The sequence below is a fragment of the Silurus aristotelis genome, assembly GCF_946808225.1.
Source record: "Silurus aristotelis genome assembly, chromosome: 5".
NCBI lineage: Eukaryota > Metazoa > Chordata > Actinopteri > Siluriformes > Siluridae > Silurus > Silurus aristotelis.
This window is the reverse complement of record NC_139578.1, coordinates 24,841,068-24,973,562: the sequence shown is the minus strand read 5'-3', so window position 1 is coordinate 24,973,562 and position 132,495 is coordinate 24,841,068. Positions and strand designations below refer to the sequence as shown.

At 38.9% G+C, this 132,495-nt stretch overlaps 5 protein-coding genes and 2 long non-coding RNA genes across 8 annotated transcripts; 1 reads left to right on the top strand and 6 right to left on the bottom strand.

Annotated features, from left to right (window-relative positions):
• Window positions 1–7,511: 7,511 nt before the first annotated feature.
• ankrd53 (ankyrin repeat domain 53) lies at window positions 7,512–13,972 on the top strand. The gene is made up of 6 exons (XM_083542967.1): window positions 7,512–7,529; window positions 7,665–7,788; window positions 8,703–8,902; window positions 10,846–11,010; window positions 11,398–11,518; window positions 11,718–13,972. The coding sequence occupies exons 1-6, from the start codon at window positions 7,516–7,518 to the stop codon at window positions 12,273–12,275; spliced, it is 1,182 nt and encodes a 393-aa protein (XP_083399093.1). The 5' UTR covers window positions 7,512–7,515; the 3' UTR covers window positions 12,276–13,972.
• Window positions 13,455–18,542, bottom strand: tex261 (testis expressed 261). The gene is made up of 6 exons (XM_083542968.1): window positions 18,303–18,542; window positions 17,033–17,112; window positions 16,697–16,850; window positions 15,878–15,945; window positions 15,683–15,785; window positions 13,455–14,508 (listed from the first exon to the last, which is right to left on the bottom strand). Exons 1-6 carry the CDS (start codon window positions 18,370–18,372, stop codon window positions 14,393–14,395), a joined length of 591 nt encoding a protein of 196 aa, XP_083399094.1. The 5' UTR covers window positions 18,373–18,542; the 3' UTR covers window positions 13,455–14,392.
• Window positions 18,543–21,390: 2,848 nt separating this feature from the next.
• shtn2 (shootin 2) lies at window positions 21,391–28,627 on the bottom strand. The gene is made up of 17 exons (XM_083541309.1): window positions 28,525–28,627; window positions 27,956–28,005; window positions 27,807–27,867; window positions 27,502–27,596; window positions 26,858–27,032; window positions 26,527–26,624; window positions 26,357–26,438; window positions 26,109–26,203; window positions 24,452–24,598; window positions 23,702–23,855; window positions 23,389–23,581; window positions 23,215–23,273; window positions 23,022–23,122; window positions 22,890–22,916; window positions 22,545–22,598; window positions 22,027–22,183; window positions 21,391–21,650 (listed from the first exon to the last, which is right to left on the bottom strand). Exons 1-17 carry the CDS (start codon window positions 28,556–28,558, stop codon window positions 21,502–21,504), a joined length of 1,731 nt encoding a protein of 576 aa, XP_083397435.1. The 5' UTR covers window positions 28,559–28,627; the 3' UTR covers window positions 21,391–21,501.
• Window positions 28,628–36,212: 7,585 nt separating this feature from the next.
• On the bottom strand, window positions 36,213–59,073 carry vax2 (ventral anterior homeobox 2). Of its 2 annotated transcripts, XR_014533848.1 has the most exons (5): window positions 58,196–59,073; window positions 56,005–56,192; window positions 46,810–47,046; window positions 42,286–42,389; window positions 36,213–36,322 (listed from the first exon to the last, which is right to left on the bottom strand). XR_014533848.1 is itself a non-coding variant. In XM_083542921.1 (3 exons), the coding sequence occupies exons 1-3, from the start codon at window positions 58,434–58,436 to the stop codon at window positions 46,552–46,554; spliced, it is 924 nt and encodes a 307-aa protein (XP_083399047.1). In that variant the 5' UTR covers window positions 58,437–59,073; the 3' UTR covers window positions 43,959–46,551. The 2 variants fall into 2 exon arrangements, 1 of the variants encoding a protein (XP_083399047.1); XM_083542921.1 differs by lacking the exons at window positions 36,213–36,322; window positions 42,286–42,389 and having other exon boundaries at window positions 43,959–47,046.
• Window positions 59,074–65,415: 6,342 nt separating this feature from the next.
• LOC310726090 lies at window positions 65,416–65,793 on the bottom strand. The gene is made up of 2 exons (XR_014533638.1): window positions 65,671–65,793; window positions 65,416–65,628 (listed from the first exon to the last, which is right to left on the bottom strand). It is a non-coding gene; the product is annotated as an uncharacterized lncRNA (long non-coding RNA).
• Window positions 65,794–66,825: 1,032 nt separating this feature from the next.
• Window positions 66,826–81,349, bottom strand: adisspb (adipose secreted signaling protein b). Its single transcript, XM_083541300.1, has 6 exons — window positions 81,186–81,349; window positions 77,683–77,761; window positions 74,936–75,069; window positions 71,902–72,040; window positions 68,628–68,753; window positions 66,826–67,044 (listed from the first exon to the last, which is right to left on the bottom strand). The coding sequence occupies exons 2-6, from the start codon at window positions 77,699–77,701 to the stop codon at window positions 66,944–66,946; spliced, it is 519 nt and encodes a 172-aa protein (XP_083397426.1). The 5' UTR covers window positions 77,702–77,761; window positions 81,186–81,349; the 3' UTR covers window positions 66,826–66,943.
• Window positions 81,350–122,729: 41,380 nt separating this feature from the next.
• LOC310726953 lies at window positions 122,730–126,437 on the bottom strand. Its single transcript, XR_014533897.1, has 4 exons — window positions 126,041–126,437; window positions 125,533–125,611; window positions 125,222–125,437; window positions 122,730–123,443 (listed from the first exon to the last, which is right to left on the bottom strand). It is a non-coding gene; the product is annotated as an uncharacterized lncRNA (long non-coding RNA).
• Between the last annotated feature and the right edge of the window lie 6,058 nt (window positions 126,438–132,495).

The window sequence follows — 132,495 nt, the reverse complement described above, 5'->3', positions numbered from 1 at the left end:
GAGGAGGAACACGGGGTAACTCTGTAGGAGAATGCCGAGCATTCTGGAGCCACCAGAAAGGAAAAGAGAAAGGCCAAGGAGGAGGTTTATGGATGTGGTGAGGGAGGACATGCAGGTAGTTGGTTTAAAAGAGGCAGATGTAGAGGACAGGGGGTATGTAGACGGATGATCCGCTGTGGCAACCCATAATGGGAGAAGCCAAAAGAAGGAGTGTAAATGTGAGGTATTCTTATCTCCCAAATCCGAGTATTATTGTTAAAATAATTAAAAGGACGGGTTTGTCCATTCTTTTTGCTCTTCACGCATTGCACATCTCTAGGTATAAAACTGCTTGCCTCAGACATGCATAAACATCAACATGTGACAACAGTGTGTACACAGGGCTCATGGATGTATCTAAAGAAGCAAAGCTCTGCACTCTGTAAGATGCATCTGCAAAAACTAGAGTATGAATGGAAGGGGAGTTGCCCCCAATTTTGTTGCCATTACCTGTATAATTTACTTAGAATAACACAAATGTAGAACATAATATTTACAACTGTGTTTCTGGGGTTTGCTTTTGATTTCAGAGGGTGAATGACGATTATTGAATGGGGGAAGTTAATTCAATAACTAAAAACCATTTGAGTTGCTGTAAGTAAATACATAAAGCATGTCTGACTCTCGGTGTAATTCTTTATATTACACTTTAACATAAACTAGACTGTAAAAAGAAGAACCATTATTATTCTTCTTCACTTTACTATTTCATTCATCCAACTCTCCTTCAATCCCTCTATCCCTCATCTCACTTGTACAGTGTGGTGTGTGTGAGAGAGGTCGTGGTGCGGTCAGTGCACACACCCAGCTCACACTGTGACTTGGAGCTGCAGAATGTGCCATGGTGCATTAGTGTAGGGTTGAGGGGAGAAAAGAGATAACCAAAGGAAATACTGATGTGTACGAAAAAAGAAAAAACAGTAGGAGAAAAAAAAGAGTAATCTTTTTTATTTTATTTTTTGTATTTATCGGGTAAAAAATAAAAAAGAGAGAAAATAACGATGGGAAAAACTGGTCTAAGGAGCTAAGCAGAGAAAGTGAGGACATCAGCGCACTTACACCAACAGCTCAGAAGTCTCCTGGGCACGAGGTCTTCACAAGGTGGCTCGTTAAATATGAATGTGATGTGAGAATTGTATCTCTTTCCCTGGTCTGCCTTCTTCATGCTCTCTCTTACGCCATACTTTAGAGTTCACGGAACAGTCATCCTTCAGCTCAGCTTTAACTCTTTATCATACATATTCCTTCCTTCCATTCCTCCACTTCCTTAACCCTAAATTGATTGAGAAAGTGTTAATTAACCATATGGATCATGTAATTAATATTTGGCTGTATGACCTGCATATTAGTAAGAAATGAAACATGAAGGATGTGTTGCTATTGAAATCAACAACGTTTTTCTGTTATTACACTTAGTCAATTATTTTTTCTCAAATTAAAAAAAAAGATAAAGAAGGATTTGATTGTTTTCAATCACAGCAGTGGCCAATAAGTAATTTTTTTAATTTTTTTTTATACATGATACATCATCCTTTTAACAGTTTAGTTATTAGTAAAATTGTTGGCACATCTACAAGACAATTAAGTTGCTGTTATTACTTGCATTATCCCTTGAAGTGAAGGGGATAAAGCATTAATACTGCAGACTCTTAAATGCAACACATCACTGATTAATTCGTTAAATAACAATGATTAAAATCTGTTATAATTTGGTTAGAGTTAAACAAATCCCTGTGAATTAGTCATAATAGAGAATAATAAAATATTAGAACAAGTGCATAATTATATAATCGTATATATATATATATATATATATATATATATATATATATATATATATAGAGAGAGAGAGAGAGAGAGAGAGAGAGAGTGAGAGAGTGAGAGAGAGAGAGAGAGAGAGAGAGCGAGATCATAAATTAATTTAGAAATAGAAAACCACAATAAAATTTAGTATTTCAGAGTTTTTGGAGACTTGGGAATTACTATTTACTGCTCCAAATTCTAAAACGTTCTCTTTTGTACTACGTTACGGATAAAGAAACATGTCCAGCATTTGTTCTGCTTGGTTTGTGGCTAGTGTATAGTAAATTAACAGCTGCCATACAAACTCCACCCACTCTACTTCTGTTAGTCCACTGCTCAGCCAAGCCAAAAAAGCGCACTACAGCTGCATCATGACAACCCATGAGCTCTTTTTCATTCTGCCTCAAGCAGAATTCACAAATATCAACTCCAGCATCAGCTCATAAGCACACTTTCAACGTCTCTGGCCTATGTTAATCCCCAGGTTTTTTTTAACTGAAGTAAGAATAATAAAATTTTTTTACCAGATTAGATATGAGCAGCCAGGGGCGCCGTTGGGGGGGGTGCAGAGTATGCCAGGCATATGGGCCCAAGAGAACGCTAGGGGGCCCCCCAATCATCAATTAAAACTTTTCCAATTAGTTTTTTTTTTTATCGTACATACACACATTTTAAATAATAACACTGTGGTGAAATAAAAGAAATTCCCTGTAAATAAAATTAAACTATATTAACTTTATTATTAATAATATAACATTGTGTATATATGTATATATATATATATATATATATATATATATATATATATATATATATATATATATATATATATATATATATATATATATATATATATATATGGGGGCCCAAAATTCTGTCTTGCATACCCCCCTTAAAACTGTTAATTGCATCCCTGTGAGCAGCAGTAAGGTTTTGACTGCAAGCTGGATTTCTTGGCACTTACACAACTTACACTACTTTTTGGTATTAGTGGCCTGCAGTCTATCCAGTTAAACATTCAAAATGTCTATTTTAAGTCTGATCAAAATTCAAATAGGGACAGGACAAGATAAACCTCATGTTCATAATTAAAAGAAAACATTCTGATTCTGAACAACTGCTGTTTGAGTACACAAAGATCAGTCTCAGTTCAAGAAAAGTTCACATAGTCAATATCCATCATCTGATAGTTTCTGAGGATTTAAAGTATCGACATTTTATGCTTGACAGAGACATGGAGAAAATAATCATTACCCATATCATGATCAATCACGTGTCACTCCTGATGGGAGGCTTGTTCAATAATTATTGATCAAAATACAGCACAATTAAAAACTGTCGGACTGATGATTTACTTCACAGTAGTTTTAATCAGAGGCACTAACTATACTGCATCTAGCATGGCTTTGTAGGATCTGTCCACAGTCCAGACCTTTCACCAAGTGAAAACATCTGGTGCATAACGAAATAAAAACTACAACAAAGAAGACCCAGTATTGTTGAGCAAATAGAATCCTGTATCAGATAACATCCCTCTCTCAAAACTCCAGCAACTGGTTACTTCAGTTCCCAGATGCAAACAGCCTGTTGTTAAAAGAAGAGGGGATGCTACACAGTGATGAACAGGGCCCTGTCCCAACTTTTTTGAGATGTGTTGCTGCCATTACATTCAGAATTATTTTATAATATCCTTTAAATTGTGCAGTTTAACCATTTGATTTTTCTATGTTCCATTATAAATAAAATATGGAAACCACCCCAAGTGTAAGAATGGAACTGCATTTGTGTGTGTTTGTACTGTATATATAGATATATAGTCCCTCAGGAAGTTTTATTTAGTTGTGTGATAGATAATAGATAGATACAGTGAGGAAAATAAGTATTTGAACACCCTGCTATTTTGCAAGTTCTCCCACTTAGAAATCATGGAGGGGTCTGAAATTGTCATCGTAGGTGCATGTCCACTGTGAGAGACATAATCTAAAAAAAAAAATCCAGAAATCACAATGTATGATTTTTAAACTATTTATTTGTATGATACAGTTGCAATTACAGAGGTCAAACGTTTTCTGTATTTTTTTACCAGGTTTGCACACACTGCAGGAGGGATTTTGGCCCACTCCTCCACACAGATCTTCTCTAGATCAGTCAGGTTTCTGGCCTGTCGCTGAGAAACACAGAGTTTGAGCTCCCTCCAAAGATTCTCTATTGGGTTTAGGTCTGGAGACTGGCTAGGCCATGCCAGAACCTTGATATGCTTCTTACAGAGCCACTCCTTGGTTATCCTGGCTGTGTGCTTCGGGTCATTGTCATGTTGGAAGACCCAGCCTCGACCCATCTTCAATGCTCTAACTGAGGGAAGGAGGTTGTTCCCCAAAATCTCGCAATACATGGCCCCGGTCATCCTCTCCTTAATACAGTGCATTCACCCTGTCCCATGTGCAGAAAAACACCCCAAAGCATGATGCTACCACCCCCATGCTTCACAGTAGGGATGGTGTTCTTGGGATGGTACTCATCATTTTTCTTCCTACAAACACGTTTAGTGGAATTATGACCCAAAAGTTCTATTTTGGTCTCATCTGACCACATGACTTTCTCCCATGACTCCTCTGGATCATCCAAATTGTCATTGGCAAACTTAAGACGTGCCTGGACATGTGCTGGTTTAAGCAGGGGAACCTTCCGTGCCATGCATGATTTCAAACCATGACGTCTTAGTGTATTACCAACAGTAACCTTGGACACGGTGGTCCCAGCTCTTTTCAGGTCATTGACCAGCTCCTCCCGTGTAGTTCTGGGCTAATTTCTCATCTTCCTTAGGATCATTGAGACCCCATGAGGTGAGATCTTGCATGGAGCCCCAGTCCGAGGGAGATTGACAGTCATGTTTAGCTTCTTCTATTTTCTAATGATTGCTCCAACAGTGGACCTTTTTTCACCAAGCTGCTTGGCAATTTCCCCGTAGCCCTTTCCAGCCTTGTGGAGGTGTACAATTTTGTCTCTAGTGTCTTTGGACAGCTCTTTGGTCTTGGCCATGTTAGTAGTTGGATTCTTACTGATTGTATGGGGTGGACAGGTGTCTTTATGCAGCTAACAACCTCAAACAGGTGCATCTAATTTAGGATAATAAATGTAGTGGAGGTGGACATTTTAAAGGCAGACTAACAGGTCTTTGAGGGTCAGAATTCTAGCTGATAGACAGGTGTTCAAATACTTATTTGAGCTGTATCATACAAATAAATAGTTTAAAAATCATATATTGTGATTTCTGGATTTTTTTTTTTTTTCGATTATGTCTCTCACAGTGGACATGCACCTACGATGACAATTTCAGGCACCTCCATGATTTCTAAGTGGGAGAACTTGCAAAATAGCAGGGTGTTAAAATACTTATTTTCCTCACTGTGTATATACAGTGGGTACGGAAAGTATTCAGACCCCCTTAAATTTTTCACTTTTTGTTATATTACAGCCATTTGCTAAAATCATTTAAGTTCATTTATTTTCCTAATGAATGTACACACAGCTCCCCATACTGACAGAAAAACACAGAATTGTTGACCTTTTTGCAGATTTATTAAAAAAGAAAAACTGAAATATCACATGGTCCTAAGTATTCAGACCCTTTGCTGTGACACTCATATATTTAACTCAGGTGTTCTCCATTTCGTCTGATCATCCTTGAGATGGTTCTACACCTTCATTTGAGTCCAGAAATTTTTGATTATACTGATTGGACTTGATTAGGAAAGCCACACACCTGTTTATATAAGACCTTACAGATCACAATGCATGTCAGAGCAAATGAGAATCATTAAGGTCAAAGGAACTGCCTGAAGAGCTCAGAGACAGAATTGTGGCAAGGCACAGATCTGGCCAAGGTTCCAAAAAATTTTTTGCTGCACTTAAGGTTCCTAAGAGCACATTGGCCTCCATAATCCTCAAATGGAAGACGTTTGGGACGACCAGAACCATTCCTAGAGCTGGCCGACCGGTCAAACTGAGCTAACGGGGGAGAAGAGCCTTGGTGAGAGAGGTAAAGAAGAACCCAAAGATCACTGTGGCTGAGCTCCAGAGATGCAGTCGGGAGATGGGAGAAAGTTGTAGAAAGTCAACCATCACTGCAGCCTTTCACCAGTGGGGCTTTATAGCAGAGTGGCCCGACGGAAGCCTCTCCTCAGTGCAGGACACATGAAAACCCGCATGGAGTTCTCCAAGATGGTAAGAAATAAGATTCTCTGGTCTGATGAGACCAAAATAGAACTTTTTGGCCTTAATTCTAAGCGGTATGTGTGGAGAAAACCAGGCACTGCTCATCACCTGTCCAGTACAGTCTCAACAATGAAGCATGGTGGTGGCAGCATCATGCTGTGGGGGTGTTTTTCAGCTGCAGGGACAGGACGACTGGTTGCAATCAAGGGAAAGATGAATGCGGCCAAGCACAGGGATATCCTGGACGAAAACCTTCTCCAGAGTGCTTTGGACCTCAGACTGGGCTGAAGGTTTACCTTCCAACAAGACAATGACCCTAAGCACACAGCTAAAATAACGATGGAGTGGCTTCACAACAACTCTGTGACTGTTCTTGAATGGCCCAGCCAGAGCAATGACTGAAACCCAATTGAGCATCTCTGGAGAGACCTAAAAATGGCTGTCCACCAACGTTTACCATCCAACCTGACAGAACTGGAGAGGATCTGCAAGGAGGAATGGCAGAGGATCCCTGAATCCAGGTGTGAAAAACTTGTTGCATCTTTCCCAAAAAGACTCCTGGCTGTATTAGATCAAAAGGGGGCTTCTACTAAATACTGAGCAAAGGGTCTGAATACTTAGGACCATGTGATATTTCAGTTTTTCTTCTTTAATAAATCTGCAACAGTGTCAACAATTCTGTGTTTTTCTGTCAATATAGCGTGCTATGTGTACATTAATGAGGAAAAGAAATGAACTTAAATGATTTTAGCAAATGGCTGCAAAATAAAAAAGAGTGAAAAATTTAAGGGGGTCTGAATACTTTCCGTACCCACTGTATATATATATATAGGTGTGTGATAGATAGATAGATAGATAGATAGATAGATAGATAGATAGATAGATAGATAGATAGATAGATAGATAGATAGATAGATAGATAGATAGAAAGAAAGAAAGAAAGAAAGAAAGAAAGAAAGAAAGAAAGAAAGAAAGAAATATAAATAACTGCATGGGGGACTTGCTAGCATCATCTACAGGCTGAACAAATTGTAGATTTTATTGTTTCCTCTGAAAGATGTTGAATAAAGCTAATCCACATTTCAGACATTTCAATGCCTAATAAATGAGACCCAGACGTGACAAATAAAAAACATTTTTTTTCTGATTTATTTTCAGCCACTTCACAGAATATTGAAGTTCGCTCAAACCTAATTATTTCTATTTGTATGCCTCCACGATATATTAATGTCTGATTTATTCATTCGGCAGACGCTTTTATCCGAAGTGTGGAATAATAAAGTAAATCTAGCGTTTTCTTTCCTTTATTTTTTTTTTTTTTTACACTTTTGGAGCTTTTTATTGTATAACCTAATATTTGTAATGCAACATAAACACCACATCACTTACCCTGATTCTGCACGTTACCACTGCGCGTGTGTAACCATGGTAACGGCAGAGCGCGTCAACAAACCTGTCATGGCGGACGCACGGTAAGTTATTTCAGGTGTCTTTCTTACTTCTTACTTTAATTACTAGTTTTTCATTTTACGTTTTTAAAAATAAAAATAAAACGTAAAATGAGTTTTGTTTCTGTTGTAAAGGTAAAAGTTTGTTCTGATTTATAGGCCTGCGGTTGCGCGCGAGCTCCCAACCGGGGACTTGTTCCATGCCGCAGTGTGTGGAGATCCCAAATGGCTGTGTTTGAGTCTGGAGAGGGTCCAGTCACCATCTCAACAGCACAATAAACAGGTGCCAAATTAACTATCACACAAAAAGACTGCTCACAGATTCCAATAAACAATGGTCTTCTGGGTATTTAAGAGCAGTATGGTTGTTCATCTAAAGTATACTGTGGTTGTGCTTTAGTTATCACAGGGTTGCCAGATCTGTATCACAAATCATTCATCAAGCTACCCCAACCAAAATTCTTAATTTATACATCATACCCACTATAATCCTAACTATACCCAAAACATCTATTTAAACATCATACAATTATTTCATTCACTCAGAACATGCAGGTTTTCTCACACACACACGTTCCTAAAACATGGCCATAAATAGAAAGATTGTTTTGACACATAATTTCTACAATACAGCTTGTTAACTGTACATAATGTGGTTTATTGTAGTTTCAGCTTATTTATAAGGACGTCTACATCTTTTTTTTTTGTTATGATTATTACTGCAGCCTATATGCGGGTATAACACTGTAGTCTATGTATACATGTGTGTGTGTGTGTGTGTGTGTGTGTGTGTGTGTGTGTGTGTGTGTGTGTGTGTGTGTGTGTGTGTGTGTGTGTAATTCCTGGACAAAGAATCAACTCTTAGTGGTTGAAATTCCACAGATTTGGCAACATTGTCTTACCTGTGAAAGTATACATGCTCACTGCATAACTACCTAAATTGTTAGTAAATATTGCTTTATATATAATTTGACACAAGCAAAACACATTTCGTTAATATGAAATTAAATATTAGTAGCTCTATAATATTTACCCTGTTTAGTACTTGTGACATCCTAGCAACAAGGGTAAATCATTTCAGCAGATGTATTTATTCACAGTAGGTGTTACTTAAGTAGGTGTCTGGTGGAAAAGCTTTTAGTGTTTAGTGTTTATGTGCAATTTGTGTAAAACCATGCCTCTTTGTGTGTGTGTCAGGGTCTTACAGTGCTCCACGTGGCTGCTCAGCATGGCCAGCTAAATTGCTTGAAGCTGCTGCTAGAATCTTCCACAGTGGATGTGAATGCAAGATGTCCCCATGGCCGGACACCGTTGCACATGACGTTAAGCCCAGAGAGCAAGCCAAACTCTTTCTGCTGTCTCACATATCTACTGGAACATGGAGCAGAGCCCAATGTGTACTAAAATGAATTTTATTCAAAAACAGGGAACAACTATAGCCACAGCATTTAAATTAGAGATGCCAAAGTTGACCCATGGTGACTTTGATTTGGTCCACCACAGCAATATATATATATATATATATATATATATATATATATATATATATATATATATATATATATATATATATATATATATATATATATATACTTTCTCACAAAAGTGAGTACGTCCCTCACATTTCAGCAACCATTTTGTGGATTTTTTCAAAAGATAATACTATAGAAATAACACTTGGATATATTTCAGAGTCGCCAATGTGCAGCTTGTAAAGCAGTACAGAATTACTGTCCTCTGAAAATAATACAGCCATTATTGTCAAAGTAGTTGCCAACAAAATTGAGTAGACCCTAAGTGATAACAGCTGTATGTCATTTAACCATGCAAAGCTACATGTCCTATTCATCATGTTCATGTTTTTGTCTGCTTGACAGGACAATACAAATTTGTGTATCTTGTATTAGAGCAGTTAAAATTTGGTGCTTTGAGTACAATTCTCTAATACTGACCACTGGATATTTCAACATGGCACCTAATGGCAAAGACTCTCTGATGATTTAAGAATTAGAATTGTTGCTCTCCAAAAAAATGGCCTGGGCTATAAGAAGATCGTTAACACCCTTTAACTTAATTTCAGGTTCAGTGCCGTGGTCAGGGTCATACAGAGGTTTTCCAAGATGGGTTTAACTCAGAACAAACTTCACAAAGTGTTGATCAAAGAAGTCGAGTCCTCGTTTTGTGTGTCAGGTCCAGAAGCTGACACACAAAACACCTTCAACATGACAACTACCTTGCCGAGGAAGCTGAAGGTGAATGTGATGAAGTGGCCAAGTATGTTTCCAGACCTGCACTTGTGGAAGCGGAAGTTGGAGAAGCGCTATGTGTCTAACTTCCAGCAGCTCCGTGATGTCATTAGGGAGGAGTAGAAGAGGATCCCAGCAACAGCCTGGTGAATTCCATGCCCAGGAGGTATAAGGCAGTGGTAGATAACAATGGTGCTCACACAAAATATTGACAATTTGCACATGTTCACCTAGGGACTACTAATTTGTGTTGCCAGCTATTTTGACAATTATGGCTGTATGTTGAGTTATTTTTAGAGGACAGTAAATCTGTACTGCTATACAAGCTGCACATTGACACCTCAAAAATATATCCGTTATATACTCACCTCTATAGTATTGTCCCTTGAGAACATACACTAAAATTATTGCTGAAATGTGAGGGATGTACTCATTGTTGTAAGATACTGTGTGTGTGTGTGTGTGTGTGTGTGTGTGTGTGTGTGTGTGTGTGTGTAAATATATAAGGGGGAAAAAAGCCTCTGATACAGATCTTCGTTCAATTTAATATTTTGTTATTGAATATTAAATTACATTGAAATGATAAGTAGTCAAAATAAGATTTTAGCCCAATTTGGAAAAGCTTTTAAAAATAATAACCAGTTAAATGTCTCTCATTGGAGGTCAATGGTTTTAAATTATAATAGCTGTATTCCTTATAGTCTGAATAGCTGTATTAAGCATTGAATCTATTGTACTATAAATGGGATTGATTCTCGGTTTATACTGTGCTATTTATAAATTTCATTTAACTAGTAAACTGTGTATAGCAGATTACAGATTAAGGTTTTCTATTTTTTTTTTTTTTTCAAAATAATCAATATAAATATATTATAATATATAAATTATGAAACCCTCAATGAGGGGAACTATGGAAACCTTTATATTAATATAATATAATTTTATACAATGCAAATTTAACTTTGACCCGTGGCCCTTCATAGGAAGTTTTGAGACCTCTACTTTAAGTCATTGTTAATTGCAATGCCTAGGAGATGATGTATGCTGAATGCTTATTAAAATCTGATTAATATGTAAACCTGATGTGCTGTCAGTTCCACAGATAATGGCCTGACCCCACTGCACATGGCTGCAGCTGAAGGACTGAAAGAATGTGTTGAAATGCTGGTTAGTGTTGGAGCAGACACTCATACACTTGATTGGCGAGGACACACACCCTTTGAACTTGCATGCCTGTGGGGTCACAGGGCTGTTGCCAGGTAAACACCAAAGAAATAAAACTGTCAATAGATGTTTCAAAATCGGTAAAATTAAAAATAGGGTAAAATAACTTTGCTATATCAATTGCCAATATATATATATATATATATATATATATATATATATATATATATATATATATATATATATTAGCTTTAATTATACTTATATAATACTTATATATATATATATATATATATAAGTATTATATAAGTATAATTAAAGCTAATATATATATATATATAAATACAGTACTGTACAGAAAAAAAATCACAGAATGCTATTAATAATCAGCCTTAAAATTAACTGTTTCTATAAAATTTGATTAGATATATAAATCTTAAATCCTTTAAATATTAAGATTCCAGTAACTGTGTGTGTGGCAGGTTTCTTAAAAATGCAATGTGGCACAGAGATAAGGAGATAGAAATGGAGAAACGGCAAGAACTGCAGACTCTCAAACAGAATATGATGAGATTGCACAGGAAAGCAGAGGAAATGCAGGAGGTTATTTTATTATTTGCTTATGTTTGTTTGCCTTAAAAACTGTTTATTATTAATTAACTGTTAATAATTAACCATCAAAATCTACAACTGTAATAGCAAAGTTGTTGTTCTTTAGACGGTTCACTTTATAGAGGTATGTGTGTAAACTATAGGACAAAGAAAAACACACTCATGGCCTTTAAATACTTTATGATTTCAGTTAGCTAGAGTTGCCATAAGAGAACAGAATTTCTTAGAGTGGGCTGAGAGGAAGGGTCTTCGCTATACCAAATCTCCTACACCAGGCTCGTGGGCATTAAGCCATCACTGCTGCCATTCTGATGAGCCCATCAAGAAACACCATGCAACTCAATCAAAATCAAGAGACATGTGGAACATCTCATCTAATCCATCAAGACCTCCTCCAGCAAACATCAGCAGATCTAAAACAGTGAGAATAAGTGTCCATCCAGAGGAAGCAGCAGACGAGCCCAATCTGCGTCAGAGTGTGACACTGCATCATATTGGAAATAATCACATTCTTTGCACTGCATCATGGGATGGTGTTCAACAGCCGGTACCTGACCTGCCACTTGATGTCATTCAGAAAGGCCTGTTTCCATCTGAATTTCCTTCCCGAATATCTGGTTCACTTCAGCTCCAATGCTCCAATGTGCTTGATGTGCCTCATCGACGAGGTGCTCATAGAACTGATGCATCCCCCTGGACTGAAGTGGTAATGCATCTGGCTGAGGAGCTCCAACCTGGCCATTACTGAACACTTCATTCACTGGACTGACAGGGCTGGGCTGGGCTTAGGGTGGGCTGGGCAATCCAGATATAGTGTACTTTTAGATATCTATAGATAGATATACTATACACTCCTTTTAAAATATTCTATGTAGACACATTATATGGGCAAAAAAATAAAAGTTTATCAAGTAAAAAATTTTATAGATTTTTTTTATAAATGAATGTATTGCCCTAGTATATTACATTACATCTTGTTAATGAAGTAGAATACCATTTTCTATGATGACGAAAAGCACATACTTTAAACTGGATTTTTTTTTCTTGTGCCTATTCGACAGTAAAAATATTACAAATATGGCCCAGGGAAATTGAAATGCATGCATATATTTTACCTTTTACTACAACCGCATGAAGGTCCTGATGTATGATGCAAATCAAAGAGCTTGCAAATTGTGTAAAAAATCTGTGTAACAATCATTTGCACAAGTGTCAGCAGTGAAGCATAATACAATAAAAACTTTTCCATGCCACCCTCTGAAAATGCATGTCACGGCTCATTTAAGACACTGACAGGTCCACATATAAACAACTCAAAAAGAAATCTGACTTTTAGCTTTTTTTTTTTTTTTTAAACAGATCTTGAAATAATATAAATAACAGAAAATGAGTTCATTTGAACAAAATTTGTCATTTCTGATTAAGTTCATGAACAGGTATGTCAAAAGGCAGCAAATTTCAGGAAAAAAGGATTTATAAAAATGAATTCTCTTATATGGCGGTTTTACCTGCAAGTAGAATAGGGTCAAAGTTCTGATGGTAATAAAGTTGCTGTTTACATGTCCTGGTCTGCACATACCATACATAGCTCTGAACCAGAGCATCCCACAACTCAAAGAAAGGTTATGCTGACCTAGGAACACCTGCTCTCACCTTTCATATGAATCTTAGCCCAAACCGATTTCAGCTCTCTGTGCATTTCCAGCATCTCCTCTCTTACTCCTGTAAGTGGTGAAATCCCCAGGTGCAAGCATTTTGAAGTGAGCAAGTGTAATAGTGTGAGGCAGATTAACATGACCTCTCATCGACCTCACACTCTCAACAGTAGCCGCTTCAATGTAAAGGGCAATGGTTCATAGACAAGTGACAGGGTTTCACAACTTGAAGTGGAAAAAAAAGAATTGGAACTGTAGATAGTCTATGGAAATCTAATTTAACTGTAAATTTATTAAATGCATGTGTGGAAAGACATTTGAGGAAAGACCACTGTGGTCTAATTCATATGGATTTAAAAAAAAAAAAAAAAAAAAAAAAACAACGACAAGCACTGTTACTGCTTTTCAACATTATAAAGAATGTAATGACTAACAAACTCCACTTATTTGTAATAAGCATTTTCTGCCTTCTCTATAATAAATGTAAGAATCTGTTGATGCGCTTATATCAAGATCTTTTATATGCCATTGTTACTTCAGAAATGTTTAGGCAAACTATTTTGTTCTCAACAGCTTACAATGAATAAAATCACGACCAAATGCCTAGATGACTGTGAAACAACAATTATATAAAGATCTTTTTCCATCATCAACTACTGATCGTATTGCTGCCATCAAATTAAGCAAAAAAAAAAAAAAAAAAAAAAGCCCATACCAACCAGCTAGAGACACGGCATCACATGTCTATGATTCAAGCCTTTAAAAATGAAAGACTTTTAGAACAAAATTTCAGACACAAAAGGTTTACACCAAAATTGACAATTGTCACTCCTGGTCATTTCAGTCCCAAATCAGCCTTAATAATGTCTGTAGGGGAAGCCAGAGCCTGAAGACATTCCATGGCTGAGGGTCACACGGAGCATTAATAGGCTGTGCTCACTTCATTTAAAACAGATGGACAGACAGAGAAACATACACGTTAGTTCAGTTGAAGAGCTTGTATGTCCGTGGCAGGTTGTGTGCATCCGTTTCGATGTGATACTCCACAGATTCTCTCTTTAGTTCTTTTATCTTTCGGCCCCATAAAAATCCCCCTCTCTTCTCATCCCATGAATCCGGTTCACTAGGACACCTGGCAACCCTGCCCTTAACCCCTCACTCACCCCTTCCCAAGCCCTCCGTCTGTCCTCTAACCCTTAACTTTAGTGCTTCAGTACATTTTCTGTCTGCTTGGCAAAACAGCCTCTTTCAGGAAGGAAAATATCAGAAGGATCCCGGAGCGTTTGCCCCTCTTCCCTTTGGTAAAGTAGTTTGACACCACATCATCTGGAGAAAAGAGCAAACGGAGAAGAGTTTTAAGTTTATTTGTGATGTGACGATTACATACATGCAGACCGTGCAACAGAAAGTTAGGCTAAAGTAAAAATATCTAATGCAATTAGGTAATCATTTTAGATAGAATATTCTAGCAAAACTGGTTATATAACAATGTTATCCAGAGACCTTCAATGAAATGCAGGTGAAAGCTGAGCATCACATATGCTTAATACAAATCCACGAATATAATTCCTCCCTATTTTTTTTTATACAGACCTTCACTCAGTTTGAAAATGTACCATTTCTGACATTTGGTCAGAAACATACCAGCTATAACCTCTTAAGCCTGTTCATATGAATGTGAGAAATTTACATAAAAATACCTTTACATTTAAAAGCCTTTAAAACGAATATACCGTAATTTCCGGTATTACTGCGTGTGTGTGAGACTGAGGAATATGTCCTTATTATTTTCTGATGCTCATTTCTAAGTTTCTTTGACTAAACCGTAACGCTGTTGCCAAGAAAAATAAAAAAGCACGAGTTTTGGAACTGTAATTAATTTATATATATATATATATATATATATATATATATATATATATATATATATATATATATATATATATATATATATATATACACATACATATACATATACACACACACACTCACTGACTGAACAGATAAAGGTTTGTGTGCTCATAAAATATACAACTAAAGGTAGTCCCTGAGTTACGATGACCCCATTGCAACTTAAAAATATCGTAATTATGTATCAGTACATAATTTAGCACTAATGTATAAACATTAGAGACAAGAGCTAAAATTGTGTTGAAACTCCAAAAAAATATGCTCTCTAACACCGAGACAACTGAACTCTGCTGACCACTGGTGAGAGTAAGGCATCTCACAAGGCTGAAGAAGGACACATCCTGGCAGTGTCCAAATGCCATTGAAAAATTTCAATATTTTAATATTTGTATCAAACCATTATAACTCAGGAACTACGTCCTATATACTATATACTATATACTATATACTAGATAGATAGATAGATAGATAGATAGATAGATAGATAGATAGATAGATAGATAGATAGATAGATAGATAGATAGATAGATAGATACAGACAGACAGACAGACAGACAGACAGACAGACAGACAGACAGACAGCACTAACCGCCTTGCTGCATTGTAGATGGAAGAATGTTCTCTCCAGCAGACAGGGATACAAAGAAGGAAAAAGGTATCACCCACAGGCAAATTGTGAAGTATGCCAGAACCTAGGAAAAATAGTCAGTAACACAGTGCTTTATATCTAATGTGAGCGCAAAAAACACTTGTCGTTTATTAACCAATAAAGATTTTCACTCACCTCTGAAAACCCATAATACTCCTCTGCAAAGTACTGGAAGGCCATATAGTGATTAATCACCACCAGGACTGAGAAATACAAATACAATCCAAACAATTGGATCATTAAAAATTAATATTTAATTACAATCTCCATACAACCTTTTACACTCAATAAATAAAATACTATGTGCTGGTATAAGCAAATAATCAGCAATGTGGTCTTGTTATTTAACTAAATATGAAGCGGAGTTACATAAACAAACTCCAAATCGAAGACGTAGTGTTTTATTTCACTTTCACCACCACTATGTGCCAGCATTTAAGATTTTCTATTACATTTATTAAAGAATGTTAATATTTATGATACAGAAGCTACAGTCTTCAATCTTAAATTTAATTTAAAGAACAAATTAATACATTAATAATAATAATAATAATAATAATAATAATAATAATTTAAAAAAAAAGCGTTTCATGTTACTGAGAAGCCAGAAATCAAAACCACTCTGTCACAAAGTTTCACCCATTGTGGAAAACAAATATTGCAAATAAATATTAAATTAACATCTCCTTACAGAAAGCTTAACAATATCAAAAGTCTGTGATTCCTTTTGGTAAATAAGAGCATTTAATGTATTAAGTCCTTTTCGTTTAGACTAAGTGAAGTTATACAAATACATGACTGAAGCACAGTTACTGAAATATTGATCAACTTTAAATCAAGAATATGGTCTGATTGCATACACGTCTATAAACTAGAATGAAAAACAAAGATAAGATCTTAAAAAAAATAAATAAATAAATAATACAAGATAACGTTTGTTTTGTCTCCACTTACTACATGACAGGATGAAGTTTGGTGAGCTGAGCATAATGTAAGGGAATGTTTGCAGCAGGCCAAAGTACACCAGGTTAGTGAAGAGGCCAACTCCAATCATGAGCATGGGAAAGCCCTCAAACAAGTACAGTCCTGTCAGTACAGCTGTGGAGATCTGAGAATGAAAAAACAAGGCAAATAACCACAATGAGCCTCACTAGAAATGGCTTGACTGATCTATAAATCTAAAAATAAACTCATGATCATTGTACCAGTATAAAGCATGTGAAATGTTTTATTCAGACTAAAAAGCTGTAGCATTTTATATTAATATCTATACGTCTAGTTTTCACTCACCATTATCATGTATTTTATTATTCGACTGGTGGCAACTGTGTACTCCTCTATCAACTCTGCCAGGTAGTACAGACCTGCAGCTGCTCAGGAAAAGCAAACTCGGTCAGAACTTCATCACACATTCATCAAGACTTGACCCAGAATTAATTTGGGGGACGCTTCACCATCACACCTATATGCGCTTTTCAACCATTACATTCCAAATATAGTCCCCTTTTACTTACTGTTAACTTCCACTCTTCTGGGAAGGCTTTCTACAAGATTTCGGAGTATGACTTCTTGTGCTCATTCAGCCACAGCTCATTACAGCAGTCATGTAGAGAGCGGCCCTTGCACACTGTTGCTATTTTAAATGATCACAAAGGTGTTAAGACAAACAAATCATGTCTTCACTGAGTTCGGAAGTGGTGAAGATGCTGGACTTCTGCTCGGAAAGTCATGAGTTCAAATCCCAGCACTGAGATAACACAATGAGATATCCGTACGTCGCTCTGGAAAAGGGCGTGTGCCAAAAATGCCATAAATGTTCGTTCAGGTGGAAAGCACATATGGTATAATGGTCTAGCGTCCACAAATTTTTTGGCCATCTTGCGTGTTTGGCAAAGGCCCACATTCTTGTAATTTTTCAGCAGTACTTCAGAGATACAGTATTAGATCACTATATGATCATTATCTCATTGTTGCCAAAGGGTGGAGCTCGAGCAGGAAAACTAAATGTTCGTGTAGGACAAGTGTGAGGCAAAGATTTGAGTGACAGATCTGCCAACGTGGACAGAGCAGCTCACGACCTCTGCAGGTTCTGAACACTTTCAACCTCAGCGCACCTCGAAGATCTATCACCATTAAACTACATCCTGTCAATTGTTTTAAGATTTCATTCGAATGAAAAAGTACACCAGGGTATGGGTGGAACAGTCAAGTACATCAGTAAATACAGCAAGTATATGTATGATATAAAATAATATAACAAGCGATCTCTCTGCAAGAATTAAGTCAACTGAATAAATCTGTCCAGAAAGCGTTAGGACGGATACACATCTCCTAGTAACAGCTAATAACGTGTCAGAATGAACTAAAAACCCAGAGTACGATTACAGTAAACATCATTATAATGGGGACTCTACAGGTTCTGTGCATGACATCCTGACATATTTAAGATCATTGTCTTACAGGATGCCGATTTATATTTAGGAATATTTAACAGCAAAAAAGCTGCTGAGTTCACAGGAGAGCTAGCAGCTAGCAGGCTGCAACCCAAAAATTAACTTACCAATAGCGAGGGTGACAAAGGATACCTGTATTAACAAGGACACCCAGCTAAGCAAATAAATAAACCACATCTTGTTTTTGTTTTTTTAAATAAACACAATTTATATAAAAAAAAAATAGACAAATAAACAAAACAGCGCGACTTGGCAAAATGCTAAAATAAAACCGAAGCGGGCAAAGTTCAGCCAGCGTTTCCTCAGAGTGCTTCGTCACAGGTGAGGAAGAAGACGCGACGGTGCCGTGTAGGAACCACAGCACCACCTCCGGCTGGAGTTGAAATTACACCGCATAGCTAATACTAATACAGTACTATAAACTGGGAATACTGGAAAACTCAGTAAACTAGTTTAAGAAATTACAGCCTGCCTCAACCCAAAGACACTCCAAGATATATGTCAGTTTATGTTGTCTGGTGTAGCACCTCTGTTGTTTTGTTTCACTGTGTACTGCACTGTATATGGTTAAAATCACAATAAAAGCCTACTTAAATTGATTTCACTTGAAATATCATAGAAGTAATAATGCCATCTGTGTAGAAATTCATGTGAATAATCTTCAATCAATCTTAATATGGATTAAGCATAATATTAAGACCTTAAGACCTGAGCTATCCCCTTAGTGGTTAAGGTGCTGGGTTACTGATCAGAAGGTTTCAAGCCCCAGTATTGCCAAGCTACCAATCTTGGGCCCTTCAGCAAGGTCCTTAACTCTCAGTACTCAGATGCTTCTTAAGTCAAATTGTTTAAAGGCTGGACTACCGCAACCATCTCCTGGCAGGTTGCCTCTGAGTGCAATTTGATTCTGCAACTGATGCAGGTGCATCACTTTTTTTAACCATCATAAATTCTCCAACAACAACCAAATATATATATTTCATCCACTGGCTTCCATTAGCCGTCCACATTAGATTTAAAAAGTCAAGTCAAGTCAAGTCAAGTTTATTTGTATAGCGCGTTTCAAAACAGATATTGTCTCAAAGCAGCTTTACACAAATCAACAGTCAAGGTGAATGATGTGCATTTATCCCTGATAAGCAAGCCATGGCGACTGTGGCAAGGAAAAACTCCCTTAGATGTTATGAGAAAGAAACCTTGAGAGGAACCAGACTCAAAAGGGGAACCCATCCTTATTTGGGTGACATCAAGAGTTTGATCATAAATCTTTCAACAATACAGAACACTGGAGAGTGACAACTAACATGAGCACTGGAGTATAAGATTATAAGTAATGTTCTTTCTACAGTCTTTGGTATAAAAGTAGGAGCTACTGAGCTCAACATTTGTGATCATCACAGAGAAAAACCCTACAAAGCCCAAAAAAAAGCCCAAAAAAAAACCAAAAAGAAAAACGTTGAGCACCCACTTACCTCAAAGAACTTAATACACGCTGCACCACACACACACACACACACACACACACACACACACACACACACACACACACACACAGAGAGATTGTCCATCATTGGTTGATTGGTCCTACCACCTCAAAGGGTACAAGGAAGTCATGTATCAAGGCTCTTCTCTGTTATGGCACACAGGTGGTAGAATAAACTTCATATGTCAGTAGAAGTCATAAGCAAAGTATAAAGGCCAGATGTATATAAATTAGTACCTAAAAAAAAAATCATAAAAACAACTTTTGTATGTATTTTCAGACAGGTGGCAATCTTGTGACCTAATAAATCGGTAACCAGTAAGAAAGCTGGCTTTATACATTTATTTGAATTAAAACTACACTGTATTACCGCTTATTGTTAAGGATTGAATCTCGTGTTTCTCCATCTATTTAAATTTTATATAATAAAATATGAATATAATATTATATTATCCTCACTGTACTTAGTCACACTGTTCACTTTAGCTAGCTAACACTGAAATAGATGTTTAATTTTTACATGCTAACTATACCGTGACATAGCCTATCAACTTTAGTCGTTTTTTTACATACAGTACAAGGTTACATGAAAATAATAAATTGTAATAGTTTGAATAAATTTATATATAAATTTGTAAAAAAAAATTTATACTTTAGATTTACTGTAACATGTAATTGCTAACCATCTCACCAACCTCCACACAGTGCCTCCATGAAGCTTTTTTGGAACCTCAGGGCTCCAGCATTTGTTCATTTATTCATAGCTTGTGCCTGAACCTTAAAACCTTGAACCTTGCTATGACAGTCCGACATGCATGCATATTCCCACTTAGGAGCAATATGACATTGCCATTCCACCTGCTGGCATGTTTTTATTCACTGAGCTAAAACCCACACAGACATAAACATGCACAAAAATTCAATACAGACTGTAGCTGTGAGGCGGCAACATCTCCCTCCACTACTTACTGTGCCACCCTCATCTAAATCACACATTCATAACCACACCTTAGATACTCCCTCTACATACACACAAACACAGAAATCAGACACCTTACAGTTCCCAGTGAGAGATATAAATTCTTTATAATGTTTGCTATATAAAGGTCTCTCTCAAAGGGGTGAAAAGAACTTGTATTGAATAAATTGAGTTTAAAAGCAGAAAGCTAAGAGCTACTACAGTGCAAATAATTCCTTTCCACTTAAATGCTTTTAGCAAAGAATAGCAGTGTGATGTGTGGAGAGAAAAAAGCACCTTTCCCATCTTCTTGATGGCCGAATGAACTCGACTAGACGCTTTTAAAAACGCGCACACAGAGAATACAGAGAGACGAAAAAAGTGTAATGACACCTCGCAGAATCACTGATTTCTTTTAAAAGCACACAAATATAGCATGTAAAAATAAATAACAAAAACAAAAATAACAAACTATTTCTAAATATTCTGGAAAAGAAGAATGTTTTATATCATTATTCTAAAGGGGCCTTTGAACGTTTCTAATACATTAATAAAACTGATACAAACAATTGTAAATACCTACAAATGTAAACTAAATAGTTTCTTTAAATTTTATAAAATGGTAATTCGTGACTGTGCTGACAACTATGAAATCTTCTTTCAAATAATGAATATGAATAATGAAAAATAATCATACAATTATTTTCAGTGTGTCATTCATTGAAGTCTTAAAAGAAAAATAATCTTAAGGATATCCCATGAAACTTGATTTTAATTTTCTGTTAACTTCATTTCGGGTTCCAAATTTCATGTAACCAGTGTATTATAATCAATATGGTGGCAAGAGATAAAACTGCCTTTATTTTCACTTCTCTTCCCAAATGACACATTCTGATGCTCTGATGCGTGAGTTTCTCTTTTCCTGGTTCTGCTTCACCCTTCGCAGTACAGGAGTATTCCCACTCTCTGATAGCCAGTTTGCTGAGACTTTGTCTGTGGATGCAGGAGCTGGATCTGCAATATTGGATAGACATCAGGTATGGGAACTATGAGCACTAAAAACTAAAACAGTAGTTCATGCCAGGCCTAATTACAATTAATTAAAGTCACTGTGTTTATATGAGTAATGTAATGGAAGAACCTGACTTCAAAATGTGACAATGTTTTTTAACATATGTACAGTTTCCATCCTGAATTATTCAGATTAATACAATGTCTTATATCTCTTCTATAACATATTAGATTTGTACTGCTTGTACTGTGAGCTATACCTATCAATGTGAAACAGAGCAAGTAAACTACATCTGTGACTATGGATTACTAAATAAATAAAAGCTTGGTATTTGCTTTATTTTGGCCTTAGCAGTTACCCTAAATGAAAGATTTTTACCCTGAGGTTTTGTTGCTGCAGTAGGTGGGGTGCCTTTTTCATCCCCAATTGCCCGTCTTCTTCGCTGCAAGACCATCTGAAGCTCCGCGTCCCCTACATTACGATTAATCTTCTTCCTTGACAGAATTCTGATGGGTGCTGGTTTTTTTATGGTGTCCTAATTGAAAAAACAGGTCAATAGCTTCTTCTGATTATTCTTATTAACAAGGTGTTGTGAGTTAAAGAATTTTCTCTCACAGGATGTTTTTGTTTTTCACACCATTCTGCATAAACTCTAAAGACTATTTTGTGTGAAAACCCAGGAGATCGTGTTTCCATAACCATGTCATGCTTAAATCACAAAGCTCACATTCTCAACTTGATTTGAACAATTACTGAAGCTATGGAGTTATATCTCTATAAAGTTTATACAGCCAAAAAAAGGTGTACTATTAAATCAGTTTATATCACAGTCACAGGTGCGACCGGTGGGTTAATGAGAAATGAAACGGCAAATGGTTAAATGGATGGCTATTTACCAGTATTCCCTGCAACTCAAGGACAGCAGACTTCCTCTTCTCACTTCGTTGATCCTATGACAATAAACAGATCTTATTATCCTGCAGCAGTCTATTGGACTTTATTTTCAGTAGTTGCAAGGATTTATAACGGCAGTCACTTTGTCAATTTAAAAGCTGGGTATTTTGTAGTATGGTACAAACACTATGTTAAGCGAAAAATTACACAGAAAGAATGCAGTTTCTGTTCCCTTCTTTGACTTTATCAAACATCTTATTTGCAGATTGCAGTTTAAAGATTTACCAGTAATATGTATACATACACTGTGTATTACATGTAAAAGTGATAATTCACTGAAGACTTGCCTTCCATGGGTCTTCATCCAAGTTAGTCTGTAAAGTAAAAAAAAAATCATAAAATTAATTATCTTCATCTGTAATTTTCCCTCATTTAGCTCTGTGGATAAAAAAAAAAAAAAAAAAAAAAACCCTATTAACCTGTGGGGGTTTCTGGGTGGGCTTTAGTACAATCCCCTGCTTAATTCTTGTCATCATTTCATCCACTGCTCTGGCTTTCATATCAATAGACTGTGGTGGCTCTGTAATAACAAAACAGCAGGTCAACAGTTAGGCAAATTCGTCCCTGCAAAAGTAAGGGTTGTGTATAATGGTGAACACATATTGCTCTTACTCTTAGGGTCAGTGGCATTGTTTCCAACCTTCTTTCTGTTCCTCAAAGCATCCAGTGGGCTAAAGGGAAACATCAGTATATTTATTATACTGTCTTAGGTCTTTTTACCGTATTATGTTCTCATGTATACTGTACATGTCATTATAATGGAGCTAATTATCATTTTTATCTTACTCAACAGGACTTGTGGAGAGCACAGGAGGAGGTGGTGGTGGTGGAGGTGGAGGAGGAGGTGGAGGCGGAGGAGGTGGAGGAGGAAGAGTTGAAGAGGAAAGTGGAGCTGCCATGACCTTCTTTTCATTTGATAGGCCGGATTCTTTGCAAGGATTCTCTTTAGCCATTTTCAGCAGATCCTGAAGCTGCTTAACTGAGTACATATTATTCAATTATATGCAGTTTTGCGTGTCATGTAAGATTAAACCATTCTTCTCACATGAAAATGTCTGATCTAATTACACCAATGATAACACAGCACAGCTGGACTCACCTTCCTCCTGTAGTTCTGTCACTGTGTTTTGTGAGTCCCTCAACTGATTCTCTATCTTTATCTTCTCTTTCAAGTTGGTCTCTAGCTGAGCTCTGATCATCTGCAGCTCGGTAAGAGCATTAAACTCCTCCATCACTGCCTGAGACTGGCTCCTCTGCAACAGAGAAGCACAATCCAGGAGGACAGTTAGGATTAAGATATTCGTTTATCATTTCTGATTATCATTTCTGCTTTTAAATACCCACATTGCCTCTGTGATCCTCCACACAAGCAAACATACTCTCAGACACGTGCATGCATTGCAGTCAGTGATGTTACTATACTTGTAAGTACATGCCCATGCACTTTCTTATGATTATTATGTGCTAATTTGTACTATCACCTGACTCTGATATTTTGATTTACTTTTCTACTTTAACTTTAATAAAACATTTTAATGCCGTAACTAACTGTATCAAATTTCATTGTTTTATAAACATGATTAGAGATCCACTAAAAGCACAAACTTTCGAGTGCAATTTTGTCTACACACTTTCCTTAGTGCCATATATCTATATAAGCATAAATATTTAAATATATATGTAAGGTAAACATGTATAGACTCTAGTGTAGACTAGTGTAATTGGCCATTAAAGCATGACTAAACATTTACCAGAGTATTTTTTACAAAAGTACTTGCACTGTTACTTGAGTAATGAATTTGGTACATCCATCACTCTCTCACGGACATACACAAACGCTCACACACACCTGGTGTTGATGATGCAGTCGAATCTCCTCCAGTGCTTTGCTAAGTTGAGCCACCTGCTCAAGGGCTTGCTTAAGCTGTGCATCAACCTCTTCATTTTGTACCAGGGCCAAGCTCTGCCTTTGGCTTTCTTTCTGCTTCACCAGCACCTATACTCATCCATTCCCAATGAAACATCTCGTTAGCTTTTTAAATACCAAATAAATTGACTCATTACCATATATGTATGTTCTGATTAGTATATACTATATGAGTTGTATTTCAAAGGATGAAGTTGAAACGATTGGTTTTCAATAGATATTATTTTTAGCAAATGTTAACCCACCCCCCAATGTAGTGTTCAAACTTTTTATTGTTTTATTGATTGTGTGAATAAGACCAGTAATTACTTAGTTAATTTAAACAAAGACGGTTAATTAAAAAAAAAGAAAAGGACCATTGAATCATCCCAGACTCCACCTTCAAAAATCACATCCTTCACTGATTCATACAGAAGAAAAAAAGAAGGAACCTGACTGAAAGACCCTGGAAGTGAATCTGTTTTGGTTTCCGATCATAACTTTCACTTCCCGCATTTATTAAGTGCTCTTAGTTCACAACATAGCCACTGTTTCAGATATCAACCGGTGACTCTCACACCAACTGCATTGCAGTTAAACTAGAAAAAGCCTGTTTTTTGACAAGTGAATAGTTGCAGCTCTTTGTATGAAGACAAGCCTGCATTTACTTTCATTTTGGGTTAGGCCTTCATTAGACTCTTTGTAACAGAAATCCAAATAAGGAAATGAATGTGTTTTGAAAACATGGTAAAACACATAAATGGACAGGACTAGCAATAAAGAGCCTCATTCAAGCTGTTTAGTGTGTGGTGGGCCATTGAGAGTGAGACTGAGTGGGGTGTAAACAGTAGGGGTCCCTTTCACAGGTGAAATTCCCCCCTGCAAAGCCCTCATTATGCCATCTGCAAATAGTGAACAATACGGACAAAGGCAACAATGATGGTGGCGAATATAAAGTGTCAGCGAAGGACAGGGGGCTAAAAAGCTTCAGTTTACAAACTGCCATCTTGATGGGTACTAATTATTTCAGAGGGGTGTGTTGGGGTGAATGCGAGGAAGCGTCCTGTGCTGAGATGCTCACTTAGAGAGAATAAATGCCAGAACAGCTGGCATTAATAAAAACAAGGTGCAGTCTCTGTGTGTGTGTGTGTGTGTGTGTGTGTGTGTGTGTGTGTGTGTGTGTGTGTGTGTGTGTGTGTGTGTGTGTGTGTGTGTGTGTGTGTCCCATTATCCTTATATACACAAAACAAAAGGGTTGTTGTTAAAATAGTGGGAAATAGACAAGTTGCCTGTTGTCTACTCATACTTAACTGAATCACAGACAATATACTCTCTGTTCCTTATAAACATTTATTCACCAGATGTACTAATTATAGGTCTGACCCTTTCCCCCTGACCACCCAATGTGTTTATCCTATAATAGAATAATTAGAGGCAAGTGTAAATACATTTGTATGTCTAAAAAATTGCCTAAATCCTCCAAATATGGTTCATATTATGTATTATTCTACATTCACATTAAGGAAAATCATTTTGAAGGAGCAAGAACAAACCAGAGCTCCAGATATACTTGACTTTGGCAAAACAGAAATGCTACTACCTGATGTGCAAACTGTTCAGCATGATGCCTGAGTCCCTGCTCTATTTCCAGCTTCTGTGACATCTCTGCAAACTCTTCTGTAACAAGCTGGGACACTACGCTCAGCATTCACACATTAGTACACACAGAAAGAGAGAAGGAAGAAGAATTACATACAAACAAAATAACTGATGAATCAAATAATACATTTGATTAAACAAATCATTCAATCAATCAATCAATCAGCTCAAATTAAGATATTCATTCACCTCTTTTTATTTTGTTTACTGTTCGACTCTGTTTAGATAATTTTCTCAAAATAGCCTCTTTTTCCTGGACCTCCATCGCAAGCTGTTCAGAGTGATGGAAAAATCAATATGATAAGGTGTCATAACACATTACAAAAACCACACGCATTCTATATGAGCATTTTCTTTACCTGTTCTTTCACTTCATCCCTTTCCTTTTTCAAAACGTCTACCTGCTCACACAGCTGCATTTTCTCTCCCAAGAGCTGATCAACAGAGGACTGAAGCTCTGACAACACAGTGGGTTCTACTATGAATTTTAATCCCTTAACATATCACATTTCTTGCACATTTTAATATTTTGACAAACACACAGGCAGTAATTTGTAATCGGTTTTCTTTTTTTTTTTTTATGTGAGTGACACTTTACATTTTGCATTTTATTTGTCCTTCATAGTTTTTTTAATACACAACAGTGTGTGTAACAGTTCTGAAGCATATAAGGATAAAGGAGAACTGTACCTCTGATCTGAGCCTGACTTTTAAAAAGCGGCTCTTCTGCTAATTCAATTAAAGCATCAGAAGCAGATTCATCTTCTACATCCAAGTTTAGAGCAACCAGGTTTTCAGGTAGTTCTGGGATCAGTGGCAGGAGAGCCTGACTTTTTCTCTTTAAAACCTTGTTCTCTTTCGTCACCTGTGATTTCAAAGGTCACGTGTTGTGAACAAAGTATAGTACTGCAGTAATACTACACACTTTGAAAACATTAAATAATTTTATAGATACATTTGACAATGCTGTGTGTATTTTAGATTCTGCTTCAGTGTTTTACTTATTGGGTGCAGCAAAAGTGGAAATTAGTCTGTTAATGTTTTCCTCTATTTTTTTTTCATTTTTTTCACTTCTCAGGTCAGTCAATAAATTAATTAATGCCCATTAAATATTTATATTCTTTCACTATTTGTTTACCATTGTGGAGCCATTTATTTCATTGAACTATTTCACTGCACATGAAACTGAAGCACACCCTAGATGGAACACCACATGGCACCATGAACACACATTCTCACACCCATATGTATACTTTAAGACAATTTAATTTATGTTTTCATGTTGCTCAGGATAAAATGCCCTTTCGGTAAACTGGACAGATTGGTTGAGTTACCTTTAAGGCAAAGGCCTCAGCATTCTCTCTACACGAGCGTTCAATCTGAAACTGAATCTCCAACATGTTTATCTCCTTTAGCAGCTGAGTGGATGCTAAAGGTAAATCAAACAAAAAGAACAACTAGCTAGTAACTAGAATTTAAAATGTTCAAAAAAAGATAGTATAATTTAATTTAAAATGTAAATAATAGCTTCTGTGCATACTTGATTCATAAACAAAGTGTATCAGTTTTAGGCTGGTCACGATATAACACTATTTTACTGGCATACAGAAAGAATACTTGTGCCAAATAATGAGTTTACCTTCCTCCATTTGAGATAGTTTCTGATTGGCTTCATCGCATTGCTTCTCCAATATTTCACACTGCAGACGTTATTAATAATAGGGTAAATATGACAAAACAGCAATATAATTAATAATGCAGGAATATAGCGATATTTTAGCAAGGCACCTGGATGTCTTGTTCCTCCTCTGAAGATCCGGCACTCTCATCCTCAGAGTCTTGGTTGTATTAAAATAAATGATTAAAGATTACAAAACTTGTAAAAGTATAGTGAGTTTGATTAAATATAGATCCTTTCAGTCATTGATATTATGTGCACATTTATCTTCATGGTATTAGACATGCTAACACAATTATTCTAATGCTAAATTTCAACAATTACTTAAATAGTTGAACTAGTCAAATAGTAAATAGATTTCAAAAACAATATTTGAGTCATAGGGTTGTTGAACTCTGCCTCACTAGTAGGACAAATAAATGAGAAACAGATTATACAAAATTAAAAAACGTGAAAAAGTAAATAAAAGTGTACACATGTAGGTGATTTTGAGAAATGTGTGTACATTTTTTTGAAAAAAGCCAAGTACTCAACTCCACTTAGGTACTTTTGAACATCTACTGATACTAGCAAAGTCTAATATCAACTGAATGACAAATCTACAGTTACAGTAACATACACTCTCACAGTAGTTGCTTTAAACTTACATTTACAGTGTAATTTTAATATAAGATCTTACCTAAATGTTTTAAATCTGTTTCTGACTTCCACATCCTTGCAGAACTCCCGGACAGCTATGAGAACTGATAATGATTTCTGAGCACTGAACAGGAATTAGTGACTTACAGAGAAAGTTCTAAGAGAAAAGAAGAATTGAAACTCTATTTCTCATTTTAAGTGGAGTTTCAACAGAGTATTTCTACTTTTGAAGAAGTGTTCATAGTGAATAGCTTTATTACAGATCTCTGACAGGGTTTTAAAACCATCTCAGTTCTACTCTGTTTGTTCAGTTTTTATAAACCAAGAATATTTAGAAATATTTTCCATATATATATATAATTTATTTTTCTTTTTTTAAGGATAAGTAATAGATCAGAGCTACTTAATGGATTGATATGGCTTTTTCACACAATAGTGGAGATTGTTTTCCTTATGTGTTGTGGTTGGTGTCACAGTATTTAATTCTGCACAGTTTTGAATGTATATAATGCTCGTTGTTTGGGAATGGCATTCAGTTCGAAACTTATTCAAAACTGGCTAAATCACAGCCATATTGTTCAAAGATTTGTAATAAAGCTAACTTAGATCTATTCACTATGAACACTTCTTTAAAAGTAGAAATACTCTGTTGAAACTCCACCTAAAATGAGACTCAAATCATAAACATTAATTGATCATGGGTTATTAAGGAGAAATTCCAGCTACCATTATTGTGTTGCATCCTTAAGCCCATCCTGTAGCCCATAGACTGGCCTCATGATGGCACCATGACTCTGCCAAAAACAACCTGTTGCTTCTACACATTACCTGAGACTACACATTTACACATGGTTTGCTTTAGTATGTTTGCAGTGGACATTCCTTGTGTTCAGTCCCCTGTGGCTATGCCTTGTAGTAAAACAGTTACTTTAAACATGATAATTATTTGCCATTTAAATTAAAATATTTACTGGGCCAATAAGAATTTTTTTATTGCCTATGTATAATGAAAAATACATTATTTAAACTAACACAAAGAGACACAGATAGTTAACACAGATAACCCAGACTGGCTGAGGACAAAGTGGTACAGGAAACAGAAAATGTCAAAGTATTTAGAAACTCTGTGGAAGAGTGTTTACTATCAGCAATTTTCCCTGATAATTCCACAGAGCTTAAAAACGTATGCCCCAGTTCTGCATAGTTGTTTGAAAGCTAAAGATTCTTCGCTGATGTCTACTCACTGTGTCCCCATACACCTGGCCATTGAGGATATTATCCCCAATCAATCTGGGACAACCTTGTGCCCTCCTTAAAATCCCCTCTCCCTCACACTCACACTCTCTGTTGGGATCCGGAAGACCTGCATTACTTCTGACATGCAGAAACACTGATTCTGTAAGGGTTGTGACCCCACACAGCAGGTCTTGGCAGGGTTTTAGTCCAACGCAATCACACATCTGCGTGCCTCAGTCCTATGCTACCCACTGTGTTCTCTGCTCGCTCTGTTCTGCATTCAGCACCACCCCCCTCTTCCCCCAAACAACCTTCACCCCACCCCATCCCCCATTCCCACCTGGCCTTACCAAGCCAGTAACCAGCTTCAAGTGCTGCTTCAGATGTACAGAACAAAATCAGTGCTAATTGGAATACTGCAGGCTTGAGAGATGACCAACAAACTGTACTGTTGGTGCATGCCTTTTTCAAATTGTGGTTTTCTTTGTGGTTTATTCTTAAACATTGTTTTTTTCCTACATTTTGCAATATGTGAGTGTGTGTGTGTGTGTGTGTGTGTGTGTGTGTGTGTGTGTGTGTGTGTGTGTGTGTGTGTGTGTGTGTGTGTGTGTGTCTATGCCTACAATGCTAATCTAATGCATTTAAAAGGAAAGAGAGTTGTCTCTTTTTAATATTTGTGAGTTATTTAATGACTCCCCCAGTGACGTGTGTTTAAATATCAAATACAAATCTGAAATGATTTAGTGCACCTCCTGACACAATAAAATCAAAGTGTTTATTCCTTACTTTTAATATATAAACAGAACACAGAACTAAACACAACTCTAGCACACACACACACACACACACACACACACACACACACACACACACACACACACACACACACACACTCACACTCTCTCTCTCTCTCTCTCTCTCTCTCTCTCTCTCTCTCACTCTCTCTCTCTCTCTCTCTCTCTCCCCCTCTGTCTCATTCCTTTCTGTTTCCACTCCAGCCACCTGCATTCTCGCAGATGTTGCCAAGTATGGATCATGTGATGTGTGTCCCACTGTCTAGTAATCAGGGTGCATTGTGAAATGACCTGTATGTGGTATATTTGGAGGGATGTCCTTAGGGAGTTCCCATAGTGGTGTTCTGCTAATACAACTAAAATCACGAATCAATTTACCTAGTTTGCAAACAATAATAACCCATGACTGTATGGATCATAATCTACAATAAAAATAAACTGTTGTCTTATCTGTAATAAAGTAGTTAAAAGAATGGATCACTATTGCAAGTCAGTATTTTACTCTTACATTTTTACCAAAACTTCTCTACCTCTTTCCTATACTTATAAGTAGTGTTGCCCCTCCTCAAGGCTGTCACTGCCAGCCAGGCTGTTGCCTTGCTATTGTCCTTTAAACAAAAGGAGCTGCTGCCCTCTCACGGGCTATGTTACAGTCTGTCACATGAGGCAGACACTCTGGATCAGCCACTCTTTATCTTCTTTGGTACATCAGATTACTTCCAATGCCTCAGTCTGCTTGGCACATCCAATTCAATTAGACTCTATTAGTCCTGCTCCCATCCTACTGCTCTCTCCACGCCTCTTTCTGTTTCCCAATCCATCGCCTTCTTTTGTCTTCCCCCTTTAACCACCCATTGACTTTACCCATACTTCTCCTCCACTCATCCACTAGGTCACTCTATCAGGCAGGACGGTGGTGCGCATCACTGCTCCCTGGCAAAGATCTGATCCTCATTGTGTGTTGTCCACTCCCTCTCTTCCAATACTACGCTTATTCTCTTTGCAAATGAGAGGCTTTGACAAGTGATCAGAGAAAGAAGGGATGAAAACAGGCTAGAGGGAGGGAAAAAAGGTAGGGCTGGGCTAAAGGATTGTATCTTGTTGCATTCCCATGGAGCAATAAGTTAATGATGTCTCTTTCATAGTGCTGGTATTTTATGTGATAAAAAAATTACAAGTGCTGGTGAGCAGCAACAAAAGAATCAACGAATCTAGACTGACGCAGATTTTTCATTGTTTCTATTACACTATAAAATATATTTTTATTATTTTACAGTCAACATTTCTGCAAATATCTACTAAGTAAGTTTACAAAATAAACTGGGAAAGATGTCAAGGCTATTGAAAATGTCTAAACGTGATTAAACAAAAAAACTGTGGATTTACTTTGTATTCCAGATCTAGAACAACAATATTGTTGTTAGCATTTAGTAATATTTGATTTTCTTTTTCTCATTGCTTTTCCCTCTTGACTAACAATTATCTCACATCCTTCATTAATAAAGGTCACTCACATGCCTGTCTTGCCCACTTGGCCTAATCTGGCCTGACAGCTTCCTACCATAATTGGTACTAACACCCAGATGGACGGGGCACTAATTTACTGTTCCTAATAAAGAGAGGTGGCTGAGAGGCGGTAGAACAGGGGGAGGCTTTATTTGTTGGTTATAGATACAGAAGCAGTAAACACCCCAGGCCTTCAGGCCTGACAGTTTGAATTGGCTTTTGTTCACACATTTGTTCAATAGAGTGTCCTTCCCCTCTCTCCCATTCTGGGCCTTTACCATACCACATGATTTAATATGTCTTTCTCTTTTACACCACAGTCTCCCTTCCCTTGCTCTTTTCTCTTTCATTCAATTTTTCTACAGATATAAATGTTTCACCTGAATGTTCACACTTATATAATATATCTATCTTTAAACCTGTCTGAAATCTGCACATTTATGTGTGTCTGAGTATACGTATTAGTGTGTATTAACAGGAGGCTGGGAGCTTGACCTTATTTTTAATAATAAGGCTAAAGGTTATGACCCGAGCACTAAATGAAGGAGAAAAAGAAGATCTAAATTTGTGGTGCTTTGTCATTATTCTTGTCTATTCAATATTCATAAGTTAAATGTTTTTTGATCTATCCCAATGTATACAAGGACTCATGGTATGAGAACAAATCTGTGAATATTTATTTCCAATTGTTTTTCCCATACGTAAAAAAATACATATACACACACATACACTATATTGCCAAAAGTATTGGGTCACCTGGTCATAAGTATGGTATGTGATTTTTGAGCATTGCATTCAACATTTATTCCCAATTTGCTCTTATATTTCCTCCACTCTTCACACAGCTGTTCCACTAGATTTTGGAGTGTGCTTATGGATATTTGTGATCATCAGCAACAAGAGTATTAAGAAAGGCAGGTACTGGTGTAGGTAAGGAGGCCTGGGGTGCAGTCAGCATTCCAATTCGTCCCAAAGGTGTTCAGTAGGGATGAGATCAAAACTCTATAGCAGGCAACTTAAGATCGTCCAACAGGTTTGTGTTTATTTCATTCATTCATTCATTCATAGATCATACACATTGCTTTTTGCAGTAAAACAATATCACAAGAGGGATGCAGGGGGGGGAAGCATTCAATAAATTTAAATGATACAAGTAAAATTTCACTTTGTCTTGTATTATTTAATTAAAGATATTGTATGACTAGGAACAGATTATTATAATCAGATCTAAGTTTTTCCTTAGTAAAAAATCACATTATTTACCTCCATCTGGTAGTGTGATATAAAGTATCTGAATGGGAAATACTGAGTGACAACCTCTGTGCATGTGTGCATGTCCTTGAACATTCAATCTTTCTCTGACTATAAACACTGTTATATTTTACTGTCTGTGCACATACACACAAACCAACATTGGGTACAAGACACAAAGTTATCATGACCATGAGCTAGACCAGACCACAGAATACCATGCAGGGTACAAAACTCAAAATTATATTTCAATGTCTATAAGTCACAAATCCAGGAGATTTTCACAGTATTTCTTACTAGCAAGGAAGAATTAAAGGGAGCTTTGAAGTCCACAGGGACATGGAGGCTAATTGATTCTGAACAGAGATGAGGAGAAACAAAACATATTCACAGTTACTGTGTGGGAGTGCTGGTACATGGCAAAAAAAGCTAAAGGCATAAAGACCAGGTTGTCCTTGGGTGGGGGAATGAAATTGGAAGTGAAAATTGGGGTCAATAGGTCTAGCAGCGAGGAGGTGGCTTTAGTCGGGAAATATGCAAGTTTCTTTCTTTCTTTCTTTTTTAGAGAATGTCTAGCTACACACCTCATTCAATTCTCACATCAGAGTTACACTTAAAAGGAAGAGGCCATCGACACATCATGCTGTCTTAGCTGACATTTTCTGTTTATATTTTATTTAGTTTTAAAGACTGAATGTGCATTCATTATAATGGTGCACAGGGGCCATGACTGAAAAATGAAAAGTTAATTTAAGATATTAACTGTAAGACATATATGAAGACCACAATGAAAGACGAGGTAATGAAACAAATTTGTATCTTGCAGTCCTTGGTTTGACTGTTTTATGTTGACAAAATTAACAAGGGGGAAAACCATAGACCTATTGATAGACTCTGCCAAGGACTTGTATTGATGAAAACATAAAATGAGCATTTTGACCTTCATATTTAATTTAAATAGTAAAGGCAATAATAAAAAAGACATCAAAACATTAATAACTGTCCCACAAAAGACTTAAGAAAATGTTCATGCTCTTTGCATATCAGCTGTCTATTTATTATTTTGCTGTTATTGCACAGATTCCTCTTAAAGTCTCTTAAGACATTGTCAGACATGAAATTTATCCTTATTACTTGTGACATTTAATCAAATGACATTTGCCTGTTTATTCAGACAGTGTTTAGTATGAAACGTCTTCCAAAAGGCTGTTGTAGTAAATTTAATATTTTGCAGTGGCCATTATAGTTCCAAAACATGGCTGAAAACTGTAGATAACAATAGCAAGAGCATCACCAAATTAAAGGTAAGTACTTACTAAAGTAATTTTGCCAAATATAACCAAAAGTATAATATTTCCAAATGCCATTATGCCATTAAATTAAAACAGTGTAATAACAAGTTATATACTTCATTCATTCATTTTCTCCCGCTTATCCGTAATTCGGGTCGCGGGGGCAGCAGTCTAAGCAGCCCCCCGCCTTCGACTGCTGCCCAATCCTCACAGCACTGTCCCTTACGGTCCCTCCTGCAGGTGGTGAGCCCACGGGAAGAGTTATATACTTTTTACAAAAAAAAAAAAAAGGTCATCTTTATCACCAATGTTGCAGCAGCAGGATAGAACTGATCTTTAAATTGTATATATATATATATATATATATATATATATATATATATATATATATATATATATATATATATATATATATATATGTATATATATATATATATATATATATATATATATATATATATATATATATGTATATATAAATATATATATATATATATAATTTAAAGATAAGTTCTATCATGCTGCTGCTTATAAGTGTAAGTATTTGAGTACCCTGCTATTTTGCAAGTTCTCCCACTTAGAAATCATGGGGGGGTCTGAAATTGTCGTCGTAGGTGCATGTCCACTGTGTTTTTAATCAAAAAAAAAAAAAAATCCAGAAATCACAATATATGATTTTATAACTATTTATTTGTATGATACAGCTGCAAATAAGTATTTGAACACATGAGAAAGTCAATGTTAATATTTGGTACAGTAGCCTTTGTTTGCAATTACAGAGGTCAAACGTTTCCTGTAGTTTTTCACCAGGTTTGCACACACTGCAGGAGGGATTTTGGCCCACTCCTCCACACAGATCTTCTCTAGATCAGTCAGTTTTCTGGCCTGTCGCTGAGAAACACAGAGTTTGAGCTCCCTCCAAAGATTCTCTATTGGGTTTAGGTCTGGAGACTGGCTAGGCCATGCCAGAACCTTGATATGCTTCTTACAGAGCCACTCCTTGGTTATACAAACTTGGGGTCCAGCAAATGTTCTTTAAAATAACAGCTTAATACTTGGAGCTAAAAGGAACTAGCTATTATAGCTATTTATGCTAAATATTTATATTGCACAATGTTTCTAAATTCTTAAATTAAAAATGAAGCTTTTATTTGAAGTGGTTCCTGACTGCATTAAAGCTGTTGTTTCATGAAAATAATGGCTTTGGGGAGAATAAATGCTTGGAAATGTAGTGTTGCTGAGCTATTGTAATCCTTTATTGAGAATTTATTTAAAGTGCTCTCAGGTTTGATTTTGAAGAGAATTTTAATTAACATGTCATTGCACCAAAAAAAAAAAAAAAAAAAAAAAAAAAACAGCACTGAGCAGAGCCAAAGATTGTTAACTAGAACTAGATGGTGAACAGATCCATATAGATATTAAAATACACAAATCATATTATAAATTACAAGGAGAACATTAAAATATGAGCAAGCCGGTGATGACTGTGGCAAGAGGGAACCCCATCCTCATCTGGGTTGCACCGAATGTCCATTTATTACAGAAAAAACAATGTTGCAGGGTACAGTTATGGTTATCAAAGCAAATTGTAGTCCTGAGTCAGTGTAGCAGACTTTATATTAACTACAGTCTAAATCCATCCTCAAAGCTCCCGTTCTTACTCCGGAATTTCATGGAACCACCGAAGGCGTTGATGAGAAACCATCCCCAGCTGCACAGAGTGGCCTCCATTAGAAAAGAACACTATCCAGAGGCAGGCCTGGACAAAGTGGAAAGATCCGAGGAGGGAAGAGGGGCAGGAACAGTGGTCACTGGAACCCCAGGAACATGTTTAACTCGACCGAAAGAGAGAAAGAGAGAGAGAGAGAGAGAGAGAGAGAGAGAGAGAGAGAGAGAGAGAGAGAGAGAGAGAGAGAGAGAGAGAGAGAGAGAAGAGGGGTGACAGGAAGAGAGTGATATGGATTATTATGTGCCCTTATTGTTTTTTGAAAGTTGAGGACACTGTGCAGTTGGGGACTCAGGCAAGACTCGCTATGGCAGCATAACTAAAAGTGAGAACCAGAAGGTAACACAAACATTAGGGATCTCTGGTATGAGTGAACATGTGAGAGTGAGGGGATGACAACATAAAAATATCCCAGTTCATTGAACACTCTATATCCATGATTCCTCCAGATCTGCTCTTTTATCTAAGAAAAATCTACTGATAAAAGACTTGACTAACACTGAGCGTCCAATCAGCGTCTGGTTCCCAAACACTGATTGGAAGGCTGTTCCATCACTGTGGGGCTTTATAAGAGAAAGATCTGCCCCTTGCTGTAGTCTTCAATATTTGAGGTACCAACAAATAGTCTGCACCTTTTGATTTAAATAGCCGTGGAAGATCATACTGGTACAGAAGTTCACTTAGATACTGCCGCGTGAAACCGTTAAGTGCTATATTTGTCAGTAGTAGTATTTTATAATCAATGCAGGATTTAATTGGGAGCCAGTGTAGACTGATCAAAACAGGGGAGATGTGGTCATATTTTCTAGATCTAGTGAGGACTCTTGCTGCTGCATTCTGAACTAACTGGAGCTTATTTATGCACTTACTCGCACACCCAGACAGTAAAGCATTATAGTAGTCTTATCTAGATGTAACAAAATCATGAACTAGTTTTTCTGCATCCTGTAACCACATCATATTTAACATTTTAGCAATATTTCAATGGTGAAAGAAAGCAATCCTGGTGATATTATTCACATGCGCCTCAAAGAAAAGATTAGGGTCAATAATCACACTTTTTTTGACTGCTGTACACATTCAGATAGAAACACCATCCAGAGAGGCTACGTAATGGGAAAGTTTACTTCTAGCTGCATGTGGTCCTAGTAATCTAATCTGCCCAGGGGCTTCAAAATCAGTACTGCTGGCCTTTTCACCCTAGTCTCTGTTAGAAATAAATCTGTGTCTTTACCCAAACAAATTTTAAATTCGCCCCACAGGGCCAGCTAGCTGACCCAGGATAGCGTCAGCATTTTTCCATCCTCTGATTGGTTGGTCAGAGGGAAACTGTTACAGCCAAGTTAGACTAGCAAAACACATCTGTAGCGCTCTGCACACATAAGTACATCTGAGTTAGATATTTAAAAATTAATTTTCAAGAAAAGCTAGACGTCGTGAGGGGAGGTCGGCCAACCCTGAAGTTAGTTAGCTTGTCTCAGCCCAGGAAAGGGTTTATTCATCACTTCCAGACCAGTGAATACGAGCGTATTTTTATGTTTTTATCATAATATTAGACAAATATTGATTCTGAACTGCTCCCGATGATGTATGTGGCACATTTGCAGTTGTAGTGTTGAGATTTGCGGTTGTCTTAACTGGGTTTCTTGCTTTAGTAAAATGGTATTCACCCTCCATATGTGAAATGCCTCTCTCTTTCTGTACAAAACACTGATGCACTGAAACACTGAAGGAAAACACTGGTGCTTGCCTACAAGGCCAAAAATGCGCACGCATCATCTTACCTCAGAGAACTCATCACACCTTGCACTGCACCACACTGTCTGTGATCCATCTACATCTGCTAAATGGCGGAAATATAAAATGTAAATGTAAAGCCACGTGTTTTTATATTGCGTATTTGTAATGTATTGATGGTTTCTATAATTGTGATGTGATAGTGGTGGTATTAAGAGGTGGATTAAGTCGGGTAAATCCTCACTGAAGGCCCAGGTACAAAATGCACAGCCTGCCACTGATTTTATATATATATATATATATATATATATATATATATATATATATATATATATATATATATATATATATATATATACATACACACACACCATAATTTCCGGACTATTAAGCGCACCCAAATATAGGACGCACCCACTGAATTTGACAAAGATTTTTATTTTGAACATAAATAAGTCGCACCTGTCTATAAGTCTACATTAAAACTAATTAACTTTGAACAGGCTTTAACAAAAGACAGTGTCTGTTACACGGCTTGTATCTAAACAGTAGCCTACCAAGAAAGTCATTGTTCACTGTCTTCCTCCTTCCTTTCACAACAATTTCTCTCGGGAGTTTATCTTTTGGCATCGTCATGCGTTTAAAAATCACCATCGGTGAAGCTTTCTCCCGATGCCGTGCAGCTCAGAACACAGGTGAAGTGTGTTTTCATGCGCGGTTGTTTTCAGCGTGAATGATTCGCCATTTCTGTAGACACTCCGACTGAGCGGCAGGTCAAAAGTCATAGGGACATCATCTATATTTATGATGTGGTGCGTCCCGATTCAGTGGGAGCGCGATTTAATATAAAGAATTTCATTGGTTCACCTGAACCGGTTCGGCAATTTCATTGGTGTAATGTTATGGGGCTCAGTTTTTTGGCTTAAAGTTTGTGAAACCGAGAAAAACCCAGGACAAATCCATAAATTCACCGCTTCATTGTTTAAGCCGCGGGGTTCAAAATGTGGGGAAAAAAGTAGCGGCAGGTCAAACTTCATAGGAACATCATATATATATATATATTGTTTAAAAAATGTCATCTTTTCAAACATTGATGATTACAAATGTTAATACTACTCAACTACAGTGAGGAAAATAAGTATTTGAACACCCTGCTATTTTGCAAGTTCTTCCACTTAGAAATCATGGAGGGGTCTGAAATTGTCATCGTAGGTGCATGTCCACTGTGAGAGACATAATCTAAAAAAAAAAATCCAGAAATCACAATGTATGATTTTTTAACTATTTATTTGTATGATACAGCTGCAAATAAGTATTTGAACACCTGTCTATCAGCTAGAATTCTGACCCTTAAAGACCTGTTAGTCTGCCTTTAAAATGTCCACCTCCACTACATTTATTATCCTAAATTAGATGCACCTGTTTGAGGTCGTTAGCTGCATAAAGACACCTGTCCACCCCATACAATCAGTAAGAATCCAACTACTAACATGGCCAAGACCAAAGAGCTGTCCAAAGACACTAGAGACAAAATTGTACACCTCCACAAGGCTGGAAAGGGCTACGGGGAAATTGCCAAGCAGCTTGGTGAAAAAAGGTCCACTGTTGGAGCAATCATTAGAAAATGGAAGAAGCTAAACATGACTGTCAATCTCCCTCGGACTGGGGCTCCATGCAAGATCTCACCTCGTGGGGTCTTAATGATCCTAAGGAAGGTGAGAAATCAGCCCAGAACTACACGGGAGGAGCTGGTCAATGACCTGAAAAGAGCTGGGACCACCGTTTCCAAGGTTACTGTTGGTAATACACTAAGACGTCATGGTTTGAAATCATGCATGGCACGGAAGGTTCCCCTGCTTAAACCAGCACATGTCCAGGCACGTCTTAAGTTTGCAAATGACCATTTGGATGATCCAGAGGAGTCATGGGAGAAAGTCATGTGGTCAGATGAGACCAAAAAATAACTTTTGGGTCATAATTCCACTAAACGTGTTTGGAGGAAGAAGAATGATGAGTACCATCCCAAGAACACTATCCATACTGTGAAGCATGGGGGTGGTAGCATCATGCTTTGGGGGTGTTTTTCTGCACATGGGACAGGGTGAATGCACTGTATTAAGGAGAGGATGACCGGGGCCATGTATTGCGAGATTTTGGGGAACAACCTCCTTCCCTCAGTTAGAGCATTGAAGATGGGTCGAGGCTGGGTCTTCCAACATGACAATGACCCGAAGCACACAGCCAGGATAACCAAGGAGTGGCTCTGTAAGAAGCATATCAAGGTTCTGGTGTGGCCTAGCCAGTCTCCAGACCTAAACCCAATAGAGAATCTTTGGAGGGAGCTCAAACTCTGTGTTTCTCAGCGACAGGCCAGAAACCTGACTGATCTAGAGAAGATCTGTGTGGAGGAGTGGGCCAAAATCCCTCCTGCAGTGTGTGCAAACCTGGTGAAAAACTACAGGAAACGTTTGACCTCTGTAATTGCAAACAAAGGCTACTGTACCAAATATTAACATTGACTTTCTCACGTGTTCAAATACTTATTTGCAGCTGTATCATACAAATAAATAGTTTAAAAATCATATATTGTGATTTCGGGATTTATTTTTTTAGATTATGTCTCTCACAGTGGACATGCACCTACGATGACAATTTCAGACCCCTCCATGATTTCTAAGTGGGAGAACTTGCAAAATAGCAGAGTGTTCAAATACTTATTTTCCTCACTGTACATTAATATCAAAAAATCTTTTGGGAATTTTCCCCCTAACTGTATCGAAACTGAACTGAAGCATGACTTAAAAACCAAGGTACATACTAAATCATGAATTTTCTGTACTGTTGCACCTCTGATGTATACAAACTTTTTATCATTTTAATTTAGAATTTTTTCTTTATTCTAGTATAGAACTGTTTTTTCTGATTTTAACGCTACAAAAATATGAAAACAAGGGAAATACACTTCTTAGCTTTGTCTGTGCCTTTTCCTTTGAAGTAACAAAGCATGTTTTTGTCACATCATTCCTCATTCCTCTGTACAAACATAGTGAAAGGGTACTGAATGGTAAACCAATAAAAGAGAGAGTGGAGGGCCTTGTAATGCTCTGTAAAGACACTTTCTACTGTGTTACATGTGCTTTGCCATAGAACTAAAAAACTATGCTGTTAAACAATTATCTGCATTAATTCAAATCTTTATACTAGTTATTACTTTTTATTGATATATTTTATTACATTTGAAATACCAAATTTTTTAATTAGTTAATTGCTATGACAAAATTGAGATGTAAGTGATACTTTTCTACTAACTCTCCTTTTCTTGCGCGTCTTTCCTTCTTTTGTAGGTATTTCAAGAGGCCTCATTACTTCTCTCCCTAGGAATGTCGAATTGTTCCTTAATAGCCAAGTCAGCAGATTGTGTGAATCATGTCAAAACAAGCAGGCTTAATCGCGCCCTGGCTGAGAAAAGTGGACCATGCTAGGAAGCCGATCAACCCTAGGGGTCAGCCTTCAATTAGTCCCCAAGGGGGCCAAATTTGAACTCAGCCCTCCTCTGGCTCATGTACCTCTCAGACTTCCCCCTTGTCCTTTCTGTCTCTTTTGCACTAATCCTGTTGGCCTCACAGCTGATCCAATTCCTCTCCCTATTCTGGCTGCCCCAGTGCATGATCTATGGCCCAATGCACCTCACAGTGGGTCACATGATTCATGCAGGTGTGGAGGGGACCCCCGGCCCCATCACCCCCCCAATTACTGACCCTAATTAGTGAAGAGGCCTCCTGCAGGGTCACTGAACAGAGACTGGGGAGAGCGGACGGATGAAGAAAAGAGAAAGAGGAAAAAAGAAAGGGAGGGAAGCGGTACAGTGATGCGTGGTAAAAGCAGTGGAAGCCAGAACCAGACCTAACAGAACAGGCTTAACACTGATTACTTTAACCCAAACAAGCAAAAAGAGAAAATGGGGGATAAAAAAGCTTCTACCTCTCAAATTTTTATGGAATTTCTCCATTATATATATAGTCTAATTTTTCCCTTGCCTTAAGTATGAATGTTTACTAAATCTGTTTATTTACATTAAATAATTATACTATAACACGTATACAAAAACCTATACATTTTTGTTCAGTAATTCATTTCAGATTGACATATGCTTGTTGAAGAATCCCAGCATTTTGTCTTGTAATTTCTTAAGTTTATCTTGTATAACGTAACGTGTACAACATTACACAGAGCATGTATTAAATAAAGGTATTACCCACCTTTATTTGTGGCACAGCTGTCGGGTCCTGCACCCCTATCTTCAGCTGCTCCACACAAATCACCAGGCCACCCATTTAGTGCTTACTCTCCCCAGCCATCCACTCTGTTGAAGAAAAGATGCCAATCATTTTAATTGGCACCCTGGAGTTGATTGTCTCAGCAAGCTTCAGAAAGAGAGTGCAGCTCCAAGAGGAAGGAGGGCACCAAGCCATGTGGTTAAACATATTGTTGGCATTTAGGCCTGCACTTTTTTGAATAACCCAGTCGCCCTCAGTAAACATAAAAGAATTGTATGTTTTCAGAAAATGGCTATGTATACTATCTACAGGCAAGGCCATGTTACATTATTCATTCGCTTCAATACACTTATTCCATAAACTTTTCTCTATTGCTGCTATTGAGTCTCATTTTCCTTGGAACTCATTTTTTTTTTTTTTTTTATTGTACTGTTATTGTTATATGTTTCTTTTCATGAGACAACTTCTTATTCTTAATGTTATATAATTTACTATTTCTTTCACACCTGACAGATCGTGTAAAAAGAGTTTGTCAGTGTTAGAATTTGTAATAAATTGTGATTTTAGGGTTTCTGGGTTAAACATAATTGTATGCTTTACTTATTCAACACACACACACACACACACACACACACACACACACACACACCCCTTATCAAAAACTAATTTTATTGCTGACTACAAGGAAGAAAATAGATTTGGTATTTATTTTCTTAAAAATACCAAATATTCATTAATAGTGAATAATTCTATAGAGGACTGGAGATTGATCATGAACATATGGGAATACATGATAAGTGCTGGTGTTCACTGTTAAATTCTGTGCTAGTCAGAAATTATGAATTAAAATTATTTTGCTGGAGAATCACTCTGAAACCACTCTCCCTTTCAGCAAAACCTTAAACCGCTCGGCTGTGTTCCTGAGCTGTACAATTACTCAGTTGTAAGACATTTTTGGTTAAAATCATTCACTTGAATACAATATTTAAAAATATATATATAAATAACTGATGTATGATGAACTTCTGTATGTTAAATGTAAAGAAGTATTAAAAAAAAAAACGTAGTCAGAAAATAATTACATAGACATATATTTATATTCATATGAATAAAAATACATATTATACAATATTTTGGCTTTTATAGCCCGAGCATCAAAATTGCTCTTTCACCAAACACACAAAAACCCTTACTTCTTTTAAATAAGTGCAAACTGTTAATGTGACAAACAATTTTAAAGCATTTTATAATGGGCTTTTTTCCCCCCATATTTTTTTTTTTTACTGTAAGATGACACAATACCAACATGAAAATACTGTGCAAAGACTCATATGGTATATTTACATATGGTTTATGTTAACAGTTTTTCAAATTTGTTTGAAAAAATGTTGGTCACTTATGATTTAACATGATTTTATTTACTGTCAAGAAATGGTTTATGGCTTTTATGAGACCAAAAATACTTATTCACACAATCTCCTATCTCAAACATAAAACCAGAAAGAGTTTACATTACAATCAAAAGAGTGTGGAAAGTTATTTTTTATATTATATTTATATATATATATATATATATATATATATATATATATATATATATATATATATATATATATATATATATATATATATATAGACCTCTCTTGTACCCCATTACTTTGTTCTTCCACCATACCAAAGATTTCACAGTGTATTATTTTTTTTAAAGATATATTAAAAGGAATTAGTAGATGGTTACATTGTATAGGTTTAGGTGAGGAATTTAGCACTTTGCCACTAGTGTCACTAGTTTTAAGCACATAATGCTCCTCTCTCTTCCACATACACTTACTCACAACAAACACATGACAATACAAACAGCGAAAACTGATTAATATACAATTACTATTCTGCTTAAAATGCAATACGTCGTGGTATTTAAGTTTCAAATTGACAATCCTTTGCTTGGTAAAAAAAGATCTAATTCAGTAAGACAATTTTGGTCAATATAATCTCGAAACCTCAAAGAGAGTTGCAAGCCAAGAAAAAAAAGAGCAGTACAAATTTGCATTGTTTGTGGAGGCATAAAAAATGAACACAGGATTTAATACAGTTTATGTAAAACCAAAGAAAAAGGGAAAACTGCTAAAGAAAATCTCAAAACTTGGAAACTGCATTAATCATCAAACATAAGATTCAGTAAATTATTAATACTGATTAATGAAAACACTGACCCACAATTGTATTAACTAATACTGTGCATATATGAGATTACAATTTCAAAAGGGCAGTAGCCTCAATAGATTTACCTCATTTACCAGAGTAATAGGGTTTTAAACAAAGGCTCCTGTCTTAGTACCCTAAACAAGTTATAACATTCTAAAGGGAAGTCCAGTAAAGAGAAAAGGTCAACAAACACTGAGTCAGTGTTTAAATTAAAAGGAACAATAAAGAAATAGTCTACTGTGGCCATGACAGTTTCTATAGCTCATCGTTGCAATAGTATGACCATGAGCTTTTTGAAATAGAACAGAAAAACATTGATTTCTGCCAGCTGTATACCGTTGAAGCCTGCAGCCCAATGAGGCATTGAATGTTCCTGACACTCAAAGATTTCTGATTTCCTAATCTCAGCAAAAGCTCTGGCTTACCAGCCACACAAAATAGGGGAACATGCGACACCTTATACCAAAAGTATTCGGATACTACTTCATTTTAGCCTTGAGTGCACCGAAAAATGTTAAGAGGTAAACATATATGAAAATAAAGTGCTTAGAATTCTCAGAAATGAATGAGTCGCTGCCTAAGGCCTTAAAACTTCGAAAAAATATATGGAACTATTGGCAAATAGTTTGATGACTCTTCCTGAGGTTCATTCCACTGTTTTATCAGTCACTATGACAATCAGAGTCGTGATGAAATTTCCAGGTTTAAAAAACAATCAAAACGGTGTGTAAACATCTAAAAAAAAAAAAAAAAAATTTTAAAAACAGTTCCAAATTACATTGGAGTTACTGCAAAACAAACACCAGGGCTCTCTTTTACTTCCACTAATTTAAGAAAACTGAAGATGACATCCCAAAAAAGATAATTAACAGACAGCTAACAGTTACAATTTTATCCACCAAATTGTACTAACAATGAAGCTAAACAATGCTACTCCATGTGTTTTCTTAAAAAACAGTTATTGTTTAAGGCCATGTGCATACTCAAATAAAATTATTTATATCCTATGCATGTCCAATTAATAAATTATCACTGCACATTATACAATAATGAACAACAAAGACATGTAACTTGCAGTCTGATTTACAATCAGAAGTCCTAAGTAGCCCCATGGAGTTGCCCACAACATGTTGCTAATGAGAAGTATGGGAAATAACACTGATGAGACAGTTGTCCTTGCAGTATATAAGATTCCTCACAATCATTTGTGTTCATCTGCTTCCCCATGCTGTTAACAAACATACAGAACTTGACATCTAATTTAAAACTTTCCAATTATATTTAATAAAATATTGTATGCTTGAGTGACACACTTTGTTTAAATATATAAAATGGGGAAAATAATAATTTATATTAGAAACCAAAACACTTTGGCATAATTAGTGTGTATGTTTTTTCTTACAAACCCATGCTTACATGCACATTTTAAAGTAAAACATACATTGATGATACTTGAACTTACCCCTAATTACAATACCAATTAAGAGCAGCATAAAGAGTACAAGAAGGTCTAAATATAGTGATATGATCATTCATTTTGTCTTTTTTTTTAACAACCATTTGGATACAATATCTGTTATAAAGCAGTATTTGCCTTTTGCAATTATTACATTATCCAAGTTTAATTTTTTCCATTACAAAGACTAAGCCCGAGGTTGTAATTCACACACACATACAAAGAGACAGAGAGAGAGAGAGAGAGAGAGAGAGAGAGAGAGAGAGAGAGAGAGAGAGAGAGAGAGAGAGAGAGAGAACACCAAGCATCTGTAAACAAGACACCACTTATACACAGAGGTGGTAAGTTCAATTTAGCAGATTTTTACTTTTTTTTATTTCCTTAGTGTGGCAAATAAGGATCAGCCCAGCTTGGCAATTTAAGACTGAAAAAAATAAAATAAATGGAGGTGAAAGTTCACCATATTTTGCAAATAAACTCCTTCCTCTATAGCCTTCACCGTAGCTAAAAAAAAAAAAAAAAGACAGCAGATTGCACCCTTTGGTAATTGTGGGGCATTTCAGTGGTCCAGAAAGTGATTAAATTATTTAGGAAACAGTCTTCTTCGAACTTAAGTCCCCATCTTTCCTCTCTGTCCTTGTATAGGGCTCAAAAGCTGATGATCCACACCCATAGCTAGACGTGAGTTCGTGATGAGCACCACTCATCAGTGGCATAGTGAAAAGGGATGGGGGTGCTACTCCAAGCCTCGGTGAGGGTGGTGTAGCACCAAGAGAGGACAAAGATAGGCCAAACGCACCACCACCACTAGCCATAATTGCTGGAGAAGCGACTGTGCTGCTTACCCCAGGAGAGGATGAGGATACCGATGGGTTTCCCAGGAGTGAGCCATTGGCAGCATGCGGTGGTGCCAGCAGTGAGTTGGGAGGAGGTGCAGGCACTGATAGCAAGCGTCCCTGTTCAAGCAGACGCAGGATGTTACATGTGGCCAGTGACTCAGAGGTGGACGAAGCGCGCTTGTCTGAGTCCTTGGTCTGATCCTTCTTCTGCTTGGTACGACGGTTCTGGAACCAGACTTTCACCTGGGGAATACATAAATAGCGATTGAACTCAAATTAATAATGGAGGAAATATAAATGGTAGAATTCCTGAATACAACCCTAGTCTTTTATGGTCACCCTGCATAAAATATGTGTTTACAGCATTATTCACAACAGTTCCACACTAATTTTAAATCTGAAATACAGATTCCTTAGAATTTATTACACTTAATTCCTTACACAAAATGAACTGAGCCTCATTTGGCCAAAGGGTACTCCCAGTGACAATTTGTATGTGTTTGAATGGCACGTACAAGACAGGAACTTCAGCAGAATGGCTAAAATACTTCTTTATATTACTATATACTACTTATTTTGTATCACCCTATTGAATCAGACTTAAAGTAAATTTAGAAGAGGAGGAGCCAGGGCAGTTATTATATGTTGAATTTGCTATCAATAGTACTATATATTCTGGAGAAATAAAAAATAAGAATTGTGAATCAAGCAATGTTAAACAACTCTAATCTATAGAGCCAAGAAGTGCAGATTTCACCAGTTAAAAAAAAATGCCTCAAAACACAATTAATATGGGATATAAGTAAGTATGTCTCTTAAAGGAAACACACACACACACACACACACACACACACACACACACACACACACACACACACACACACACACACACACATATATGATTAGATATTTAACATTTTTAGAAAAGCCTGCATTTACAATGAAGAGTCCAGTAAGTTCAGTAAACCCCTTTGTGCAGAATAAGAAGCACGGTGGGGATCCACAGAAAAACAAGTAGGCAGGAGAAGTGAGATCATGGCCTCAGCTTGGCCATTAGTGCCTAGATAATGAGATTGCTAGAGATCTCACAAGCATGCTGCTGCCACAGTCTGAATCTTAACACAAACATGTTTATATTCAATATTTTGCTTAGAATCTTAAGATGAGGTCTGTAAAACTAACCACAGACTCTTTACTCAGTTTTGTTACATACTATGTCCATGACAAATTAAAAACAAGTATTAGTCCTGCTCAATAACTCTGTCTGGAAACTCCCTCTGCTTAGCAGTCATCTCTAGAAGACTTTGAATTGGGTGAAACTTAGCCCGCATTTGATATCATGGAGCCACACATAAGAGAAAGCATCAGGAAAATGGTGATAGAGAGAGCAAATCTCTTTCTTCGTACATCTACACTATTGGAATGAAATCCTTTTTAATGAGATCCAGGGTTCAGTGCTGGGGCAGAGATTACAAACGTGAGATCTGCATGACCTGGATTTCCTCTATCACCAGAAATACTCTATTATGTGTATTTCAATCTCCTGAAGTGTGACTAGCTACAAACTACACAATGCTGCAGTTCAAGAAACACAACTGCAGCTCAGATTTTAAACATAGGAACTGTATTAAAAGATGCATAAAAAAAGAATACATACTAAAACCTAAACAGTAAATACTATAATAAAGTAAAACTAAATTCAAACTTTTAGAGCATAAAACACATATATATAGAACATATATGTGATTCAAAATTAAGCACAGAATGTACAGATATGGACAATCGATCTTTTACAATGAAGAATGAAAAGCCACACATTCAGCTGACTGTTCTGTGACCCTGTATAGAGTCCCCTTAACACCTTATTGTGGTGTGAAACAAGATGACACATTTTGGTTTTATGATGACTGCTGACAGCACCCATGTACACATTTTATCACCAATATTATAATACGTTATAAGAGGTCCCCTGGTGGTCTAGTGGTTAAGATGCAGCGCTGCGACCCGGGTTCGATTCCCGGTCAGGGAACCATCCCCAGCCACTCTCAGTGCCGGTCCCAAGCCCGGATAAATTGGGGAGGGTTGCGTTAGGAAGGGCATCCAGCGTAAAACATGTGCCAAATCAAACGTGCGGAGGATCCGCTGTGGCGACCCCTAACGGGAGAAGCCGAAAAGAAAGTTTTTATTATAATACGTTATAAGAATTATCTGACCAGCGACAGTGAATCCACCATTCAGGATTTTTTCTAAATTTTGCTCTAAAGGAAGAACAATATCCTATTCCTAATATTCCAACTGTTTCACCTGTCTGAATGATGATTGTCACTTTAAAATGCTCAGAGAAGAACATAATTCAACACTAATTGGTGTGATTTCATGAAGTGCCTGATTTTAAAATCCTCTCCCCTTTTCACACTTACACATAAGATATTCATACATTTCTATATTAATCGTGTGTCAGGGAAATTATCCAAGTATCAGAGACTTGCCTAAGGCTGTGCATCCTTACCACATGTTCTTTCTCCTGCCCTGCTCAACTTCTCAACCTGATCATACTCTGATCCTTAGCCCCAGTCCCTGGTATTACTGAGAGGCATGTTCAAGCAGGTTCAGCCAAGGGTCAACCCTGTCTTAATGAAGGGTTGGTAGATATGGCTGGATAAGCTGCCTAAATGCACAAACACTTGAACTATTATTAGGGCCGTGCCCCCACACTTATTGATATGGCTTGACTATTCAGCCCTGTGGACTGAGGTGTTGATGTTTAGATAAAAATATTAGGATTACTGTGAATACTGTGATTTATAAGATGTTTTTTATGTAAGACATGAATATGTTTCGGACATGCTACGTGAGCTACAGCTACAACTACACTGTGCTTTGATAATACAATCTGGCATCAAATAATAAAGCTGATATTGTACAATTAAAAGAAACATGAGAGATCATTTCATTGAAAGGTATTATATAGGTAGGTTATATGAAGGTATATATAGATGCAAATCTAATTCAAATTCTTAATCTAAAATTAGCGTTCAGTTCAGCTTTTCTGTTTTGAACTGAATATCAATTTCTAAACATACACCTTTTTTATTTATCTAAAATGAATATTTACAACTTCACACTACACATTAGACATAACAGTCACTAAATCACAACTGCCAAATGTGGTTATGGTGCACCCTTAAAGCAGGTGAAGATTAAAGTCTTTGTAGACTGCCAATCCAGGGATTTTATTTCAAAGAACTCCTGTTGTCACCATAGATCGTTTTCTGTTGAGCTGCCACCAGTCTATAAAATTGGGCCAAGCCAAATTAACAACATAGTGATCTGCAGACAATACTAAGACAGTATAATACACAAGTTTATAAAGTACAAAGAGAGGTCAGTGAGCTGATCCTGTTTTGCCTGATCGGCGTCTATCCTGTAAAACACATTCTGGGACATTCCGCTGGTGAATGTATCTTTTGGATTAGCAGGTTTCTGTTCTGCCTGATCCAATCAGGTAATGGAATTACACCCTGCCTAGAGAGTGACACGACAGGCCTGTACACATGTACTGTGCGAGCACTTTTACTCTGATCCAAAACACGTTTCTTGAACGTGTGCAAAAGACTGGGCCAAATACAAACACCATGCATTCAAGACACTTAAATCTTTAATTAAATAAAGCTCACAAATTTGTGATTAGCAATTAAATAGAACAATACATTTAAGAAAATAACAATATAAAATGGAAACAACTTGATGAATATCTGGTGCTTATGGGTATGAATAATCAACCACACAGTAGGGATGTAACAAATATGAATACATAACTCATAATGAACACTGTCTTTTTAAAATAACTGCAAACACAGATACATAAAAGGAACACAAAAGGGGCACACTTCTTTATTTTATTTGTGTGTGTGTGTGTGTGTGTGTGTGTGTGTGTGTGTGTGTGTGTGTGTGTGTGTGTGTGTGTGTGTGTGTGTGTGTGTGTGTGTGTGTGTGTGTGTGTGTGTGTGTGTGTGTGTGTGTGTGTCCAAATGGTTCATCCCAGGATTGGGATCCATATATGGGTGAAAGGTATGTAGCTTTATATGGGTGGTTTGGAGAAGGATGATCTGCTGTGGCGACCCCTAACAGGAGCAGCCAAAAGAAGTCCTTAATAATTAAAATTTACATTTTATTGTTTGTATATTTTATAACAATTAAAAAGGTGTTTGTTATCCAAACATTTGCTTTAAGAATCAGACAACTGTCCGGCATCACCCTCTAAGCCAATGTGGTTTATCCTTGTATCTTACTAAGCTTTATCAACTCATCTATAGCTCTTTCTTCACTTCTGAATTACTTTGAATTCTAACTACATTGCACACTATCATCTTTCTATTTTGTTTTATTTTTGTGTCTAAATTACTAGCTGGGCTCTCTGTTTCTTTCCAGACATTACAGCTATATTAGATACTGTCTGGAGTAAATACAGTGAACAATAGCACACAGCACCGCCATTCATTCACTCACCAGTTAATTGACGTGTGTGGCAAGAGTCTGAGACATGACAAAACGTAACATTTGCTTCTGTACATGCAGCATACCACAACCTGATAACTTTTTATAATATTCACAATTATGATTTTATGCCAGCAAAATGCTCTCTTTAGCATCATAAACACGTGTTTCTTTTAATTGATTGCCCATCTCTATACGCAGCCCGTAGTTATCTTTAACCTTAAGAACAACCAGGAACTGCAGAAGACATTCCGTATAAAAATCACACAACCATGTAGCAATAAACTGTTGAGTGATTCTTTTGAAAAGCATTGCAGTATAATACAAACAAGTTATGCGCTGTGCATTTGCCTTGAGCATTTTATTCTAAAGCCATCAGCAGTTTAAAGTTTAAACCTAGTTTCTGTGTAGTATTTTTATGTAAAGATGTTATGTAAAGCAGCAAATATAAGATTTATCCTGCATCTACATTTCAGGGCAGTTAATTTTATGAAATTGATTAATAGACATGCAAAAGACTAGTGTCAGCCAGTGCAGCTGGACATAAATACAAAGCAAAGGCCAAGATTTCTTAAATGATCCAAAATAACGGTTTAAGATTTATGCACATGATATTTTTAAAATATTGTCAAATGTCAAGCATCGGTATACAGCATAATGTCAGGAAGTAGCAGCTAAAGGCAAATTATATAATAATAAAAAAAAAAGATTGATTATCATCTAAATATTTCAGTAGAGCTGGTCAAAGGTTTTGCAGAACCAAATCTGTGTGGAAGGTGGCTTCCTATTGCCTGTTTCTATTTTCTTATTAATTAAACTAATTTAATCCATCCAACAACATTGGATGGACTTTTTTTTTTTATGTGCGATATAACTATATAATAAGTGCAGCCCAATTAGTATCAGCATAAAAAAAGCTAAATAAAATTTCTCCAGCATAAAAAGAACTTCCTATAATTTAATAACACCTACACTACTATAATACTATAATAAATGTGCATGTGAAAGGCAGCACGGCCCATTGCTAAATATGATAAAAAAAATGTATATGATTAAAATGATTTATGCGCAATGTCCTTTGTATCAATATATCCCAAATAGAGCACTGCTGCATGTTGTTCCACTGGAGCGGGGAGCCACCTGCTGGGGGTGGCAACCCAGGCGCATACCCAGGTTCTAGAGCAGTAACACAGGGTATGTTTGTTTAAGACATATATGTCTGCTGTACAAAAACCTGCTTGGGTGGATGAATGGATTCAACAAATAGAGTTCTTATTTTATCTTGATCAGTACAAACTTAGAAATACCTTACACGGATTCAGGTTAAATATTTGCTTTTTGACGTCAAAAGGATATGCAATTAAACAAACAACCTAGCTAAATTGCCGCTTTTTTTCCCGATGCAATATGATACTGATGTCTAATAACAAAATTATGTTGCTGAACATAAAATTACCAATTTACTGTGGTACCCTAATATGAGATTTATATTTAATATGTTTTTTCTTTCTTGAGTTTTATAAAATTGTATCAATGTCAAACTCATTGCGCAATTTTAAAATTTGGACAACTGAATAGACGTTTAAAAAAATATGTTGCAATAAGCCTCTATTCATAAAATTTGATAATCGGTGGGCAATAACAGGGCAAAGCCTAGAAAACGCTCATAGACACCTGTTAAATATCGTAGAAAGTCGCGATAAAGTTTTGTTTGGTCTATCGCTAGAGTATAGGGGAAAGGAAAATACATTAGTAATGGATTAACTGGTGTGGCAAGTGAAGTATTTGCTTAAGATCTTAAATCAAACAAACGAAACTTTTCGTTTCGAGTCGAAGAATGAAAATGTGACACATCCAAATCCCGTTTTTTTTAAGAAATAAAGATGATTGCTGCAGAGAAAGTTCATTCCACGCAATTATTACGTTTTTTTTAATATTTATATTAATTGTATTGGGTCATATATATAAACCATTCTAAACAAAAAAGTGTAAACACTAGGCAACTGATATTTTACTATGCTTGGAAGAGTGCTATAAATAGTATACATAAAAAATGAAGGAAAAAAAAAACGTACACAGGGTTTTTAAGCAAAGCTGAACATCTAGATAATAAAACGCAAAAATTTAACCGATGTCAAACGTTCTTCAGGATTTGTTTAAATGAAAGTAAAAATGTGACTTTTTCGAATATATTTAGTGGAAATGGTTTGCACTGATGATTAAAAATAGAGTTACGAACATTTTACCAAATTATTATTAGTTTTATGATTTTTATTATTACATTGCCTTATGTGGAGATATTTTTCTTAAATGGTTTCTTAATTCTATTATTCTCTTTTAGAAGACAACATTTTTCTTTATTTTGGGTCATTTGTTTTTGTGTGTTTTTTTTGTAGGTTGCTTTGCTTGTTTTTGTAACTTGATTGTTTTATTTGAATACAATGTATTGTCCACTAAAAAATAGTTTAAGTTGTTTTCAAGTATTTAATTTAACAAAACATTAATTTTACGTGTTTTGTAAATATTAACACTAGTTAGACTATTTCATAAACGTATTAAGTGATCATCAATGGTAATATTGGCATTATCAAAAGATTTTTATACATACGTACACATTAATCCTATTTTTATAATACAAACCATTTGATACGTTAAACTTAACTATAAACTTATTCATTTTATGTACGTTTTTATTCAAATGACGTCATTTTGAATTAAAGGTTACATGTTATTCATTTTAATATCACGTCACATAAAAGCTGTTTGAGTAAGCGATACGTTTTCTTTTTAATCAGCAACGTTTCAGCACCTAGGACAGCGGCACTCGCAATTAACGCACGAAACGGTAACGAACAAATATGGCACTTAAAGTGTAATTCATTTATAAAACTATGTATTAAGAGGTTTGACATAAATTGCCCTTTTTCAGCCTTAATAAACTTGGTTAATTTGTTTGTTTGACGTCAGTCTTTAACAGCGCCACCAGGTGGTGCTTATTTGTGCAAAAGTAAAAAAGTAAAAAAACCTAATACTACGTTTATCACAATCGATTCTTCTAAGCGTCTCTGACATAACACATAAAATGTTCTGTCCGTCATTTACACCAATCATTCTCCTAATATTAGTCCGTCTCGATTTTAATACGTTATTTAGGACGTTGTTTTGAAGTTACTTTCAATTAGTCTGTGTAGGCGGAGTTAAATAACAGCAGTTTTGTTGTTTGTTGTAAACACTTATTTGTTGTTATAAAACCCAGTGTCATAGTTCCTATTTGTATTTAATAGCTCTACATATTCCACTTTACATCTCAAAGCTGTATAGAAATGTAAAAAAAAAAGAGAGGTTTGACCTAATGGAGTAGGGGCGTGAACTGCGCCCGTTTAACAGACGGCGCTTTGCGTGCGTGCGTGCGTGTGTGTGCGTGTGTGTCTTTTGTTGATACAATGCTAATTGTCCCGTCTGCAAATTACAAGTATTGAGTATTGTGAAATGCCAATACCACTCAATGCCGCATTTCCGAGCACTTTTTTACATCAAGCAACTCGTTCATTCTTTCACTTTTCGTCTTGCACGTATAGCTAAGTAGAAAATTGTACGTAGCTAAATTTTGAAAAATCTATAAACAGTAAAATACTATTTTCAATCTAACATTTTTACACGTATAGTGTCTGCTTCTTTAATGCATAGAATATAACAGTATCTTAGGCTGTGTCTTTAAATATTAGATGTTTTATTACACTTTTTAGAGTGTTTAGTTTTATTCAACTTTTACATTATATTATATATTCCATGTTATCTACTATATATTAAGTTCGTTCATGCACGTGTTTCTGTTTAATGAGTTCAGCATATTAAACATATCAAAACATATTGTACTTAAAAACCTCTGGCCTTAATTTAATATCTAAATATCAAAGAATAAATTTTCCTGTGTATAATGCGACTTAATTTATTCATCAATTCAAAATCAGTGGGCATATCGAAACTAGAGCTAATACTAAATAAATAGGTTGCAATTTACTTCACCAGATTCATGCAAGGGAACATTCAACGGGGAAATGTGACTTCTCCTATTCCAATTTCACTGGGTAAGAAAAAAAATCATAAATGGTCTCTTTAGAAATGTAGACAAAAAGCATTTGCCAGTTGCATCAATATAACATATGATACATAAGCGCGCAAGGTATAATAGGTACAAATTACAGCAAGCAAACAAACAAATAAATAAACAAACAAAAAGTTACCACAGGGGCGAATTGAATTGGGTGCAACCTCATTAGTCATTAAGGCTGCATTATGTTTTTTTTGTTTTGTTTTTTGTCTGTGGTCTTTTTCATGCAAAAGACATTTTAATTCACTGTTTAAATACTACTAATGCTGCTGTTGCTACAATTTCTTCTTCTTCTTCTTCTTCTTCTAATTATTATTATTATTATTATTATTATTATTATTATTATTATTATTATTATTATTAGAAAAAAATAAAAATAGTGAACAAAAACAACAACAAACACAAAGCCGGAAACGCAGTTCTATAGTGTTTTCAAATAATTCCTTTATATCCGTTAATTTCATTTCATATAATTTTATAAACAAACAACAGACTAATGACGTTTGATTTTTGTAGTTAATATAGCCTGTTTAGATTTATTAAAAAAAAAAAAAAAGAAAAAAAAAAAGAAGTCCGCTTTGTTTCTGTCCTACCTGAGTTTCGGAGAGGTTCAGCTGGCGGGCGAGGTCTGTTCGCTCGCGCCCCACCACATACTGACAGCGCTGGAACTCCAGCTCAAGACGGTAGAGCTGCTCGGCGGTGAAAGAGGTGCGCGTGCGCTTCGGCCGGTCCAAGTCTAAACCCTTCGGCAAAACAATCTCACGAATAGTGCCTTTAGCATCTACGGAGTCAAAACACATTTACAGAAAATAGGTAATGTGTATGCTTTGTTTTTCTGAATAGCCCCAATATTATTATTATTTTTTATATATGTCCAGAGAGGAAAATAGAGGAACTGCAAAAGTTAAACCACCTCGGATAATAATAATAATAATAATAATAATAATAATAATAATATAATAAATATAATAATATAATAAATATAATAATAATATTATTATTATTACGTGTACACGCATCTCAAAATCACATCTTAAATATAAAAAAAAAAAAAAAACATAAAGGCTTCTTATAAAGCTTATACTTTCGTGTTTTGTTGTTCTTCTTCTTTTGTTGTATATGTCTTCAGCTTTTTATTTCGCGGTGCCCATCAACTTCAGAACACAATAATAATAATAATAATAATAATAATAATAATAATAATAATAATAATAATAATAATATCACCTAAACTGTCAATATAGTATTTATCACATATTACACTATACAGTTTTATATTTAAATCATATAAGATTTTAAACAAAATGCAAAATGTAAACATATGCAAACATGTATATTTACATAAATACACAATGCCCCCAAAAAATATTAATAATAAACCAAAACCAATAACCTAAAGGAAACGGCATTGTGATGCTTGCGGGCGGAAAACCCCACATCTTTTAACTGTTTCCCTGGTAACCACAACTAAATAAGCATTGATACTTATTTTCAGATCAAAGCAACTTCCATCGTCTGGTGACACGTTCCGCATTGAGAGAATATTTTATTTGGGCATTTCAGACACCTAAAATTTTTATCCTTGCATTAACAGTGGACCTGCTGACCTTTATGTGACCCTGGCTCTCACGCGCTCGATCAGCAGCTTTAGAGAGAGTGAGTGAGTGAGTGAGAGACAGAGAGAGAGAGAGAGAGAGAGAGAGAGAGAGAGAGAGAGAGAGAGAGAGAGAGAGAGAAATTGGGAAATGCGGCCATAAAGTTTCATATTTTATAAGGCATTAGACCCAAAAGCTTCTACTTTCCACAGCATTAAGTATAAATTAGCGACCACCCAATCCAGTCGTTCGATCTCTGCTGACATTATCGCCATTTAGCCCATCATATATAATATTACAAATAACAAAAATAATAATAAAAACTATCTGGCTTAAATACCAGTATAAAATCTTTGTATCAAAACTTTTCATTTAATCAGTCAGTCATCATTCAGTCAGTATTGTATATTCTGAGATTTATAATGGGATGACAAAACAGTTATAACCAAATAAGGTGGAAAACGCAATCCAACGTTTTAGGATTAGCATTTCGCATAGAAAAATCACCTTTTTAAAAAAAAAATTTAACATTTGAAATAAAACGTATTTCTAAAAATAAAATTAATATAACTGATTGTTCCTGGTAATAAAAGGCTATGATACGGTGAATAAAAAAATGCTATTATACTCCAATATTGAAGAAAAAAGAAAAAAATTATAATTATTATAAAAATAAAAGAAAAAACAGTGTTGTGCGGGATGCCTTTTTAATCAGATATTTATGTCAAATGTAGGGAACCATATCATAATATAAATAATAAAATAATATGAATAGGGCACGGTTTGTTATGTTCATGTCCTAAAATCGTTTCTTTTTAAAAAGTGAAATGAAAAAATATACAAAATATATATAATAGATGCAGTTTTAGCAAGTACACGGCTCAATATCGTTTTATACCACAATATTTCATTATATTCGCATTTTTTATTTTGCAATAGTCTTGTGCCCTCAGAAAGCAGGCTAGTTAACAAACAATCAGCCTGCTAATACTGTACTGCTGAAAATTGTGTTAGCAAAATAAACACCGTGATAAAGATTTTTATCACACCGTGATAAAGTATTATCAGTGGCATTGCAATATTTCTAGATTAGGCGATTCCTCCAACTAGTCACCATACGGTCGAATGATCATTATTTTGATGTTTAATTTTCACTGGTTGCTGCAGTGTCAGTAACACAGACCCTCACCTCGTACTAAAATCCTGCGGCAGTAGTCAGGGTCCACTCCTAAGAGTTTGTCGTGTCCGTCCTCGCTGGAGGAGCTTGGCGTGGACGCAGATGTTCCAGCATGAGCGTCGCCGGAACTGCGGCTTCCTACTTCCGCCAGAGTTTTAGTGTCTCCACCGCGCTCGCGGCGCAGCGAATTGGGTCCACAGTGGTTTCGGTCCTCGGCGACTCCATCGCCCATACTCTTGGCTTGGTCAAACATGTATCAGAGATGCAATAGATCTTTCTAGAATACAGTTAATTTAGCGTGAACCAAGTAATCTCGACTTTCACTCTCCTGCACTACTTGGTTTAAAATGGGGGAAAACCGTCCCCGATACACATCCAATCAGATTCCACTCACAGGAAGACTTGACCTACCGGATCCGTTCGGCATGTTCAGCGTAGGCCAGCCTTCGTGCACTTAAATGTGGATAAGGAGTGAGGGTAGGAAGGAGGAAGTCTTAAGAAAACACTAATAGACCTTCAGCTCTAGGGCAGCATTCAGCCCTTTAAAAAGTGCATAGCTTGGTGTATCTATGTAGAGAGTGGTCTAGGTCTGAGAGGAGCCACTGGGTCTGGCAGGTGCTTCACTGCTAAACCACAAAATGAACAGACGGAGTGCAGACAGCAGTGGTAAATTCCCTCAAAACACATGCAAAATGACACCTCGATGTCGTCTGTGTTCCAGTTCATTTGCCCTATTCACCTCTCTCAGCAGTGATGGGGTTGTTCACAGAGTAACCTCTTCGATGCGAATATTTCTTATTCTAGGTTATATCACTTTTTGCTTGTAATTAACCGAATAGAATAGCTTGTAAAATAACATCAGTTTGCTCGTATCCATCTGCCTGCATGCAGACGATTTGGATCTACGAGACAGGATACATTTTTAAATTGACCATGAGCCGCTACGCAACTTCCTGTCTGTGCATGAACGAGCAGTTGATTGGTAAACAAAGTGTAGTAGGAGCACGTTTTGAAGAAGAGGGAGGAGTAAAGGCGATGGAGATTACCGGTGTTAGCGAGAGGGGAAACCCGGATTAAGCGTTTTGTATAATCCTGTGTCTTTGTGAGATGGTTGTACCAAGATGTTCTGAAAGACTCACAGTTGCATAAGCCTTTTTTGAACGCGTGCAATACGTTTTTAATCATCCATTTGTTAAAACATATCCATCTCTGCCTGATGTTGCAGTATTTGTACCTAAAGTGGCCTTTGGAATGTGAACTATCTTTATTTCCATTCGCAAACTCTAGCAAAATAAATAGTTTGAAAAGATTTGCAATGGAGATCGGACATAAGATATTTACTGTAACAAATGTTACATATTTAAAATCATATAATACATTGGATAATAATTATATTTTTTTCAAATGTCTCTGATATTATTCATTAAGTATAACTGATAACTGATATATAGGTCTACACAACCACAGATATAAAAGTGTTATACCAAGTGGGGAGAAAATATCATACCAGTTCAAAATTCCAACTCCTTCATGCGCCATAAGAGGCTGAGCGCAATGGCATAATTACAGTTTTCCCACTTTGAGCGGTGTTTACCACTGAGCACAGAATTGGCTTATTATTCAATTCAGTTGCTGTGCACAGATTAAATTGTGAATGTAATGAATGGAGCTGTCAGTCAGAAAGCCACAGAGGACTTCCATCAAAGTGACAACACAGTCAAGAGAGGTCTAATTGGCTTCAACTACTCCAACTGGTTCACACAATCAATCTCTCTTTTCTCTCTATCTCTCTTATCAATGCCATGAACCAACTGACATTCATTGTATACAAATTAGTAAAGTAGTTTATAGGCAGGAGTATTTTTTTCTGGTTTATGCAGCCTACTATATACATTACTACTTTGCCATTCAACTACATAGTCTGTCACATTTCTTGTATAGCGCCCACATGGACCCTTAGCAGAAATGTATGTGTAGTATATCTTGAATCATTTGTAGCTTTACATCAGGCATTGTATATTGTAATATATTTTATTATAAAGCCGAGAGTACCTTAAATACATTCATTAGTATATTATTGCACTATACATTGGCAGAACACACTTACTCAAAATAATACGCATATCTACCTCTCAGGAAATGTTAATCAGTCTATAAGACCCTTTAAAAATGTTTTCAAACATCATTCATGTCACATCAGCTTTTGTAAGTGCATTATTAGCAAATTGTGTTGTTAAAGGAAAATAATTACAACTATGAAATTATTATGGCCTAGTTAGTGGTTTGATTTGTACATTTTAATAAATAAATTACATTTCTTTGTCATAAATACTTATCAAATAATCAAACAAATAAATACATCAAATTTTAGTGAAACGGCACAGATTAAAAATGTAGCTGTTTAAATAGCCTTTGTACATCTCCGAATACATTAAAATTGAATTAAGAACTTCTCAGACAATTAATATCAAGATTGAAGGAAACCCAAATTCAATATATTTACTAATCAGTCCTATGAGAGTTATTAGATTGTTAAATAGCAATCTTTATTCACCCTTTTTACACCAAGTCTCCACAAAAAACTTCAGACAACATTAACTTCAACCCCACTCCAACGTTTTTTCCCCCATGAGTGTAAAGGTGTAACCTGTTCCTACATGGTAAACTGTAGGAAAGGAAATATGTAAATGCAAAATAGGCCAAAAAGGGAGAAACATGAAAGGTATGTAAGGTTTCAAACCTCACAATATTATAAAATATTTTTAAACCATCATAAATCATAGCAAAATGAATACAAGTAAATATATATATATATATATATATATATATATATATATATATATATATATATATATATATATATATATATATATATATATATATATATATATATATATATATATGTAAAATCAGTTTCTGATCAATTCAGGGAGTGGATGAGGAGTTTCCAGCCCAGCCATTTTATTTCATGTAACAGGTTTTGCTGTACACCTTGGGCCCAAAATAACTGTTTGAGACACGGTCAGTTTTGCGTGTATACGCTTGCATTCTCATTCTCTCTCTCATTCTCTCTCTCTCTCTCTCTCTCTCGCTCTCATTCTCTCTCTCTCTCTCTCTCTCTCTCTCTCTCTCTCTCTCTCTCTCTATCACACACACACACACACACACACACACACACACACACACACACACACACACACACACACACACACACAGAGAGAGAGAGAGAGAGAGAGTTTATACAGTATTTTATAATTCAGAAATATCTGATAATTGTAGGCTGATTTTGACCTGATGCACACATTTACAGATCCAGAGAGTTAGTTTGCGCATCCATTTGTTGCTCACTAGTGCACTAGGAAATCGCTCACTAGCGAAATAAGCGAAATACCAGAAATAAATCAATGTCTAAAAAAGCACAATTATTGCTCGTATTGAATTATTGAATTCACCAGTGGCGAATTATCACTGTGTATTGAGTCGGGATTATATGTTGGGATAATGTTTACCCAAAACGGGCTTGTTATTTATGTAAAAAAAAAAAAAAGATTTGGAGACAAATACCACACTTGAAATAAGCCCTGTCACCGTATCTGAATCAGGTACATTAAATCAAATATATTACTCTTATACTTAATTAATGATCTTTGTAGATTCACAACTTTCTTGTTAAAGCTATTTCGAATCAAACAAAACTACATTGTATTTGTAAGTACAGAAAATATGACGCGTTACAAATATTGTTTAATTTAGATATAGATATTGTTGCATAATAATAATAGCAATAACAATAATAAGAATTATTATTATTATTATCGTTGTTGTTGTTGGTTCGCTCAAGCGAACGGACCTGTGCGAAGTTTGCATAGAATCGTAGAGCATTGGAAATATGCCTGAGCCTGTACACAACTTCTGAATCCCTTTCACAGCTGCCGTGATGATTTCTTAGTGTTTTTATTGACAATGTGGTCAAGTGGCTGAGGTCTTTGAGGTATTTGCGACAACTGTAGTGTCAGGGTATAAAGAATATGGTCAGTGGATATAGATGGTGGATTTTATTTGTGACGAACAATCCTCTTCTCATGACTCGTAGCATGGTGTAGCATTATGAGTATTTAAAATATATAATGTCTTTACATACATTTATTTACAGTGATAAGACAGAAGGCTTTATGAGGCATCAGAGCAGGAAGAGAACTAACACTGAAAAGACATGAAAACGCAGGACACAGCATTGCCTGCCCACGAAAGAGGGCGCGACACCAACCTAGTGTGGAAACATGACTGGTGCGTTATAATGCTGTTTATATTTTGGTTAATAAAGAGTATACGTAAACAAAAAAATAATGCAATAAACAGTGTCATGCAGAAAAAAAATAATTCTGTACATCCGAAATATATAGGTGAAATATTTGGGCAAAATAGGCAGCCAATGATTGTTAAAGTGCACAAGGCATCATTTTACACTTCCTTTGACCATAATTACTGGTATTGGTGACCTTTAATTTTTCCTTTTTATTAAAATTGATTTTTATATCAATATTTTTCCTCATAAATCATCTCTCGCTAATAATATTTTGTTCAATAAGAACCGTACGTCCAGTGGTGGAAACGATCAATTATTATTATTATTATTTTTTTACATTATCATGGGAACATTTTTCTTTGCTCTACTACATTTGAGTAAAACACGCCGTTTGAAGAAAGCGCATAAATTGCGTTTAATGAGAACCTGTCGCGAGACCTCGCTTTTAACCCCACGGTTCTCGCGAGAGTTTCCTCGGAGTAAGAGTACTCACGCTGTGCGCCTGTGACAATAAAAAAAACTCTCTGTCCTAAAAGGTATTTTTAAAAGGAAACATTTCATTACTAAAATTATTAAAATGCGGTTCACTTAGATCAGTACATTTTCAACTGATACTTGAATTTAGACGCAAGTAGTTGTGTTCCTTTAGTCGAGTATAAAAGTAAAAATGAGTACTTTTACTACAGTCAAATATAATCAGAAGGGGTGTGGAGACGGATGCTCTATGGCGACCCCTAATGGTAGAAGCCGAAAGAAGAAGAAGAAGAAGAAGAAGGAGAAATATAAGCAGGGTACATGGGTAGCCACTAGGTCCATCTCTGCTTATATGTCACCGTTTTGTTGGAATCGTCAGTCTATGAAAGTGAGATCCGTATATGCACCTGCATGTGTACTTGAATACGTGAATAGAATATTTGCCAATTGATTTATGCTTCTTTTCTCCAGACTGTAAATGGGGCGGAGTCAACAAAGACGTATTAGAATTGTGGTAAGGTACAATCGCCAAACACGCGCGTATGTCCTTAGTTTAATTGCTGGTTATTTCGCAAAGAGCAGTACTATTTAGTGCCCTGTTTATGTGTAAAATTCTGTTTAGAGGCTTTCTTGAACCCGAGACTGGGGCACTCTTTTTTTTTTAAAGTTCAGCTATTAGGTGTGTACCCGTCTTTGGGGACTCGTTCTAAATGCGCCCAGGAAAAAATATGTATTTCTGTAATATATGTTTATTGTCTACATTGCGTTATTCGTATTTCCTTAAAAGTGTGACCATTTTTGGACTTTAAAAGTGGTCAATTGTAATTATGAGACAGTTACCTTAGAGGAAACCAGAAAACGCTATAGGAAAACTTCAATTTTATGTTTATTTACTTTTCACTACAATTTTGGAATTATGTCCGTCTCCAAAACTGTGGGATTGCAGATGTAATGAAGACCACCTTGTTGTTAGACCACCTTGTTGTTAATAGTACTAATAAAAAAGAAACAGAAGTTAGGAGTTGGCCCATTATTAAAGCTGTTTTAATTGTTTTACAGTGTGACTACTTTACAATATAGGACTCGGACTTTTCCGTAAGCCAACTCCTAAAACCCTCATACATACACAAAAGCAATTGGTTACTAAAACATAATTTGTATTGTACATTGTCGCATAATGAATGCGGTTTGTGACGTCAAAGCAAATATTTTCTCTATGATCAGGATCAAACTGCTGCTGAATTTGTTTTCTGTTTTACATTGGTAGAATGAGCATGGCTGTTAAGCCTATCAAATCTGGGTTCGATATGTCGATAATCAAAGCTCGATATCAAATAGATTATTTCTTCTAAATGTATAAATAACTTGTCTTGCATTTGTCTAACATATAAAAACATGAGTAGCAATCTTTTATTTATTTATTTATTTAAAGGGTACAGAACGGTACAGTATAGTTCAAAGTCATACAGTGATCAATAAGGCCCACTGGATGGGTTGCAAAAGCTTCAGTAATGCCATGCCAACATCAAACATGGTCATTTTTTTTATATTTAACTTTTACATAAATTTAAAAGTAAACTGTCCTAGTTTAAACCTGATTATTGGGGGAAAAAAAGAGCTTTCTAAACTGCGGTTATACACTGTTATTATTTTTTATTACTTTGCTGAATAGTGAAATCATTGCCTCAATCTACAATGCAAACTGGCAGTAATATTTCAGAACAATTCAGTATGCAGTATTATATATGCTGAAAGATAACCATTTGGTATTTCAGCATCTTGTGGTAACTGTTTTACATTCAATATATTTCAGCAATTATGACAACAATCATTTAGTATACAATAATATATTAATACAATCACTACCCACTACTGAGACAAAAAAAAAAAATGCTTTAATGACTGAGGCTATATACAGTCAACAATCTTCTTTATTTGATAAAAAAAAAAAGACAAATTTGAATGATTTTACAGGCAGCACTGCATTCCAAAACCATTAACGCACACAAATGCCAACATTAATTTACACTGTAGTATACATAACTTTGAAGATTTGTGCGGCACAAATGGCATGCATTCACGTTCAAGAACCTTTGATATACATGAAATGTTTTACATTAAAAACAGTTAACAGTTACAGGGCCTAATGTAAAATTAAAGAAATGAGAGAACAATTACTTAGGCATATATATATATATATATATATATATATATATATATATATATATATATATATATATATATATATATATATATATATATAAAACCTGCTAACTTCAAATATAAAAAGTAGTTCTATATATTATGTAATGAACAAGCCCTTAATATTCAGGAAGTAAATAATGTGGGAAGACTGCCCATAGTTTATACAAACCTTTTCTATAAATATAAACAGTTTGGAGATCCACAACTTTGTGGATGTTGACTGATACAAAAAAAAATAAAAAAATGAAAATGTGACCAATCTGTGCTCATTTATTCAATAGTTGTTTATAATGGCTGTTCATTCCCATGCCTGTGTTAACTGTTTAATCCGTGGTCAATAATGCCCCCTACTGGAATTGCAAACTGTAGATAGAGTGAATTGTTTGAAATATGTCCCAGGCAGTCACACAAATACAAAAATACAGCATGCAAGCAGAAATACAGAATATTTATGTGTACCCTGAACACACACACACACACACACACACACACACACACACACACACACACACACACACACACACACACACACACACACACACACACACACACACACACACAGAGTTGTGTGCCAAAAGTCACAGGGGAAGCTGTTTTTAGCAATCTCTCTTCCATAATTTGTAATACCCATGAACAATAGTTATTTACATTAAAACTTTTGATGATACAAATTATTATAATTTTATGGTAACCTATAAGAACGCCTTTCACAAAAAAATACTTTTTGAAAATATTCCTACTGCTGGATTAGGAACCTTTCACAAGGTTCTGATGGACTGACACACAATACTGTTGCTAAACTGGAAGCCAAAGATGTTAGAAATTAATTCAACTTGTGTATTTACAAGATATAATGTGCATTTAAATCATGTAAATGTTTTGTAATGAAGTTACATTCTGCTAATAAAAAAATAACTTTAACCAAAGTAGACATATATAAAAAAAAATAAAAAAAAATGTAAACACACACATATACACACACAAGCCGAAGATTACTAAAAGTAATTGTTTTTGAATGACCTAGCCAGAGCCCAGACCTGAAACCAGCTGAAAATATGTGATAAATGCTTTTCCAAGAAAGATTAGGAAATATATAGGCTATATAAAGAAATACCCAAACAGACTAATTGGTGTTAAAACAAAAACAATTACAAGGTGTTTCAAATAACTATTAGTTTAAGGTTGTGCGCCTATATATATATATATATATATATATATATATATATATATATATATATATATATATATATATATATATATATGTGTGTGTGTGTGTGTGTGTGTGTGTGTGTGTGTGTGTGTGTGTGTGTGTGTGTGTGTAAGGTTGTGCATATATATGAGACACACAGGCATAAACAATCACAGTATTGTGCAAAAGTAGAAATGAAATAAAACATTTCTACAAACACAATAATAGGTTGAAATCCAATGCACAGCTAAAGCCTTCCATATGGTCTGAAAAGTGGCAAGAGGTTGCTTTCTTTGCCACCTCAGAATTGTTATCTTTAACATTATAATTTAAAGTAAGAAATTAGATTTCTCGGAAAACTGTGTTAAAAAATAAAAAAAATAAATAAAAATTAATTCGTACTGACTCAATAAGTCATAAAACTGTATGCAGCATATTATTATACTAAGTACTTAAGACTTTAGCACGGTACTGTAAATACACAGTGTGTGTGTGTGTGTGTGTGTGTGTGTGTGTGTGTGTGTGTGTATTTATTCAAACAATTACAATGTACCAATGAAAACATCAGGGAGGAAAAGGTCACCAATTAGTCAAATCCTTGCCAATCACTCTGCTCTGAGTCATACTCAAGTTCAGTTCCAACACATCGTACCCCCTCTAACAACATCGGTGTCCCATGGTGTCGATCTGAGAAAGAAGGACAAGGTATATAAGAGTGCAGTGCTCACAATTAGCTCCTCTCATTCAATTTAAGACCCAGGTATGTGAAGTACAGGACAGTTACTATTTCATAATGACATACAAGTTTATTTACATACCACTAAACCAATTAAGAACAGAGCTGGCATGAAGCAAAATGCTTTCTGTCTATTAAAATCTTTGTGACAGTGTCACAAGCTAAATTAAATTAAGTCTAAATAAAAATTTATTATTAAAAATAATGCTATCACTATATTTAGTAAAACCAGGCTAATAGAGAGATTTGGCATAGAGGAAAAAAATGACACTTCACTAGCTACTCTGTAACAACACTAAATGTCCATGTTGCTTAGCTGTAATTATAACTATAAAGTACAATGTTCACATAATACTGCAAAATACTGCAACCAAGACCTGCAATTAGACATTTTCATTGATTGTATTGAACCAAAACACGACAAATCCTAACATGAGGCTTTTGATCATTTAATGTGAGTGCTAAAGGTTACTACATACTAACTATATCTGATAAAATTCCAGGGAAACACATGTTGCTTAAAGGTTTCTAAGTTTCGCTGAAATATTGTGATCTGGCCTTTATTTTTATTATTATTATTATTATTATTTTTTTTTACAAATCAAGTCATATGAATCAATAGGCAACATCTAATTTCACGCTTTCAATTTCACACTCTCTCATGTGTACATATTTCAGTAATGTCCTTTTTTTAAATACTGAATTTGGTTTTCTATGGTGTTTACATAAAAAAAATTGTCTCTTGTGATTCATCAGCACTATCAAAAATTATGTCAAAAAAGGTTTTTTTTGTTTGTTTAAGTGAGATAACACCCACGACCTATGCAGGACATATCGTGGCACATTCGTTCAGAAAAACTGGCAAAATGCACAAATTTGGTGGATTTGGCCTTTTGGATCATGCCACCTACATCAGCACTACACATACATTTTTAACCACAAATGATTATAATAAATAAAAAAATGCTTCAACAGGTATCGAAAAAGGGTGAAGTTTGGGATATTACTGATTTTACTGACCAGCAGGGTGCAGCAGATACCAACTAAAGAACACAAATCATACTTCTAGTCTTTGGCAAGGGAAAAAAGTACCAGCTTTTTATGCCTCTCATTAAGTTTCCAAAAGAAGTGAGGTATGGGATTTTCTATGATGCATTACATGTAGATTGCAAATGTGATTCGTATGGAACTGTAGATCATGTCATCTTTTTTTGTAAGCCAAATCATGGTAATTTGTGCTTCCTTAAGTGTAATATGTTGTCATGCCATGGCCAGCAGGGTGCAGCACATACCAACTAAAGAACAGAAATCATACTCCTAGTCTTTACATTGTTTAAAAGTGCTGTGTATGAAAATATTAAGCTATGCCTAAGTCAACATAGTACATTTGTGCATTAATATGTTGACGTACGCTTCAAGAGCGATAGAAACCTCAACATTATTTGGAGTTAGGGAAGCTTTTATGTGTTTATATAATTGATAGATAAAAACATTTTAGGTGTGGAGGACTGTGCTCTGTTAGGTGATGACTCACCCATAACGCGTGCATGAACTTTCACTTTCCGGCACACATCCTCTTTGCTCTCACTGACTATTAGCACCTCCTCACACAGCACCCCTTCCTTATGAGCCACATACTCACAGGTCACATTAAAACCTCCTACAAAAAACCAGGGGAAAGTTAATACAATAATGTGATTACATAAAGGAGTGGATTAGTGAGTGGCATTTAGCAATACAAAAACATGATAAAAACGGGAAACTACAATACTTCTAAAAACAGCAATGTTAGAAATTTGAGCTATAAGGGGAAGAAAAAAAAGTTAAATTAAGTCAGAAAAAAATGTGTTTCAAAATGAACCAAAACAAAAAACAATTCTACACTTAAAACTATATATACACTTAATATCATCATTTATTTTTATTCACATCTATACTAAAACTGGAACCACTACTTTGCAATTTAAAATAACATTTAGTAGACCCAAGATAATACACTAGAGACACAAAATGAATTTAGTCTTCAGGACAATAATAGCGTAATATTAAATATTAACACATTATATTATGGTAAAGTCTATTGTAAGGAAAGTAGTTTAAAGTTTATAAAGTGTAATTCTGCCCTAATAATAAACGTTATTTTATTCTTTTTCAGTTTCTTTTTTATCTTTTGGAAAGATTGTATGACAGCAATGTATACAGTAATTTTCAAGACACTGATATTGTGTCTCATGCGTAATATTTATTCATTATTTTTCTGTGTTCTTTCAATGTGCACAGAATATTTACAAATCTTTGGCTTTGTATAGACTTTTAACTTTTAAGATCAGTACAGAGATTTGTGAATTATAGTCTAAAAGTCATAAAGTCATGTCTACATAGAAGTTGGAAACTCCTGTCTCTGGCCAATTCACCCTTTTTAGTGCAACAGAATAGGACAAGTCATCAAAATAAGAGATACTGCAATTCTGCTTTTAAAGTCAGCTAAAACCCACTTGAGAGGAATAAATGTCACTATTCATACAAAAAAAAAGCCTCAAAGACATACATACATACACATATATATACATACACACAGTATTGTTCAAAATAATAGCAGTACAATGTGACTAACCAGAATAATCCAGGTTTTTAGTATATTTTTTATTGCTACGTGGCAAACAAGTTACCAGTGGGTGCAGTAGATTCTCAGAAAACAAACAAGACCCAGCATTCATGATATGCATGCTCGTAAGGCTGTGCAATTGGGCAATTAGTTGAAAGGGGTGTGTTGAAAAAAATAGCAGTGTGGCATTCAATCACTGAGTTCATCAATTTTGTGAAAAAACAGGTGTGAATCAGGTGGCCCTTATTTAAGGATGAAGCCAGCACTTGTTGAACATGCATTTGAAAGCCTGAGGAAAATGGGTCGTTCAAGACATTGTTCAGAAGAACAGCGTACTTTGATTAAAAAGTTGATTGGAGAGGGGAAAACCTATAAAGAGGTGCAAAAAATTATAGGCTGTTCAGCTAAAATGATCTTCAGTGCCTTAAAATGGAGAGCAAAACCAGAGAGATGTGGAAGAAAACAGAAGACAACCATCAAAATGGATCGAAGAATAACCAGAATGGCATAGGCTCAGCCAATGATCAGCTCCAGGATGATCAAAGACAGTCTGGAGTTACCTGTAAGTACTGTGACAGTTAGAAGACGTCTGTGTGAAGCTAATTTATTTTCAAGAATCCCCCGCAAAGTCCCTCTGTTAAAAAAAAAAGGCATGTGCAGGAGAGGTTACAATTTGCCAAAGAACACATCAACTGGCCTAAAGAGAAATGGAGGAACATTTTGTGGACTGATGAGAGTAAAATTTTTCTTTTTGGGTCCAAGGGCCACAGACAGTTTAACAGTTTGTGAGACAGCCCCCAAACTCTGAATTCAAGCCACAGTACACAGTGAAGAGAGTAAAGCATGGTGGTGCAAGCATCATGATATGGGCATGTTTCTTTTACTATGGTGTTGGGCCTATTTATCGCATACCAGGGATCATAGATCAGTTTGCATATGTCAAAATACTTGAAGAGGTCATGTTGCCTTATGCTGAAGAGGAGATGCCCTTGAAATGGTTGTTTCAACAAGACAATGACCCCAAACACACTAGTAAACGAGCAAAGTCTTGGTTCCAAACCAACAAAATTAATGTTATGGAGTGGCCAGCCCAATCCCCGGACCTTAATCCAATCGAGAACTTGTGGGGTGATATCAAAAATGCTGTTTCTGAAGCAAAACCAAGAAATGTAAATGAATTGTGGAATGTTGTTAAAGAATCATGGAGTGGAATAACAGCTGAGAGGTGCCACAAGTTGGTTGACTCCATGCCACACATGTGAAGCAGTTTTAAAAAACTGTGGTCATACAACTAAATATTAGTTTAGTGATTCACAGGATTGCTAAATCCTAGAAACAAAAATGTTTGTACGAAATAGTTTTGAGTTTGTACAGTCAACGGCATACACTGCTATTTTTTTTAACAAACCCCTTTCAACTAATTGCCCAATTGTACAGCCTTAAAAGCGTGCATATCATGAATGCTGGGTCTTGTTTGTTTTCTGAGAATCTACTGCACCAACTGGTAACTTGTTTGCCACATAGCAATAAAAAATATACTAAAAACCTGGATTATGCTGGTTAGTCACATTGTACTGCTATTATTTTGAACAATACTGTATATACAGTACAGACCAAAAGTTTGGACACACCTTCTCATTCAAAGAGTTTTCTTTATTTTCATGACTATAAAAATTGTAAAGTCACACTGAAGGCATCAAGGGCTATTTGACCAAGAAGGAGAGTGATGGGGTGCTGCGCCAGATGACCTGGCCTCCACAGTCACCGGACCTGAACCCAATCGAGATGGTTTAGGGGTGAGCTGGACCGCAGAGTGAAGGCAAAAGGGCCAACAAGTGCCAAGCATCTCTGGGAACTTCTTCAAGACTGTTGGAAGACCATTTCAGGTGACTAACTCTTGAAGCTCATCAAGAGAATGCCAAGAGTGTGCAAAGCAGTAATCAAAGCAAAAGGTGGCTACTTTGAAGAACCTACAATATGACATTTTTCAGTTGTTTTACACTTTTTTTGTTATGTATATAATTCCACATGTTTGAATTAGAAGGTGTGTCCAAACTTTTGGTCTGTACTGTATGTCTGTACTGTATATATTTATATATATATATATATATATATATATATATATATATATATATATATATATATATATATATATATATATATATATATATATATATATATTTAAGAGAATGTGGGAGCATACCATTGGGAGCTGCAGAAAGATGTTTAATCTGAAGGTATGGGTTGGGCATAGGAGCTGGACATACATCTATGCCAAGCTCTGGGTCCTCTGGCAGTGTGAAGTCAATTTCATACCTGTGTTGAGTCATCAGAAAGCCAACCTAAAATAAAAAATTATAATAATAATTTTCAATATCTCATTCCAGGTTAAAATTATTTCGTTCGGCTTCTCCCATTCTACCCAGGGGTCGCCACAGCGGATCATCCACGTTTGATTTAGCACACGTTTTTACGCTGGATGCCCATCCTAACGCAACCCTCCCCATTTATCCGGGTTGGGACCGGCACTAAGGCTTGTGCAACCCTAATGGCTGGGGTTGGTTCCCTTACAGGGGATCTAACCTGGGCCGCAGCGGTAAGAGCGCCGCATCCTAACCACTAGACCACCAGGGAACCAATATCTCATTCCAGGTTAAGTAGCGAAAAAAATATTTTTATTTTCTTATAAAAACAAAGTGGGTGTTAATCCTTCAGGGCTTCTGAAAGGAATGGGAAGTGAGAAAAAGTGAATGTCTTTGGCAATCTGTAAAAAAGAGAAGTAATAAATTCTCTGATTAAGATTGTACACAGCTATGGTGCCAATGTGACTGTCTTTGTGCAAAACTGTGTGCACAAAGTGGTGTCTGTGTATGACTGGAAAGTCAAAATGTATTATTCAAAAAGCTATTTATCTCTCTGAACAAAACACACTTTGGGCTTTGCGTGGAGTACATTTGAAGAAACACGGTCATCGAATCTCAATTCATAGTTTCCAACAAACACAAAGCACTCATTCAAAATGTTAGCTGGAGCAACGTGTGGTTGCCAAAACACATCAAACACACATTGAATTTTGCATATTAAAAAAACAGTGCACATACATACTCAACCACATAGTTGGATTAAAATAGCAGAATAAAAAAATGAGGATCAAATAAAAAAATTGAGGGTCTGTATAGATTATAGATTTTATCTCTCGTAAAGGGATCTGGCCTCCAGAACAAACTTATGAGCAGAGAGATAAAAGCTGGGGGCTGTTTTAGCAGTAAGCCAGTTGCAGATAAAAGTGGTGATGTAACCCTCATAAAAAGGGTTAACACTAACAAAAAAAAAAGGTGTAAAGACAGAAGTCAATATAAAGAGAACATAATAACATATAAAAGCCAGCATGATTGCCTTGAAATGTTTTTTTTTTTTTTTTTAAATATATATGTTTTTATAATCAGGGATGCCCAAACCAATGCCATATATGAGAAAACGAGGTCATTGAATATCTGTATTATACAGTGAACTCTATTGGAAAATTAAATGTTTCACAGTACTAGATAAATAAATATTTACTTGAAATATTATATATATATATATATACACACACACACACACACACACATGAACTGGACAAGTTTATAGTTATACTTGGTCATTCTTGCTACAGTGACAATAAAAGCCAGTCTGAGGTCACATGCGACAAAATGATTTAAATAAATTATTTATGACAATGATGCTGAAAATACTTGCAATTTTTACTGCTAAAATGTTCCTAGTTGTTTCACGTGTTTGTGTGGGCATAGTCACAGAACATTATAATGCATGTACTGTATGTACACATGTATGCATGTATGTATGGTATCTGCAAAAGATGTATGCATGTGTCAGTTTGTATGCATGCATGCCTGTGTGTACAGTGCATTCAGAATGTATTCCGTCTTCTTCCTTTTTCCCCCACATCATTTTACACCCCATAATGATAAAGCAAAAGACAGATTTGTGATCACTTTGCAAATTTATTAAAAAGAAGATATAACATTGACAAAGCCTTAGCTTAGACAGTTAAAATTGTATTTTATTTTAGCTTAGTTTATGTTTAGACAAATGTTCACCAATAGTAGACAGGTGAATGGCTTTCCAAATCATGTCCAATAAAATGTATTTGCTCCAGGTGGGCGATTAATTTAATCTCAAAAACACCTAAAAATGGTCCAGAGAAATGTGATGCGCTTAAGCCATATTTAAAGTGTCATATCAAAGTATCTGAATACTTGTGTCAAGGTAATATTTTTTTTTTATACTAAACATTAAATATACACACCAATCAGGCATAACATTATGGCCATCGATGAGGCATAAAATTAGGACCACCTGCCTAATATTGTGTCAAGACATCCCAATGTGGACCTTGTCAAACTTATTTAAATCTTTACACTCGCCCATTTTTCCTGCTCAACAGAAACACCTTTACTGGCTTCCAGTAGCTCCGGGTATCAGATTCAAAACAATGATGCTTGCCTACAAGGGCAAAAATGGACCAGCGCCATCTTACCACAGTGACCTAATCACATCTCGCACTGCACCACGCTGTCTGAGATCCTCCAGCACTGCTCGACTGGTACCACCTTCTCTCAGAATGAGAGGTAAATATACTTCAAGGATCTTCTCTGTTCTGGCACCATGGTGGTGGAATGAACTTTCCCTTGATGTCCATACAGCGAAGTCCCTGACTATCTTTAAGCAACAACTGAAGACCTACCTCTTTCTGAAACACTTTAATTAGCAGTTTCCAAGTTTGTAGAATTCTAGGGTTTTATTTATATTAAGTTTTGTAATCTGGGGTACCAGTGTAGATTTATTTATTACTAGAGATTTAAAGCACTTTTGTACGTCGCTCTGGATAAGGGCGTCTGCTAAATGCCGCAAATGTAAAGGTAAATGAACACATCAACTTTGAGGACAAAATGTTCACTTGCTGCCTGATATATCCCACCCACTAACAGGTGCATTAAGAGATATTCAGTGTTATTCACTCAACGGTTATAATGTTACAATGTCCTAATGTTATGCCTGGTCGGTTTATATAAATAAATTCAAATTTTTTTTATCACAAATCTGGTTTTTGCCTTGTCATTATAGGTCTAAAGTGTAAACTGATTGTAAAATGTAATGTAATGTAAAACATTATAAACAAGGCTGCAATAAAAATTTAAATGCATGTAAAGCCACACCACTGACCCACAACACACCTTGACCAAAAAGTTTCCATCGGACTCAGGAATCACCATGACAACAGAGTCGTGCAGCTTCTCATCAAAGTGCACGTGGGAGTGAGCAGCAGCATCTGCCTCAGCAAAGCGAATGCCCCCTGCCTTAGAGGAAGCTGCAACAGCACAAGATTTTGTTAACACACAAAGCAAACCACATACAGACAAAGAACGTTTTTCTTCCAAAGGCTTTTAAAAGAAAGCTGAATGCAGACATCAGTACTACTCATCTCCTACTTTTTAGAGAAAGGCATTTATAGAATGATGGCATAAACCTAATCTCTTTTATAAGACTTGTGTGGAAATTTACATGTATCTCTTTTTATAAATCAAGACAGATTAATGTTGGACTCAAACTCCAGCAGAAGATGAGGACAGTTCTCAATTCTCTAACATTACTCGGTTCTATTATTTAAATAGAAAATAGATAAATAAACAGAAGGCCTAATAAATATTATAAGTTATATAATAATATATTAGTTATATATAATAATTTATAAACATTCTAAATACTACTTTAATTCTATGAAACCTCCTAACCATGGTACAAAATGGCGTCATTTTTCTGCAGGTAGAATGTTTTGGTGTGTTGAAAATGCAAATAAAATGACTTGTCAAGGACAATGTCATCTACAATCTAGAATTGCAGAAACACTAACAACAAAACCTACTCTGTTGTTACAATGTATTATGTTTCCCACAATATTTAGATCTCAAAATCAATAAATTCGAATCTCAATAAATTCGAATGTCGTGGAAAAAAAATTATTTCAGTAATTCAACTTAAATTGTGAAACTCTTTCTGAAATGTTTTAAATCAATTCAATGCGCACAGACTGAAGAAGATTAGGTCTGGTTCTTTCTCAAAAAATTTAAATACTTTATAAGACCAATAATAAAAAAAAATTAGTAAATTGTTGGCCTTCTAAAAAGTATGTTCATGTACTGTATATGTACTCAAAACTTGGTAGGGGCTCGTTTTGATTCAAATTACTGCCTCAATTCGGTTTGCCATGGAGATGATCAGTCTGTGGCACTGCTGAAGTGGCCTTCAGCTCATTTGCATTTTTTGGTCTCTTGTTTCTAATTTTTCTCTTGACAATACCCCATAGAATCTCTATGGCGTTCAGGTCAGGTGGGTTTGCTGGCCAGACAAGCACACCAACACCATGGTCATTTAACCAACTTTTGATGCTTTTGGCAGTGTGGACAGGTACCAAATCCTGCTGAAAAATGAAATCAGCATCTCCATAAAGCTGGTCAGCGGAAGGAAGCATAAGGTGCTCTAAATTTTTCTTGTAAAACGGGTGCAGTGACTTTGGTTTTCAAAAAACACCAGCGGATGACATTGCACACCAAATCACCACAGACTGTGGAAACTTAACACTGAACTTCAAGCAACTTGGGTTAGGAGCTTTTTCACCCATCCTCCAGACTCTAGGACCTTGGTTTCCAAATGAAATACAAAACTCTCTCAAATTTCAAAGAGAGGACTTTGGACCACTCTGCATCAGTCCAGTTCTTTTTCTGTTTAGTACAGGTAAGATGCCTCTGATGTTGTCTGTGGTTCAAAAGTGGCTTAACAAGAGGAACAAACAACTGTAGCCAAATTCCTTGACACATCTATGTGTGGTGGCTCTTGATGCTTTGACCCCAGCTTCAGTCCATTCCTTGTGAAGTTCACCCAAATTCAGTTCTCTCGGTTGGGTCTTTTTCTTCCAAACTTTTTCCTTCCACTGAACTTTCTATAAGCATGCTTGGATACAGCACTTTTTGAACAACCAGCTACTTTGGCAATGAATGTTTGTGGCTTACCCTCCTTGTGAAGGGTGTCAATGAATGTCTTATGGACAACTGTCCGATCAGCAGTCTTCTACAGTCTACATGATTGTGTAGCCTAGTGAACCAAACTGAGAGAAAATTTTAAAGGCTCAGGAAACCTTGTCAGAGTTTTAAATTGATTAGCTGATTGGCATGTAACCATATTCAGTTTTTTTAGATTGAGTGAATTGGAGGGTTTTTGTTAAATGTGAGCTAAAATCATCACAATTAAAAGAACCAAAGTCTTAAACTACTTCTGTGTGCATTTCATTTATTTAATACACGAGTTTCACAATTTGAGTTGAATTACTGAAATAAATGACCTTTTCCACGACATTCTAATTTATTGAAATGCGCCTGTAAATTATTTAGATTACTACATTATTAGTTTCCATTTAACATATACAGTAGTTTATCAAATCATAAGGATAATAATGTCAAGAGAACATTTGGCCTGAATATGTTTAATCAAGCACATGTTTTAGAACATATTCATTATGGACTGAGAGAAGTTTATGCATTGGAATGTGATAAGCAACAAAAAACTAAAAAATTACAATAGTAATGTTCCTGATTCTCCAATACAAGGAGGAGTAAACAGAATAGATACATTAACATACATTATTATTATTATATTATATATTTGATTTTTACAATATTCAACATCAGTTCAGAGCCTTTAAAAATCCACAGCCTTGCCTCAGTCTCATTTTGACCATTTGAGTGAACTTAATCTCTGGTGTTAACTGAAAAACTAACCAGACTTAAAAATTATAATAGCAGCAATAAACCAGGCAAGAACATTAGCACTGATAGGATTTGTATGTTCGTTTTACATTTAGATGCATCTCCAGCTAATTTACAATACAACGGGTAGAAAGAACAGAAAACAAAAAATGTACACCAACCTTTTTTGGCAGTTGCCATTTTCTGTTTGCTAATATGGAGATCCAGTCACTGAGTCATACTGAAGTCCTGACAATAAACCTGAGTAAAATAAAGCAGCAAAAAAGAAACTACTCAAAAGTCCACAAACACCATGGATTACTTTGCTATTTCCTTAATTTACACAGCTGTGCTAGACATCACAGCAAGACACACACCCCACAGATAAATAAACACAACAAATCACTATACAAGGTTTAGATTAGATTAGACCCGCTGTTAGTCAAGACTTTCACTCTTTCATGGAAACTTTCCTAGGATCAGTTAACTGAAAAGGCAGAACTGAAGGTCATGATGTACCAATGTTTCCCTCAATTATGACCTAAAAAACATGGGCTTGGAAATGTGAAAAAAAATAAAATAAATATATATTTATATATGTATAAGGCAAAATCAGGCAATGACTTTAGAAAGACACTGCGTCAAATCTCACACAATTCCTGTTGTTCTGTTAAAGAGAACATGTGAGCAAGATGTCAGGTCTTTTTCTGTCCAACTTTGAATAAACATATATTTCGCTGGAGCTTATACATGTATATTAGGGATGCAACAATACAGTTAGCCCACGGTTCAATACATACCTCGGTTTTTCAACCACGGTTTTCGGTTCGGTTCTGATGGCTTAACACATAAAAGTGTTTTTTGTTATTCTATGCTTAGGCAATAAGAACAGTAAGAGATTAAGAAGAAACAAATAAAAACGAGTTATTGCTATACTCCTTTATTTTAGTTAAAAGCAAAGAAAAGTCCACTGGTTCCTAGTGTTTTGTATAATATAAACATTTTTTATTTTAGAATTAACACTGACATCTCACAGCTGCTGGTAGCCCATGTACAAACTGGGGAACACATGAATTCCCAAATTTTGAAAATAAACATACATGTGAAGTTAGTAAACATAAACTGACCATTTTCAAATAAACATACTTGTACTTCAGTGAACATAAATAAACCATCTTAATTAAACTTAACGGTTCTCCAGTACAGTATCCTTCATTCAGAATGTAAAGTGCAATTTCACTTAGGTCAGCTATCTATTCCTGTATTTTGAGGTTCTTCTGTCAAAAGATAAGCCTGTCAACATTCTCTGCAGCGGGTTTTTGGAGTACAGCGCTTTTCATTTCCCAATCCGACAAGTAGTGAACAGTTACAGTGAGGTAACTCACGGAACCAGTTGGGTATGTATGCTGGAAGGATTCAGCGAGGGACTGTTGTTTTTTGGCGGACTTTATTACCTGCTCTGCTATCCTGCCTTTAGACATTGATATTGCTGGGTGATGGCGCCGCAGATGTGCAATCATATTGGAAGTGTTTCCGTTTGAGTAGGCTACACGTGTAAAACAATGCTTACAGACAGTCATTTTTTTGTTTTCCATTTTTTTCTTCCTCGGCATTATACTCAACAGCAAAACCGAAATGTCTCCACACCACAGATATAAAAGATGCCGGCGCCTCCTCGTACTGTAGCCTCACTTCACCACCGCTCGCCATGTTAAAGTGTGGAATGATGGTTCAGCGCCCCCTAACTTCAGAGCATAGTGATTGAACATTTACTCGGAGGGGAGGAGTTTCCTCATCTCAGCTCGTAGACTTACAGGCACACACAAACAGTCAATTCGGAGAGAAATAAAAAGCACATAAATTATTTAAACGTAAAACCGAAAAAAAACGCAATTCACAAGCGCGTATTGAACTGTGGATGTCGTACAGAACGGTTCAATATTATATTGAGAATTGTGGCATCCCTAATGTATATTATTTAAAATGGCATATAATAGGGATATACAAATTCTGTATAATTAGATACATTTGTCAAACCACTAACCATATCAAGAAAATCAGTGGAATGCACAGTACAAATACTATACATATACAAATAATTAAATAAAAAAACACAAACATATCATAGACACATACTTCACATATACAATAAGAGATTGAAAATTATGCAGTTTCTATATAAACATACAGTGGAACCTCCATTTAGACTGTGATTAAAGATGTACTCATATTCTTGCTAAACTGCTTTCTCCAATTCCATTTCGCAATAATAGCACTTACAGCTGACTGGGGCAGGGCCTAGCAAGGTCGAATTCTTTTTTAAATTGGCCTGTGACAGAGGTGGCATTCTATGACTGAGCCATGTTTAAAGTCACTAAGCTCCTCAGCATGTGACCCATTCTACTAGCAGTGTTTGCCAAGTGCAATGATACTGGAAAATGTAAATACTGAAAATAAAAACAAGTTTGGTTGGCAATTGAATTCCAGTATCCTTTAAGGCAGTATGCACACATGGGTCACATTATATATATATATATATATATATATATATATATATATATATATATATAAAAATGTGAACCACCAGTGTGTCTTATCATTGTCACTTTCATAGTCTATCATTATACATCTGGACATGAGCATTCACCAATTTCTATACATGTAATTATAAATATACTTTGAACCGAGTTGTAGTTTTAGGAGACTGATTGTATGTTTGTTTTTTGTTTTTTTAAGTCTCAAATATATTTTTAATAATGTTGTTATATCCGTAAACACTGGATTGTTTTACAGTCAGGTATCAACAGTAAAAGGCAAATGCAAAACCTGCTTCAGGCCAACATAACTTCAAAATTAATTCAATCCCAGAATAATGGATTTTCTTCAACCAATTTTGTTCGTTTCGCAATTCTAGACAATCTTTATTCTCCTTGTTAGAAAACTAAGAACATTGAAAGACTTTCCACAACTGTGTGGGGAAGTTCATGACAAATGCCAAAGGGTTGACCAAACAGATAAGGGAAGTAAGTAGACATCTTGGCGAATAATTGAAGTAAAATATATAATTGTGCATTATGTATGGGCAAGTAGATGAATGTTGAAATGATTGTTTACGGGAATGTGACAAGAGAATGAGCAAATACTCCTTTTACAAACGGTCACATTTGGGTCGTATAGTTCATCTTTCTCAACAATAATGACTGTGCGGTTATCAGCGTAAAGAGGGGATGCAGTACATGGAGGCGGATAGAAATGCAAAAGAATCGACTCGAAGAATCGGTTGCATTCACAACTTCAAAAAGGAACATACAAGCATACAACATAACATTACTTAAAGTAACGTGGTTTTAATTTGCTTACATATAAACCTTGAAGGGTGTGGCGTGCGTGTACACACACACACACACACACACACACACACACATAAGTAGAAGACAGAAAAAGCAGAAGAGCACAGGGTCACAGAAAAAAAAACAGCTACAGGTTGGAGCTTTCTTGATGACCTACAGCACACTTCCTCTGGGTAACAAAATACAGTAGGAAGAAGAACTCGAAACCAGGGCTGATTGTGACTTTTCAACACAAATGCACGCCCATTGCTGCATTATATATCAGTAGAAATGATCTATTAATTCCTACATTATTAATTAGCTTGATACTACACATAGCATGCTCAGTTACTGACCTGTATACAGGACGATGCAGGGGTGTGCCTGATATTTCAGCAACGTTATATGTTAGAAATATTTTAGACACCAAATGTAATTATGACGACCAGCGAAGCTTCAGTATAGCTTTCTTTAGCTATCAGTACTGAAGAAGTCAACCGAACAAACAATGCAAAGCGAATCAGGAAAAAAAAAGCCCGCCTTCCGCATGGTGATTGGTTAGAATCTATCCAATAGAATGCTAGAAAATGTGTTTAAACCACTGGGGTGAAAAGGCGTGATTATGCTAGAAACGGGTTGGGAAAAAGTATTACAACGAATATAGAAATCTAGGAAAAATTAAAAAAAATCTGAATCTGAATTAATAAAAAAATTAAAAAGCTTTTTATTCGTCAGGGCATGTTTGGTACGAGGCCCGTGTGCTAGTGCTTTTAGGTAACATGCCTAACTCTTTGCCGTGCCCGGCTAGCTCAGTCGGTAGAGCATGAGACTCTTAATCTCAGGGTCGTGGGTTCGAGCCCCACGTTGGGCGTGAATATATATTTTTGGGGAATTGCTTTTTCTTAAGTCGCATGAATGAAAGACAAAAATATTTCTGTTCCTATGGTAAAATATTAAAATCAATACTATGTTGTGGTTAACTATGTTAACGACAAATACAAAAAACCACAACCTCACCAGCACTTCCCGATGGTATGAGGAGTTGGCTAATTTAAGAAGCCAATGGATATTAAAAGCCTACTTTTTATATCAAATCACAAACCAGCCATTCTGGTTGCACAAGACAATGCACTCACAGATGGAGCAGAGAAAGGTAGACATGTGTGTTCAGGAGACCAAGTGGAAAGGGAGTAGGCCAGGGAATGTTCAGAACAGCTAGCAGATGTCTTCACCGACATCTTCAACATTTCTCTGAACAGCGCCATTGTTCCTACGTGCCTCAATTTCCTAAATGGGAGACCTCAGTCAGTCCGGATCGAGAACAGTATCTCCAGCACCTCCACACTGAGCACTGGGGCCCATCAGGGCTGTATGCTCAGTCCACTGCTGTTCACCTTGCTGACTCACGACTGTATAGCAATGCACAGCTCGAACCACATCGTCAAGTTTGCTGATGACATGACCGTGGTGGGTCTAATCAGCAAGAAAGATGAGTCAGCATACAGAGAGGAAGTGCAACGGTTAACAGCCTGGTGTGGAGCAAACAACCAGTTTTTGAACATTGACAAAACCAAAAAGATGGTTGTGGACTACAGGGGAGCACAGAGCGACCATTCTCCACTGACTATCGATGGATCCTCTTTGGAGATCATCAAGAGCACTAAATTCCTTGGTGTTCATCTGGCGGACCACCTCACCTGGTCACTCAACACCAGCTCCATCACCAAGAAAACCTAGCAGCGTCTCTACTTCCTGAAAAGGCCGAGGAAAGCCCATCTCCCTCCCCCCATCCTGACCATGTTCTACAGAGAGACCATTGAGAGCATCTTGAGCAGCTGCATCACTGCCTGGTTTGGGAACTGCACCATCTTGGATTGCAAGACCCTACAGAGTATAGTGAGGACAGATGAGAAGATGAAAGATCATCAGAGTCTCTCTCCGCTCTATTATGCACATTTAGACCACACGCTGCATCCGGAAAGCCAACAGCATTGTGGATAACCACACACACCGGTCACACACACTTTTTACCCTCAGGCCATCAGGAAAATGGTTCCGAAGCATTTGGGCCGCCACATCTAGACTGTGCAACAGTTTTTTCCCGCAAGCCATTAGGCTCCTCAATACACAGAAAAGAAATAGAACTCTCTCTCTCTCTCACACACACACGCACACACACACACACACAGTAGTCAACACGGTGGCTCTGTAAATGGGTGCACATTACGTTTGGTCTGAGATCAGCAACTGCAGAGTTTCAGAGTAGCATGGAGCGCCATTTGGCTGGTCTGAAAGACACAATCCGACTCTCATACCTGGATGACAACCTGGTACTCTGTTGCAGCTTTGTGAAACATTTGTTGCATATCTATCTTGTTCTCCAGAGTTTTGTGAAATGTGGAGTGAAGTTGGCCTCAACGAAATGTGAACTGTTTAAATCAAACGTGAGGTTCTTGGCAAATTGGTGTCCAGAGAGGGTTATACAATGCACTGCAGATATCTGCAGTGCAGGCATTTAAAAGAAGGACACATAAAAAAAAAATGTTTGCCTAATTTCAACCCTTATTTCTCGTAAACATCAGACATTTATGGTGCATCCAGGTTAGCCAGATATTAGCCAGATCAGCTGCTGGTGGGTGGGTTGAGTGAGGGCTGTGTGCTTGTGCTTTTATGTATCAGGGCTGTGCTGACATCCTGCCCGGCTAGCTCAGTCGGTAGAGCATGAGACTCTTAATCTCAGTGTTGTAGGTTCGCGCCCAACGTCGAGCGAGGATTTATTATGCACGGTTGTGCTGAGATGACTAAGTCACAGAGAAGTGCCTTTATCGGCTCCTTTGGTGAAGAGGCCTGGGGTGCAGTCAGCATTCCAATTCATACTAAAGACGTTCAATAGTTTAAAGCTTTATAGCAGGAGATCCTTTACTTCAACCCATGCAAAGCATATCTTTATCGAGTTTGCTTTGGTGTACAGGGGCTTTGTCATGCTGGAACAGGTTTTGGTCTACTAGTTCAATGAAGAAAAAATTTCATGCTACCGCATCCAAAGATACCCTATACAATTCAGGTTTGCAAAAACAGTTTGGGAAGGAATCGCATATAGCTGGGAAAGTCAGGTGTCCCAATACATTTGCACATATAGTGTATAAGAGCGCATGTGAGTTCACAAGCCCAAGGCCAACACGTTCTTTTCTCATGACATCCTCAACCCTCCACCAGAATGCATCATTTACAATGAAAGTCTGCCACTTACAGTAGTCAACACGGGGGCTCTGTAAATGGGTGCACATTACGTTTGGTCTGAGATCAGCAACTGCAGAGTTTCAGAGTAGTATGGAGAGCCGTTTGGCTGGTCTGAAAGACACAATCCAAATCTCATACCTGGATGACAACCTGGTACTCTGTTGCAGCTTTGTAAAACACTTGTTGCATATCTATCTTGTTCTCCAGAGTTTTGTGGAATGTGGAGTGAAGTTGGCCTCAACGAAATGTGAACTGTTTAAATCAAACGTGAGGTTCTTGGCAAATTGGTGTCCAGAGAGGGTTATACAATGCACTGCAGATATCTGAAGTGCAGGCATTTAAGAGTAGGACACATAAAAAAAAAATTATAATAGCAGCAATAAACCAGGCAAGAACATTAGCACTGATAGGATTTGTATGTTCGTTTTACATTTAGATGCATCTCCAGCTAATTTACAATACAACGGGTAGAAAGAACAGAAAACAAAAAATGTACACCAACCTTTTTTGGCAGTTGCCATTTTCTGTTTGCTAATATGGAGATCCAGTCACTGAGTCATACTGAAGTCCTGACAATAAACCTGAGTAAAATAAAGCAGCAAAAAAGAAACTACTCAAAAGTCCACAAACACCATGGATTACTTTGCTATTTCCTTAATTTACACAGCTGTGCTAGACATCACAGCAAGACACACACCCCACAGATAAATAAACACAACAAATCACTATACAAGGTTTAGATTAGATTAGACCCGCTGTTAGTCAAGACTTTCACTCTTTCATGGAAACTTTCCTAGGATCAGTTAACTGAAAAGGCAGAACTGAAGGTCATGATGTACCAATGTTTCCCTCAATTATGACCTAAAAAACATGGGCTTGGAAATGTGAAAAAAAATAAAATAAATATATATTTATATATGTATAAGGCAAAATCAGGCAATGACTTTAGAAAGACACTGCGTCAAATCTCACACAATTCCTGTTGTTCTGTTAAAGAGAACATGTGAGCAAGATGTCAGGTCTTTTTCTGTCCAACTTTGAATAAACATATATTTCGCTGGAGCTTATACATGTATATTAGGGATGCAACAATACAGTTAGCCCACGGTTCAATACATACCTCGGTTTTTCAACCACGGTTTTCGGTTCGGTTCTGATGGCTTAACACATAAAAGTGTTTTTTGTTATTCTATGCTTAGGCAATAAGAACAGTAAGAGATTAAGAAGAAACAAATAAAAACGAGTTATTGCTATACTCCTTTATTTTAGTTAAAAGCAAAGAAAAGTCCACTGGTTCCTAGTGTTTTGTATAATATAAACATTTTTTATTTTAGAATTAACACTGACATCTCACAGCTGCTGGTAGCCCATGTACAAACTGGGGAACACATGAATTCCCAAATTTTGAAAATAAACATACATGTGAAGTTAGTAAACATAAACTGACCATTTTCAAATAAACATACTTGTACTTCAGTGAACATAAATAAACCATCTTAATTAAACTTAACGGTTCTCCAGTACAGTATCCTTCATTCAGAATGTAAAGTGCAATTTCACTTAGGTCAGCTATCTATTCCTGTATTTTGAGGTTCTTCTGTCAAAAGATAAGCCTGTCAACATTCTCTGCAGCGGGTTTTTGGAGTACAGCGCTTTTCATTTCCCAATCCGACAAGTAGTGAACAGTTACAGTGAGGTAACTCACGGAACCAGTTGGGTATGTATGCTGGAAGGATTCAGCGAGGGACTGTTGTTTTTTGGCGGACTTTATTACCTGCTCTGCTATCCTGCCTTTAGACATTGATATTGCTGGGTGATGGCGCCGCAGATGTGCAATCATATTGGAAGTGTTTCCGTTTGAGTAGGCTACACGTGTAAAACAATGCTTACAGACAGTCATTTTTTTGTTTTCCATTTTTTTCTTCCTCGGCATTATACTCAACAGCAAAACCGAAATGTCTCCACACCACAGATATAAAAGATGCCGGCGCCTCCTCGTACTGTAGCCTCACTTCACCACCGCTCGCCATGTTAAAGTGTGGAATGATGGTTCAGCGCCCCCTAACTTCAGAGCATAGTGATTGAACATTTACTCGGAGGGGAGGAGTTTCCTCATCTCAGCTCGTAGACTTACAGGCACACACAAACAGTCAATTCGGAGAGAAATAAAAAGCACATAAATTATTTAAACGTAAAACCGAAAAAAAACGCAATTCACAAGCGCGTATTGAACTGTGGATGTCGTACAGAACGGTTCAATATTATATTGAGAATTGTGGCATCCCTAATGTATATTATTTAAAATGGCATATAATAGGGATATACAAATTCTGTATAATTAGATACATTTGTCAAACCACTAACCATATCAAGAAAATCAGTGGAATGCACAGTACAAATACTATACATATACAAATAATTAAATAAAAAAACACAAACATATCATAGACACATACTTCACATATACAATAAGAGATTGAAAATTATGCAGTTTCTATATAAACATACAGTGGAACCTCCATTTAGACTGTGATTAAAGATGTACTCATATTCTTGCTAAACTGCTTTCTCCAATTCCATTTCGCAATAATAGCACTTACAGCTGACTGGGGCAGGGCCTAGCAAGGTCGAATTCTTTTTTAAATTGGCCTGTGACAGAGGTGGCATTCTATGACTGAGCCATGTTTAAAGTCACTAAGCTCCTCAGCATGTGACCCATTCTACTAGCAGTGTTTGCCAAGTGCAATGATACTGGAAAATGTAAATACTGAAAATAAAAACAAGTTTGGTTGGCAATTGAATTCCAGTATCCTTTAAGGCAGTATGCACACATGGGTCACATTATATATATATATATATATATATATATATATATATATATATATATATATATATTATATATTATATATATATATATATATATATATATATATATATATATATATATATATATATATATAAAAATGTGAACCACCAGTGTGTCTTATCATTGTCACTTTCATAGTCTATCATTATACATCTGGACATGAGCATTCACCAATTTCTATACATGTAATTATAAATATACTTTGAACCGAGTTGTAGTTTTAGGAGACTGATTGTATGTTTGTTTTTTGTTTTTTTAAGTCTCAAATATATTTTTAATAATGTTGTTATATCCGTAAACACTGGATTGTTTTACAGTCAGGTATCAACAGTAAAAGGCAAATGCAAAACCTGCTTCAGGCCAACATAACTTCAAAATTAATTCAATCCCAGAATAATGGATTTTCTTCAACCAATTTTGTTCGTTTCGCAATTCTAGACAATCTTTATTCTCCTTGTTAGAAAACTAAGAACATTGAAAGACTTTCCACAACTGTGTGGGGAAGTTCATGACAAATGCCAAAGGGTTGACCAAACAGATAAGGGAAGTAAGTAGACATCTTGGCGAATAATTGAAGTAAAATATATAATTGTGCATTATGTATGGGCAAGTAGATGAATGTTGAAATGATTGTTTACGGGAATGTGACAAGAGAATGAGCAAATACTCCTTTTACAAACGGTCACATTTGGGTCGTATAGTTCATCTTTCTCAACAATAATGACTGTGCGGTTATCAGCGTAAAGAGGGGATGCAGTACATGGAGGCGGATAGAAATGCAAAAGAATCGACTCGAAGAATCGGTTGCATTCACAACTTCAAAAAGGAACATACAAGCATACAACATAACATTACTTAAAGTAACGTGGTTTTAATTTGCTTACATATAAACCTTGAAGGGTGTGGCGTGCGTGTACACACACACACACACACACACACATAAGTAGAAGACAGAAAAAGCAGAAGAGCACAGGGTCACAGAAAAAAAAACAGCTACAGGTTGGAGCTTCCTTGATGACCTACAGCACACTTCCTCTGGGTAACAAAATACAGTAGGAAGAAGAACTCGAAACCAGGGCTGATTGTGACTTTTCAACACAAATGCACGCCCATTGCTGCATTATATATCAGTAGAAATGATCTATTAATTCCTACATTATTAATTAGCTTGATACTACACATAGCATGCTCAGTTACTGACCTGTATACAGGACGATGCAGGGGTGTGCCTGATATTTCAGCAACGTTATATGTTAGAAATATTTTAGACACCAAATGTAATTATGACGACCAGCGAAGCTTCAGTATAGATTTCTTCAGCTATCAGTACTGAAGAAGTCAACCGAACAAACAATGCAAAGCGAATCAGGAAAAAAAAAGCCCGCCTTCCGCATGGTGATTGGTTAGAATCTATCCAATAGAATGCTAGAAAATGTGTTTAAACCACTGGGGTGAAAAGGCGTGATTATGCTAGAAACGGGTTGGGAAAAAGTATTACAACGAATATAGAAATCTAGGAAAAATTCAATAAAATCTGAATCTGAATTAATAAAAAAATTAAAAAGCTTTTTATTCGTCAGGGCATGTTTGGTACGAGGCCCGTGTGCTAGTGCTTTTAGGTAACATGCCTAACTCTTTGCCGTGCCCGGCTAGCTCAGTCGGTAGAGCATGAGACTCTTAATCTCAGGGTCGTGGGTTCGAGCCCCACGTTGGGCGCGAATTTATATTTTTGGGGAATTGCTTTTTCTTAAGTCGCATGAATGAAAGACAAAAATATTTCTGTTCCTATGGTAAAATATTAAAATCAATACTATGTTGTGGTTAACTATGTTAACGACAAATACAAAAAACCACAACCTCACCAGCACTTCCCGATGGTATGAGGAGTTGGCTAATTTAAGAAGCCAATGGATATTAAAAGCCTACTTTTTATATCAAATCACAAACCAGCCATTCTGGTTGCACAAGACAATGCACTCACAGATGGAGCAGAGAAAGGTAGACATGTGTGTTCAGGAGACCAAGTGGAAAGGGAGTAGGCCAGGGAATGTTCAGAACAGCTAGCAGATGTCTTCACCGACATCTTCAACATTTCTCTGAACAGCGCCATTGTTCCTACGTGCCTCAATTTCCTAAATGGGAGACCTCAGTCAGTCCGGATCGAGAACAGTATCTCCAGCACCTCCACACTGAGCACTGGGGCCCATCAGGGCTGTATGCTCAGTCCACTGCTGTTCACCTTGCTGACTCACGACTGTATAGCAATGCACAGCTCGAACCACATCGTCAAGTTTGCTGATGACATGACCGTGGTGGGTCTAATCAGCAAGAAAGATGAGTCAGCATACAGAGAGGAAGTGCAACGGTTAACAGCCTGGTGTGGAGCAAACAACCTGTTTTTGAACATTGACAAAACCAAAAAGATGGTTGTGGACTACAGGGGAGCACAGAGCGACCATTCTCCACTGACTATCGATGGATCCTCTTTGGAGATCATCAAGAGCACTAAATTCCTTGGTGTTCATCTGGCGGACCACCTCACCTGGTCACTCAACACCAGCTCCATCACCAAGAAAACCTAGCAGCGTCTCTACTTCCTGAAAAGGCTGAGGAAAGCCCATCTCCCTCCCCCCATCCTGACCATGTTCTACAGAGAGACCATTGAGAGCATCTTGAGCAGCTGCATCACTGCCTGGTTTGGGAACTGCACCATCTTGGATTGCAAGACCCTACAGAGTATAGTGAGGACAGATGAGAAGATGAAAGATCATCAGAGTCTCTCTCCGCTCTATTATGCACATTTAGACCACACGCTGCATCCGGAAAGCCAACAGCATTGTGGATAACCACACACACCGGTCACACACACTTTTTACCCTCAGGCCATCAGGAAAATGGTTCCGAAGCATTTGGGCCGCCACATCAAGACTGTGCAACAGTTTTTTCCCGCAAGCCATTAGGCTCCTCAATACACAGAAAAGAAATAGAACTCTCTCTCTCTCACACACACACACACACACACACACACACACACAGTAGTCAACACGGTGGCTCTGTAAATGGGTGCACATTACGTTTGGTCTGAGATCAGCAACTGCAGAGTTTCAGAGTAGCATGGAGCGCCATTTGGCTGGTCTGAAAGACACAATCCGACTCTCATACCTGGATGACAACCTGGTACTCTGTTGCAGCTTTGTGAAACATTTGTTGCATATCTATCTTGTTCTCCAGAGTTTTGTGAAATGTGGAGTGAAGTTGGCCTCAACGAAATGTGAACTGTTTAAATCAAACGTGAGGTTCTTGGCAAATTGGTGTCCAGAGAGGGTTATACAATGCACTGCAGATATCTGAAGTGCAGGCATTTAAAAGAAGGACACATAAAAAAAAAATGTTTGCCTAATTTCAACCCTTATTTCTCGTAAACATCAGACATTTATGGTGCATCCAGGTTAGCCAGATATTAGCCAGATCAGCTGCTGGTGGGTGGGTTGAGTGAGGGCTGTGTGCTTGTGCTTTTATGTATCAGGGCTGTGCTGACATCCTGCCCGGCTAGCTCAGTCGGTAGAGCATGAGACTCTTAATCTCAGTGTTGTAGGTTCGCGCCCAACGGCGAGCGAGGATTTATTATGCACGGTTGTGCTGAGATGACTAAGTCACAGAGAAGTGCCTTTATCGGCTCCTTTGGTGAAGAGGCCTGGGGTGCAGTCAGCATTCCAATTCATACTAAAGACGTTCAATAGTTTAAAGCTTTATAGCAGGAGATCCTTTACTTCAACCCATGCAAAGCATATCTTTATCGAGTTTGCTTTGGTGTACAGGGGCTTTGTCATGCTGGAACAGGTTTTGGTCTACTAGTTCAATGAAGAAAAAATTTCATGCTACCGCATCCAAAGATACCCTATACAATTCAGGTTTGCAAAAACAGTTTGGGAAGGAATCGCATATAGCTGGGAAAGTCAGGTGTCCCAATACATTTGCACATATAGTGTATAAGAGCGCATGTGAGTTCACAAGCCCAAGGCCAACACGTTCTTTTCTCATGACATCCTCAACCCTCCACCAGAATGCATCATTTACAATGAAAGTCTGCCACTTACAGTAGTCAACACGGGGGCTCTGTAAATGGGTGCACATTACGTTTGGTCTGAGATCAGCAACTGCAGAGTTTCAGAGTAGTATGGAGAGCCGTTTGGCTGGTCTGAAAGACACAATCCAAATCTCATACCTGGATGACAACCTGGTACTCTGTTGCAGCTTTGTGAAACACTTGTTGCATATCTATCTTGTTCTCCAGAGTTTTGTGGAATGTGGAGTGAAGTTGGCCTCAACGAAATGTGAACTGTTTAAATCAAACGTGAGGTTCTTGGCAAATTGGTGTCCAGAGAGGGTTATACAATGCACTGCAGATATCTGAAGTGCAGGCATTTAAGAGTAGGACACATAAAAAAAAAAAATGTTTGCCTAATTCCAACCCTTATTTCTCGTAAATATCAGACATTTTTGGTGCATCCAGGTTTAAAGCTGTTGACGTATGAACGAGGCTGCCCTGCTTCATCCGTCTTGTTTCGTCTGCTCCAGAGCCGATTGTTAGACAGAGGTCTCTAAATGGGTCAGTGTCTTAGTTTGATACCATGCAATTCTGTTGATTGTTGCCTATTTAATTTTCAACGTGTAAAGCTTTCCGGCACTGCAGAGGAGAAACGTTGCCCGATTGGCTAAAAAATCAGGGTCTTGGGCTTGAGCCCCACGTTGGGCATGGACATCTTTTGCACGGATGCGCTGAGATTACTAAATTTCGTGTTTATCTCTGGGCACATCTTTTCGAGAAGCAGCGCTGAATCTGATCTGGCCACCCTTTTACACTGTGCTGGCACAAAATTATAACCAGCAACAACTTTGCCAAGATTTATCACCCTGCCAGAAACAGTCACTCGCTCCTCCATTTGCATCTAGTTCAGTTCGTTGAGTAGCGCTTGGTGTAAAACACAAACCACCACTTCCCTGGGTGGGCTCGAACCACCAACCTTTCGGTTAACAGCCGAACGCGCTAACCGATTACGCCACAGAGACCTGCTGTTATAGGCTCCTTTGGTGGTTTGGAAAATCCACGTTGGCTCCGATGGTGCTTAAATAGCCAGATCAGCTGCTGGTGGGTGGGTTGAGTGAGGGCTGTGTGCTTGTGCTTTTATGTAGCAGGGCTGTGCGGCCATCCTGCCCGGCTAGCTCAGTCGGTAGAGCATGAGACTCTTAATCTCAGAGTCGTGGGTTTAAGCCCCACCTTGGGCGAGGATTTCTTATGCACGGTTGCGCTGAGATGACTAAGTCACAGAGAAGTGCCTTTATCTGCACCTTTGGTGAAGAGGCCCGGGGTGCAGTCAGCATTTCAATTCATACTAAAGACGTTCAATAGGTTTGAGTTTAGAGCTTTATAGCAGGAGATCCTTTACTTCAACCCATGCAAAGCATATCTTTATCGAGTTTGCTTTGGTGTACAGGGGCTTTGTCATGCTGGAACAGGTTTGGGTCTCCTAGTTCAATGAAGAAAAAATGTCATGCTACCGCATCCAAAGATACCCTATACAATTCAGCTTTGCAATAACAGTTTGGGAAGAAATCGCATATAGCTGGGAAAGTCAGGTGTCCCAATACATTTGCCCATATATTGTATAAGAGCGCATGTGAGTTCACAAGCCCAAGGCCAACACGTTCTTTTCTCATGACATCCTCAACCCTCCACCAGAATGCATCATTTACAATGAAAGTCTGCCACTTACAGTAGTCAACACGGGGGCTCTGTAAATGGGTGCACATTACGTTTGGTCTGAGATCAGCAAACTGCAGAGTTTCAGAGTAGTATGGAGCGCCGTTTGGCTGGTCTGAAAGACACAATCCGACTCTCATACCTGGATGACAACCTGGTACTCTGTTGCAGCTTTCTGAAACACTTGTTGCATATCTATCTTGTTCTCCAGAGTTTTGTGGAATGTGGAGTGAAGTTGGCCTCAAGGAAATGTGAACTGTTTAAATTAAACGTGAGGTTCTTGGCAAATTGGTGTCCAGAGAGGGTTATACAATGCACTGCAGATATCTGAAGTGCAGGCATTTAAGAGTAGAACACATAAAAAAAAAACAATGTTTGCCTAATTCCAACCCTTATTTCTCGTAAACATCAGACATTTATGGTGCATCCAGGTTTAAAGCTGTTGACGTATGAACGAGGCTGCCCTGCTTCATCAGTCTTGTTTCGTCTGCTCCAGAGCCGATTGTTAGACAGAGTTCTCTAAATGGGTCAGTGTCTTAGTTTGATACCATGCAATTCTGTTGATTGTTGCCTATTTCATTTTCTACGTGTAAAGCTTTCCGGCACTGCAGAGGAGAAACGCTGCCCGATTGGCTAAAAAATCAGGGTCTTGGGTTCGAGCCCCACGTTGGGCATGGACATCTTTTGCACGGATGCCCATAGATTACTAAATTTCGTGTTTATCTCTGGGCACATCTTTTCGAGAAGCAGGGCTGAATCTGATCTGGCCACCCTTTTACACTGTGCTGGCACAAAATTATAACCCACAACAACTTTGCCAAGATGCATCACCCTGCCAGAAGCAGTCACTCGCTTCTCCATTTGCATCTAGTTCAGTTCGTTGAGTAGCGCTTGGTGTAAAACACAAGCCACCACGTCCCTGGGTGGGCTCGAACCACCAACCTTTCGGTTAACAGCCGAACGCGCTAACCGATTGCGCCACAGAGACCTGCTGTTATAGTCTCATTTGGTGGCTTGGAAAATCCACGTTGGCTCCGATGGTGCTTAAATAGCCAGATCAGCTGCTGGTGGGTGGGTTGAGTGAGGGCTGTGTGTTTGTACTTTTATGTAGCAGGGCTGTGCAGCCATCCTACCCGGCTAGCTCAGTCAGTAGAGCATGAGACTCTTAATCTCAGGGTCGTGGGTTCGAGCCCCACGTTGGGCGAGGATTTCTTATGCACGGTTGCGCTGAGATGACTAAGTCACAGAGAAGTGCCTTTATCGGCACCTTTGGTGAAGAGGCCCGGGGTGCAGTCAGCATTCCAATTCATACTAAAGACGTTCAATAGTTTAGAGCTTTAAAGCCGGAGATCCTTTACTTTACCCCATGCAAAGCATATCTTTATCGAGTTTGCTTTGGTGTACAGGGGCTTTGTCATGCTGGAACAGGTTTGGGTCTCCTAGTTCAATGAAGAAAAAATTTCATGCTACCGCATTCAAACATACCGTATACAATTCAGCTTTGCAAAAACAGTTTGGGAAGGAATCGCATATAGCTGGGAAAGTCGGGTGTCCCAATACATTTGCACATATGTCAGGTGTCCCAATACATTTGCACAGTAGTCAACACGGGGGCTCTGTAAATGGGTGCACATTATGTTTGGTCTGAGATCAGCAACTGCAGAGTTTCAGAGTAGTATGGAGAGCCGTTTGGCTGGTCTGAAAGACACAATCCAAATCTCATACCTGGATGACAACCTGGCATGGACATCTTTTGCACGGATGCGCTGAGATTACTAAATTTCGTGTTTATCTCTAGGCATATCTTTTCGAGAAGCAGCGCTGAATCTAATCTGGCCACCCTTTTACACTGTGCTGGCACAAAATTATAACCCACAACAACTTTGCCAAGATGCATCACCCTGCCAGAAACAGTCACTCGCTCCTCCATTTGCATCTAGTTCAGTTCGTTGAGTAGTGCTTGGTGTAAAACACAAGCCACCACGTCCCTGGGTGGGGTCGAACCACCAACCTTTCGGTTAACAGCCGAACGCGCTAACCGATTGCGCCACCGAGACCTGCTGTTATAGGCTCCTTTGGTGGTTTGGAAAATCCACGTTGGCTCCGATGGTGCTTAAAAAGCCAGATCAGCTGCTGGTGGGTGGGTTGAGTGAGAGCTGTGTGCTTGCGCTTTTATTTAGCAGGGCTGTGCGGCATTCCTGCCCGGCTAGCTCAGTCGGTAGAGCATCAGACTCGTAATCACAGGGTCGTGGGTTCGAGCCCCACGTTGGGTGAGAATTTCTTATGCATGGTTGCGCTGAGATGACTAAGTCATAGAGAAGTGCCTTTATTGGCACCTTTGGTGAAGAGGCCCGGGGTGCAGTCAGCATTTCAATTCATACTAAAGACGTTCAATAGTTTAGAGCTTTAAAGTAGGAGATCCTTTACTTCAACCCATGCAAAGCATATCTTTATCGAGTTTGCTTTGGTGTACAGGGGCTTTGTCATGCTGGAACAGGTTTGGGTCTCCTAGTTCAATGAAGAAAAAATTTCATGCTACCGACTCCAAAGATACCCTATACAATTCAGGTTTTGCAAAAACAGTTTGGGAAGGAATCGCATGTAGCTGGGAATGTCAGGTGTCCCAATACATTTGCACATATAGTGTATAAGAGCGCATGTGAGTTCACAAGCCCAAGGCCAACACGTTCTTTTCTCATGACATCCTCAACCCTCCACCAGAATGCATCATTTACAATGAAAGTCTGCCACTTACAGTAGTCAACACGGGGGCTCTGTAAATGGGTGCACATTACGTTTGGTCTGAGATCAGCAACTGCAGAGTTTCAGAGTAGTATGGAGCGCCGTTTGGCTGGTCTGAAAGACACAATCCGACTCTCATACATGGATGACAACCTGGTACTCTGTTGCAGCTTTGTGAAACACTTGTTGCATATCTATCTTGTTCTCCAGAGTTTTGTGGAATGTGGAGTGAAGTTGGCCTCAACGAAATGTGAACTGTTTAAATCAAACGTGAGGTTCTTGGCAAATTGGTGTCCAGAGAGGGTTATACAATGCACTGCAGATATCTGAAGTGCAGGCATTTAAGAGTAGGACACATAAAAAAAAAAAAAAATGTTTGCCTTATTCCAACCCCTTATTTCTCGTAAACATCAGACATTTATGGTGCATCCAGGTTTAAAGCTGTTGACGTATGAACGAGGCTGCTCTGCTTTATCCGTCTTGTTTCGTCTGCTCCAGAGCCGATTGTTAGACAGAGTTCTCTAAATGGGTCAGTGTCTTAGTTTGATACCAAGCAATTCTGTTGATTGTTGCCTATTTCATTTTCAACGTGTAAAGCTTTCCGGCACTGCAGAGGAGAAACGTTGCCCGATTGGCTAAAAAATCAGGGTATTGGGTTCGAGCCCCACGTTGGGCATGGACATCTTTTGCACAGATGTGCTGAGATTACTAAATTTCGTGTTTATCTCTGTGCACATCTTTTCGAGAAGCAGCGCTGAATCTGGTCTGGCCACAGTTTTACACTGTGCTGGCACAAAATTACAACCCGCAACAACTTTGCCAAGATGCATCACCCTGCCAGAAACAGTCACTCGCTCCTCCATTTGCATCTAGTTCAGTTCGTTGAGTAGCGCTTGGTGTAAAACACAAGCCACCACGTCCCTGGGTGGGGTCGAACCACCAACCTTTCGGTTAACAGCCGAACGCGCTAACCGATTGCGCCACAGAGACCTGCTTCTATAGGCTCCTTTGGTGGTTTGGAAAATCCACGTTGGCTCCGATGGTGCGTAAATAGCCAGATCAGCTGCTGGTGGGTGGGTTGAGTGAGGGCTGTGTGCTTGTGCTTTTATGTAGCAGGGCTGTGCAGCAAAGCTGGCTGGCTAGCTCAGTCGGTAGAGCATGAGACTCTTAATCTCAGGGTTGTGGGTTCGAGCCCCACGTTGGGCGAGGATTTCTTATGCACGGTTGCGCTGAGATGACTAAGTCACAGAAAAGTGCCTTTATCGGCACCTTTGGTGAAGAGGCCCGGGGTGCAGTCAGCATTCCAATTCATACTAAAGACGTTCAATAGATTTGAGTTTAGAGCTTTATAGCAGTAGATCCTTTACTTCAACCCATGCAAAGCATATCTTTATCGAGTTTGCTTTGGTGTACAGGGGCTTTGTCATGCTGGAACAGGTTTGGGTCTCCTAGTTCAATGAAGAAAAAATGTCATGCTACCGCATCCAAAGATACCCTATACAATTCAGCTTTGCAATAACAGTTTGGGAAGAAATCGCATATAGCTGGGAAAGTCAGGTGTCCCAATACATTTGTCCATATATTGTATAAGAGCGCATGTGAGTTCACAAGCCCAAGGCCAACACGTTCTTTTCTCATGACATCCTCAACCCTCCACCAGAATGCATCATTTACAATGAAAGTCTGCCACTTACAGTAGTCAACACGGGGGCTCTGTAAATGGGTGCACATTACGTTTGGTCTGAGATCAGCAAACTGCAGAGTTTCAGAGTAGTATGGAGCGCCGTTTGGCTGGTCTGAAAGACACAATCCGACTCTCATACCTGGATGACAACCTGGTACTCTGTTGCAGCTTTGTGAAACACTTGTTGCATATCTATCTTGTTCTCCAGAGTTTTGTGGAATGTGGAGTGAAGTTGGCCTCAACGAAATGTGAACTGTTTAAATCAAACGTGAGGTTCTTGGGAAATTGGTGTCCAGAGAGGGTTATACAATGCACTGCAGATATCTGAAGTGCAGGCATTTAAGAGTAGAACACATAAAAAAAAAAAAACAATGTTTGCCTAATTCCAACCCTTATTTCTCGTAAACATCCGACATTTATGGTGCATCCAGGTTTAAAGCTGTTGACGTATGAACGAGGCTGCCCTGCTTCATCCGTCTTGTTTTGTCTGCTCCAGAGCCGATTGTTAGACAGAGTTCTCTAAATGGGTCAGTGTCTTAGTTTGATACCATGCAATTCTGTTGATTGTTGCCTATTTCATTTTCAACGTGTAAAGCTTTCCGGCACTGCAGAGGAGAAACGCTGCCCGATTGGCTAAAAAATCAGGGTCTTGGGTTCGAGCCCCACGTTGGGCATGGACATCTTTTGCACGGATGCGCTGAGATTACTAAATTTCGTGTTTATCTCTGGGCACATCTTTTCGAGAAGCAGCGCTGAATCTGGTCTGGCCACCATTTTACACTGTGCTGGCACAAAATTATAACCCACAACAACTTTGCCAAGATGCATCACCCTGCCAGAAACAGTCACTCGCTCCTCCATTTGCATCTAGTTCAGTTCATTAAATAGCGCTTGGTGCAAAACACAAGCCACCACGTCCCTGGGTGGGCTCGAACCACCAACCTTTCGGTTAACAGCCGAACGCGCTAACCGATTGCGCCACAGAGACCTGCTGTTATAGGCTCCTTTGGTGGTTTGGAAAATCCACGTTGGCTCCGATGGTGCTTAAATAGCCAGATCAGCTGCTGGTGGGTGGGTTGAGTGAGGGCTGTGCGCTTTTATGTAGCAGGGCTGTGCGGCCATCCTACCCGGCTAGCTCAGTCGGTAGAGCATGAGACTCTTAATTTCAGGGTCGTGGGTTCGAGCCCCACGTTGGGCGAGGATTTCTTATGCACGGTTGCGCTGAGATGACTAAGTCACAGAGAAGTGCCTTTATCGGCACCTTTGGTGAAGAGCCCCGGGGTGCAGTCAGCACTCCAATTCATACTAAAGATGTTCAATAGGTTTGAGTTTAGAGCTTTATAGCAGGAGATCCTTTACTTCAACCCATGCAAAGCATATCTTTATCGAGTTTGCTTTGGTGTACAGGGGCTTTGTCATGCTGGAACAGGTTTGGGTCTCCTAGTTCAATGAAGAAAAAATTTCATGCTACCGCATCCAAAGATACCCTATACAATTCAGCTTTGCAATAACAGTTTGGGAAGAAATCGCATATAGCTGGGAAAGTCAGGTGTCCCAATACATTTGCCCATATATTGTATAAGAGCGCATGTGAGTTCACAAGCCCAAGGCCAACACGTTCTTTTCTCATGACATCCTCAACCCTCCACCAGAATGCATCATTTACAATGAAAGTCTGCCACTTACAGTAGTCAACACGGGGGCTCTGTAAATGGGTGCACATTACGTTTGGTCTGAGATCAGCAAACTGCAGAGTTTCAGAGTAGTATGGAGCGCCGTTTGGCTGGTATGAAAGACACAATCCGACTCTCATACCTGGATGACAACCTGGTACTCTGTTGCAGCTTTGTGAAACACTTGTTGCATATCTATCTTGTTCTTAAGAGTTTTGTGGAATGTGGAGTGTAGTTGGCCTCAACGTAATGTGAACTGTTTAAATCAAACGTAAGGTTCTTGGCAAATTGGTGTCCAGAGAGGGTTATACAATGCACTGCAGATATCTGAAGTGCAGGCATTTAAGAGTAGGAAACATTAAAAAAAAAAATGTTTGCCTAATTCCAACCCTTATTTCTCATAAACATCAGACATTTATGGTGCATCCAGGTTTAAAGCTGTTGACGTATGAACGAGGCTGCTCTGCTTCATCCGTCTTGTTTCGTCTGCTCCAGAGCCGATTGTTAGACAGAGTTCTCTAAATGGGTCAGTGTCTTAGTTTGATACCATGCAATTCTGTTGATTGTTGCCTATTTCATTTTCAACGTGTAAAGCTTTCCGGCACTGCAGAGGAGAAACGTTGCCCGATTGGCTAAAAAATCAGGGTCTTGGGTTTGAGCCCCACGTTGGGCATGGACATCTTTTGCACGGATGCGCTGAGATTACTAAATTTCGTGTTTATCTCTGGGCACATCTTTTCGAGAAGCAGCGCTGAATCTGGTCTGGCCACCCCATTACACTGTGCTGGCACAAAATTATAACCCACAACAACTTTGCCAAGATGCATCACCCTGCCAGAAACAGTCACTCGCTCCTCCATTTGCATCTAGTTCAGTTCGTTAAGTAGCGCTTGGTGTAAAACACAAACCACCACATCCATGGGTGGGCTCGAACCACCAACCTTTCGGTTAACAGCCGAACGCGCTAACCGATTGCGCCACAGAGACCTGCTGTTATTGGCTCCTTTGGTGGTTTGGAAAATCCACGTTTGCTCCGATGGTGCTTAAATAGCCAGATCAGCTGCTGGTGGGTGGGTTGAGTGAGGGCTGTGTGTTTGTACTTTTATGTAGCAGGGCTGTGCGGCCAGCCTGCCCGGCTAGCTCAGTCGGTAGAGCATGAGACTCTTAATCTCAGGGTCGTGGGTTCGAGCCCCACGTTGGGCGAGGATTTCTTATGCACGGTTGCGCTGAGATGACTAAGTCACAGAGAAGTGCCTTTATCGGCACCTTTGGTGAAGAGGCCCGGGGTGCAGTCAGCATTCCAATTCATACTAAAGACGTTCAATAGTTTAGAGCTTTAAAGCCGGAGATCCTTTACTTTACCCCATGCAAAGCATATCTTTATCGAGTTTGCTTTGGTGTACAGGGGCTTTGTCATGCTGGAACAGGTTTGGGTCTCCTAGTTCAATGAAGAAAAAATTTCATGCTACCGCATTCAAACATACCGTATACAATTCAGCTTTGCAAAAACAGTTTGGGAAGGAATCTCATATAGCTGGGAAAGTCGGGTGTCCCAATACATTTGCACATATGTCAGGTGTCCCAATACATTTGCACAGTAGTCAACACGGGGGCTCTGTAAATGGGTGCACATTATGTTTGGTCTGAGATCAGCAACTGCAGAGTTTCAGAGTAGTATGGAGAGCCGTTTGGCTGGTCTGAAAGACACAATCCAAATCTCATACCTGGATGACAACCTGGCATGGACATCTTTTGCACGGATGCGCTGAGATTACTAAATTTCGTGTTTATCTCTAGGCATATCTTTTCGAGAAGCAGCGCTGAATCTGATCTGGCCACCCTTTTACACTGTGCTGGCACAAAATTATAACCCACAACAACTTTGCCAAGATGCATCACCCTGCCAGAAACAGTCACTCGCTCCTCCATTTGCATCTAGTTCAGTTCGTTGAGTAGTGCTTGGTGTAAAACACAAGCCACCACGTCCCTGGGTGGGGTCGAACCACCAACCTTTCGGTTAACAGCCGAACGCGCTAACCGATTGCGCCACAGAGACCTGCTGTTATAGGCTCCTTTGGTGGTTTGGAAAATCCACGTTGGCTCCGATGGTGCTTAAAAAGCCAGATCAGCTGCTGGTGGGTGGGTTGAGTGAGGGCTGTGTGCTTGCGCTTTTATTTAGCAGGGCTGTGCGGAATTCCTGCCCGGCTAGCTCAGTCGGTAGAGCTTGAGACTCGTAATCACAGGGTCGTGGGTTCGAGCCCCACGTTGGGTGAGAATTTCTTATGCACGGTTGCGCTGAGATGACTAAGTCATAGAGAAGTGCCTTTATTGGCACCTTTGGTGAAGAGGCCCGGGGTGCAGTCAGCATTTCAATTCATACTAAAGACGTTCAATAGTTTAGAGCTTTAAAGTAGGAGATCCTTTACTTCAACCCATGCAAAGCATATCTTTATCGAGTTTGCTTTGGTGTACAGGGGCTTTGTCATGCTGGAACAGGTTTGGGTCTCCTAGTTCAATGAAGAAAAAATTTCATGCTACCGCATCCAAAGATACCCTATACAATTCAGGTTTTGCAAAAACAGTTTGGGAAGGAATCGCATGTAGCTGGGAATGTCAGGTGTCCCAATACATTTGCACATATACTGTATAAGAGCGCATGTGAGTTCACAAGCACAAGGCCAACACGTTCTTTTCTCATGACATCCTCAACCCTCCACCAGAATGCATCATTTACAATGAAAGTCTGCCACTTACAGTAGTCAACACGGGGGCTCTGTAAATGGGTGCACATTACGTTTGGTCTGAGATCAGCAACTGCAGAGTTTCAGAGTAGTATGGAGCGCCGTTTGGCTGGTCTGAAAGACACAATCCGACTCTCATACATGGATGACAACCTGGTACTCTGTTGCAGCTTTGTGAAACACTTGTTGCATATCTATCTTGTTCTCCAGAGTTTTGTGGAATGTGGAGTGAAGTTGGCCTCAACGAAATGTGAACTGTTTAAACCAAACGTGAGGTTCTTGGCAAATTGGTGTCCAGAGAGGGTTATACAATGCACTGCAGATATCTGAAGTGCAGGCATTTAAGAGTAGGACACATAAAAAAAAAAAAAAAAATGTTTGCCTTATTCCAACCCCTTATTTCTCGTAAACATCAGACATTTATGGTGCATCCAGGTTTAAAGCTGTTGACGTATGAACGAGGCTGCTCTGCTTCATCCGTCTTGTTTCGTCTGCTCCAGAGCCGATTGTTAGACAGAGTTCTCTAAATGGGTCAGTGTCTTAGTTTGATACCATGCAATTCTGTTGATTGTTGCCTATTTCATTTTCAACGTGTAAAGCTTTCCGGCACTGCAGAGGAGAAACGCTGCCCGATTGGCTAAAAAATCAGGGTCTTGGGTTCGAGCCCCACGTTGGGCATGGACATCTTTTGCACGGATGCGCTGAGATTACTACATTTCGTGTTTATCTCTGGGCACATCTTTTCGAGAAGCAGCGCTGAATCTGGTCTGGCCACCCTTTTACACTGTGCTGGCACAAAATTGTAACCCACAACAACTTTGCCAAGATGCATCACCCTGCCAGAAACAGTCACTCGCTCCTCCATTTGCATCTAGTTCAGTTCGTTGAGTAGCGCTTGGTGTAAAACACAAGCCACCAAGTCCATGGGTGGGTTTGAACCACCAACCTTTCGGTTAACAGCCGAACGCGCTAACCGATTGTGCCACAGAGACCTGCTGTTATAGGCTCCTTTGGTGGTTTGGAAAATCCACGTTGGCTCCGATGGTGCTTAAGTAGCCAGATCAGCTGCTGGTGGGTGGGTTGAGTAAGGGCTGTGTGCTTGCGCTTTTATGTAGCAGGGCTGTGCGGCAATCCTGCCCGGCTAGATCAGTCAGTAGAGCATGAGACTCTTAATCTCAGGGTCGTGGGTTCGAGCCCCATGTTGGGCGAGGATTTCTTATGCACGGTTGCGCTGAGATGACTAAGTCACAGAGAAGTGCCTTTATCGGCACCTTTGGTGAAGAGCCCCGGGGTGCAGCCAGCATTCCAATTTCTACTAAAGACGTTCAATAGGTTTGAGTTTAGAGCTTTATAGCAGGAGATCCTTTTCTTCAACCCATGCAAAGCATATCTTTATAGAGATTGCTTTGGTGTACAGGGGCTTTGTCATGCTGGAACAGGTTTGGGTCTCCTAGTTCAAAGAAGTAAAGATTTCATGCTACCGCATCCAAAGATACCCTATACAATTCAGGTTTGCAAAAACAGTTTGGGAAGGAATCGCATATAGCTGGGAATGTCAGGTGTCCCAATTCATTTGCACATATAGTGTATAAGAGCGCATGTGAGTTCACAAGCCCAAGGCCAACACGTTCTTTTCTCATGACATCCTCAACCCTCCACCAGAATGCATCATTTACAATGAAAGTCTGCCACTTACAGTAGTCAACACGGGGGCTCTGTAAATGGGTGCACATTACGTTTGGTCTGAGATCAGCAAACTGCAGAGTTTCAGAGTAGTTTGGAGCGCCGTTTGGCTGGTCTGAAAGACACAATCCGACTCTCATACCTGGATGACAACCTGGTACTCTGTTGCAGCTTTGTGAAACACTTGTTGCATATCTATCTTGTTCTCCAGAGTTTTGTGGAATGTGGAGTGAAGTTGGCCTCAACGAAATGTGAACTGTTTAAATCAAACGTGAGGTTCTTGGCAAATTGGTGTCCAGAGAGGGTTATACAATGCACTGCAGATATCTGAAGTGCAGGCATTTAAGAGTAGAACACATAAAAAAAAAACAATGTTTGCCTAATTCCAACCCTTATTTCTCGTAAACATCAGACATTTATGGTGCATCCAGGTTTAAAGCTGTTGAAGTATGAACGAGGCTGCCCTGCTTCATTTGTCTTGTTTCGTGTGCTCCAGAGCCGATTGTTAGACAGAGTTCTCTAAATGGGTCAGTGTCTTAGTTTGATACCATGCAATTCTGTTGATTGTTGCCTATTTCATTTTCTACGTGTAACGCTTTTCGGCACTGCAGAGGAGAAACGCTGCCGGATTGGCTAAAAAATCAGGGTCTTGGGTTCGAGCCCCACGTTGGGCATGGACATCTTTTGCACGGATGCGCTGAGATTACTAAATTTCGTGTTTATCTCTGGGCACATCTTTTCGAGAAGCAGCGCTGAATCTGGTCTGGCCACCCTTTTACACTGTGCTGGCACAAAATTGTAACCCACAACAACTTTGCCAAGATGCATCACCCTGCCAGAAACAGTCACTCGCTCCTCCATTTGCATCTAGTTCAGTTCGTTGAGTAGCGCTTGGTGTAAAACACAAGCCACCAAGTCCATGGGTGGGTTTGAACCACCAACCTTTCGGTTAACAGCCGAACGCGCTAACCGATTGTGCCACAGAGACCTGCTGTTATAGGCTCCTTTGGTGGTTTGGAAAATCCACGTTGGCTCCGATGGTGCTTAAGTAGCCAGATCAGCTGCTGGTTGGTGGGTTGAGTAAGGGCTGTGTGCTTGCGCTTTTATGTAGCAGGGCTGTGCGGCAATCCTGCCCGGCTAGATCAGTCAGTAGAGCATGAGACTCTTAACCTCAGGGTCGTGGGTTCGAGCCCCATGTTGGGCGAGGATTTCTTATGCACGGTTGCGCTGAGATGACTAAGTCACAGAGAAGTGCCTTTATCGGCACCTTTGGTGAAGAGCCCCGGGGTGCAGTCAGCATTCCAATTTCTACTAAAGACGTTCAATAGGTTTGAGTTTAGAGCTTTATAGCAGGAGATCCTTTTCTTCAACCCATGCAAAGCATATCTTTATAGAGATTGCTTTGGTGTACAGGGGCTTTGTCATGCTGGAACAGGTTTGGGTCTCCTAGTTCAAAGAAGTAAAGATTTCATGCTACCGCATCCAAAGATACCCTATACAATTCAGGTTTGCAAAAACAGTTTGGGAAGGAATCGCATATAGCTGGGAATGTCAGGTGTCCCAATTCATTTGCACATATAGTGTATAAGAGCGCATGTGAGTTCACAAGCCCAAGGCCAACACGTTCTTTTCTCATGACATCCTCAACCCTCCACCAGAATGCATCATTTACAATGAAAGTCTGCCACTTACAGTAGTCAACACGGGGGCTCTGTAAATGGGTGCACATTACGTTTGGTCTGAGATCAGCAAACTGCAGAGTTTCAGAGTAGTTTGGAGCGCCGTTTGGCTGGTCTGAAAGACACAATCCGACTCTCATACCTGGATGACAACCTGGTACTCTGTTGCAGCTTTGTGAAACACTTGTTGCATATCTATCTTGTTCTCCAGAGTTTTGTGGAATGTGTAGTGAAGTTGGCCTCAACGAAATGTGAACTGTTTAAATCAAACGTGAGGTTCTTGGCAAATTGGTGTCCAGAGAGGGTTATACAATGCACTGCAGATATCTGAAGTGCAGGCATTTAAGAGTAGAACACATAAAAAAAAAACAATGTTTGCCTAATTCCAACCCTTATTTCTCGTAAACATCAGACATTTATGGTGCATCCAGGTTTAAAGCTGTTGAAGTATGAACGAGGCTGCCCTGCTTCATTTGTCTTGTTTCGTCTGCTCCAGAGCCGATTGTTATACAGAGTTCTCTAAATGGGTCAGTGTCTTAGTTTGATACCATGCAATTCTGTTGATTGTTGCCTATTTCATTTTCTACGTGTAAAGCTTTCCGGCACTGCAGAGGAGAAACGCTGCCCGATTGGCTAAAAAATCAAGGTCTTGGGTTCGAGCCCCAAGTTGGGCATGGACATGTTTTGCACGGATGCGCTGAGATTACTAAATTTCGTGTTTATCTCTGGGCACATCTTTTCGAGAAGCAGCGCTGAATCTGGTCTGGCCACCCGTTTACACTGTGCTGGCACAAAATTATAACCCACAACAACTTTGCCAAGATGCATCACCCTGCCAGAAACAGTCACTCGCTTCTCCATTTGCATCTAGTTCAGTTCGTTGAGTAGTGCTTGGTGTAAAACAAAAGCCTCCACGTCCCTGGGTGGGCTCGAACCACCAACCTTTCGGTTAACAGCCGAACACGCTAACCGACTGCGCCACAGAGACCTGCTGTTATAGGCTCCTTTGGTGGTTTGGAAAATCTACGTTGGCTCCGATGGTGCTTAAATAGCCAGATCAGCTGCTGGTGGGTGGGCTGAGTGAGGGCTGTGTGCTTGTGCTTTTATGTAGCAGGGCTGTGCGGCCATCCTGCCCGGCTACCTCAGTCGGTAGAGCATGAGACTCTTAATCTCAGGGTCGTGGGTCCGAGCCCCACGTTGGGCGAGGATTTCTTATGCACGGTTGCGCTGAGATGACTAAGTCACAGAGAAGTGCCTTTATAGGCACCTTTGGTGAAGAGGCCCGGGGTGCAGTCAGCATTCCAATTCATACTAAAGACGTTCAATAGGTTTGACTTTAGAGCTTTATAGCAGGAGATCCTTTATTTCAACCCATGCAAAGCATATCTTTATCGAGTTTGCTTTGGTGTACAGGGGCTTTGTCATGCTGGAACAGGTTTGGGTCTCCTATTTAAATGAAGAAAAAATGTCATGCTACCGCATCCAAAGATACCCTATACAATTCAGGTTTGCAAAAACAGTTTGGAAAGGAATCGCATTTAGCTGGGAAAGTTAGGTGTCCCAATACATTTGCCCATATATTGTATAAGAGCGCATGTGAGTTCACAAGCCCAAGGCCAACACGTTCTTTTCTCATGACATCCTTAACCCTCCACCAGAATGCATCATTTACAATGAAAGTCTGCCACTTACAGTAGTCAACACGGGGGCTCTGTAAATGGGTGCACATTACGTTTGGTCTGAGATCAGCAACTGCAGAGTTTCAGAGTAGTATGGAGCGCCGTTTGGCTGGTCTGAAAGACACAATCCGACTCTCATACCTGGATGACAACCTGGTACTCTGTTGCAGCTTTGTGAAACACTTGTTGCATATCTATCTTGTTCTCCAGAGTTTTGTGGAATGTGTAGTGAAGTTGGCCTCAACGAAATGTGAACTGTTTAAATCAAACGTGAGGTTCTTGGCAAATTGGTGTCCAGAGAGGGTTATACAATGCACTGCAGATATCTGAAGTGCAGGCATTTAAGAGTAGGACACATAAAAAAATAAAATGAAATGTTTGCCTAATTCCAAACCTTATTTCTCGTAAACATCAGACATTTATGGTGCATCCAGGTTTAAAGCTGTTGACGTATGAACGAGGCTGCCCTGCTTCATTTGTCTTGTTTCGTCTGCTCCAGAGCCGATTGTTAGACAGAGTTCTCTAAATGGGTCAGTGTCTTAGTTTGATACCATGCAATTCTGTTGATTGTTGCCTATTTCATTTTCTACGTGTAAAGCTTTCCGGCACTGCAGAGGAGAAACGCTGCCCGATTGGCTAAAAAATTAAGGTCTTGGGTTCGAGCCCCACGTTGGGCATGGACATGTTTTGCACGGATGCGCTGAGATTACTAAATTTCGTGTTTATCTCTGGGCACATCTTTTCGAGAAGCAGCGCTGAATCTGGTCTGGCCACCCGTTTACACTGTGCTGGCACAAAATTATAACCCACAACAACTTTGCCAAGATGCATCACCCTGCCAGAAACAGTCACTCGCTTCTCCATTTGCATCTAGTTCAGTTCGTTGAGTAGCGCTTGGTGTAAAACAAAAGCCTCCACGTCCCTGGGTGGGCTCGAACCACCAACCTTTCGGTTAACAGCCGAACGCGCTAACCGATTGCGCCACAGAGACCTGCTGTTAAAGGCTCCTTTGGTGGTTTGGAAAATCCACGTTGGCTCCGATGGTGCTTAAGTAGCCAGATCAGCTGCTGGTGGGTGGGTTGAGTAAGGGCTGTGTGCTTGCGCTTTTATGTAGCAGGGCTGTGCGGCAATCCTGCCCGGCTAGATCAGTCAGTAGAGCATGAGACTCTTAACCTCAGGGTCGTGGGTTCGAGCCCCATGTTGGGCGAGGATTTCTTATGCACGGTTGCGCTGAGATGACTAAGTCACAGAGAAGTGCCTTTATCGGCACCTTTGGTGAAGAGCCCCGGGGTGCAGTCAGCATTCCAATTTCTACTAAAGACGTTCAATAGGTTTGAGTTTAGAGCTTTATAGCAGGAGATCCTTTTCTTCAACCCATGCAAAGCATATCTTTATAGAGATTGCTTTGGTGTACAGGGGCTTTGTCATGCTGGAACAGGTTTGGGTCTCCTAGTTCAAAGAAGTAAAGATTTCATGCTACCGCATCCAAAGATACCCTATACAATTCAGGTTTGCAAAAACAGTTTGGAAAGGAATCGCATATAGCTGGGAAAGTCAGGTGTCCCAATACATTTGCCCATATATTGTATAAGAGCGCATGTGAGTTCACAAGCCCAAGGCCAACACGTTCTTTTCTCATGACATCCTTAACCCTCCACCAGAATGCATCATTTACAATGAAAGTCTGCCACTTACAGTAGTCAACACGGGGGCTCTGTAAATGGGTGCACATTACGTTTGGTCTGAGATCAGCAACTGCAGAGTTTCAGAGTAGTTTGGAGCGCCGTTTGGCTGGTCTGAAAGACACAATCCGACTCTCATACCTGGATGACAACCTGGTACTCTGTTGCAGCTTTGTGAAACACTTGTTGCATATCTATCTTGTTCTCCAGAGTTTTGTGGAATGTGTAGTGAAGTTGGCCTCAACGAAATGTGAACTGTTTAAATCAAACGTGAGGTTCTTGGCAAATTGGTGTCCAGAGAGGGTTATACAATGCACTGCAGATATCTGAAGTGCAGGCATTTAAGAGTAGGACACATAAAAAAATAAAATGAAATGTTTGCCTAATTCCAAACCTTATTTCTCGTAAACATCAGACATTTATGGTGCATCCAGGTTTAAAGCTGTTGACGTATGAACGAGGCTGCTCTGCTTCATCCGTCTTGTTTCGTCTGCTCCAGAGCCAATTGTTAGACAGAGTTCTCTAAATGGGTCAGTGTCTTAGTTTGATACCATGCAATTCTGTTGATTGTTGCCTATTTCATTTTCTACGTGTAAAGCTTTCCGGCACTGCAGAGGAGAAACGCTGCCCGATTGGCTAAAAAATCAGTGTCTTGGGTTCGAGCCCCACGTTGGGCATGGACATCTTTTGCACGGATGCGCTGAGATTACTAAATTTCGTGTTTATCTCTGGGCACATCTTTTCGAGAAGCAGCGCTGAATCTGGTCTGGCCACCCTTTTACACTGTGCTGGCACAAAATTGTAACCCACAACAACTTTGCCAAGATGCATCACCCTGCCAGAAACAGTCACTCGCTCCTCCATTTGCATCTAGTTCAGTTCGTTGAGTAGCGCTTGGTGTAAAACACAAGCCACCAAGTCCATGGGTGGGTTTGAACCACCAACCTTACGGTTAACAGCCGAACGCGCTAACCAATTGTGCCACAGAGACCTGCTGTTATAGGCTCCTTTGGTGGTTTGGAAAATCTACGTTGGCTCCGATGGTGCTTAAGTAGCCAGATCAGCTGCTGGTGGGTGGGTTGAGTAAGGGCTGTGTGCTTGCGCTTTTATGTAGCAGGGCTGTGTGGCAATCCTGCCCGGCTAGATCAGTCAGTAGAGCATGAGACTCTTAACCTCAGGGTCGTGGGTTCGAGCCCCATGTTGGGCGAGGATTTCTTATGCACGGTTGCGCTGAGATGACTAAGTCACAGAGAAGTGCCTTTATCGGCACCTTTAGTGAAGAGCCCCGGGGTGCAGTCAGCATTCCAATTTCTACTAAAGACGTTCAATAGGTTTGAGTTTAGAGCTTTATAGCAGGAGATCCTTTTCTTCAACCCATGCAAAGCATATCTTTATAGAGATTGCTTTGGTGTACAGGGGCTTTGTCATGCTGGAACAGGTTTGGGTCTCCTAGTTCAAAGAAGTAAAGATTTCATGCGACCGCATCCAAAGATACCCTATACAATTCAGGTTTGCAAAAACAGTTTGGGAAGGAATCGCATATAGCTGGGAATGTCAGGTGTCCCAATACATTTGCACATATACTGTATAAGAGCGCATGTGAGTTCACAAGCCCAAGGCCAACACGTTCTTTTCTCATGACATCCTCAACCCTCCACCAGAATGCATCATTTACAATGAAAGTCTGCCACTTACAGTAGTCAACACGGGGGCTCTGTAAATGGGTGCACATTACGTTTGGTCTGAGATCAGCAACTGCAGAGTTTCAGAGTAGTATGGAGCGCCGTTTGGCTGGTCTGAAAGACACAATCCGACTCTCATACCTGGATGACAACCTGGTACTCTGTTGCAGCTTTGTGAAACACTTGTTGCATATCTATCTTGTTCTTCAGAGTTTTGTGGAATGTGGAGTGTAGTTGGCCTCAACAAAATGTGAACTGTTTAAATCAAACGTGAGGTTCTTGTCAAATTAGTGTCCAGAGAGGGTTATACAATGCACTGCAGATATCTGAAGTGCAGGCATTCAAGAGAAGGAAACATAAAAAAAAAATGTTTGCCTAATTCCAACCCTTATTTCTCGTAAACATCAGACATTTATGGTGCATCCAGGTTTAAAGCTGTTGACGTATGAACGAGGCTGCTCTGCTTCATCCGTCTTGTTTCGTCTGCTCCAGAGCCGATTGTTAGACAGAGTTCTCTAAATGGGTCAGTGTCTTAGTTTGATACCATGCAATTCTGTTGATTGTTGCCTATTTCATTTTCTACGTGTAAAGCTTTCCGGCACTGCAGAGGAGAAACGCTGCCCGATTGGCTAAAAAATCAGGGTCTTGGGTTCGAGCCCCACGTTGGGCATGGACATGTTTTGCACGGATCCGCTGAGATTACTAAATTTCGTGTTTATCTCTGGGCACATCTTTTCGAGAAGCAGCGCTGAATCTGGTCTGGCCACCCTTTTACACTGTGCTGGCACAAAATTATAACCCACAACAACTTTGCCAAGATGCATCACCCTGCCAGAAACAGTCACTCGCTTCTCCATTTGCATCTAGTTCAGTTCGTTGAGTAGCGCTTGGTGTAAAACAAAAGCCTCCACGTCCCTGGGTGGGCTCGAACCACCAACCTTTCGGTTAACAGCCGAACGCGCTAACCGATTGCGCCACAGAGACCTGCTGTTATAGGCTCCTTTGGTGGTTTGGAAAATCCACGTTGGCTCCGATGGTGCTTAAATAGCCAGATCAGCTGCTGGTGGGTGGGCTGAGTGAGGGCTGTGTGCTTGCGCTTTTATGTAGCAGGGCTATGCGGCCGTCCTGCCCGGCTAGCTCAGTCGGTAGAGCATGAGACTCTTAATCTCAGGGTCGTGGGTTCGAGCCCCACGTTGGGCGAGGATTTCTTATGCACGGTTGCGCTGAGATGACTAAGTCACAGAAAAGTGCCTTTATCGGCACCTTTGGTGAAGAGGCCCGGGGTGCAGTCAGCATTCCAATTCATACTAAAGACGTTCAATAGGTTTGAGTTTAGAGCTTTATAGCAGGAGATCCTTTACTTCAACCCATGCAAAGCATATCTTTATCGAGTTTGCTTTGGTGTACAGGGGCTTTGTCATGCTGGAACAGGTTTGGGTCTCCTAGTTCAATGAAGAAAAAATGTCATGCTACCGCATCCAAAGATACCCTATACAATTCAGGTTTGCAAAAACAGTTTGGGAAGGAATCGCATATAGCTGGGAAAGTCAGGTGTCCCAATACATTTGCACATATATTGTATAAGAGCGCATGTGAGTTCACAAGCCCAAGGCCAACACGTTCTTTTCTCATGACATCCTCAACCCTCCACCAGAATGCATCATTTACAATGAAAGTCTGCCACTTACAGTAGTCAACACGGGGGCTCTGTAAATGGGTGCACATTACGTTTGGTCTGAGATCAGCAACTGCAGAGTTTCAGAGTAGTATGGAGCGCCGTTTGGCTGGTCTGAAAGACACAATCCGACTCTCATACCTGGATGACAACCTGGTACTCTGTTGCAGCTTTGTGAAACACTTGTTGCATATCTATCTTGTTCTCCAGAGTTTTGTGGAATGTGGAGTGAAGTTGGCCTCAACGAAATGTGAACTGTTTAAATCAAACGTGAGGTTCTTGGCAAATTGGTGTCCAGAGAGGGTTATACAATGCACTGCAGATATCTGAAATGCAGGCATTTAGGAGTAGGACACATAAAAAAAAAAAAAAATGTTTGCCTAATTCCAACCCCTTATTTCTCGTAAACATCAGACATTTATGGTGCATCCAGGTTTAAAGCTGTTGACGTATGAACGAGGCTGCTCTGCTTCATCCGTCTTGTTTCGTCTGCTCCAGAGCCGATTGTTAGACAGAGTTCTCTAAATGGGTCAGTGTCTTAGTTTGATACCATGCAATTCTGTTGATTGTTGCCTATTTCATTTTCAACGTGTAAAGCTTTCTGGCACTGCAGAGGAGAAACGTTGCCTGATTGGCTAAAAAATCAGGGTATTGGGTTCGAGCCCCACGTTGGGCATGGACATGTTTTGCACGGATGCGCTGAGATTACTAAATTTCGTGTTTATCTCTGTGCACATCTTTTCGAGAAGCAGCGCTGAATCTGGTCTGGCCACCCTTTTACACTGTGCTGGCACAAAATTACAACCCGCAACAACTTTGCCAAGATGCATCACCCTGCCAGAAACAGTCACTCGCTCCTCCATTTGCATCTAGTTCAGTTCGTTGAGTAGCGCTTGGTGTAAAACACAAGCCACCACGTCCCTGGGTGGGCTCGAACCACCAACCTTTCGGTTAACAGCCAAACGCGCTAACCGATTGCACCACAGAGACCTGCTGTTATAGGCTCCTTTGGTGGTTTGGAAAATCCACGTTGGCTCCGATGGTGCTTAAATAGCCAGATCAGCTGCTGGTGGTTGGGTTGAGTGAGGGCTGTGTGCTTGCGCTTTTATATAGCAGGGCTGTGAGGCCATCCTGCCCGGCTAGATCAATCGGTAGAGCATGAGACTCCTAATCTCAGGGTCTGTTTAAGCACAGTGTGTTTAAATAGCCAGATCAGAGCCTGGTGGGTGGGTTGAGTGAGGGCTGTGTGCTTGTGCTTTTATATAGCAGGGCTGTGAGGCCATCCTGCCCGGCTAGATCAGTCGGTAGAGCATGAGACTCCTAATCTCAGGGTCGTGGGTTCGAGCCCCACGTTGGGCGAGTATTTCTTATGCACGGTTGCGCTGAGATGACTAAGTCACAGAGAAGTGCCTTTATCGGCACCTTTGGTGAAGAGGCCCGGGGTGCAGTCAGCATTCCAATTCATACTAAAGACGTTCAATAGGTTTGAGTTTAGAGCTTTATAGCAGGAGATCCTTTACTTCAACCCATGCAAAGCATATCTTTATCGAGTTTGCTTTGGTGTACAGGGGCTTTGTCATGCTGGAACAGGTTTGGGTCTCCTAGTTCAATGAACAAAAAATTTCATGCTACCGCATCCAAAGATACCCTGTACAATTCAGGTTTGCAAAAACAGTTTGGGAAGGAATCGCATGTAGCTGGGAATGTCAGGTGTCCCAATACATTTGCACATATAGTGTATAAGAGCGCATGTGAGTTCACAAGCCCAAGGCCAACACGTTCTTTTCTCATGACATCCTCAACCCTCCACCAGAATGCATCATTTACAATGAAAGTCTGCCACTTACAGTAGTCAACACGGGGGCTCTGTAAATGGGTGCACATTACGTTTGGTCTGAGTTCTGCAACTGCAGAGTTTCAGAGTAGTATGGAGCGCCATTTGGCTGGTCTGAAAGACACAATCCGACTCTCATACCTGGATGACAACCTGGTACTCTGTTGCAGCTTTGTGAAACACTTGTTGCATATCTATCTTGTTCTCCAGAGTTTTGTGGAATGTGGAGTGAAGTTGGCCTCAACAAAATGTGAACTGTTTAAATCAAACGTGAGGTTCTTGGCAAATTGGTGTCCAGAGAGGGTTATACAATGCACTGCAGATATCTGAAGTGCAGGCATTTAAGAGTAGGACACATAAAAAAAAAAAAAAATGTTTGCCTAATTCCAACCCCTTATTTCTCGTAAACATCAGCCATTTATGGTGCATCCAGGTTTAAAGCTGTTGACGTATGAACGAGGCTGCTCTGCTTCATCCGTCTTGTTTCGTCTGCTCCAGAGCCGATTGTTAGACAGAGTTCTCTAAATGGGTCAGTGTCTTAGTTTGATACCATGCAATTCTGTTGATTGTTGCCTATTTCATTTTCAACGTGTAAAGCTTTCCGGCACTGCAGAGGAGAAACGTTGCCCGATTGGCTAAAAAATCAGGGTATTGGGTACGAGCCACACGTTGGGCATGGACATCTTTTGCACGGATGTGCTGAGATTACAAAATTTTGTGTTTATCTCTGGGCACATCTTTTCGAGAAGCAGCGCTGAATCTGGTCTGGCCACCCTTTTACACTGTGCTGGCACAAAATTATAACCCACAACAACTTTGCCAAGATGCCTCATCCTGCCAGAAACAGTCACTCGCTCCTCCATTTGCATCTAGTTCAGTTCGTTGAGTAGCGCTTGGTGTAAAACACAAGCCACCACGTCCCTGGGTGGGGTCGAACCACCAACTTTTCGGTTAACAGCCGAACGCGCTAACCGATTGCGCCACAGAGACCTCCTCTTATAGGCTCCTTTGGTGGTTTGGAAAATGCACGTTGGCTCCGATGGTGCTTAAATAGCCAGATCAGCTGCTGGTGGGTGGGTTGCGTGAGGTCTGTGTGCTTGCGCTTTTATGTAGCAGGGCTGTGCAGCCATCCTGCCCGGCTAGCTCAGTCGGTAGAGCATGAGACTCTTAATCTCAGGGTCGTGGGTTTGAGCCCCACGTTGGGTGAGGATTTCTTCTGCACGGTTGCGCTGAGATGACTAAGTCACAGAGAAGTGCCTTTATCAACACCTTTGGTGAAGAGGCCCGGGGTGCAGTCAGCATTTCAATTCCTACTAAAGACATTCAATAGGTTTCAGTTTAGAGCTTTATAGCAGGAGATCCTTTTCTTCAACCCATGCAAAGCATATCTTTATCGAGTTTGCTTTGGTGTACAGGGGCTTTGTTATGCTGGAACAGGTTTGGGTCTCTTAGTTCAATGAAGAAAAAATTTCATGCTACTGCATCCAAAGATACCCTGTACAATTCAGGTTTGCAAAAACAGTTTGGGAAGGAATCGCATATAGCTGGGAATGTCAGGTGTCCCAATACATTTGCACATATAGTGTAAAAGAGCGCATGTGAGTTCACAAGCCCAAGGCCAACACGTTCTTTTCTCATGACATCCTCAACCCTCCACCAGAATGCATCATTTACAATGAAAGTCTGCCACTTACAGTAGTCAACACGGGGGCTCTGTAAATGGGTGCACATTACGTTTGGTCTGAGATCAGCAACTGCAGAGTTTCAGAGTAGTATGGAGAGCCGTTTGGCTGGTCTGAAAGACACAATCCGACTCTCATACATGGATGACAACCTGGTACTCTGTTGCAGCTTTGTGAAACACTTGTTGCATATCTATCTTGTTCTCCAGAGTTTTGTGGAATGTGGAGTGTGGTTGGCCTCAACGTAATGTGAACTGTTTAAATCAAACGTGAGGTTCTTGCCAAATTGGTGTCCAGAGAGGGTTATACAATGCACTGCAGATATCTGAAGTGCAGGCATTTAAGAGTGGAAACATAAAAACAAATGTTTGCCTAATTCCAACCCGTATTTCTCGTAAACATCAGACATTTATGGTGCATCCAGGTTTAAAGCTGTTGACGTATGAGCGAGGCTGCTCTGCTTTATCCGTCTTGTTTCGTCTGTTCCAGAGCCGATTGTTAGACAGAGTTCTCTAAATGGGTCAGTGTCTTAGTTTGATACCATGCAATTCTGTTGATTGTTGCCTATTTCATTTTCTACGTGTAAAGCTTTCCGGCACTGCAGAGGAGACACGCTGCCCGATTGGCTAAAAAATCAGGGTCTTGGGTTCGAGCCTCACGTTGGGCATGGACATCTTTTGCACGGATGCGCTGAGATTACTTAATTTCGTGTTTATCTCTGGGCACATCTTTTCGAGAAGCAGCGCTGAATCTGGTCTGGCCACCCTTTTACACTGTGCTGGCACAAAATTATAACCCACAACAACTTTGCCAAGATGCATCACCCTGCCAGAAACAGTCACTCGCTCCTCCATTTGCATCTAGTTCAGTTCGTTGAGTAGCGCTTGGTGTAAAACACAAGCCTCCACGTCCCAGGGTGGGCTCGAACCACCAACCTTTCGGTTAACAGCCGAATGCGCTAACCGATTGCGCCACACAGACCTGCCGTTATAGGCTCCTTTGGTGGTTTGGAAAATCCACGTTGGCTCCGATGGTGCTTAAATAGCCAGATCAGCTGCTGGTGGGTGGGCTGAGTGAGTGCTGTGTGCTTGTGCTTTTATGTAGCAGGGCTGTGCGGCCATCCTGCCCGGCTATCTCAGTCGGTAGAGCATGAGACTCTTAATCTCAGGGTTGTGGGTTCGAGCCCCATGTTGGGCGAGGATTTCTTATGCACGGTTGCGCTGAGATGACTAAGTCACAGAGAAGTGCCTTTATCGCCACCTTTGGTGAAGAGGCCTGGGGTGCAGTCAGCATTCCAATTCATACTAAAGACGATCAATAGGTTTGAGTTTAGAGCTTTATAGCAGGAGATCCTTTACTTCAACCCATGCAAAGCATATCTTTATCGAATTAGCTTTGCCGAATTATTTTTTGCCTAATTCCAACCCTTATTTCTCGTAAACATCAGACATTTATGGTGCATCCAGGTTTAAAGCTGTTGACGTATGAACGAGGCTGCTCTGCTTCATCCGTCTTGTTTCGTCTGCTCCAGAGCCGATTGTTAGACAGAGTTCTCTAAATGGGTCAGTGTCTTAGTTTGATACCATGCAATTCTGTTGATTGTTGCCTATTTCATTTTCTGTGTGTAAAGCTTTCCGGCACTGCAGAGGAGACACGCTGCCCGATTGGCTAAAAAATCAGGGTCTTGGGTTCGAGCCCCACGTTGGGCATGGACATCTTTTGCACTGATGCGCTGAGATTACTTAATTTCGTGTTTATCTCTGGGCACATCTTTTCGAGAAGCAGCGCTGAATCTGGTCTGGCCACCCTTTACACTGTGCTGGCACAAAATTATAACCCACAACAACTTTGCCAAGATGCATCACCCTGCCAGAAACAGTCACTCGCTCCTCCATTTGCATCTAGTTCAGTTCGTTGAGTAGCGCTTGGTGTAAAACACAAGCTATCACGTCCCTGGGTGGGCTCGAACCACCAACCTTTCGGTTAACAGCCGAACGCGCTAACCGATTGCGCCACAGAGACCTGCTGGTATAGGCTCCTTTGGTGGTTTGGAAAATCCACGTTGGCTCCGATGGTGCTTAAATAGCCAGATCAGCTGCTGGTGGGTGGGTTGAGTGAGGGCTGTGTACTTTTATATAGCAGTGCTGGGCGGCCAGCCTGCCCGGCTAGCTCAGTCGGTAGAGCATGAGACTCTTAATCTCAGGGTCGTGGGTTCGAGCCCCACGTTGGGTGAGGATTTCTTCTGCACGGTTGCGCTGAGATGACTAAGTCACAGAGAAGTGCCTTTATCGGCACCTTTGGTGAAGAGGCCCGGGGTGCAGTCAGCATTTCAATTCCTACTAAAGACGTTCAATAGGTTTGAGTTTAGAGCTTTATAGCAGGAGATCCTTTTCTTCAACCCATGCAAAGCATATCTTTATCGAGTTTGCTTTGGTGTACAGGGGCTTTGTTATGCTGGAACAGGTTTGGGTCTCCTAGTTCAATGAACAAAAAATTTCATGCTACTGCATCCAAAGATACCCTGTACAATTCAGGTTTGCAAAAACAGTTTGGGAAGGAATCGCATATAGCTGGGAAAGTCGGGTGTCCCAATACATTTGCACATATGTCAGGTGTCCCAATACATTTGCACAGTAGTCAACACGGGGGCTCTGTAAATGGGTGCACATTACGTTTGGTCTGAGATCAGCAACTGCAGAGTTTCAGAGTAGTATGGAGAGCCGTTTGGCTGGTCTGAAAGACACAATCCAAATCTCATACCTGGATGACAACCTGGCATGGACATCTTTTGCACGGATGCGCTGAGATTACTAAATTTCGTGTTTATCTCTAGGCACATCTTTTCGAGAAGCAGCGCTGAATCTGATCTGGCCACCCTTTTACACTGTGCTGGCACAAAATTATAACCCACAACAACTTTGCCAAGATGCATCACCCTGCCAGAAACAGTCACTCGCTCCTCCATTTGCATCTAGTTCAGTTCGTTGAGTAGCGCTTGGTGTAAAACACAAGCCACCACGTCCCTGGGTGGGGTCGAACCACCAACCTTTCGGTTAACAGCCGAACGCGCTAACCGATTGCGCCACCGAGACCTGCTGTTATAGGCTCCTTTGGTGGTTTGGAAAATCCACGTTGGCTCCGATGGTGCTTAAAAAGCCAGATCAGCTGCTGGTGGGTGGGTTGAGTGAGGGCTGTGTGCTTGCGCTTTTATTTAGCAGGGCTGTGCGGCATTCCTGCCCGGCTAGCTCAGTCGGTAGAGCATGAGACTCGTAATCACAGGGTCGTGGGTTCGAGCCCCACGTTGGGTGAGAATTTCTTATGCACGGTTGCGCTGAGATGACTAAGTCATAGAGAAGTGCCTTTATTGGCACCTTTGGTGAAGAGGCCCGGGGTGCAGTCAGCATTTCAATTCATACTAAAGACGTTCAATAGTTTAGAGCTTTAAAGTAGGAGATCCTTTACTTCAACCCATGCAAAGCATATCTTTATCGAGTTTGCTTTGGTGTACAGGGGCTTTGTCATGCTGGAACAGGTTTGGGTCTCTTAGTTCAGTGAAGAAAAAATTTCATGCTACCGCATCCAAAGATACCTTGTACAATTCAGGTTTTGCAAAAACAGTTTGGGAAGGAATCGCATGTAGCTGGGAATGTCAGGTGTCCCAATACATTTGCACATATAGGGTATAAGAGCGCATGTGAGTTCACAAGCCCAAGGCCAACACGTTCTTTTCTAATGACATCCTCAACCCTCCACCAGAATGCATCATTTACAATGAAAGTCTGCCACTTACAGTAGTCAACACGGGGGCTCTGTAAATGGGTGCACATTACGTTTGGTCTGAGATCAGCAACTGCAGAGTTTCAGAGTAGTATGGAGCGCCGTTTGGCTGGTCTGAAAGACACAATCCGACTCTCATACATGGATGACAACCTGGTACTCTGTTGCAGCTTTGTGAAACACTTGTTGCATATCTATCTTGTTCTCCAGAGTTTTGTGGAATGTGGAGTGAAGTTGGCCTCAACGAAATGTGAACTGTTTAAATCAAACGTGAGGTTCTTGCCAAATTGGTGTCCAGAGAGGGTTATACAATGCACTGCAGATATCTGAAGTGCAGGCATTTAAGAGTAGGACACATAAAAAAAAAAAAATAATGTTTGCCTTATTCCAACCCCTTATTTCTCATAAACATCAGACATTTATGGTGCATCCAGGTTTAAAGCTGTTGACGTATGAACGAGGCTGCTCTGCTTCATCCGTCTTGTTTCGTCTGCTCCAGAGCCGATTGTTAGACAGAGTTCTCTAAATGGGTCAGTGTCTTAGTTTGATACCATGCAATTCTGTTGATTGTTGCCTATTTCATTTTCAACGTGTAAAGCTTTCCGGCACTGCAGAGGAGAAACGTTGCCCGATTGGCTAAAAAATCAGGGTATTGGGTTCGAGCCCCACGTTGGGCATGGACATCTTTTGCACGGATGTGCTGAGATTACTAAATTTCGTGTTTATCTCTGTGCACATCTTTTCGAGAAGCAGCGCTGAATCTGGTCTGGCCACCCTTTTACACTGTGCTGGCACAAAATTACAACCCGCAACAACTTTGCCAAGATGCATCACCCTGCCAGAAACAGTCACTCGCTCCTCCATTTGCATCTAGTTCAGTTCGTTGAGTAGCGCTTGGTGTAAAACACAAGCCACCACGTCCCTGGGTGGGGTCGAACCACCAACCTTTCGGTTAACAGCCGAACGCGCTAACCGATTGCGCCACAGAGACCTGCTGTTATAGGCTCCTTTGGTGGTTTGGAAAATCCACGTTGGCTCCGATGGTGCTTAAAAAGCCAGATCAGCTGCTGGTGGGTGGGTTGAGTGAGGGCTGTGTGCTTGCGCTTTTATTTAGCAGGGCTGTGCGGCATTCCTGCCCGGCTAGCTCAGTCGGTAGAGCATGAGACTCGTAATCACAGGGTCGTGGGTTCGAGCCCCACGTTGGGTGAGAATTTCTTATGCACGGTTGCGCTGAGATGACTAAGTCATAGAGAAGTGCCTTTATTGGCACCTTTGGTGAAGAGGCCCGGGGTGCAGTCAGCATTTCAATTCATACTAAAGACGTTCAATAGTTTAGAGCTTTAAAGTAGGAGATCCTTTACTTCAACCCATGCAAAGCATATCTTTATCGAGTTTGCTTTGGTGTACAGGGGCTTTGTCATGCTGGAACAGGTTTGGGTCTCTTAGTTCAATGAAGAAAAAATTTCATGCTACCGCATCCAAAGATACCTTGTACAATTCAGGTTTTGCAAAAACAGTTTGGGAAGGAATCGCATGTAGCTGGGAATGTCAGGTGTCCCAATACATTTGCACATATAGGGTATAAGAGCGCATGTGAGTTCACAAGCCCAAGGCCAACACGTTCTTTTCTAATGACATCCTCAACCCTCCACCAGAATGCATCATTTACAATGAAAGTCTGCCACTTACAGTAGTCAACACGGGGGCTCTGTAAATGGGTGCACATTACGTTTGGTCTGAGATCAGCAACTGCAGAGTTTCAGAGTAGTATGGAGCGCCGTTTGGCTGGTCTGAAAGACACAATCCGACTCTCATACATGGATGACAACCTGGTACTCTGTTGCAGCTTTGTGAAACACTTGTTGCATATCTATCTTGTTCTCCAGAGTTTTGTGGAATGTGGAGTGAAGTTGGCCTCAACGAAATGTGAACTGTTTAAATCAAACGTGAGGTTCTTGCCAAATTGGTGTCCAGAGAGGGTTATACAATGCACTGCAGATATCTGAAGTGCAGGCATTTAAGAGTAGGACACATAAAAAAAAAAAAAAAATGTTTGCCTTATTCCAACCCCTTATTTCTCATAAACATCAGACATTTATGGTGCATCCAGGTTTAAAGCTGTTGACGTATGAACGAGGCTGCTCTGCTTCATCCGTCTTGTTTCGTCTGCTCCAGAGCCGATTGTTAGACAGAGTTCTCTAAATGGGTCAGTGTCTTAGTTTGATACCATGCAATTCTGTTGATTGTTGCCTATTTCATTTTCAACGTGTAAAGCTTTCCGGCACTGCAGAGGAGAAACGTTGCCCGATTGGCTAAAAAATCAGGGTATTGGGTTCGAGCCCCACGTTGGGCATGGACATCTTTTGCACAGATGTGCTGAGATTACTAAATTTCGTGTTTATCTCTTTGCACATCTTTTCGAGAAGCAGCGCTGAATCTGGTCTGGCCACCCTTTTACACTGTGCTGGCACAAAATTACAACCCGCAACAACTTTGCCAAGATGCATCACCCTGCCAGAAACAGTCACTCGCTCCTCCATTTGCATCTAGTTCAGTTCGTTGAGTAGCGCTTGGTGTAAAACACAAGCCACCACGTCCCTGGGTGGGCTCGAACCACCAACCTTTCGGTTAACAGCCGAACGCGCTAACCGATTGCGCCACAGAGACCTGCTGTTATAGGCTCCTTTGGTGGTTTGGAAAATCCACGTTGGCTCCGATGGTGCTTAAATAGCCAGATCAGCTGCTGGTGGGTGGGTTGAGTGAGGGCTGTGTGCTTGCGCTTTTATGTAGCAGGGCTGTGAGGCATACCTGCCCGGCTAGCTCAGTCGGTAGAGCATGAGACTCTTAACCGAAAGGTCGTGGGTTCGAGCCCCATGTTGGGCGAGCATTTCTTATGCACGGTTGCGCTGAGATGACTAAGTCACAGAGAAGTGCCTTTATCGGCACCTTTGGTGAAGAGGCCCGGGGTGCAGTCAGCATTCTAATTCCTACTAAAGACGTTCAATAGGTTTGAGTTTAGAGCTTTATAGCAGGAGATCCTTTTCTTCAACCCATGCAAAGCATATCTTTATCGAGTTTGCTTTGGTGTACAGGGGCTTTGTCATGCTGGAACAGGTTTGGGTCTCCTAGTTCAATGAAGAAAAAATGTCATGCTACCGCATCCAAAGATACCCTATACAATTCAGCTAACCAATTGCGTCACAGAGATTTGTTTCTGGTGTAGTTTTTGGTTCTTTGTAAAATTAAACATTGTCTCTGATAGTCTTTTAACTGGCAGTAAGGTACTGCGCATGTGTTGCCTGAGGCTTGTGTGCTAGTGCTTTTATGTAAGCGGGATGAGTTAGTACTGTTCCTGACTAGTTCTGTTGGTAGGGTATTATACTCACTCTCAGAGTTGTGTAATTAAATCTCATGTTGGGTGTCAAAAGACTTTTTCATCGGTGTGTTTAGATGACGACGTTTTATGATTATCTCTAGTGACACCTTTCCCAGAAGCAGCGCTAAATCTGGTCGGCCACTTTTAAGTGGCTAGTAATCTCCAAGTCTTGTGTGTGCGTGTGTGTTTGTGGTGGTCATTTGACAGCATATGTTAAAAACCTTCTGGTGCTTTTATCAAATCCTAAAAAAACTATCTGACATCATGTAATTTATTTTTTAACAATGCTTACTAGACTTTTTATGTGCATTTTTTTTTTGTTTTTAGAAGTTCTAGAAAAAAACATTTTAAATTCAACAGTGTAATTTTCATTTTTTTGACAAATTAATGATACTTTCAATGATTACTAATACTTCCACAAATAATATATTGTCTAGCATAAAATATAAAAACTTGAAAGCTTTATTTTATCTTGCATTCCTAACTGTACATACAGAAAATATTAAATCAAAGTTTAATACTGCTGCAGGCAGATCCAGTTGCGGATGAGGCAGACTGTATAAAACAAATTCATACAAATCCAATATGTCAGACAGGAATTGTGATCAGAAAACAAGCAAAAGATTATGAGATGAGCGAACAGAGTCACAAGGATCACAATAAAAATCCAATACCAGAAAACAGACAAAGGAACGTTAACGTGGTAATTCAATACTTGATATAGTAAAGCTTGGTAAGACTGTGGAACAAGATACAACATTCTTCCAAAACTGGTTGGTGTATGGACCCTATTAAGAGTGAGTGTGTGTGTGTGTGTGTGTGTGTGTGTGTGTGTGTGTGTGTGTGTGTGGTGTGTGTGTGTGTGTGTGTGTGTGTGTGTGTGTGTGTGTGTGTTTGTCTGTCTGTCTGTCTGTCTGTCTGTGTTGGGAGGTCATTGTGGTTGTTGGGAGCTGGCTACTCCAGCAGACAGTGACCGGGCTGTGACATGAAAAATACATGACTCTATTCTGTGCTTTTGTAGTGTATATACTGTTTTAAAAAGAAACACTAAATTAAAACAATGGAGTGTCTTTCAGGAAGCATGAATAAGGTTCACTTTTGATCCCCCTCGCAGCTTTGGGTAGTGATTCACCATCATCGTCAAATCCAATTGTTCTCCTGAAACCAAATAAATGGAAAAAAACTTATGACAATGACAATGTTTGTTATTAAATAGTTACACAATAACCATTGTAGAACATCAAATGTAAAATGTTTCTTATACGTTAAACATTATTACTGGAAAAAATTATATTTATTAATAGTGTAGGAAAAATGTGTTTCTGTGCTGATGTGTTTCACCTTGAGATACCAAACACAGTAGTTTTTTGCATATCATTGGATTAATTTGAGATTGGGTGAAAGTTTTCCACAGTAAATGTCCCCGGGACCTTGTTTGGGGCGTCAGAAGCCGCCCCTGGATGGGGGGGTTAATGTCAGAGAGCCACCAGTTACGCCTCACTCCAATGCTCAACACTTGCGTGCCCTCTGTCTAATCACCTACACCTGTCCTCCATTTACTCATCCCCTTTATAAGGCCCCTTTTCCCCTTCACTCACCGTCTGATCTAGAGTTTACAGCTATAGATCATCTGGACTGCCAACTGTGCTTACGACCACCTGTGTTTCCCATGCTCCACGCTACGCTTTGGGTGAAGCTTGATTTAGTTAAATTTGTAATTTCCTGCAGTTTCGTGTCTGACCCTTTTGTGTTTGAATATTCAAGACTAATAAACGACACCTTGTTTTACTCCCGGTTCCTGACACCCGGTCTATCCGTGACAGTTTTCTTTGTTTTAGTTTGAAATTATTACAAATTTTGAAAACTTTCTGCCATTTTTTTTTTAGTCTGAATCAGACGGTTGGTGCGTCAGTAATAATGGTCAGTGGGAAACACAGTGCTCAGTCTTTAGTAAAATGGACTAAATTAATTTATTTAATAAAATTTCTCGAGTTACTCGAAGAATTATTACAGCCCTAACGACAACAAATTTGCAATATACAGTGTCTGTGCTGTAAAAGTTTCAAGAGGGGGTACGGTGCCAAAGCACTTTACACTACAGGTTTGATTCATCAACTGAGAACAACATCTTGAAGAGAAACCTGACACTTTTTTCTTGAAATAGGAAGCAGTTGAATTTGCTGAATGTGCAGTTACATAAAAATTTGTGTAGGCTTAAAAACTTGGTTCTTGACTAGTGGCTACATCTGTTTACAGTTTAAGGTTCGTTATAGTTTGTATTTCTGCTGTTTTGCACAATAATTGTTACATTTTATTATGTAAAAAAAACCTAAATGTAGATTAAAATATTAAAGTTTGTTTTTAAATATTTTGTTTAATACTTGGTTTGATACTTTCGGGTTTTCCAATTTGTTGTGATACTTTCAATAAAAAATTCAAAGTGTGATTATTTAATTGGTTTGCAGTTTTTCAGTTCAGATTAATAAAAATGACATCATATTTAAAAGTGTAATATTAATACAATCAATTATACAAAAACTATTACAAATATTTTAAAATATGCTAGTTTTCAGCCATATGTGTTCTGAAGTTCCAGTTTCGACCCAGAATTTTCATTTTTGTGCATCAGTACTTAAGACATTCCTGAAGGAACTCGGATTGTAACTATGTTCCACGTGTAAAAAGGATTGCATTCGGTACATGTGTGTATTTAACCGAAAGCCCTGTTCTGAAAAGTTTTCAGTACGAATACGTGTACATTACACCCCTACTGGATACGATGTTACCGATTTATATATTATTAAGATCATTATTTTAAAGGGTAAACACTCACTTCTAACACTTTAATAATATTTGTTAAGCTATGTATTTATAATTTTTACAGTGTATAGATTTATCAAAACAGATGTCATTATGATTAGAATGTTAAAATTTACCTTCAAAAATAAGCTTCATACACTCTGGTTTCTTGTGAAAATGCTCACATGCATGCTGAAGCAAATATGATATTTTCTCTAAGGGAAATATCATGATTTCTATTGATCTCCCAGAATTAATAACATGGATGTTTATCTTATCCACATCTTCAAGGTGATCTGATGTTTCGCTTGGTTGAAAGATGCTCCCAGTCCTTGATATGTCTCCTGCGGTGTCTAAAATAACAAATTGTGATTATTCTCACAATCACTTAAGACAAACTCAAACATAAAGCACATTTGGTTAAAATGCATTAAAGCTAAAAGCTTACTGTCATCTGGAATGCATAGAGGATCGCATTTCTCTTTTTCTGGATTTGGAGATGTGCCTGCCACTGGGCTTGATTCAGTCTTATTTCCGTAGACATTTCGGAAAAAAGAAAATACAATTTGAAAATCTTGAATATCTATTCTGCACTATTTCTAGGTCCCATTTTAATTGTATTAAATGTGTAATAGGCTGCTTTGTGCAAAAGATCAGATAATTTTTTACTGAGTCTTAAGACAACACTTTGATCTTAAATGGATTGTGCTGTAAAAGATTTAAGTTTAATGTTAAACTTGTATAATTTATGTCATCCTGACAGCACACTTTTATTACAGCAACAAAAGGACATGCTAAGAAAATCTTTTTTTTGTCAATAATTATTTGCTATTAATATTGCAGTAGTAAAAAAGAGCAAATTTACAATATTCTTAGACACAGATATTTTCTCATAGTTATCCTCCTGCTCTTATCTAAAATAAGGTTATCATTATGTAGAATAAAAAAAACCTTACCTTATTGGAAAATAATAAAAAACCAAGGACACCCCCCATATTGGTTAGTGTTTGTTCTTCTCTGGAGTTACAAATGACTGTGACACTCTTTGCTTCCTTGTTTTTATCCTGTACACTTTTACTTTTTGTTTCTTTTTGTACAGAAGCTTTGATTGTTCAACCTTTTAACCATGCCAAACAACTTTTCCCCTGTGGATCTTTCTTGGATTATTTACAGTTTACAGTTTCTCCTCATTGTTTATTGTCAGCGGGTGCTGAGTCCAGAATTTTAACCATTGGGAGATTTAAAGAGACAGATTTTTTGCATAATTTATTTTGCACAATGTATTGTATCATATTATAATATTATAATATATACTGGTTTATGACACACTACAGTGTTAAACTGTAGAGCAACTGTACAGCAACTTTACTTTACTGTAAAGCAACACAATGGAAAGTATTGCGTATTTGTATTTTCATTTTCGAAAGTGCTTTAGAATGCGCCTTGGCAAGTTATGATTTGTATGAAAAAATACATTCTAACAATTTATCTGCAACACAACATTCCTTCTTTTGTCAGTTGAATGAAAGGCTTTAAGGGAAATCCCCATCTGTACTTTTGCTTGTCGTCTATGGAATCTTGGGGATTTTTCACTTGGTCATCACTGGAAGTAACCTGATTTAAATTTTCAATTTCACAACATACACTTGTAATGTGATCAGATTATATAAGATTAAATTGAACATTATTATTATTACAAAGAGAAGTTCAACCGGCATCTCCGCATTTAACCAGAAATACAAAAGATCAGGATGTGGCGATAAAGTAAATGTTGCATATGAAAATAGTATTTTATAAACAGTGCAAATAAAACTTTTAATATTATAAATATAATAAAAACATTGCAAATATTACAATGCAACTGTCATGATAGGTGTGAATGGATTGCAAAAAATTAAGCTAGTATAATGCAGTGAACAAAGAAAAATTTAGATATAAATTAGAAATATAAACATGGAATAGAATTAGAGATTGAAAGAATGTGGGGGTCCTGAGCCATGACCTCAACCCCACCGAATAGCTTTTGGATAAACTTAGAAACACATCTTGCTTGACATCGGGGCCTGACATCATGCAGGCTCTTGTGGATGAATGTGTATGTGAATGATAAAAAGCTGAATGTTGATGCTGAAAATTTAGTAGTTGATTTGATTGCGAATCTTGGCTTGTCTATCATTATGTTTGGATCACACACTTTGCAGTCTACATGGCATGAGCTTTGCAATAAGAGCGTTTCCTAGAAGCACGTGCTTCAGCTCAGTCTCTGTGGCGCAATCGGTTAGCGCGTTCGGCTGTTAACCGAAAGGTTGGTGGTTCGAGCCCACCCAGGGACGATGTGCGCTTTTGCATTTTATAATTTGTGTTATGTTTATTTTTACATATGTTTTATTTTTGTTATTATATTTGAATATATTCATTATATTTAAAAGCAACAGCACACCGTGCCAAATGACAATTGAGCCCGACCTCATGCAGGCTCTTGTGGATGAATATGCAAGTGGATATAAAAAAATTAAAAGATGATTAAATTTTGTGGAGTAGTGGGGTAGCAGTTTTGTGGATTCATGTTTTTTTCCTTGTCAGGTATTGTCACTATTTAATCAGGGACATATGTGAGCTTAAGTACGTAGTTGAGGGTAGTTGGACCTTTGCCAAGTGTTTGACTTTACTGTGATCTAGTGAAAAGCAGTTTGTAAATATGTGCTGGCTGGCTTCCTGTGTCTCACAACATGCTGAACTTCATCCTCCCTGCTTGACAGTTGTATGTATAGTTGTATGATAGCTGTTGTATGACCTCAGGTGTTACTTTTAGCAAGCTTGTGACCTTATTCTAGATAAGCATGACATTGCTGACCCAAACTAATCAGTTATATGCTTTTGATCGATCAGCACCGCATACCACAATAGATTTCCTACAGATTATTATAAAGTTATATACAAATTTACAATGTAATAGATTTAATGAGACTCGTTTCTTTCTTTATTTTGTGCTTGTGGCTACCCAATCCGTACCAGAAATAGCTCTTTACTAGCGATTCTCTTGATTCTCATTTGCGCACATGTGCAGTACAGATTGTATTTCTGGTACGGATCAAGTAGCCACAGTGCTCAATATACACACCGTTCTTATTGGCTTGTACTTATCAAATGTTTATGGTCTGCCATCTAAGGTCAGGTTAAAGTAGATTAGTGTTTGTTATAAAGCAAAAGGAACACGTCCCTGGGTGGGCTCGAACCACCAACCTTTCGGTTAACAGCCGAACGCGCTAACCGATTGCGCCACAGAGACCTGCTGGAGCTGGTTTAATGCAGGGTCATTCACTCAGAAAGATGAAAATGGTGCTTGATGTTTCAACCAACAGTTGGATATTACAGACTGGAGATACAAGGTGCACTGTTTAGCTGACAAATTACCACCAGTAAACCCAAATATAATTGCAAATTGGTTTTGTAATATCGAATGTGGCAAACTTAAAAACAGACATGTCACTGGGTGTTTTAGAACCACCAACCTTTCGGGTAACACGCTAACCGATTGCCCACAGAGACTTTCTATTGGGTTTCACCCGGTGCCTTGGTGGTACTAAGATATATGTCCATGTTTTGTGGATGAATGTGCAATTGAATATTAAAAAGTTGAAAGATTATGAAATTTGATGAAATGTGATGGTAAAGTAGTTTTGATGGCATAATTCTTTTCCCCTGTCAGGTACAGTAGATCATCAGGGGCATATATGAGCTCATGTCTGAGTTGAGGGCAGTTGGGCCTTAGCTAAGTTGGGCCTTTGTTACACTTCACTGTGATCTATGATGAAATCTGTTTGAAAATATGTTCTTAGCTGGCTTTCTGTGTCTCACAACACAAGTTAAACTTTACCTACCTGCTTGGCAGTTGTTGTATCATAACTGTTGTATTATCTCTGATGTTACTTTTAGAACATTTGTTAGTTTATTCTAGATAAGCATGCCATTGCCGACCCAAACTAAACAGTTATTTATTTTTGACTAAGCAGCACTTCATACCACGATAGATTTCCTGCAGCTTATAATTATGTTCTATTAAAAATAAAATTAGCCACGTTTACAAGTACACTTTCTTGTCATTCTGATTAAAAGATTCGGTGGACTGTTTACATGAGTTACACGAATGTGGCAAACAAAAAAGGAAATCCGTCCCTGGGTGGGCTCGAACCACCAACCTTTCGGTTAACAGCCGAACGCGCTAACCGATTGCGCCACAGAGACCTGCTGAAGCTGGTTTAATGCACGGTCATTCATTTAGAAAGATGAAAATGGTGCTTGATGTGTCAACCAACAGTTGGATATTACAGACTGGAGAGACAAGGTGCACTATTTAGCTGACAAATTACCACCAGTAAACCCAAATATAATTGTAAATTGGTTTTGTAATATCGAATGTGGCAAACCTAAAAACGGAAACATCACTGGGTGTCCTCGTACCACAAACCTCTCGGTTAACAGGCAATCGATTGTGCCATAGAGACTTTCTAGTGGGTTTCACCCGGTGCCTTGGTGGTACTGGGATATCAGTCCATGTTTTGTGGATGAATGTGCAAGTAAATATTAAAAAGTTGGAAGACTATGAAATTTTGAAATGGTAAAGGAGTTTTGATGGCATACTTTTTTCCCCTGTCAGGTACAGTAGATCATCAGAGGCATATATGAGCTCATGTACGTAGTCGAGGGCAGTTGGGCCTTAGCTAAGTTGGGCCTTTGTTACACTTCACTGTGATTTATGATGACTAGCAGTTTGAAAATATGTGCTAGCTGGCTTCCTGTTTCTCACAACACAAGTTAAACTTTACCTACCTGCTTGGCATTTGTTGTATCATAGCTGTTGTATTATCTCTGATGTTACTTGTGGAAAATGTGTTAGTTTATTCTAAATAAGCAAGTCATTGCCGACTCAAAATAAACAGTTATTTATTTTTGACTAAGCAGCACTGCCTACCACAATAGATTTCCTGCAGCTTATAATAATGTTCTATAAAAAAGATTCGGTGGACTGTTTACATGAGTTACACAAGAGAATGTGGCAAACTTAAAAAAGGAACACGTCCCTGGGTGTGCTCAAACCACCAACCTTTCGGTTAACAGCCGAACGCGCTAACCAATTGCGCCACAGAGACCTGCTAAAGTCAGCTTAAAGTACTGTCATTCACTCAGAAAGATGAAAATGGTGATTGATGTTTCAACCCACAGTTGGATATTACAGACTGGAGATACAAGGTGCACTATTTAACTGACAAATTAAAACCAGGAAACCTCAATATATTTGCAAATTGGTTTTGTAATATAGAATGTGGCAAATTTAAAAGTGAACACATCACTGGGTGTCCTCTTACCACCAACATCGTAACACGCTAATCGATTGTGCCACAGAGACTTTCTGTTGGGTTTCACCCGGTGCCTTGGTGGTACTGGGATATCAGTTCATGTTTTGTGGATGAATGTGCAAGTGAATATTAAAAAGTTTAAATATTATGAAATATTGTGATGGTAAAGTAGTTTTGATTGCATCATTTTTTTCCCCTGTCAGGTACAGTAGATCATCAGAACCCAGCCATTAGGGGGGCACAAGCCAGTGTACTCTTAGTGCCGGTCCCAAGCCCGGGTAAATGGGGAGGGTTGCGTTAGGAAGGGCATCCAGCGTAAAACATGTGCCAAATCAAATATGCGGATCACAAATGAGAATTTCATACCGGATCGGTCGAGGCCCGGGTTAACAACGACCGCCACAGGTATCGTTAGCCGACAGGGTACCGGTGGAAATTGGGCTACTGTTGGCCGAAGGAGGAGAAGGAGAGGAGGAAGGTGTCTACAGAGACGGCAGGAAAAGGAGCAGTGTAGGAGAGTAGAGGTTCGGGTTGGTACTTTAAATGTTGGTACTATGACGGGTAAAGGGAGAGAGATAGCTGATATGATGGAGAGGAGAAAGGTAGATGTGTTGTGTGTTCAGGAGACCAAGTGGAAAGGGAGTAAGGCCAGGAACATTGGAGGTGGGTTTAAACTGTTTTATCATGGTGTGGATGGGAAGAGAAATGGTGTAGGGGTGATTCTGAAGGAAGCGTACAGTAAGAGTGTAGTGGAGGTGAAGAGAGTTTCTGATAGGGTGATGATCGTGAAGGTGGAAGTTGAAGGGATGATGATAAATGTCATCAGTGCCTATGCTCCACAAGTTGGCTGTGAGATGGAGGAGAAAGAAAGATTCTGGAGTGAATTAGATGAAGTGGTAGATGGTGTACCTAGGAAAGAACGATTGGTGATTGGGGCAGACTTTAATGGGCATGTAGGTGAAGGGAACAGAGGTGATGAGGAGGTGATGGGTAGGTATGGTTTTAAGGAGAGGAATGTGGAAGGGCAGATGGTGGTAGATTTTGCTAAAAGGATGGAAATGGCAGTGGTGAACACGTATTTTAAGAAGAAGGAGGATCATAGGGTGACGTATAAGAGTGGAGGAAGGTGCACACAGGTGGATTATCTTCTGTGTAGGAGATGCAACCTGAAGGAGATTGGAGACTGTAAGGTGTTGGCGGGGGACAGTGTAGCTAGACAGCATCGGATGGTGGTCTGTAGGATGGTTTTGGAGGCGAAGAAGAAGAGGAGGAAAGTAAGGTTTGAAAGAAGAATAAGATGGTGGAAACTGAAGGAGGAAGAGTGTAGTGTGAGGTTCAGGGAAGAGGTCAGACAGGGGCTCGGTGGTGGTGAAGAGGTGCCGGATGATTGGGCAACTACTGCAGGAGTGATGAGGGAGGCAGCTAGAAAAGTACTTGGTGTGACATCTGGAAATAGAAAGCAAGACAAGGAGACGTGGTGGTGGAATGAGGAAGTGCAGGAGAGCATTAGGGGGAAGAGGTTGGCAAAACAGAAGTGGGATCGACAGAGTGATGAGAAAAGTAGGCAGGAGTACAAGGAGATGCGGCAGCAGGTTAAAAGGGATGTGGCGAAAGCCAAGGAAAAGGCATATGAGGAACTGTATAAGAGGTTGGACACTAAGGAAGGAGAAAAGGATTTATACCGATTGGCCAAGCAAAGGGACCGAGCTGGGAAGGATGTACTGCAAGTTAGAGCAATAAAGGATGGAGAGGGAAATGTGTTGACTAGTGAGGAGAGTGTGTTGAGAAGATGGAGGGAGTATTTTGAGCAGCTGATGAATGAGGAAAATCAGAGAGAGAGAAGGTTGGAGGATGTGGAGTTAGTGAAGCAGGATGTAGATAGGATTAGTAAGGAGGAAGTGAGAGCAGCGATTAAGAGGATGAAGAATGGAAAGTCGGTTGGACCAGATGACATACCGGTAGAAGCGTGGAGATGTTTAGGAGAGATGGCAGTGGAGTTTTTAACCAGATTGTTTAACAGGATTCTGGAAGGGGAGAGGATGCCTGAGGAATGG

Bases quoted from the DNA above. Each gene is read 5' to 3' on its own strand.
- adisspb (XM_083541300.1), bottom strand. The intron at 72,041-74,935 runs GTGTGTTGTGGG...TTTTTATTTTAG, and splicing joins ATGGAAACTTTTTGGTCAAG to GTTGGCTTTCTGATGACTCA. The intron at 68,754-71,901 runs GTATGCTCCCAC...GGTTTTTTGTAG, and splicing joins TCTTTCTGCAGCTCCCAATG to GAGGTTTTAATGTGACCTGT.
- shtn2 (XM_083541309.1), bottom strand. From the start codon at position 28,558: ATGTGGAAGTCAGAAACAGATTTAAAACATTTAG. The intron at 28,006-28,524 runs GTAAGATCTTAT...AATACAACCAAG, and splicing joins AACAGATTTAAAACATTTAG to ACTCTGAGGATGAGAGTGCC. The intron at 26,204-26,356 runs GTGAATGAATAT...TGCTGAGCGTAG, and splicing joins AGTAAACAAAATAAAAAGAG to TGTCCCAGCTTGTTACAGAA.
- vax2 (XM_083542921.1), bottom strand. From the start codon at position 58,436: ATGTTTGACCAAGCCAAGAGTATGGGCGATGGAGTCGCCGAGGACCGA. The intron at 56,193-58,195 runs GTGAGGGTCTGT...TTGACTCCGTAG, and splicing joins CCGCAGGATTTTAGTACGAG to ATGCTAAAGGCACTATTCGT. The intron at 47,047-56,004 runs GTAGGACAGAAA...TGTATTCCCCAG, and splicing joins TGAACCTCTCCGAAACTCAG to GTGAAAGTCTGGTTCCAGAA.
- tex261 (XM_083542968.1), bottom strand. From the start codon at position 18,372: ATGTGGTTTATTTATTTGCTTAGCTGGGTGTCCTTGTTAATACAGGTA. The intron at 16,851-17,032 runs GTGAGTGAAAAC...TTTCATTCTCAG, and splicing joins TAATAAAATACATGATAATG to ATCTCCACAGCTGTACTGAC. The intron at 14,509-15,682 runs GTTAGTGCTGTC...TCTTTTCTCCAG, and splicing joins ATCTACAATGCAGCAAGGCG to ATGATGTGGTGTCAAACTAC.
- ankrd53 (XM_083542967.1), top strand. The intron at 8,903-10,845 runs GTACTAAAATGA...ATGTGCTGTCAG, and splicing joins CATGGAGCAGAGCCCAATGT to TTCCACAGATAATGGCCTGA. The intron at 11,011-11,397 runs GTAAACACCAAA...TGTGTGTGGCAG, and splicing joins GGTCACAGGGCTGTTGCCAG to GTTTCTTAAAAATGCAATGT.